Source organism: Acomys russatus, chromosome 26 (genome assembly GCF_903995435.1).
Source record: "Acomys russatus chromosome 26, mAcoRus1.1, whole genome shotgun sequence".
In the NCBI taxonomy this organism is placed as follows: domain Eukaryota; kingdom Metazoa; phylum Chordata; class Mammalia; order Rodentia; family Muridae; genus Acomys; species Acomys russatus.
In genome coordinates, this window is record NC_067162.1 from 48,268,466 (window position 1) to 48,411,100 (window position 142,635).

Genomic DNA, 142,635 nt, shown 5'->3' on the forward strand with positions numbered 1-142,635 from the left:
TTTTCTCACTTAGGTGCCCAAGCTAGCAGGTAGTGTCTACCCTGAGGATGTGGGACCACAGTCATTTTGACTGTCCGCTTCCCCACAGCTTGGTAAGAAGGTGCCTGTTGCTCCCACCTCACTGGGATCCCTCATCTGAGGTTTATGAAGCTCCACTCAGTATCGTCCTTACAGATGAAGGAGTAGAAGCTTAAAGATGTGGGCTGATTTGTCTGGTGTACCATTCTTTCCAAAATGGCGGGCCTGGGGTTCTGTGGTTCTGTTTGCATCTCACCGGTCCCTGTACCTGAGAGTCCTACCACATGGGTGCCCATGCCCACTGTTCCAAGTCCTTCCTGAAGCAGTGGCCTTTGGTACGGCAGCCTGCTGCTCTTCTTGTAAATTCTCTCCTCTGTTCCCAGAGCCTCAGACGCTGCCAGAGCCTGTAGCTCCTTGGCTGGCCCTGCAGGGCAGAGGCCGAAAACACCATCTATTGAAAAGGCTAGGAGCTCCTAGTGATTGCTCTGAAATTCCAATCTAGACTTTCAGATCACTCCCTCAGTCCTAGCCCTCTGCCATCAGAGTCCCCTCCGCCAACTGGAAGGGTTATTTCGCGTAAGATATGAGCAGGCGCTGGTATAAAAATAGAGGCAGGCAGTGGGCGCTGTTCAGTGACTCACTAGGCAGGCAGGCTGGCGGAGGGCTCTGTGGACAGCTGCTGTGCCGGCTCCTCCTTCCCTCCCTTCCCCCTCCCAGTCAGTGCTGCCCCCTTCCCTTTGCTGCCCCTCTCCTAGACCCCCCCTCTCCTGGGTTTCCATCCTCACTTCCACTCTTGCTTACACAGCAGGGTCTCCAGAGCAGACTAAAAGGTCAGGCGGGATAGACAGGAGGGGCACAGACAGGAGAGGGGCCAGGCAGCAGGGGCTCTCATCTCCCAGTAATCTTGGGGTTTCTATACAGCACATTCCACTGCCAAGTCACGTGTCACCCAAGGCCCAGACTGCACGCCTCCTCCACCCCACCCCCAGCCCTCCCACACAACTTGTGCTTAAAGCAGATCAATAGTTTTCCATTGCATCTATTCATTAATTACTTATTTATTTAATGTATGTGGGTGCTCTGCCAGATGGTTGGGTGCTGAGATCAAACCCCAGTCCTCTAGAAGAACAGCCAGCGTGCTCTTAACGGATGAGCCATCGCTCCAGCCCCTCCCCCGCATTGTTCTTATGATGTGGAAACAGTGAGAACCCAGCTCCCATGTGCCCAGCAAGGAGGTTTGCACCGCGGGGCAGCCGCCCTCACTCCATGCCTGCCCCAGACACAACCCCCCTCCAAGCCCAGCCATGGCCTTGCAAGAGCCTCCCCTCCCAACACATGCCAACTCCTCCTGGTTCCCAGAACCCCTTCTCCTCCGCAGCTCTTGTGGAGTGTGCAGGCTGATGAACCTGTACCTCCCTTCTAGGCACAACGCCCTGGGGAGGAGACACAGATTCCCTGGTCTCCACTGTTCCCCCTGCACACAGCAGGTGCTTTGCTACATGTAACCACATTCGCTATGTCCAATTGCATCCATTTTCGTGTAAACAACACAATTTCTTTTTTCTCTGTGGCTAAAACCCCAGTTGTGTATATTATACACCCTGCTGTCCCTATCTTTTCCTGTCCATGGAGCCCACGGTTGGTTCCACAGCTCAGCTACTGTGAATGGTGCTGCAGCAAGCATGGCTGTGGAGGTGGGCTCTGTAGTGTGGTGTCTTGGGGTCCTTTGGTCAATCCCCCCAAATGGAAGTGAAACGGCCTAGCAGAACACTGGGGACTAACTGGGGGGCTGAAGAGAAAGGGGAGGGGAAGGGGGCGGTGGAGGAAAAGCTCAACGTACATTATATGTGAAGATGTCCTTGTGTAACCCTGTTCTTTGTGTAATGAACATAACGCCAACTGGAAAATCAAAACAATCCATTATGCTTCCAGGGCTTGACTGGTCCTTAGTGTTACCTCAGTACAGCAGGAAGGAGACGGCCTCACCTGGGACTGCACACATTTGCTTCACCTGCCCTGGCATCTGAGAGACCTTTCTTTTTGCCTTCCTTCCCTCTTTCTCTTTCTTTCTTTCTTTCTTTCTTTCTTTCTTTCTTTCTTTTGAAACAAGGTCTCACTATGTAGCTCTGGATGGTCTGGAATGCTCTATGTAGACCAGGTTGGCCTTGAACTCACAAAGAACTACCTGCCTTCTGCTTCCCGGGTGCTGGGACTACTCCATTTTATGTGATTTCTCTGGGACTGTGGTCCTAGTCCCAGGCCCGGCACAACGGGAGCAGGACATGGTCCTCTCCCCGCTGCTGTCTCCTTGGTCTGTCTTAGAACTCCCAGGGAGGGCAGCCAGCCCCGCCTTGAGAAACCTGAATCCTAATCTCCCTGCCTGTTCTGGGCTGAGCATTTGAAGCTGGGGTGAAGATTAGAACGTTCAGATTTCAGACAAGAGTTCAGGCATCGTGTAAGCGTTGTTTGTTCTGGAGGTGCTCAACCCTGCCACTTTAATCTACAATGGAGTCTTTGAGGGGTTCTCAGGGAAAGCGTGGGAGACCCCTTCTCCCTAACCCCCTGCTGTGCATACCTTACCAGCCTGGAGCTTAGCTTAGCTACTTCTGTCCCTACTGCTCCAACCACAGGACTCTGAGAGCAGCAGGCCCCTCCACACAGGTGTCCTTCCTGTGCCGAACCCAGGCCTCCGATGGACAAACCATTCTATCATGGTTGGCTTTAATGTCAGCTTGTCGCAAATTAGAATCATCTGGGCAGGGAGCCTCACCTGAAGAAGAAGTGGCCCTGGTTGATTTGACTGACGCAGAAAGACCCACCTTGGTTCTTTCTCCCAGTAGCAGCAGTCCAGAGAAAGGGTGTGGGGATGGAAGGCCGTCGTTGTCAGTTCACTTGCCCGCCTTCTGCCTTCTTGTGGCAGCAGCAGCGTTAATTTGCCCTTTTGTTGCAGCTGCTTTCTTTGGTGATTTCAGAACCAGTGTTTCCAACCTTTACCCTGTGGGAAGATTAAAACCCTGGCATAAAGGCAGATTTCTGAGTTTAAGGCCAGCCTGGTCTACTGATTAAATTCTAGGACAGCCAAGGCTGCAGAGAAACCCTGTCTCAGAAAAGGAAAGAAAAGAAAAAAAGTCTTACAAGGTGAAGGAGATAAAAGATTTTAATTGCTTGTCCAAACACAAGTTCTACTAGTATTTAATGTTTCTTATAAAACTTATCTTATTTTTAAATATTTTTCCTCAAACTCATTAAGAATCATTAAGTTGGATCTTTTTTTTTTTTTTTCCTATTCCATCTTGGAGTGAGAAACTGCTATGGGGGTGGGGGTGGAATGCCCCTTCAGTAACTTGCTTGCTGGGTAAGCCTCTGAGTTAGATCCTTTTATAAGGAATCAATTATTTGTCTATCGATTGGCCTGGTTTACTGGGAGCTGCCTCCCTAGGGGTAGTTCCTTTGGCCCCCATTGGAATGTTCTGTCTGCACCTAGGCCAGGGATTCTACTCTCTTGACCAGGAGGAGTTTTTTTTCTCTCTCTCTTTATTTTTATTTATTTATTTATTTTTTGAGACATGGTTTCTCTGTGTAACAGAGCCCTGGCTGTGCTGGACTCTCATTGTCCTTGAACTCACAGAGATCCGCCTGCCTCTGTCTCCCAAGTGCTGGGATTAAAGATGTGTGCCACCACACCTTAGCACCACTGACTCCATGATGGAAGTATCATTCAGGTCATAAAACTCAGCATGGAGACAGCACCACCTCCCAAAACTAAAACAGAGACCTAATCCATCAAAGTCCACATTTCTGGGCAAGTCTCTACATGCACTGACCTTCTGTCGGCTTCCGTAGTTCTGTTTCTGGCTGTTCTTGTTAGCTGAAGTATGCCAAGTCAGGACTTGACTTTTGTGTTTTGTTTTGTTCTGTTTTGTTTTGTTTTTTGTTTTTGCTTAAAATCTCACCCTGAGAAATGCCTGGGGCTCCACTGCATAGGTGGCCCCCCTCTCCCTAGGTTTTCTAACCTGTGTATTCTGGCTCCTCCCCCCAAACCACCTGAGGCCACATCTAATTAGGGCAGAATTACACACAACTGGCTGGGAGGGAAGGCTTGATCCTCAGAAGAGGGTCCAGTGACACTCCTTAGCCACTCCTCCTACAAAGGAACATTTGCAGTCAACAAGCTGTCATGATCTGTTATCCACAACTGGCCTTGGGAGGATGGCAGTTGTTTGACTTATCCAATGGTACTGTGTAGTTGCATCCTAATAAAGAGAGCTGACTCCAAGCTACGTACATAAGATAAAGAAAAGGTAATATTGTGCATACACTGTTAAGCTCTGAGGCTTTCAAAGTCCCCAGATAAATCTCATAGAAAACACAAGACTCACTCACTCACTCACTCACTCACTCACTCACTCAGTCACTCACTCTATCTATCCATCTATCTATCTATCTAATCTATTTCTCTATCTATTCATACCATTGGCTCTGTTTCTTTAGAAAGCCCTGACTAATATTGCATCCTGGCCACCTGCACCTGGGATAGTGTTGCCGTTTTCTTTGCTTCTTCATTACTTGGTTTTCATTCACTTTAATTTTTGTTTGTTTGTTTGTTTGTTTTTGTTTTTCAAGACAGGGTTTCTCTGTGTAACAGCTCTAGCTGTCCTGGAACTCTCTCTGTAGACCAAGACTGGCCTCGAACTCACAGCAATCCGCCTGTCTCTTCCTCCCAAGTGCTGGGATTAAAGGTGTGTGCCACCACCGCCTGGCTCATTTTAATATTTTAACACTAACATGACATTTATTATTTTAATACTAACATGACATATATTTTCTGGAAAAATAAGTCAGAAGGAACATGGAAGAATGAGAAGGAAAAAAATGAAGAGAAATACCCCCCAAAACACCCAGGTTTGTGGTGATTTATCATTTTGACCTAATTCCTTTCTCCATTTTGCCCTTTATTTTGTTCCTTTTTCATGGTTCAGATGGTCTGTGAACGTGTCATGTGTTAGCTTCAGACTGCAGGGCCTCCAGGCCCCCTGGCCTCCCAGCTGGTGCTTGTCCTCTGGAGACTTGGCAGACTCATGCTTAGTCCAGGAAAAAGACAGCAGCTTGAAACACAGCAACAGGCCTCGGGCTGGGCCTCAGCTGGTGTGGCGCTTGTGTCTAACAACTGTCAAGCCTTGGTTCTACCCCCAGTGCTCCATAAACTGGGCATGCCAGAGGAGCACCCCTTCAGTCCCATATGATCAGAAGTTCAAGGTCATCCTTGAACTGCACTGGAAACAACAAAGCAGAATTTGGGACAAAATTCTCCAGGCTCCCCGTGGGAGCTGAGCAGCACCTCAGAAACACTAAAGGGACATTGACACCTTTTTTAGGACTTGTGGGCTGTGGTTTTTGTGTTTTTGTTGTTTTGTTTGTTTGTTTTAGTTTTTATAACAGGGTTTCTCTGCGTAGGCCTGGCTTTCCTGGACTCACTTTGTAGATCAGGCTGGCCTCGAACTCACAAGGATCCACCTGCCTTTGTTTCCCCAAATGCTGGGATTAAAGGTGTGGTGGGCTTGACCTTTAAAGGTGGGCTGTTTTTTGATCGCTTTTGTTCTGTGCTTCTTGCAATATGAAAGTAGTGCTTTGACCCGTGTCATGACCACAGTTCCTATATATGGGCTTTCTTCTTCTTCTCCTCCTCCTCCTTCTTATTTATTTGCCTTTATTTGAATACATTGGTGTTTTCCCTGCATGTGACAGTGTGAGATCTTGGAGTTATAGACAGTTGTAGCTGCCATGTGGTGCTGGGATTTGAACCTAGGTCCTCTGGAAGAGCAGTGAATGCCCTTAACAACCAAGGCATCTCTCCAGCCCCACTACAAGAGGGGTTGGTTTGTTTTTCCAGACAGTTTCTCTGTGTAGCCTTGGCTGTCCTGGACTCGCTTTGCAGACCAGGCTGGCCTCGAACTCACAGAGATCCACCTGCCTCTGCCTCCCGAGTGCTGGGATTACAGGCATGGGCCACGGTGCCCAGCTCACACTGGGGTTTCCTAATGGTGCTGTTGTTTCTTCCCACTGCTAAGCTAGGGCTCCATGGGGAACGACCAGTCATCTAAGTGCACACTGGCATGCACAGCTTCTAGTGCACTTCTTTTCTGTGTGTGTGCATGTGCCTGTGTGGTGTGACAGAGTTTGTGCTGTGTTGATACAGGGTCTCACGTCGATGAGGCTGACCCAGTACTTACTGCATAGCCAAGGATGAGTGGGAATCCTGCTGCCTTTATCTCTCTAGTGTTGGGATTAGTGGCATGTGCCACTACACCCAGTGTATGTGTGTGTCTGTGTCTGTGTGTGTCTGTGTGTGTCTGTGTGTGTGTGTTGCTTCCATGCTGGTTGCAATTTTTTTTGTCTAATCTTTATTCCCTAGAAGTAGGAATTGACATGTGTGCTGATTCTTTAAGCAGCTTTTCAACAACAACAAAAATCTTACTCCAGTGGGCATCAGGTAATGGTGAAAACCGTTGATTCCTCATGTTGTATGAATGTTTGTCTGTTCTGGGTTTTTATTTTGTTCTTACAGACTCATCATTTACAGTAAAATTTCAGACCTCATTTATAACACAATTTGTCAGATATCAGCAACTTTCCCCAAGGACACAGAAAGATGCAGAACACTAGCAAAATGTATGACACTTGCTGCTTTTCAGAGAAATAGCAGGAAAAGAAAGATAACTTTAGGCTTGGCACATCTTGAGTGAAATTATAAAGTTCATAACTTTTTTGTCCCCTTTTCATTGGTAGGCTAAATCTTAGATGTTGACTGGTGCTCAGGGAAACAATTCGATTCCAGAGCGTGTCCAACTGGTGCTCAGGGGAAAGATTCGATTTCAGAGTGTGTTCAACTGTCTGCTGGCTTCAGAGTATCTTGAGTTGCTTATGGACCACCACTCCCTACCTTGCTGTGGTCATACTTAAACCTCTGGCTCAAACATTCTCAAGATGGCAGCTAACCTAGAGAGTACCGACGCCTTCCCGGGCTGTTTGCTATGCAAATTATTCAGGCTGCCGGCGACATTTGCCCAGGGATGTCCAGCACAAAAGACAGCGTTGTGCATCCACAGGCCAGCAATGCTGATTTACGTTTACCACTACCTGAACCAACCCCTCTATAAGTCTAGAAACCCACCCATCTTAAACGTTCCTTCATGCTGGTTAGAACAAACAGGTGGTTTTCAGCAAGTCTGGCACCACATGTTCATTATAATAAAATCTGAAACTTTATTTAGAAACAAGTTCTTCTGAACAGTGTCCTGGGGCCTTGGAAATTTCTGGATCTTGTCAATAGGAAAGAAAAGAGGGAATAAGCCCTCAGCCTCTGGGCAGACAGCAGCTACATGGTCAAGCTTTTCTGTGAGCATGCTTATGAGTGAGTTTGCTTCCTTCCTTGAGTTGGCATCTGTTTTATTTGTTCCTGGAAATAGGAGTAGGAATAGGAAGTTACTTTTTTTTTTTTTTTTTTAAACAGGGTTTCTCTTTGTAGTCTTGGCTATCCAAGACTCACATTGTAGACCAGGATGGCCTTGAACTAACAGGAATCCACCTGCCTCTGCCTCCCGAGTGCTGGGATTAAAGGCGTGTGCCACCATCGCCTGGCTAGGAAGCTACTTTTAACAGGAAGTTGGTCCGGTGATACTAGTGGAATGCCATCAGTACAGAGGCCGAGGCAGGAGGATGACTGAAAGTTCAAGGCCAGCCTCTACTACATATGAGAATGTGTCTAAGAAATAGATAAAAGCACATGTAGTCCTCTTCTGTATAAACTGTTATGGTTTGTAGCTTTAAAACGTTTGCTGGTGGCTTCGATATAGCTCAGCAGCTGAGTGTTATCCTGACACGCTCAAGGCACTGGGTTGGATTTCTAAAATGGTGAACAGTAACAAGTTATTGTGTTTACATTTTCTTCTATGAGCCTGGCTGCCAGCCTTGGACTTTGCTAGCCACCTTCAGTGGCGTCTCCTTTCTGGATACTCCAGATCCCTTCTCTGGCAGCTTCTCTATAGCCCTACAGGAAGAGCGCTTCTCTGTGCCACCATCATTTGATGGGAAGAAAGCAAAGGATTTCCCAGTCTGGAAGAGACGGCGACTGTTAAAAGTTCTCATTACTCGCACAATACAAGTCTTTGGTTAGACTTGAGGAGCCGGTTTTCAATCCCAGCCTGAGGTATATTTGAGAGGTGCTTCAGGCAGCACCACGGCCAGCGCCTGCTGACTTCCAGCCGGCAGCCTGCCGCCTCTCAAGTCGAGCCCGGAAAGTGCGAAGATGCCTCGCCAGCCAGCTAGGGACCAGGCAAGCCACTTGGGCCCCATACAGGGGGCCTAGCTATGATCCAGAAGGGTTGTGTGACAAGACCTAACTTCCTGACTTTGTTTCCTAAAGAGCTCACGCAATTGGAACTCTTTGTAAGGTGACCCGAGGGGGTGAGTCCTTCTCCTGCCCACCCCCTACCCCTAGCAAATAAAGACACCACACACTTTATTGCAGCAGAACAGAATGGCTGGCTTTAATGCTTCAAGTTTTCCATTTCCTTCCACAGGGCTTTGTTTGAAAAATAACAAAATGAGGTAAAACGAGTCAACCTATGTACACGTCAAAAACAGGTGCCGGCTGCAGCGGCGGCGATGGAGCCCTGGCGAAGAATGGGGCCACCCTGCAACCGCAGCACGATTGTCGTCCTGAGGAGAGAGAGAGCGCGCATGCGCGCATACGCAGATGCGGGTGCGCCTAGAAGCATTTGCGGTGCACAATGGAGGGGCCAGCCTCGTCGTATTCCTGCTTGGTGATCCACATCTGCTGGAAAGTGGACAGCGAGGCCAGGATGGAGCCACCGATCCACACTGAGTACTTGCGCTCAGGGGGGGCGATGATCTGCAAGACAAGGGAACGTCAGGTGCCTGCGTGTCCCCCTCCCCCTGCGCCCGGGTCTCCGCCCGCACCAAACGCTTCTTCCACCTTGATCTTCATGGTGCTGGGAGCCAGGGCTGTGATCTCCTTCTGCATGCGGTCAGCGATACCGGGGTACATGGTGGTGCCCCCTGACATGACGTTGTTGGCGTACAGGTCCTTTCTGATGTCGATGTCGCACTTCATGATGCTATTGTAGGTGGTCTCATGGATCCCCGCTGATTCCATGCCTGGTGCCAGGAGGAGAGGCAGCGTGAGCAGCCACAGAGCCAGGGGACTAAGGGCATCAGCGAGTGGAGACCCAGTACTCTGAGGTGCGGGGGGAGGGAGACAGATCCCAGCACACTAGTGGAGCAGAGGGCGGCTCACCGATAAAAGAAGGCTGGAAGAGCGTCTCCGGGCAGCGGAACCGCTCGTTGCCGATGGTGATGACCTGCCCGTCGGGCAGCTCATAGCTCTTCTCCAGGGAGGAGGAGGAGGCAGCGGTGGCCATCTCATTCTCGAAGTCCAGGGCCACATAACACAGTTTCTCTTTGATGTCGCGCACAATCTCACGCTCAGCTGTAGGGACAGAAGCAACAGGGTGGCCTCAGGGCAAGGCCTGGGGCGCATGCTCACCTTCTGCCGGCCCACCCTCAGCGGCCACTGGGAGCGCGCACCTGTGGTCACGAAGGAATAGCCACGCTCGGTGAGAATTTTCATCAGGTAGTCAGTGAGGTCGCGACCGGCCAAGTCCAGACGCATGATGGCGTGTGGCAGGGCATATCCCTCATAGATGGGCACGTTGTGGGTGACACCGTCCCCAGAATCCAACACGATGCCTGCACAGAGGAAGGGCAGTGCGTGAGTGGAGGGGAACAGAAGCAACAGCAGAGACAGTGGCACAGGACTGGGGTAGGGCAGGGGTCGTCAGGGATCGGATGGACACCGTCTGGGGTCTGGACTGGAATGTTGGGGCAACACTACCTGGGCCAGAGTGGGGCCGCGTGTGGGCACTTACCGGTGGTACGGCCGGAGGCATAGAGGGACAGCACCGCCTGAATGGCCACATACATGGCAGGCACGTTGAAGGTCTCAAACATGATTTGGGTCATCTTCTCCCGGTTAGCTTTAGGGTTCAAGGGGGCCTCAGTGAGCAGGGTAGGGTGCTCCTCAGGGGCCACACGCAGCTCATTGTAGAAGGTGTGGTGCCAGATCTTCTCCATGTCGTCCCAGTTGGTGATGATGCCGTGCTCAATGGGGTACTTCAGGGTCAGGATACCTCGCTTGCTCTGGGCCTCGTCACCCACGTAGGAGTCCTTCTGACCCATACCTACCATGACACCCTGCAGATGGCGACATCAGACACTTGTTACTACAGCTGGGGGGAGGGCGATACATGGGCTGTCCTCAGAGAAACTACCCTACCCTGCCAGCAGCCTGACCTGGTGTCTGGGGCGGCCCACGATGGATGGGAACACAGCCCTGGGGGCGTCATCCCCTGCAAAGCCAGCTTTCACCAGGCCAGAGCCGTTGTCACATACAAGAGCGGTGGTCTCGTCTTCGTCACACATGGTGTCTAGTTTCTGCAAGGATAAGGCCATAGTGGCATTGAGCATTGCTCGTAGGTGCTGGGGGTTAGGGTAGGGCTCCATCCAACCCACTTTCCCTTCGGAGACCCAGAGACTCCTTTGCCCTAATTCCTTGCATAGGGTCGCAGGATGCTTTCCCAGTGCAAGGCTTTTGCTAAGAGAAACAGTCTATGGATCAGACTAAGTTCTCCAACTAGGCATGCAGGGGACATCTCGAGACCCTTTATCTACCTTCACTGTAGGCCATGCCCCCCACAGGTGGCACTATCCTCTTTACTCCCAACCCCATCTATGAAGAAGACATTAAGGCCACTGCTGCCTGTCCTGTGAGAGGGGCGAGGATGCTGCCCAGGAAAGGGTAACAGTGTCCCAACCTTGGAGCAGTTGCCTATTTGAATACCCATAGCCTTCCAAACTCTGAAGGAACCCTGCCATGTGCCTCCTAATCCAGAGAAGAGTACCCAGGCCTTGCTGCCCTTTAGGAAAGTCTTGGGTTCAGAGAAAGATGCTCCAAGGCTAAACCAATGCTGAACCTCTCCAAATACATTTTCAGGGCAGCCTCCCAGGGGCTGGGGTGTAGCTCTATGGGAGACCTAGCTCACATTTTGCATTACAAAGGCCTAGATTTAATCCCAGTAAAGAAAGGCAGAGGAGAAAGGAAAGAGGATGTAAGGAGGGAAGGGGGGGGGAGATTCAGGACAGAAATCTCAACCAACCAGGAGCTGGTGTGTGGCTCAGTAGGAGAGCACTGACTTGGTCACTTGCAGGAGGACCTGGATTTAGTCCCCAAGGAGGGGAGAGCCTAGGGTTGGTAGTGGATAGACATGACACCCCGCCCCCCCGCCCAAGACATATCCTAAATGCCCACTCAGCAGCCCAAGTGGACTGGAAATGAGTTTGGAGAAATTTCCAGAGCCAAGTTTCTTCTTTAAAGTGTCTGCCTCTGGGGCAGAGCACAGCTCTGCTGGATCCTGCAGGTCACCCTCCCCTCTTCCACCCTACCTGCTGCTCTGACTCTGGCGCTGGGTGCCGAGCGTGGGAAGTGAGGCTTCACGTCCGTGTAACCGCCTGTGCCCTAGCTCAGGTTTTTATATAGTCCGGGGAGCTCCCTCCACACCTCCCCGAAGGAATGTTGCTGCCCTTCCCAAGCCATATTTGGGTGTCGGGCACTAGAGTCCCTTCCTCCGGCTGGTTCTCAGCCTGGGTCCCCGCCCGGGGCTCCTACACTGACCAAAGAAGGAGAGGACTGGCCCTGGCCCAGGTAGCTAGGACCGGACCGGGCCATACATGGACAGTCTCCCCAGCTGTCTGCCCCTCCCAACGGGCTCCAATGCTTGCCGGAGGGCTGGGCTGGGCCAAAGGTCACTGTTTTGGTGATCACTAGTCTGCAAGTTTTACCTGTTCAAAGGTCTCTCCAGCTCTGCCCACCTGGGCCCATGAGCCGCTGAGAAGGTACCCACCAATTCCTGACCTCCCACACTGCACCCCATTTATGGGTTCTTAACTCAGACTATGAAGTCCTGATGCTTAAGCCCAGGGGAGGGACCTGTGGTCAGGTGGGCTGGGAGGGGTCATGGGCCCCAGGTAGGGATGGAAAATAAGCCCCATATTTGAGCTCCATTTTCCTTCCCACTTCAAAGCTCCCCAACCCAGAGATCTGACCCACATCCCCCCCTCCCCTACACACACACACACACACACACACACACACACACACACACACACACACACACACACACACACACAGAGTCAGTTTAGGGCACGCAGCTGTCACAGGGCGGACAACTGGCGGAGGGATAGAGGAGGAAGTGGGAGGAGGCATGGAGGGTATGTGGCCCTGGCACATGGCATGTGAGGCCAGGGCATTAGAGCTGTCCCTGCATTCTGCGGTGCACTCTTGAAGGGAATGGAGAGGTCTGATGGGGGGAACTCTGACTTCAGAACTGACTCCTATCTGGGTGGCTGGGTTCAACAAACAATACCCCTTCCCCTTCGGTGGCACTGAATGTCCCTCCCCTGGGTCTGAAAGACGGGTCACAGCTGGAACTGTTGGAACCTAGAGGGGCTGGAGCACAGAGAAGTGGCGATGGCGGCCCTTCTAAGGAGCACCAAGACCTTCTGCTGGAGCCCAGGAGCGGCTCCTCCCCGGCAGACTAATCTTTATATTTAGAGGATGATGCCTAGCAGCCAGCAGCCGGGCCACTTCCCATCCACCTTGGGGCCCCCACCTGCCAGGCCTGTGTGGGTTCTATTTATACCACTGCTAGATGGAGATCTGCCTTTGCGTTTCTAGAAGGAGCTACTTATGGAAGGGAGGGGGTGAGTAGAGGTCATCTCTTGGTGCTTGTCTCGATTTGGGCAGGGAGAGGGACGAGAAAACCAAAAGGAAAGTGTTCTGTGACCAACCAGGCGACATGCTCTGAGGGTGCATCAGAGCCAAGCCACCACGGAGCCATCCCCTTTCTGATGGCTTAAGCTTTCCCAAAATAGTTGTTCCCATTTGGAACTTAGCAGCTGGGACAGGTGCCGATCCTGAGGGCAGAGGCATGCTCAGGCTCCCCCAGGCTCCCAGTTTTTCCTAACCCAGGGCTGCACAACCTAACAGGGCCATCAGTTCTGTGGCTTTGTCCTTACCCGGTGCTCAGTGCTAGGGCAATGGAGCGGTCAGAAAGAGGCTAGCAGCACACGCATGGTGCGCAGAGCTTTGGGGAGTGCTTGTATTTGGGTCATGGATGTAGGGAGAAATGTGTGGACGCCCTGGACCTCAGAGGGGCCAGGCTGTACATACTGCCCCAAACTCCATCAAACTCTTGCAGAACCTACTCCAGTTTTCTTGGCATGACATTCAGCACAAAGTCAGCCACGAGCACGTTGTCTGCGAGCTCCAGGAAACCCACTGCACAGCACCTGGCGCAGGAGCAGGCAGGTGAGCAGGGCACGTGAACTCTAACCTCAGCTGCACTCTTTCCTTTCCTGACAGTTTCTGTCTCTGGAATCCTGGCTACATTATCACCATCTTCCAGCTGGCCTCTCAATGCTTGTGGGCAGAGCACTTGCAACACCATGCTGGTATGCTCGCACTCGTTTTCTCTCTCCTTAGCCCCTTTACCGCTCACATTCTACGAGTCCTTACACTACTAGATCAGAGGCTAGCCGGTAACACTGCAATTGCCCATTTCCTCTTCTGTAGTACAGGCGTGTACTAGCAGCATCAAGCCTGACCTTCGCCAGCGGGCAGCAGTCCTGCAGCAGCTCTGGAGGCACAGGCAGGGCACATGTCGTGTCAGAGGATAGCTCTGTGGAGCCCACTCCCTCCACCTTCACGTAGATTCTAGGAGGTCGAATTCAGGCTGCCCAGGTCGCAGTGCTTACCAGCTGAGCCATTTGCCGGCCCCAGAAGCTGGCTCTTCTGGAGTAAAACCCAAACCAAACCAAAGGTTTTTGTTCTTGGTTTGGTTTGGTTTTTTGAGACAGGGTTTCTCTCTGTAGCCTTGGCTGTCCTGGAACTCACTCTGTAGATCAGGCTGGCCTTGAACTCACAGTGATCCACCTGCCTCTGCCTCCCGAGTGCTGGGATTAAAGGCGTGTGAAACCAATGCCCCAAAGTTTTTATTAGGGCATGGTAAATCAAAATGCAGATCTGTACACAGGACCTGCCATCCTAGCAGGTGAGGAAAAACTCTGGAAAGGCTCCTTTGAGAAGCCAGGGGTGTGCAAAGTGCTCACATTCCTCACATAAAACAAAAGGTGTGTAACACAGCCCAAGGCTCATTTCAGAACAGGCGCCCCAGGCTTCCAGGCTAAATGGTTCCTTGGTGTCTATGTCCTCCACATGCCCCAGAAAGTGGTGCACACTTGAAAGTCTTAACACTCAGGAGGCTAAGACAGGGGACTGAGAGTTTGAGGCCAGAGCTGCAGAGTGAAACCTCTCAAAAAGAAGCTTATGTACACTGTTTACACACGGATATTTCACCATTCTGGACAGAGAGTGGGTCGGGGAGGTTGTAGTTAAACCAGAACCACTCAGAATGTGGGACCATGACGGCCTAAGACACCATGGGTTTGTCTGTGGCCCTTCCCACAGCAGCCAGGAGACAACGAAATCTGTCTCTATGCCCCATACAGGCCACCAGGGCCCCTTTAAGGGGGTTCACAGGCAATGAGTTTTAGTCTGAGCCAGGTCCTGACTGACTCACACATGCTCAGAACATACTGCAATCACCTCTGTTAAGCAACAACGGTAGCCGCTGTCATTCAGTGTGACTGGGTACCAGCTGCCATTCTTGGCTACTTGATTTAGAAACAAATCACTAAGTCTTTTTCTTTGAGATAGGGTTTCTTTGTGTAATCTTGGCTGTCCTGGAACTCTCTTTGTAGACCAGGCCAGCCTCGAACTCACTGAGACCCACCTGCCTCTGCCTGGGATTAAAGGCATGTGCCACCACCGCCTGGCCTTTAAATCACTAAGTCTTTACAGATGGATTATGTGCCCAGTTCTCAAGACTTGGGAGGGAAAGACATTCAAAACTGAAAGTCTGAATTTCATTTTTATGTTGGAGTAAGTTTAAATTCTGAAAGGGCTGGGAGTGGTATGGCACATGCCTTTAATCCCAGCACTCACTGTGAGTTCAAGGCTGGCCTGGTCTACAAAGCGAATCGAGAACAGCCAAGGCTACACAGAGAAACCCTGTCTTGAAAAAAACAATTCTGGAGCTGCGGTGGTTGACATGGGCAGAGGCTTGGCCCCTCTCCTTCAGATAGGTGGGCCATGCCCACAGCTCCTAGAGCAATACCTGGGGGAGGCTGGCCTCAGCATTACAGTGCTTGTGAAAGGATGACTAAGGTCAAACTAGAGATCATCCTAGGAAGCCGGGTGTGGCAGCACACAACTTTAACCCCAGCACTTGGGAGGCAGAGGAGGCAGATCTCTGTGTGTTTAAGGCCAGCCTGGTCTAAAAGGAAAAAAAAAGAAAAAAAGAGTCAATACTGAGATCACAGCAAATGCCAATACCATATTAGGTAGCAGTGACAATTGACTGATAGCTTAGAAAGCCACACAAACATCTTGCTAAACCACTCTCAAGACTCATCTGCTATTGATGAGTGTTGTCACTCAGACCTTGAATCCCAAGACTTAGGAGGCAGGTGGATCTGTGAGTCTGAGGTCAGCCAGAGTTACATAGTGAGACCCACATCTTACGGGTTTTCTATTTTGTTTTGAATTTCTAAATCAATGTAGAAAGTGAAGAACATTCCCAATGAACTACCAGCTGTCAACTCTCATGAGTTAGACCCAGTGTTTTGATTTCTCAGTCATATTCTAAGTCAGTAAAATCTGAGATCATTTTGCTAAGTAGGTACTTCCCTCCGGCTCTGACCAGGAGAGACATCAGCTCCCAAAGGCTCTTCAGTGTGCCATATTTTCCTGGTCTGGAGAGATGGCTCAGCGGTAAGAGCACTGTCTGTCCTTCCAGAGGTCCTGAGTTCAATTCCCAGTAACTACATGGTGGCTCACAACCATCTATAATGAGATCTGGTGCCCTCTTCTGGCCTGCACCTCTACATGCAGACAGAGCACTGTATACATAATAAATAAGCCTTAAACTTTTTCCCCCTTAACTTTTTGAAATTAAAATATAATTACATTGTTTTCCCCTTCCCTTGCCCCTTCCCACACCTCGCATTACTCCCCACTCCCCTGCTCTCTCTCAAGTTCATGGCCTCTTTTTGTTGACCTAAATATATAGACACAACCTAATCAGTCCATAAAATATTACTTGTATGTATATTATTTTAGGGCTGGTACTGGGTAAGCAATGGGGATGGGCAACCTGGTTTTTTGTTTGTTTTTTATTTTTAAGGTTTATTTATTATGTATACAGCTGTGTGTGTACACCTGCATGTCAGAAGAGGCCAGCAGATCACATTATATGTGATTGTGAGCCACCATGTGGTTGCTGGGAATTGAACTCAGGACTTCTGTAAGGGCAGACAGTGCTCTTACCACTAAGCCATCTTTCCAGCTCTGAGCCTGTTTTGTTTTTTAAGACAAGATCTTGCTATGTTGGCCAGATCGGTTTTGAACTCAGCGTCCTCCTGTCTCAGGCTCTAGTGTTGGGATTACAGGTGTATGTCATCAAACTTGGCTCAACCTTATAATCCTTAAGACAGGAGCAACGTGCACAAGGAGGCCGTGCTGGAGAGACTGCTGTCTCACTGGACCAAGGGAGGCTGGAGAAAGGGCAGCAACACAAAAACAAGGGGAACTTCAAGTGGGAAAGGAGAAGAAAACACCTTATAACCAAAAAGGAAACAGGGTTACACCCCCATTTTATACGACAGCTCCCAAATAAAGCACGAAAACCCCTGGCTACCACAGACCAAAGCACACAGACTTCAAGTTGATTAAGTCCTAAATTTTTATAAGCAAACCATATACAAATTTTAGAAACAAGCATTTCTACAAATGTCACATCTGCCCTTGGACATAATACTCATAATTTGCTTTTAGAACAAACTCAAAGAAAGGGTTGGACTTGAGGCTCCCCAGCTGCTCTGCCTGCAGCAGGTCCTTCACCTCCGGCAAGTATTCGCTGAGCTGGATGCCTGCAAACAGAAAACACTGTCACTTCCGGCTCCTGAGACGCTAGGTGAGTGAGCAAACACGCCCCACCCCGGGGCCTCCTCCGTAGACAACAGCCTCTGCAGAGCCCCCTGCAGCTTCTCACTAGTCAAAACAGCTGCTCCACATGAAATCTTTCCTAGACTCTCAAACTTTCACTTTCCCCCCCCCAATAGTTTAAGACATTCCTTCAATGTGGAAGTTTTCAACTAACAGTCATTTCTATGTTGCCCTACTTGGGGAATAATTTAATAGAAACACTTTCACAGAGCTGGCCACAGTGCTGCAAAGGTGTCAGTCCTGAGTGCCTGTCCTTCTGGCACCACAGGATGCTGGAGGCGGACTCCCTGAACCTGACAGTCCAAGAGCAGCCTGGGCAGCACAGTATGCATCTGTCCCAGAGAAATGCAAACACACCAGCACTTCAACTGAGGTCAGACACGAACTCGGACAGAGATGTACCTGCCTCTGCCTCCCAAGTGCTGGGATGAAAGGCATGCTCTGCCAAGCCTGGCCTCCACATTTGATTTCTAATAGTTAACAAAACAGTTACCGTCTTTTATAAGCTTCTGCAAGGTCTTCACAAATACACTGTCTTTAGACACTTCGATCGGATCGTCTTTACCATCTGAACCAGACCAGCTGGAAACGAAAAATAATGAGGGAAATGGAGTCACTGTGGCCGCTGAGACACAGTTTCTGTGGTTTCTCCTGCGGTTGTGGGATAGAGTGCTAAGGTTTGTGACACTGCTGTAAGTTATCAAAGTAATGGACTTTAAATGTGGGACACACCTAAATCTGTATTGACCTAAGCTACACTGGCAGCATAAGCCATTGCTACCACCACACAATTTTATTTTATTTCCCAGACAGGGTTTCTCCGTGTACCTTGGCTGTTGTGGACTTCCTTTTTGACCAGGTTGGCCTCAAACTCACAGAAATCCGCCTGCCTCTGCCTCTCAAGTGCTGGGATTAAAGGTGTGCGCCACCATGTCCAGCTCCACCACACAATTCTTTTTTTGGCTTTTTGAGACAGGGTTTCTCTGTGTAGCCTTGGCTGTCCTAGACTTGCTTTGCGGACCAGGCTGGCCTTGAACTCACAGTGATCCACCTGCCTCTGCCTCCTCCGAGTGCTGGGATTAAAGGCGTGCGCCACCACACAATTTTTAAAAGGCTTGTTTTGTTTTGTTTTGTTTTTAAACACGGCATTGTATTATGTAGTACTGGCTGTCTCCAAACTCCTTATCCTCATGCCTCACCTCTCAGGTGTGAAAATTACAGGTGTGTATCGAGGCATCTTCCTGAAGAAAATGCTTCAAGTAACAAATCTAGTGAGCATCCTAAAGTGCTGTTTTTTTGAGCACATTCTGTCTTTCCTGAATATGGAAAAGGAGGGAGCACAGGGAAAAGGAGTCGCTTTCTTCCCAGTGGGACATGAATACACAATGACTAGTGCTCAGTGTACACAAGCCACAGGCGACCTAAAACTCAGATTGGAAGGTAGTAAAAGGGCTGGCAAGATGGCTCAGGGGGTGAACATGCTTGCCATGCATGTCTGATAGATGGGAAAGGTAGGAGGAAGAGAGAATTGATTCTGAAGTTATTCTCTGACCTCTTACTCTGCCCCCGACGTTAAAATTTTAAATGTACCAAGCAAGGAAAATGCATGCAGTAAACCTAGACCCCCTAATCAGATCTAAGCAATGGACAGCACATTCTCCACAGGTGTGTGGAGAGCAGGGACTGACTCTGACATGAACTCTGGTGCCCCCTATTTGACCGCTCCCCCTTGGTGGGGAAGCCTGGTGGCACCCAGAGGAAGGGTAAGCAGGCTACCAGGATGAGACCAGATAGGCTCTGATCATATGGTGGGGGAAGAGGTCCCCTTCTGTCACAGGCCTAGGGGAGGGAAACAGAGTGAAGGAGGGAAGAAGGGGGGAAAGGGAAGATACAAGTGAGGGGATAACAATTGAGATGTAATCTGAATAAACTACTTAATTTTTTTAAAAAAAGTATAAAGAAAAAATTAAAAAAAATTTTTTCACTGTTTCTGAAAGCAGGAGAGACGCCCCTGCTCCTCACTGGCTACAGCACTCAGGAGAGCAGGCTTTGCACTTCACTTGAGCAGCACAGTAGAGTTGGCCCTACGGGCATGAGAGCAGGAGAGCTGACTGCCTTCTGCAGATGGTGGCACTGGGAGGCCTAGGTGGAGCAGTGCTGGGAAGACTGCCCTGGCAGTTCAGATAAGGGAGAGCTGGTGGGCTGACTAGCTCAGCTACCACCCAGGCCCAGATCCAGGGGTCTGAGCTGGTTACCCCCAAATCTATATCATCTGCAAACAGTTGGGCTATGTGAAAGGATCAGTCCTGCTGGTCTAAGGGTTCAGGATCTCCACGACACAGTGTAAGCACAGGATAGCCAGGAGGAGGCCTGATGAGGGCCCAGTGCTGATGGTGTCACAGAAGCGGAGCTCTGGAACCAGAACAATGACTTGCTGCAGTGAATGTTTGTGGTAAAGCTGTGTGAACACAGGGCTGTGCTGTGGGATACTCTGTGACACACTGCAGCTGCTATGAGGAGATGCTTTCTGTATGTTGTGTCTTTTCATTTTGGGGGAGGTTGCAAGGGCAAAGGGCAGAGATGAGAGGACAAGGCGATGACCAGGACTGAGGTGCAGGATGTGAAGCTCACAAAGAATCAATAACAAGTTTTTTTAAAACTACAGTATTTTGAAGCTAGAGAGATGAAGAGCCTCTAGATGCTCTTTCCGCGGCCCTGGTTTAACTCCCAGGACCGTATGGTGGCTCCCGATCACCTGCAATTCCAGTTTCAGGAGATGAACACCTTCTGAGCTCTGAGGGCACCAGGCATGCATATGCTGCACAGACACACACAGCAAAATACTCATGTGCTTAAACTAAGTCTTGCCAGGTATGGTGTCGCACGCCTTTAATCTCAGCACTCAAGAGGCAGAGGCAGGAGGATCTCTGTGAGTTCAAGGTGAGCCTGGTCTACAATGTGTGAATCCAGGAAAGCCAAGGCCACACAGAGAAACCCTGTCTCGAAAAAACCAAAACCAAAACCAAACCAAAACAAAGAGACTAAGTCTTTTTTGTTTTGTTTTGTTTTGTTTTTTGGAGACAGGGTCTCTTTGTGTAGCCTTGGCTGTCCTGGACTCCCTTTGTAGACCAGGCTGGCCGTGAACTCACAGCGATCCTCCTGCCTCTGCCTCCGAAGTGCTGAGATTAAAGGTGTGCACCACCACGCCCAGCTGAGACTAAGTCTTAACAAAAACAAACAAACAAACAAATCTGGGCACAGTGGCACACACCTTTGATCCCAGCACTTGGAAGGCAGAGGCAGGTGGATCTCCAAGTTGCAGGCCAGCCTTGTCTACAGAGTGAGTTCTAGGACAGCCAGTACTACACAGAGAAACCCTGTCTTGAAAAACAAAAAAAACAAGAAAAGCAGTGGTTTATGTACGGGTGGCCCTAAGCCTTTAGGCTATTCCCAAATTGCTGAACTAAAAGGCAGGAGTACTAGTGATGCCGCTGCTACGTGAAAGTGGGACGCCCAGAAGCACGTGGGCCATCTTGTGCAGCGAGTCAAGCTGTGCTGGGAGCAGCTCCCTGGCGCTGGTGCCCAGGCGGGACTCACTCGTCTCTCTGCAGCGCTCCGCACAGGATCTCCAGCTTCAGACCATCGATGCTCACACCTTCCTCCTGTACAGCAAAACAGAGCAGCCTGGTCAAAGCCTGACTTTCATCTACACCCATCACCACCATCTACTATGTATATATATTTGTTATTATTAGCTTTTTGTTTTTTGAGACAGGGTTTCTCTGTGTAGCCTTGGCTGTCCTGGACTCACTTTGTAGACCAGGCTGGCCTCGAACTTACAGAGATCCGCCTGCCCCTGCCTCCCTGAGCGCAGGGATTATAGGCAACCTGCACCATGGTGCACAGCTTAAAATTTATTTTTTATGTGTATGAATATTTTGCTTGTATGTATGCAAATGCAGTGTGTGTGTGTGTGTCTGTGTGTGTGTGTGATGGCCAAGGAGGCCAGAGAAGGGCACAGCTGTCCCGGAACTGGAGTTACAGATAGTTGTGAGCTGCTATGTGGGTGCTAGGAACACATGTGAGTTCTCTGCAAAAGCAGCAAGTGTTGTTAACTAGTCCGACACCTCTCCAGCCTCCTTACTGTCTTTCTTTAAAGTGTTAGTACTGCTGCTATCTGTGCTGGTTTCAGATCACTTTGAGTTCATCAGGGACTCTAAGAGTTCAGATTATAAAGGGGTCAGGCAGGGAAAATCCTGAGTAAACTGTGGCCTTGCAAATATGAGTACCTGGCCCTGGAACCCATATAAAAATGCTGGGTTGGTGGTCCACATCTGTAATTCCAGCTGGGGATGGAGAGAAAAGAGGATCTCTGGGTCTCACTGGCCAAGCTGGCCTAGGCTAATTGGGAGCTCCAGGCCAACAAACAACCTTGTCCCAAAGCAAATGTGAGGATGGTGGTGCTCCCGAGGAGGACACTCAGGGCTGTCCTGGCCTCCACACCCAAAAGCAGAGATGTACACATGCATACACAAACATGAATGTGCACAGACAAAAAACCAAATGGTTGTATAGCCAGACATGGTAGCACACACCTGTGAGCTCAGCGGTTGGAAGGGGGGAGCCTTGAAATAAGAGGGGTCATACCAGTATCCTGTCTCAAAAACAAAACAAAGAAACAACCCCCTCCAAAACAAAAAAAACAAAACAAAATCCCCAACCAGGCTGGAGGGGTGGCACAGCAGTGATCAGCACCCTCTGCTCTTACAGAAGCATGGATTTGGTTTCCAGCACCCACATGGTAGGCCACAACTGTCTGTAATGTCAGTTTCAGGAAATCTGTCTTTAGGCATTGCACACACATGGTGTACTTCAATATTTGCAGGCAAACATTCATCAACATTAAAAAAAAATCACCAAACAAAAAAAGATGTGAAAAAGTTAACATGACCCTAAAACCCACCCACCCTCGGCTCTGCAGCTGAGAAGCAGAAGCACTGAGCCTACTACACTGCCATTATGATGTGAAAGACATCTTCCACTAGGTGGCTGCTGAGAAAGAAGACCTTACGACTTTGAGAAGCTCCATTAAATTTTTTTGGAGACCAGTGCTCAGCAGGTATGGGCACTTGCCATAAACTAACAACCTGATTCTGCTTCTGAGAACCCACTTGATAAAGAGAAAACTCAAGCACACAGCTGCCCGCCCCAGTTTTCTTTCCCTTGTACAGAAAAAGCCAACTGGAAATGCAGAAGGACTCTCTAGAACTGGTGTCTCCTGTCGGCTCGTCTCACAGTCTGGTTGGAGCTTTCCAAGGCCCACAGGTACCAGGAGCCACATGCAGAAAGGGCCTGTGGCAAGCAAGTGAGCTTCCTGGAGGCAGCCAGTCGGGTTTGTTTTTGTTTTGGGGGGTTTTTTGCTTGTTTGTTTGTTTGCTAAGCAATGGGTGAGCTCTGGTTGAGGCCCCCTCCCCCCTTGTCTCGGGCTGCTTCCTGCTGCTGAAACTCCTTTCCATGCTAGTCATTGCGGCCTCTCTCATATAGCTGGCACCGTACAGAGACACCCTCACTGCCTACACTCTGCTGTGATTACTTCCCTCTGTTGGGCAAATTTCCTGCAGAATCAATATGAAGATGATTTTATAATTCCTGATATTTATGGAATTGCTGATTTGATTCAAGTAATTTTACACCCTCCTGCAGAATAGCAAAAGCTGTCAAGCACACAAACTGCACTAGGAAGGACAGGTTTGGGACATGTTTATGACCAAAGGTAAGCACCGGCTCTAGGCTGGGAATAAAGCCATGGCTCTTGTTATGCATCATGGTAGACAGCCGTCAACAGAGAACAGACAACTAATGGCAGGGTGAAAGACAGATAGAAACGCTATTTGGAACTTATAATGAACTCATGGGGCTAAGAGAAAGCTAAAGAATATTTAGTTAGGTGCAACTCTTATGGAAAGACAAATAAACAATAATCCCACTGAAAGCCCTTGGACCCTGTTAACCTATGGCAGGAAACACTGTTGCTCTGAACTCACCATGAACTTATGAAGACACAGAAAAGAAATGCTGAGTTAAGTACAATGGGAAAACATGTATTCGATAATCCTGCTGTGTAATTAATTTTGTGATAATTACTTTTATGGTCATGAGGTAATTTTTCTTTTGATGTAGAGGACTTTGTTTTGAGGATATAAAAGGAACCAAGAAATAATAAACGTTGGTTGGAGCTGGAGCTTCTGCTCCATTCACCATCCACCAAACATATGCCTGCCGGCCTGTTTGAAGTGTTGGAGTTTGCCTTGCTCTATCCACCAGCTGTGTGTGTGTGTGTGTATAGATGTGTACACACACACACACACACACACACACACAAGTATGTATGCATGCATGTGTAACATTGTTAAAGCTTGTGGAAATTTGTTTGTTGGAGCCTGCTTTGATTCATCCATTGTATGTGTGTGAGTGTGTAGTGTTTTCTTTCTCTCTTTCACAGGCTCACAAACAGTTAATAAGTTACAAGTTCCAGGCTGCAGGCCTGAGTAAAGACCTGGTTTTTGCCAGCCTTAGGTAATGAAGTTCCTTTTCTCAATGGCCTGACCCTAATCAGCAGGGGCCCCTGAGTTAGAAGAGCTCAGAGCAAGACTCCAGCTACAAACAGTGAGTAGCCCTGAGAAGCCAGGAGCAACTAGCTGCAGAGACACTGCGTCTCTCTGACACCACTGTCCCCTGGTGTCAAAACTGGTCTTTGGCACATAGGTAAGTAACTTTGGGCTCTTAACCAAAATTAAATCTCTGTCCTAGAACTCATTCTGTAGACCAGGCTTGTCTCAGTGTCACTACTCCCAGCCAGCCAGATCAATTTCTTACCTCATCAATATATTCCAGCAAGTCCAAGGCTTTCTTGAAATCATACTCATTGGCTCTTCTGTTTTCCTCACAAATGTACAGCTGCAACAAGTTCCAAGGAAGAAGATTACCCAGCACATTTTATGGAGAGAGTAAGTAACTGTCTTCTTCTTCTTCTTCTTTTTTTTTTTTTTTTTTTTTGAGACGGGGTTTCTCTGTGTTACCTTCCCAGTCCTAGGCTCCCTCTGTAGACCAGGCTGGCCTCGAACTCAAGAGATCCACCTGCCTCTGCCTCCCAAAGGTGTGTGCCACCCACCATGCCCAGCTAAGTCACTGTTTTCTTTCACATAATCTGAACATATTTTTGTAGCCAAGAAAAATGTCACATTTGGGGGCCATATTATTTTTTTCCTAAAGATTTACTTATTTATTTACTATGTATACAGTATTCTGCCTGCATGTACACCTGGAGGCCAGAAGAGGGCATTAGATCTCATTATAGATGGTCATGAGCCACCCTGTGGTCACTGGGAATTGAACTCAGGACCTCTGGAGGAGCAGACAGTGCTCTTAACCTCTGAGCCATCTCTCCACTCCCTTCTCCTTCTTCTCTTTCTTCTTCTCCTTCTCCTTCTCCTTCTTCTTCTTCTTCTGTTTTTTTTGGTGTTTCGAGACAGGGTTTCTCTGTGTAGCCTTGGCCATCCTGGACTCACTTTGTAGACCAGGCTGGCCTCGAACTCACAGCGATCCGCCTGCCTCTGCCTCCCGAGTGCTGGGATTAAAGGCATGCGCCACCACGCCCGGCTCTTCTTCGTTTTTTAATAAATTAATGTGTGTAATGGGATATACAAACACTTTTTTAAAATGCCAGAAAATTTTATATTCTTAGACTAAGAATACAGTATATGCTTCTCATCTTTCCTGTCCAATCTTTGATATAAATCCTGCCCTTGAGCTCACAGGGCCACTCAGTGTATGGCTTTTAGAACGCTACACTTTCAAATGGCTTTAAAAACTACAACCTAGCACACAGCTGGGTTTAGTGGTGAGCACCTGCCTAACATCCAGGGCTCTGGTATGCAGTGTCCAACACTGTAGAAGACATAAACAAACACCTGTGTGAACTTTATTATCATTATTATTATTAATTATTGGTGCTGGGTGTGGTGACAGACACCTTTAATCTCAGCAATTGGAAGCAGAGGCAGGCAGATCTCTGAGTTCAAGGCCAACCTGGTCTACAAATTGAGTTACAGGATAGCCAGGGTTACACAGAGAAACTCCATCTTAAAAGGAAAAACAAAAACAAACAAAAAAAACACCTTTTTTGATTAAAATTATCAATATGAATTTTTCCTATCTTCTTCTGCTAGCAACTATATACAATAGGACAAATTTCATTTTTAAAGACTGTACATAATCCTTTAACAATATAAAAAATCTTTTATAAGCCGGGCGGTGGTGGTGCACGCCTTTAATCCCAGCACTCGGGAGGCAGAGGCAGGCGGATCGCTGTGAGTTCGAGGCCAGCCTGGTCTACAAAGTGAGTCCAGGATGGCCAAGGCTACAAAGAGAAACCCTGTCTCGAAAAACCAAAAAACAAAAAAAAACAAAAAAACAAAAACCAAACTTTTACAATGGGTCTGGAGAGATGGTTCAGAGGTTAAGAGCTCTGTCTGCTCTTTAAAAGGTCCTGAGTTCGATTTCCAGCAAACACATGGTGGCTCACAACCATCTGTAATGACATCTGGGGCCCTCTTCTGGTGTGTAGGTGTATGTGCAAGCAGAACACTGTATAAGTAACAAATGAATAAATCTTTTTAAAAAATCTTTTATAAATAAACTATCTCCTAGTTTTCACTGCCACACAGGCTTAAACCTATTGCTTTGCAAAATCCCTTTGCCACTGAACTGGAGAGTGGCACTGAAAAGGATTGTGTATCTGAGCGGGGCTGGCTTCACTTCCACAAGACAGTGGCGCATACAACCTACACCTTAGTCCTCCCAGTTGGAGACTCTGGAGTGCCATTCTGAAGCTCTGCTGTCACAGCGGCCGACGCCACAGCTCTGGACGCCCACAGCTCTGGGCTGCTCGCCCTTCCTTTCCTGCGGTCAGAGCAGACTCAGGTGCAGTGCCCGAGAGAAGGCAGGCAGCACGTGGAGCAGTAGCTGCTCATGGGATGAATCCAAGATGCTCTGGCCTGGCATAGATGACGTGATTACCAGGAAGCAGGTGAAGATAGTACCTAAGCCTGTGCATCTCCGCCTCAGGGACCGTCACCTCACAACATCCATGCCTACTCTGAGAAAGCATCTACTGTGATTCCTACCAGTCCTCTGAAGGAGTTAGCACCTGGAAGGTCATGGGAGCTGCATCCTGCTAATTCTCCTTGCTTCTAACAGCTCTTCTAGGGGAGAGCCTCTGGCATGTGGGAGACGGACATGTTGGCAGCACGGCTTAGCAAACTCAGGCTTGTTCTGAGTGTGGAAACAGGACAAGGCTGTAACATCTATGACACTTACACTGATGAGCTGTGGTGCTGTCAGCACAGGCATCGCACTAAGGCTCAGCTGTCTCTCGGTCAGCAGCTGCTCTGGCAGGGTCTCCTGGTGCAGCAGGAAGCGCTCTTGCTCAGCCATTGCTGGTGATCAAGGGTACACAATAATGGGTTTCACTTCTGCCATCATCAACCAATTAGCTCAAGAGCTTTATTTTTGTTTGTTTTTTGAGACAGAGTTTCTCTGTGTAGCCTTGGCTGACCTGGACTCGCTTTGTAGACCAGGCTGGCCTCGAACTCACAGCGACCCACCTGGCTCTGCCTCCCGAGTGCTGGGGTTAAAGGAGCTCAAGAGCTTTAAAGGCGATTCATTGCTACCCCATGGTCTCGAGACGTCACGTCACTAGCTGCTTATGCTTCACCGCTGACAATATGTTTACCGACCACAGCAGCAGGCTCCACGTTAGGTAGCTCAGGGAGAACATGCTGTGCTATTCATAGACTATAGTACCTGGGTATTAACTGGGAAGACCTGCCCATTGAATGAGGCAGCCCAGACGCACTAGGCTACCAGAGAAAGGGGATGCACTGCTGTACGTCCACCACAGCAGTCACAGCTGACAGAGGCTGAAGCTCAGCATGTCTACTCACAGAGCAGCTGTGCTCCACAAACTGCCAGTGAGCAAAACAAAACTAAAATCACAGTAGTGACTTCAGGAGGTGGAGCCTCCCATCAAACACCAACCCCTCTCCCCCTATAATTTAAATTTTTCCATAGAAATTACTCATATAGCCAAAACTATTTAATTTTTGAGATTAAGTTCGGGTAGTTTCTACCTCCTGGTGGGATTAAAGGTATGCACAACTGTATCTAGCTCTTTCCACAATGTTTTTGAGGTAGGGTCTCACACAGCACAGGCTGACAGCACAGGCTGAGGTAGGGTCTCACACAGCACAGGCTGAGGTAGGGTCTCACACAGCACAGGCTGAGGTAGGGTCTCACACAGCACAGGCTGAGGTAGGGTCTCACACAGCACAGGCTGAGGTAGGATCTCACACAGCACAGGCTGAGGTAGGGTCTCACACAGCACAGGCTGAGGTAGGGTCTCACACAGCACAGGCTGAGGTAGGATCTCACACAGCACAGGCTGAGGTAGGGTCTCACACAGCACAGGCTGAGGTAGGATCTCACACAGCACAGGCTGAGGTAGGGTCTCACACAGCACAGGCTGAGGTAGGGTCTCACACAGCACAGGCTGAGGTAGGGTCTCACACAGCACAGGCTGAGGTAGGATCTCACACAGCACAGGCTGAGGTAGGGTCTCACACAGCACAGGCTCTCACACAGCACAGGCTGAGGTAGGGTCTCACAAAGCACAGGCTGAGGTAGGGTCTCACACAGCACAGGCTGAGGTAGGGATCTCACACAGCACAGCTGAGGTAGGGTCTCACACAGCACAGGCTGAGGTAGGGATCTTCACACAGCACAGCTGAGGTAGGGTCTCACACAGCACAGCTGAGGTAGGGTCTCACACAGCACAGGCTGAGGTAGGGTCTCACACAGCACAGGCAGGTAGGGTCTCACACACAGCACAGGCTGAGGTAGGGTCTCACACAGCACAGGCTGAGGTAGGATCTCACACAGCACAGGCTGAGATAGGATCTCACACAGCACAGGCTGAGGTAGGGTCTCACACAGCACAGGCTGAGGTAGGGTCTCACACAGCACAGGCTGAGATAGGATCTCACACAGCACAGGCTGAGGTAGGGTCTCACACAGCACAGGCTGAGGTAGGGTCTCACACAGCACAGGCTGAGGTAGGGTCTCACACAGCACAGGCTGAGGTAGGGTCTCACACAGCACAGGCTGAGGTAGGATCTCACACAGCACAGGCTGAGGTAGGATCTCACACAGCACAGGCTGAGGTAGGATCTCACACAGCACAGGCTGAGGTAGGGTCTCACACAGCACAGGCTGAGGTAGGGTCTCACACAGCACAGGCTGAGGTAGGATCTCACACAGCACAGGCTGAGGTAGGATCTCACACAGCACAGGCTGAGGTAGGGTCTCACACAGCACAGGCTGAGGTAGGATCTCACACAGCACAGGCTGAGGTAGGGTCTCACACAGCACAGGCTGAGATAGGATCTCACACAGCACAGGCTGAGATAGGATCTCACACAGCACAGGCTGAGGTAGGATCTCACACAGCACAGGCTGAGGTAGGGTCTCACACAGCACAGGCTGAGGTAGGATCTCACACAGCACAGGCTGAGGTAGGGTCTCACACAGCACAGGCTGAGGTAGGGTCTCACACAGCACAGGCTGAGGTAGGGTCTCACACAGCACAGGCTGAGGTAGGGTCTCACACAGCACAGGCTGAGGTAGGGTCTCACACAGCACAGGCTGAGGTAGGGTCTCACACAGCACAGGCTGAGATAGGATCTCACACAGCACAGGCTGAGATAGGATCTCACACAGCACAGGCTGAGGTAGGATCTCACACAGCACAGGCTGGCCTTCAGTTTACTATGTAGCCAAAATTGGCCTTAAAACTTCAGTTCTTCCGTTTTAGCCTCTAAGGTACAGTGATCACAGGCACTTCCCACAAGACCTGGTTTCCTCTTCTACTTCTACCCTCCCTCCCTTTTCTATCACAGGGAAACTTCGGGCATCTTGGCATTAAAGTTCTAAGTATTTCAGTACATATTCCTAAGAAGGAGGACTCACCTTTAATCTGAGCACTTGGGAGGCAGAGGTAGGTGGATCTCTCAGTTCGAGGCCAGCCTGGTCAACAGAGTCAGTTCCGGGACACCCAAGGCTACACAGAGAAACCGTCTCAAACAAATAACCACCCTCCCAAAAAACAAAAAAGACTGAAAACAAAAACGAGAGGGGGGGGGGAATATAGACACCTAATCACAGACATCACTATCCAGCCTACAGAAGTTACAGGCTATGGCAATATCATCTAATACTAAAGCATTCAGGAGGCTGTGTGGGAGGGCTGTAAGTTTAAGACAGCCTAGGCTTCATAGTGAGACCCTATTTCAAGGGGAAAAAAGTTAGTTTCTTAGTTGTTCCCAAAATGTTCATTGCAGTTGTGTGGTTGAGGGATGACCAAGGATCCAACCAAAGGCCTCATGCTAACTTGGTCATCGTGTGTCTGCCTTTACATTACTGACAACTGATGGGTGCAGGCTGCCGTAGTGTACAAGGCTCTGTTCCCCGGGGATGAGATGCAGGTGCAGGCTAAGCCCTGGCAAAGGGCATGTGTGATGATGTACACTGCCCTGTGACAGCAGTTCACAAGTGTGAAGCATGGGCTTGTCTTCTCTGAGAGGTGTGAGCACTGACACTGAAAACACAGGATTGTCTTTTCCTCAACCCCTCAACGGTTCAGCTTTTGTTTGTGTGTGGAAGCCAGAGGTTGACACTGGATGTCCTCTTCAACTCTCAGCCTTATCTTTTTAGACAGGGTTTCTTTGGAGTGGTTGGCGAGCAGTCCCGGGAACCCTCCTGTTCCTCCCACTCAGGGAACAGCAGTAGTGGTGAGGAGCCCAGGCCCATGACTAACGGTAAAGTGTGGGCAGTGAGGAAGGGAATGGACCGACTACAGGCAGTCACCGTGCAAACGACTCGTGTGCCTTCTCACCCTGATCCCCTCTTACCTTCAATTTTCTCCTGCAGTGTGTCCTCTGGAAGGTCTGAAGCTAATGCAGCCAGTTTACTCAAGCCAAGAAGGGTTTTCTTCTTTGCAAAGTAACGAGTTTCCATGTTTGCCAAACCTAGCAGTGTTGTATGAGCCTACAAAAACAAAACAAGAAAAGCTGTCTGAAAGGAAGGCATGTTGGTGAGTAGTGAGCCTAGCTGGGATCTGTGCTAGGCACTAAGCAGTACACAGGGGACTCTCAGGTCGACACGGCAAGCACTGGAGAGAACACACTTTAATTTGCACTGCTTTTTACTCATAATGAGTTGTTTGTGTGTGTGTTTGTGCACATACACAGATGTGTGCAGGTCAGAGATGTTTGGTACCCCCCCCCCCCAAGACAGGGTTTCTCTGTGTAGCCTTGGCTGTCCTGGACTAGCTTTGTAGATCAGGCTGGCCTTGAACTCAGAGATCTTCCTGTCTCTGCCTCCCCAGTGCTGGGATTCCAGGCGTGCACCACCACGCCCAGCCTGGGTGTTTGGCGTCTTTATCAGCTGCTCTCTGACTTCCTTTACGAGGCAGGACCTCTCACTGGCTGCCCAGTGAGCTGCAAGGATCTGCCTATCTCTGCCTTTCCAGTACTGAAATCTTAAGTGTGCACTGCAGGTCTGGCTTTTTCCATGGGTTCTCAGGATGCGAACTCAGAGCCTTATGTTTGTGTAGCAAGCACTTTACCGACTGAGCCACCCCTGCAGATCCCATGATTTGAATTTTCACTACAAGTCATCACCAATGATTTTATATAAAATTAATGAAAGTGTTTATAATTCAAAACACTGTAGTAGACCAAGTGCAATAACCTATACTTGGAGTATTGGAAGCAAGATAAGACCACTCCATTATGTGAGGGGAGAGGAAGTGTGCTGGAGAGTTTCTGTCAACTTGACACAAACCTAACCCATGAGGAAGAGGTAACCCCCACTGAGCGATCACCTCTGTCTACTGCAGACTGACGTGGAGGGCGCACCGTGGGCATCTGCTCTGAGGCAGATGGTCCTGGGCTACATAGAAAGGCAGCTGAATGAGACTGAAGACAGTGAGCAGAGGCTGCCCTCGTGGTTCCTGCCTCTGCCTGAGCTCCGACCGGACGTCCCCCAGCCATCACTGTGAGAGGGATGTAGAAGCCAAACAAGCCTTGTCTCCCTGAGGTGTTCTTGGTCACAGTGTGTCTCAGTGCAACTGAGGGCAAACCAGAACAGAGAGCGTGTGCTAACAGCCCATAACACACTGTGAGCTGACAGAGAGCGTGTGCTAACAGCCCATAACACACTGTGAGCTGACAGAGAGCGTGTGCTAACAGCCCATAACACACTGTGAGTTGACAGAGAGCGTGTGCTAACAGCCCATAACACACTGTGAGCTGACAGAGAGCGTGTGCTAACAGCCCATAACACACTGTGAGTTGACAGAGAGCGTGTGCTAACAGCCCATAACACACTGTGAGCTGACAGAGAGCGTGTGCTAACAGCCCATAACACACTGTGAGCTGACAGAGAGCGTGTGCTAACAGCCCATAACACACTGTGAGCTGACAGAGAGCGTGTGCTAACAGCCCATAACACACTGTGAGTTGACAGAGAGCGTGTGCTAACAGCCATAACACACTGTGAGCTGACAGAGAGCGTGTGCTAACAGCCCATAACACACTGTGAGTTGACAGAGAGCGTGTGCTAACAGCCCATAACACACTGTGAGTTGACAGAGAGCGTGTGCTAACAGCCCATAACACACTGTGAGTTGACAGAGAGCGTGTGCTAACAGCCCATAACACACTGTGAGTTGACAGAGAGCGTGTGCTAACAGCCCATAACACACTGTGAGCTGACAGAGAGCGTGTGCTAACAGCCCATAACACACTGTGAGCTGACAGAGAGCGTGTGCTAACAGCCCATAACACACTGTGAGCTGACAGAGAGCGTGTGCTAACAGCCCATAACACACTGTAAGTTGACACGCCTTTACTGTCTATGCTCTTAGAACGCAACGTCAAGTTTAGACACACACACACAGTATGAAAAGATAAAGAAAGCTAAAAACATATCTATACCATAAAAGTGTATGTTTGAGAGTCCGTGACATGGCTCATCAGAAAAACATGCTTGGTACCAAAACTGACCACCTGAGTTTAAGCCCTAGAACCTGTAGTGGAAATAAGTAACTCCCTCCAGCTGTCCTCTGACCTCACCACCCAGTGCCCGTGCATGCGCACACGCAAAATGACGTAAAAGAACGTTCAGTGGGTGTGCATGCTTTAGTCCCAGCACTCGGAAGATAGAATCAAGTAGACCCCGTGACTCTGAGGCCAGCCTGGCCTACACAGTGAGTTCTAGGTTAGCTAGGGCTACATAACAGAGATCCTGTCTCCAATGAGAAAAGTCTAGATACTAACCTTTTATCAGCTGTATGGCTAGAAACAATACTTTAATTATTAAAAGCCAGATTAATTAAAAAGACTTAAATTGGAGGATTTGAACTGAATGTCTGTGTGGAAGCCAGCTGGCTGGCATTGGGAGAGGGCCCTTTGCTGTTGTTTGCGAGGTCAGTGTAGCACCCCGGGCAGCCCCCCAGAGACATGTCGGTGAACCCAGGTCATGATCAGTTTAACTAGCTGTGGGCTGCATGTCTGACCAGGCGCAGCAGTTGCTGCAGGTGGCGCACTGACAGTCACCCTAAGTGCATTCTTCCAAGAAAGCAACATTTTCTACAGTCACCCCCACCTGCAGATGATGTGTACTCCCAGTAACACCCCTGCCACACCGCCCAGCTTCCCTGATGCGCTGGCCATGTTCTCCAAGCTGCACGCCTCTGAGGGCTTGCAGAGCAGCAGCCCCATGACAGCTGTAGCCTGCTCCCCCACCCAACCACCTGACGCCCTGGATCCCACTCTCTGCCCCAACTACTTCCGCCATCTCCACTGCCCGCAGCCCAGTGGCCCCTGGAGCACCACAGGGACACCCAACAGAAAGCCACAGCAGCAACGAGTAGCCAGAGAGGATACTGATGGCACTGGGCTGGAGCGGGGACAGTCCAGAGTTGTAGGGACACAGGAGGGCTGGGGAGGGGGGCAGTCCAGGGTTGTGGGGACACAGGAGGGCTGGGGAGGGGGGCAGTTCAGGGTTGTGGGGACACAGGAGGGCTGGAGCAGGGACAGTCCAGGGTTGTGGGGATATAGAAGGGCTGGAGCGGGGACAGTCCAGGGTTGTGGGGATATAGAAGGGCTGGGGAGGGGGAAATGGAAGGGGGGGGTTCCTTGAAGATCACACTGGGAGGTTTTATAAGAGAATTTTTGTGGGTGGGTGGGGGGGGGCAGTAAACGTCCTGAGCCACTTGAGTCCTTTAGGAAAGAAACAACACTTAAACTGCATAAGCAGGTGCTTCTCATAACCAAACCATCTTACCTTTTCTAATTCTTGACTATTAATTTCATGTAACCAGCTCAGATGCTCATGGGCTTGCAAAAAATTTGCCAACTGTCCATGTTGAGAAATGGGCTGAGATAATAATTTGCCCCGCTTTCCTTTTTCCAGGTACCAACGAAAGAGAAAGTCTGAAAAATTCTACAACAGTAGACCAAGAATACACTGTTAGTAAAATAACTTAAAAAAAAAAAAAAAACCAAAAAAACCCACACAAACTCCCTCTCAATGACCTTCAAATAGAAATCTTTCAAGTTTTATTTTACACTTGTTTATTGTTTGTGTATGTGTGTACGAGTGTGCGCATGCCATGACACACATGTGGAGGTCAGAGGACCACCTGAGCAGCTGGTTCTCTCCTTCCAGCATGTAGGCTCTAGGGACCTAACTCAGGTCACCAGGTGTGAAGCCACCTTGCAGTTCCCCAAGTAGAACCTTTCAGCAAGTATTATAAGAATACATGTGTGCTCAGAGGGCAGAGGCAGGCAGACCACTATGCGCTGTGAGTTCAAGGCCAACCTGGTCTACAAAGCTAGTCCAGGACAGCCAAGGTTAACACAGAGAGACCCTGTCTTGAAAAAAAAAAAAAAAAAAAAAAAAAAAGAATACATGTGTGAGGCTGGAGAGATGGTTCAACATCTACATCACTGACTGCTCTTAAGCAGGACCCAGGTTCAATTCCTAACACCCACACAGTTCACAACTGCCTGTAACTCCAACATCCTCCTCTGGCTTCCTCTAGCACCAGGCATGCATGTGGTGTGCAGACACACGTGCAGGCAAAACATCCACAGACATTTCATTAGAAAGCAAAACAAGACAAATGTCCCATATGGCTAGTGTCTATCCACATGGACAGTGCGTTCCTACACCTGAATCCAGCCACCTCCCTGACAAACATCTTGAAGGCTCAGTGGGGATCCTGCTGAACGCAGCAGTGGAGAGCACACTTGTTGCTCTTGCAGAGGAGCTGGGCTTGATCCTCAGAACCTACATGATGGCTCACAACCACCAGTAACTACAGTTCCAGGGGATCTTATGCCCTCTTCTGACCTCCACAGGTCATACATACATGTGCAGGCAAAACACTCACAAGCAGAAGAGAAGAGAAGAGAAAAACACTGACATTAGTGCTAGTAACGGAAGGCTGAGACACTTGTCCTCTGGGAGCAAACCACCAAATATCACTATTGGAACCTAGTTATAATAAAAGCTGTTTCCAGCCAGATATAGTGGTGTGCACCTTTAATCCCAGCTCTCAGGGGTAGAGGCCGGCAGCTCTTCAGGGCTATACAACACAACCAGCCACCTGCTTTCATGGAGGTTTTAAACCCCGCATGTCAAAGGGAAGGGCAGGTGGATGTCTGGAGCTCAAGGCTTAGTCTACAAAAGGAGTGGGACTCTATCTTGGAAAACAAAAGCAAAACAAAACAAAACCTGTTGTCCTCAGGCACACTGGCCAATACTATAAGCCACTGACAGCCACTTATAACCAGTGGCTCTCAGTTATCACATGGGATTCTAACAACAGCACCAAAAGGGTGGGGTTCCACACAGATAACCATGTGAGTTGGGGTGCTGGGGAGAATGAGTCCTTTGATCTCCTAGTTTGGGCTCCTGATGCAGGACTGCTGGCAGTGATGGAGACTCAGTCATGAGACAGACAGGCTCCCCAAGGGCTTGAGGCCAGAGGCACGCTGAACACGAGAGGTGCAGGCCCGACCCGGCTACCTCTGCCTCAGCCTGGGGAGCGACACTGTCTGAGAGGACAAAAGAGCAGCCTTTTCTAGTCTCGTGGCCTTTTTAATTACACGATGTCAAAGCAGAGAAGCCCCCTTAGCATGTAAGAAGCAGGCAGCTGAAGCCAGCAGGACGGCCAGACTGAAGTGACAGCAGCACTCTAAAGCAGAAGAAGGAGAACGTGCAAAACTGAACAGCAATGTCAGCGGCAGCAGGAACCCATGGGGAATTTTAAAAGTCACGATTGGTCAGAAGCACTTGGCACTGCCACAGAACACCAACTACACCGTGCCTACACACAGGCCTGTCACAGCCTCGGCGGTGACGAGGTCAGCACAAACATAACTGCTTGGAGGCCATGTTCTCAGAAGGTTCTCTTTGGATGCTGTGACTGTACTGTAAAGGATCTGTAGTGGCATTCTGAGTTTTATACAAAATTCCTTTAACAGTAGAGGGAAAGGGCTTTTACAAGGTCAACTCATGGGATAATCTAGCTACACACGGGACAATCTAAATCACGCTGGCAGCATCCATCAGGCATTGAAAAGGGAACATTGTCTAAAATCAGAAAGCTGGCAGTCAGAACTGCTGACACAGGAGGCTGTACAAGAAGCCTGGGCTCTGCCTGTGAGGGTGCCTGGTTCAAGTCTCAAGCACCCACGTCCCCGCACCTAAGAGGTCCTGCTATACTTAAACAAAACTGAACTCCAAAAGTGAGACATTTCCCAAAGGCCAGAGAGCTCTCAGCGTCTGTGTGGTGGGCTGAAAGAAACGTCCCCTGTAGTTCTGGGCGTTTGGCCCCCGGTCAGTGGCACGCTGTGGAGGTCTAGGAGGTATGGCCTTGCTGAAGGGAATATGTCACTTTGGCATGAGGATGTGCTCATACCATTTCTACTTTGCTCTCCTTGCTCGAGGATCAGGATGTGAGCCTTCAGCCTTCTATGGCCATTCAGTTGCCCCACCATCACAGACCACAACCCTCGGAACTCTTCTGTAAGTTGCCTTAGCAATGGTGTTGTGTCATGGCATAGAGAGGTAACTAACACAGCCTATTTACTTAAGGACGGGTCGGCCTGAGGGACAATGTAACATGAAATTCTGCCATCTCCTTGTCTGAATCATTTCTCACGTCAAAGCCACAGCAGCTTTCTGGAAAAGAAAAGCATCAGACAGCGTGGCATGCTACATCGCCGCGCCTGCCCCCCACCAGTGTGGTCGGTCACCTGGTCAGCAAACTGGGTCATGTAGCGCTGGAGTCGGGCCTGGTTGTCTGTCTGCTCACACATCTGTACCAGGATATCGAAGTCACAGTACTTCTCCGCCAGAGACGCTGCCCACGGGTACTGGCCCAGTGTGACTGCAGGAGAAAGAACAGACATGCAGCTAACCTGCCCATTATCGATCCACCTAATCCTTCCGAGAAGGTGGTGCAGCCCCGGCCCACCACCGAGTCCCCGGCTGACAGTTCCATTGCTCACTAGGACATGCTTTCCCGGCCTGGCTATGAAAGGACACTGCTTTCTGTTCAACAGCTAGGTTGTGCCACTGCGCCCTCGACCAGCTACTAGCAGGCCGTTCTAACACCAGCTGTTCACAGCAAGCCTGAGGGGCTAGAATGCCAGCACGCAGCAGGCTGGCCTCTCTGGTGTCTGTTCCAGAGTAAGTCATTTTGAAGAAGCTACCTGACAGGAACCCAGAGAGGCGTCCACATGTGCCTGGCTCTGCCTCTGGTCACAGGCAGATTGACTCTGCTCAGACTGCACTGCGTGAGCTCTCCAGCCTCCACCCGCCCTGCACGAAGCCCACCGCCACTTCAGACTCTCAGACACTCACGCAGGGGAGAGAGGAGCTCTGATCTTTTCTGCAGGTATTCGACCTCCAAGCTGCTGTATCTTTCCTGGTCGCTGGATTTCTCAAGAGACTTCAGCTGGGAGACGTAACTGTCCAGGAAGCAGTCAATCAGCGCCACGAGCTGCTCCATCACAATGCTGCGCAGGTTGCTGTCAGCCTGCGGGTACACCGTCTGCAGGATGACCCTGTGCTGGCGCAAGATTGCCGTGCGGACACCAGAAGGACCACTTGTGGCTGCAAAGTCCAAAGTAACTTCTAAGAGAGGGTTCCATGATGGCCAGGGAAAGGACCAGCTACCTGAAAACTACATCGCTTCACTGCTCTAGGGAACCACAGCAGGGCGGGTGACACCTGCTGGTGCCCTGATCGAACCCCATCTTTTTTTTCCAGTAGAGATTTTCTTTCTTTTTTTAAATATATTTTATTAATTTATTCATATTACATCTAAATTGTTATCCCATCCCTTGTATCCTCCCATTCCTCCCTCCCTCCCGTTTTCCCCCTACTCCCTTCCCCTATGACTGTGACTGAGGGGACCTCTTCCCCCTGTATATGCTCATAGGGTATCAAGTCTCTTCTTGGTAGCCTGCTGTCCTTCCTCGGAGTGCCACCAGCCTCCCCATCCAGGGGATCCAGTGGAGATTTTCTTAACCCAGGTGTGTGAGATCCTGCTTCCGTCTCAATTCCTTTAATGCCCTCTCACTTACTCTGTGATACGAACATGAAGCAGAGCCTAGTCTCCAAGCCAGCACCTGCTTCTGTGCAGGGCTTAGCACTATAAGACCCAGCAGGTGCCACAAACCCCACTGAGAAAAACAAACAACAGGACAGAATCAGTAAATACACCTTAGCTGCCTGGTGGTGGCGCACGCCTTTAATGCCAGCACTCAGGTGGATCACTGTGAGTTCGAGGCCAGCCTGCTCTACAAAGGGAGTCCAGGACAGCCAAAGCTACACAGAGAAACCCTGTCTCGAAAAACCAAAATGTATACATACATATACATACACACATATGTAAATACACCCAAGGGATTCCATGAGTCTAGAGATGTCACCTAAACTGTTCCTTCATCTCACCCACAAACTTGCCCTGAGGACGAACACAGACTCTAACATGACAGACCAACAGGCACATGTTCTGAACAGCGTGGTACCTGTCCATGGCACATACTCTGGCTCCTCCCTGAGTGGTCCTTCCTGACTATACAGGGAGCTTCTGTGTAGGCGGTAGTGAGTGGCAGCCTGCAGCATGTCCTGCGAAAAGGAAATGCATCATCACACAGGGGAAGGCACAGGCTGTTGTTAATATAATTCAGTTACTTTCTGTGGGATGCTGCGTCTGAGGAAGGCCTGTGTACTAACCTACAAATAAGAAAAACATTTAGCACTTGTGGGTTCCTTCTGCTTTAAAAAATTTGTCTTACTCCTTAATTTTACTTCATTTAGGAAAACTAGAGCAACCAAAGGAGAAAAAAATTGTACTATAAAGTCTACAGGTAAAACTGAAACTCCTTAGGTAATAATTTAAGTAACAAATTTTGACTACTTAAAAAACCAGAAGGCAGTTCAATAAACCATCCATAGCTGACTGAACACAAAACCCAGACATCAGATGTAGTCGCAGGTGCATCCCCCAGCTAAGGGGAAGGCGGAGGCTGGACCAGGAGTCCAAGGCCAGAGACATGAACGGACTTTGACAGCTACACTAACACCAATGCCCCTGCAATGACACAAGAGGAAAAGCTTCTTCAAAGAGTACTTACCAACACAAAGTCAAGCTACAGAAGCTCATAGTATGCACAAAGGAAATACTGAAAAAATGTTAGCTCACTAGGAGGCTGCTGCAGCTTTTCTGAATGTGACAGGCAGCTGTAACCTCGCCAGCTCAGGCCGCTACCCTGGATGGTGGCTCTCTGAGACACCACTGTCACGCGTGTACCTTAAGGACTGTATTGACGTCGATCGCCACCTCTGCCCACTCCTGAGAGTCCAACGCGACGTCACGCAGGACTTGTTCTTCATGTTCCAGCAGGCACTCGCACAGAGTGTCCACCTGGGATACCTGAGGGCGGAGAGAGTCACAGGCGTCAGCCTCTCAGGGATGACGGGTCCCACCTGGTAAGCTATGTCTTCCATCATTCAACAGAAGCTAATGTATTGACTTGCTGATGAATGTGAAACCAACCGAGGCCACAGCTCTTCCCTGTCTCCAGTGGCACCAACACAGCCCGTCTGAGGGGCTAGGACTACTTTATGAAGCCTTGGATAGGCCCAGGCCTCTTCCCAAACTGAGTCAGTGGCAAGGTGGAGGCTGCACCTCCAGAGCCAGCCTATTGTCCTTTTACTGCTGACAAGGGCCGCGAGGTCAGAAACGTCCCCTCTGCTGATTTGAGCAACTCTCTCCTTACCCTTTAGGAATCTGATGTTGCTCCTGCAAGCAGACAGGAGAAAGTAGCACTCCAGGAGAAAGGGAGAGGGGAGGAGGGGAGGGGAGGGGAGAGGAGGAGAGGAGAGGGGAGGAGAGGGGCTCTGCGACAGCTTAGTCTCAGGCCACTGAGAGGACTCAGCAGCTGCCATGCCATACGACAAGTCTGAACCTTGAGATACACATGGTAGGAGAGAACCAACTCCCCAAAAGTTGTCCTCTGACCTCCGCACACGTACCACATGTGGCACACAAGCCTACACATTTATAAACACACACACACACACACACGAGTGAAAAAAAAATTTTTTTTAAAGAAGCTGGTCTTTGACAAAGGGAAACCACCAATGTGCTGGAGAGCAGCTCCTCTGAGCTTCTATGTGTACAGTGCCCAAACTCTTCAAGCCAGCAGCAAGCTAGAGGCCTGAGAGCACCGGCCAAGGACAGCTTCCTGTACTAGTCAGGAGGGAGCTGGAGAGACAAGGGAATGGAGAGCCCCTTTCTTAGTCAACTGTTCACCCCACCTACACGGCAAACAGTAAACAAGACACCAGTGAGGAGTCCAAGCCAACATTTCAATGAGGTCCTCACACTCTACCCTGCCAGGGACGTCCACACAAGGTACAGTGCAAGGAAGACACAGGAAGAGGAGAGCTGGGGTGTGGCTGACCTCTCTGAAGAAGACATCAGCAGGAGTCAGGCTGGACGGGACCTCACACTCCCTCTTGTTCAGGGCGAGTAGGATGGCTGCATTCACCAGGTCCGGCAGCCGAGAGTGGTGGTTTTTGAGTGTGATGGCAGCGGACAGCTTTTCTGCATGTTCACAGAGCAGCAGTCGGGTGGCCATAGGTGTCCCTCTGATTGGATAAGAGCCAAGGCGTCTGAACAAGCCGACCTCATGAAAACAAGCAAACAAACAAATAAAAAACCCAAACACTTGTTCTCAGAAAGTGGTCACAGAAAATGTGGCCACATTCTTCTAGGAGCTTCCCCCTACAGGCCACCTCGGTCGCCATGTTCCCAATATGTATAGGGTATAACCATACAGCCCCCGTACAGGGAAACGCAGGGGTTCCTGTCAGCCACCACACTGTCCCTATCCATGGGGTTAGGGTTTCCACACCACTGTTTACATATAATGATCAAATGGCTTTTCTGGTTTGTACCAGTCAAGTACCCTGGATTACAGACCTTTGGGAAGTGGAAACTTGGAACAAGCACCTCAAGGGATGGTGTCCAGAACCCTGACCTTAGAAGGAGGGCAGACAGGCGCCTCCTGACTGGGCGACCTGGGACCCAGCGTTCACGTAGCAAAGATTACAGCCATGGGAACTAGGAAGCAGCAAGAGTCGAGTCGTGCAGCAGCGATGGACCACTTTCCACACTCACACTTCCTTCATTAACGAGTGACCCCATTTCTCCTACCCCCACGCCTTCCTCTGCCTCTGTACACCCTAGCAGACAACTGTTTAAACACACAGGGGCTCAGCCAGCAAAGTCAGTTAGATCAGGAGTTCACAGCTGGCTTTGGTTACAAATTCCAGACTACATAAGACTCTTATCCAAAAAACAAAATAAAATAACCTCTCACAAATGAGCTCTTTTCAAGACAAGGTTTCTCTGGATAGCTCTGGCTGTCTTGGAACCCGCTCACAAACGAACGCTAAGAACTCAGAAAACAAAGGGTCTATGTCACTCATGAGTGTCTGAACCTTGTTTTGTCTGATAGCATCTCGACTTTCTTATTTACAGAAGACTTAGTAGCTGATGAGTACTTCACTATGGTGACCTGTCTTCATTCCATTTGTTCATTTGATTATTTTTTCCTTTTTGAGATAAGGGCACACCATGTAGTTCTGGATGGCCTGGAATTCACTGTGTAGACCAGGTTGGCTTTGAACTCAGGGTTCACCTGTCTCTAGGTGTTGGGATTAAAGACGTGAGCCATCATGACTGGCTGATGGTTTTGTTTTGTTTCTTAAAAAAATATTTACTTATTTATTGTGTACACAGTGTTTTGCACACCAGAAGAGGGCATCAGATCTCATTATAGATGGTTGTGAGCCACCATGTGGTTGCTGGGAACTGAACTCAGGACTCTGCAGGAGAACCACTGAGCCATTTCTCCAGTCCCTGGCTGATGGTTCTTAAGGTCCAAGTTACAGTTACATGATTTGAATTCCTTTGCCTGCTCCCGTGTTGAAAGCACAGTTCCTCTGTGAGAGCCGTCAGCAGGGAGTGCTCAGGGAACCTTGGAGTGACTGCTCAGTGCACTGACGTCACTCCAGCCACAGTGCTAGCCTCACTTCCTACCCCATTCAGGAGAGTAGCCACAAATACACAAGTACTTCCTCAGAGCACTTGGTTGTGTATGTCCTGCTCAGTGAAAGAGTTAAGGTGATGAGCTGGGCATGGTGGCCCACTCTCCATCCCACCACTCAAGAGGCAGCGGTAGGTGGATCTCTTCCAGGCCAGCCAGGTCTACACAGTGATACCTTGTTTTAGAAATACAAAACAAACAAAAAGCCCCTACAAGCCAGAGAAGAAAACGCACACACAAAAGGCACCACAGAAACAGGACTGCATATATAAAACTAAAGCTGCTGGCAGCTGGGCCCCCGTTAAGTCCTCCCGGTCGCTGCGTGCCCACACCCTGGCTGCCTGTGACCCCCGATAAGCAGGTGTGTCCACATTTGTGATCAGCTCTCAGCACACAGCTTTTCAGTGTGATTTTGCCTTCCACAGTGTAAAAAGAAGCTTCTTGATCTCTTCTACCTGGTCCACGTCAAGGTCTTCCTAACAATGTAGAACAATGTACAGACATCCATGTTTTTACACAAAAGCGTTAAGAATGCTCGCATGAGGTTCTGACGTTACAAATCACTGGTCTTAGGCTGGTGAGATAGCTCAGGGGGCAAAGGCACTGTTTGATCCCCAGAAAGAAAGAAAGCTCCTGAAAGTTGTCCTCTGACACCCACATGTGTGCCAAGGCCCTGGGACTGCTTATGCTGCATCGACACATAATCCAGGTCCCTCCGAGGAAACACCTCCCTCGGCCAAGTTGGCCTGGGCTGAGGCTTACCTGGTGGAGGAAGTCCACCAAGAGGCAGTGCGCCTTCACCTTGTCCTCCAGCTGGTGCAGAATGATCAGGGAGCTGTTGCTGAGCCCAGGGGCCTCTGTGAGAGCACGGAAGTGAGGTCAGGCACAGAAGCACTTTCAGAACAACGGCTGACAGAAAGGGACAAGTGAAGAGGGTCTAAATGGAGCAGAGCAGCAGTCTTTTAATAAAATGACATCATTCAGAGTTCTACAACTGGATGTGTAACTCAGCGCTGGCTCACATTTGTAATCTCACCTCTGGGCAAACTGAAGGAGATTATAAGGCTAGCCTGGGCTACAGAGTGAGTTCCAGGACATCCTAGACTACGAAGTGAGACCTTGTCTCAAAAGAGTTGTTTTGTTTTTCCCTCCAAGACAGGGGTTCTCTGTGTAGCCTTGGCTGTCCTGGACTCACTTTGGAGACCAGGCTGGCCTCGAATTCACAGAGATCCGCCTGCCTCTGCCTCCTGAGTGCTGGGATTAAAGGCGTGCACCATCACACACCTGGCTTCAAAAGAGTTTTCAAATTAGAGAAAAACCTACCAGTGTTGAGACTATACTTATTCAAAACAAAAAGTGTGCCCTGGTTTTGCCACCATATGGCTCTTCTTGGTTGTCAACTTGACTACATGTGGAATTAACTAAAAATCTAAGCCACCGGGCACAATTGTGAGGGATTTTTATTTAACTGGGTCATTTGAGGTCAGAAGACTCACCATGACTGTATCTGGGCCACACCCTGTCATGGCAGTCAAGTGAGGACATGGAAGAAGGAAGCTTGCTCTCCGTCTGCTTGCCCTCGCTCCTACTGGCAAGTCCATTCCTTCACTGGCATCAGAACCTACTGAAGACCAGCTGAGACGTCTACTCTTGTGGACTGAACAACTACTGAACTCTTCAACTTTCTTTTTTAAGGAATACTAAATTTATTATGTATACAGTGTTCTGCTTGCATGTATGCCAGCAAGCCAGAAGAGGGCACCAGATCTCATTACAGATGGTTGTGAGCCACCATGTGGCTGCTAGGAAGTGAACTCAGGATCTCTGTAAGAGCAGACAGTGCTCTTAACCACTGAGCCATCTCTCCAGCCCAAACTCTTGAACGTTATGTTGGTAGACGATCATTGTTGGACTAGCTAGACCCCTGCTTGTAAGGCACTCTAACAAACTCCATATATATATTTATTTGTTTATTCTACAATTCTGTTCCTCAAGAGGACCCTGACGGACACATCAAGTTCTTCCAGGAATAAAATGATGAGAATCCTGAGGACTCGCTCCAGTGTCCCCCAGAGTCCACTCTCTGACACGTAGTGCCATCTGTTCTGGGGCCCTTTTCAAAATATGCCATAGGGAAGGTCGCTCCCGTTGCTGGGGAGACTAGAGTGTGTGTTGGGAGCCAAGAGACCCTGGCTGAGCTGAGAGACCCTGGTTGTGTTGAACTCCAGCTGACCCTTTCCAGCCAGCCTATACAGAAAGAACTTATCAAACATTTTGCCTGGCAACGGACAAACCGCAAACATCGTGCTTGGCCCCAGGAGAGGGAACTTGGCCCTGAGAAAAGGAACACTCAGTGTACCGTGGCCTTGTAGCCTTTCTCAGAAGTCACGGTACATGAACATCTGACGTGCTGTGGTCTCTGGGAGAGGACCGCGGGGCCACCTGTCTCCTCCCCCCGCCCCACACATTGTCCCAGGGGTTCCTACCCCGGAAGATTCTGTACTTTCCCACTGCTCTCCCTCCTTCCCCCGCCCTTCCTGAAGCACACTTTAAAAATCATACACCGGCTTTCAGTAAATGACTCTTGATAAGACTTCCTTTCTAGAGTCGTGTCTCTCTCCCGCCCATTTTTCATTTACAGGCCGCGACCCCCTTCGAGAACCCGAATAACTAAACCTGCGGGACGGGGACAAGTGTGTGCTGAGTGGCCACTGACGGCAGAACAAGCCCTGTGCCCTGCTTTCACCATGATGAGCTGGTGACTTACCCTGGGGGACGGACTCTGCCCACCGTGGGTCTGAGGCTGGGTAGTCATCTACCAGGTCCACGCTGATCTGAGTAACGGCCTTGTCTAGTTCAGAGTCTGAATCCAAGTCAGCGTGAGAGGAAAACAGCTCATCAGCCATCGTCTGAGCACGGCCCAGATCTTTCCTGCAGGGAAATGGGAACACAAATTTACAGCAGAGGCAAAACACTCCCAAACTTGCCACAGGAACGTTAACTGCGGGGTTAGAACCACACACACAGCTTTAGCCCAAAGGGCTATTAACAGCGTACCATGGAAGACAGTGTCTGTGCAGCTACAGACTCATTACCACACTGGATATCCTGACAGGCCAGACGATGACTATGACACTGAAATCAGCCCTTGGCTTCAGAGAGTCACAACGCAGGGGTAAGAGCACTAAAGAAGCCGTGGCGCATTCGTGGGCAAATGCTCCCACAGGGAAGACCAGACAGAACTGTGATGGTTCACATGTTAACTTGACAGGGTCTGGAGCACCCTGAAGGCAAGTCTCTGGATTTTCCTAGTTGGAGTAGGAAGACTCATCACTTCCCAGATTGAATAAGAGTGACCCCATCACACTCCCCACACCACCCCATCGCTGCACACGCCCACTCCCCACACGACCCCATCGCTGCACACGCCCACTCCCCACACGACCCCATCACTGCACACGCCCACTCCCCACACGACCCCATCGCTGCACACGCCCACTCCCCACACGACCCCATCGCTGCACACGCCCATTCCCCGCACGACCCCATCGCTGCACACACCCATTCCCGGCACGACCCCATCGCTGCACACGCCCATTCCCGGCATGACCTCATCACTGCACACGCCCATTCCCCACACGACCCCATCACTGCACACGCCCATTCCCGGCATGACCTCATCGCTGCACACGCCCATTCCCGGCATGACCCCATCGCTGCACACGCCCATTCCCGGCATGACCCCATCACTGCACACGCCCATTCCCACACGACCCCATCACTGCACACGCCCACTCCCTGCATGACCCCATCGCTGCACACACCCATTCCCGGCATGACCCCATCGCTGCACACGCCCATTCCCGGCATGACCCCATCACTGCACACGCCCATTCCCGGCATGACCCCATCGCTGCACACGCCCACTCCTCACACGACCCCATCACTGCACACGCCCACTCCTCACACGACCTCATCACTGCACACGCCCACTCCCCACACGACCCCATCGCTGCACACGCCATTCCCCGCACGACCCCATCGCTGCACACACCCATTCCCGGCACGACCCCATCGCTGCCACACGCCCATTCCCGGCATGACCCCATCACTGCACACGCCCCATTCCCCACACGACCCCATCAATGCACACGCCCATTCCCGGCATGACCCCATCGCATCGCTGCACAACCATTCCCGGCATGACCTCATCACTGCCACACGCCCATTCCCGGCATGACCCCATCGCTGCACACGCCCATTCCCGGCATGACCCCATCGCTGCACACGCCCATTCCCGGCATGACCTCATCGCTGCACACGCCCATTCCCGGCATGACCTCATCGCTGCAGAAGCAGTGTGACAAGCCACCCTCCTGCTACTGTGCACACATCCCATCACCCCTGTGACAGAATGATCCCTCCAGCACTAAGCTACAACAAAAGTTGTCCTTTCTTAAACTGTTTGTCAGCTATTTGGTGACAACAATGAGAAGAGTGACATACCACGAAGCACAAGGAAGGACAGCAAACCCATCCGAGGGCAAGGAAAGTTCTCTGGAGGAAGAGCTAAGAGAAAGGAGCTGGCATCAGCCTCCCACAGAGCATGCGCTGCCGGTCAGCAGGGAAGCTGCGCCAGGCAGGGTTTCTATCGCCATCATGGAACACCATGACCAAAAAGCAAGGTGGGGAGTATTTGGCTCACACCTCCATATTTCTGTTTATCACTGAAGGACATCAGGACAGGAACTCAAGCAAGGCAGGAACCTGGAGGCAGGAGCTGATGCAGAGGCCATGGAGGGTGCTGCTCACAGGCTTGCTCCTCATGGCTTGCTCTGCCTGATGTCTTACAGAACCCAGGACCTCCAGCGCAGGGATGGCACCACCAACCACGGCCTGGGCCTTCTTCTACTAATCACTAATTGAGAAAATGCCTCACAGCTGGACCTCATGGAGGTATTTCCTCAACTGAGGCCCCTTCCTCTCTGATGACTCTAGCTTGTGTCATCTAGAAAAGAAAGTTTGGGGGGAAAGTTCCAGAGCAACATCCTGAAGGACAGTGAGCCCTAAAAAGAGAACGCTTCTAAACTGGGCAGAGACATGAGAAAATAACCATATCCTGAGGAGGCCAGGACGAAGGTAAAGGCGGCTTCATTCAGAAGTGGAAACACACAAGCTGCAGCTGTGAAGCTACACGAGTCAGGCCTAGAGCTCTAGTGCAGGGACTTTCCTGTGAGGAGTCTACTTCCTTGAAACTCCTGGCGAGCCGCCCTCAGCCTCTCATACGCCCTGGGAGCCTCAGGCACAGCTGTGCTGGGCTCAGCAGCGTTGTCCCTCGGGCCACTTAGGCCTTTCCATATCTGGCAACCGTGCTCTGGAAACCACCCCAACCGCCTGCATCAGGTCGCTAGGACCCCACACTCAGGCCCACCCAGAGCCCATGGTGTCCTTTCTCTGGAAAGGATTAGTTAGGATAAAGGTCAGGGTGGCCCTGAACCCAGTGACTGGAGCTGTTATAGTCATGTGCTGAGTGGAGTGAGACAAGCCTGAAACCCCAGCATTAGTGAGGGAGGATGAGCTCAGCTGTGGGCCAGCCGAGGCTGCATGAGGAGCCTGTCTGAAAAGAGACATCACGAGGAAGAGGCAGTGCAGACTACAACCAGGAAAGAAGCACCAACAAGCCCAGAAGTGGCCATGGCTGTTAGGATGAACAAGGAGGGAGACATGAAGTGCTCCCCAGAACCTCCAGAGGACGTGCGGGCCCTACTGACTCTGTATGTCGGATGGGAGCCCCACAAGCCAGAGTTTACAGTAATTTGTTTTGGCAACTACAAGAAACCAAAATAAAACCTACAGTTGCTAGCTGCATTAGCATGGACAGTTGACAGAACTGTCACTACTGAGAAACAACCCAAGTCTTCCTAGTAAGACTGAACCATGCACTAGAAGGGGGCCATATAGAATACTACACGGTCTAGTGGTGCCCCCACCCGGACAGGCCAGGCAGTGCAGCAGACCGTTAGCAAGGCAGTCTTAGAGGGACAAGCGTAATAATACCCTTCAGTGAGGGGCAGCCACTCTGCACCACTGAGTGGGATGGCAGGTCATGACCTAAGAACTTGGCAGCAGAGGCAGTAAATGCTGAAAAAGCAAGATGTGCTAGGCAAACTGCTTCTCTCCTCTCCTCAAGCCCCCACGAGGAAGGGCACAGGGCCAGAATCAGTAACCATGCGCCAAAGCCTCAGCCCTGGGAAAGGCTCGGGCACGATCATCCTCATGTCTGTTCAAACGTGAACCAACTCTCTCTACGAAGGAACAGACACGATAGGCAGGAAACGTGCTGATAATATCGCAAGTGTGAACCTGAGCCCCTGACACCTCTGCGGTGGACTCACACCCAACACCTGGACCTCACAGTTGTAAAGGCGCTGTGGCCAGAGCACACCCTAGCACAGCAGGAATCCCGCACTCACAAACACACCCCACAGCCAGTGAGCCAGTGGGGGCTTAGGCTCCAGGGCTCTCTGCACAGGGGGTGACTCACGTGCTAACGGTTAGGAAGATATGTGATCAGGACAGAAAGGGCTGAAATGATCGCAAGTGTGAGCAGCCGGCCGGAAGCTGCAGACCTAGTCCTCCTACAGGCTGCAGGGATGGATATACTGTACAAGAGCTAACCAGTAATTAAGAAGGTTCCCCAAACTCTCATTTAAAAAATATTTTGCATTTATATTTTCTGAGTAAAGAAAAATGAAAACCAAATAATATGAGGCTAAAAAAACAAAAACAAACAAAAAAACCACCATCAAGTTTTATCTATTAAGTTTGACTCTCAGGAGTATTTGGCAATGTTTGAAGATGACGTGGTTACAATCAGCAGGGGGAACGACCAGTGTGGTCCTGGCTTCTAGTGGAGAGGCCAGGGGTACTGTTCAACAGCCTGTAAGTCATCAGATACCCCCAAATGCCAATGCAGCGATCAAAAACTACAAGAAGCAAAGAGTGGCCAGCCAAGGCCCTACAAACATGAGGTCCAGGCATGAAATGGCCAGACTCGAATCTGAGCACAAGAGCCCAGCTGGGACTTGCCCAACTGCCACCTGACCTGATCTCCAACAGCCAAACTGCAGAATCTGAGCTTGGCTGAAGAACCACTAGGTTCTGTGGTAACTAGAGGTCAGGTAATGAGCAGGGGTGCTTCTCTCAAACACTCATAACTCCATCTGTAACTCATCTGCTTGATACTTTATGAGAGAGACCTTGTCTGCTGTCTTCAGGACAATTTTAGTGGTCACTGCTTCTCACGGAGGCCGTGTTAGCTGATGCTCCCGACCCGCACGGGGTCTCGTGCGGCTGTCAGGCTCAGATACTCATGAGTAGAACCCTAGCAGCCAGAGAGACTCCCTCTAAATGGCACAGCCCTACAGCTAGCTCTCACTACCCACCAGTGCACAGCAAGCACCAGTAAAATGTGTCCCACACACGTGAGGTAAGCTGCGATTTTAAAATGTGCTGTGACAGCTGAGCGCAGTGGTCATGCCTATAAATCCAGCCCCAGAGAGGCAAGACAGGAGGAGCCACCTGGTTTACACAGCAAGACCCATTAAAACTACAGGGCGGTGTGAGTGGATGTGGGGGAAGTGTGTGGGGGGGGGGGAAGGGGGGCAGGGTTAGCTGTTTAGGAGACTTGCTGCTCTTGCAGAGGACCTGGATTTGATTCCTACCACCCTTACCGGGTGCCTCAAAATTGACTGTTAACTCCAGCTCCAGGGAACCAGATGCACTTTTCTGGATTCTATGAACACATGCACACGCGCGCACACACACACAAATAAACAGATTTTTAAAAATGTGCTATACCTGCAGTACTGTAGAAATGCAGCTTTAAGCAGTTTTGTTTTATCTTCATGGGCTACAGTTTCATTTTTTGTTGTGGTCTCAAAAACCGTACTCTGCAAAGAAAAAAGGCTATTGCTTAGAGGTGAAGGGTCATTCCCACTCGCTGAAGGAGGATCCTGCCACAGGACAGCACACACCCAGAGCTGTTTGCCAACGACCAATCAAAGCCCTAGAGAAAAGGCAGGTAACTCAGAGCTTTTTCATCAAGGCCAGTGCTGTCCCAATTGTCCTTGTGCTTAGCACATTGCGCATTACCAAGCACACGAGGAGCGACACATTAAGCAGGATTCAGGAAAGCTGAGAAGTGGGCAGTGTGGAACATGTCAGGGGCACACAGCAGCAATGATCCAACAAGAGGAAAGACAGCACATTCTCAACACACTGCCAAATCCCTTCCATTTCCTTTTTTTTTTTTTTTTTTTTTTTCCGAGACAGGGTTTCTCTGTGTAGCCTTGGCTTTCCTGGACTCACTCTGTAGACTACTAGGCTGGCCTAGAGCTCACAGGGATCCGCCTGCCTCTGCCTCCCAAGTGCTGGGATTAAAGGCGTGCGCCACCACCGCCCAGCTCACTTCCATTTTCTTGTTTCAATTTTTTACTTTATGTGTCTGAGTACTTGATTGCATGTATATGTGTACACACACGAGTTGTGCCTGATGCCCCCAGAGGCCAGAAGAGAACAGGATCTCTTGGAACTGGAGTTACAAATGGTTGTGAGCCACTATGTGGGAGCTAGGATCGAACCCATCTCTCCAGCATTCCCCCTCTCTTTTTTTGAGACAGGGTCTCACTAAGCAACCCTGGCTGACCTGGAACTCTATGTAGCCTAAGCTGACCTCGAACTCACAGAAGTCCACCTGCCTCTGCCTCTAAAGTGCTAGGTTTGAAGACGTGCGCCACCATGACCAGCTCCATTCATTTCAACTGTTGTTTTTTGTTGTTTCAAGATAGGGTTTCTCTGCGTAACTTTGGTTGTCCTCAAACTTCAGAGATCCGCCTGCCTCTGCCTCCCGAGTTAGGATCCAAGGCGTGCGCCACCACGCCCTGCTTCAAAATGTAATTATGAAAATGGGCCACACGAAGTTTAGACATGGCAGCATATGTCTATTATTCCAGTGCTTGGGAGAACAAGGCAAGAAAACCGTGAGTTCAATCAGTCTAAGCTACACAGCAAGGCTGCCTCAAAAAAGAAGTGTGCACACGAGATTTACAGACTTTAGATAAGCTGCTGCCTTAAAACCAACAAAACCAGATATGTGAATTGGTTATACACTTCGGTAGAACAGGAGATTTGTATTTTTAGCAAGTATGAAAATATTCTTTGAAAGCCGGGTGTGGTGGCGCACGCCTTTAATCGCAGCACTCAGGAGGCAGAGGCAGGCGGATCGCTGTGAGTTCGAGGCCAGCCTGGTCTACACAGTGAGTCCAGGATGGCCAAGGCTACACAGAGAAACCCTGTCTCAGAAAACCAAAAAAAAAGAAAAAAAGAAAAGAAAAGAAAAGAAAATACTCTTTGCAAACATTTTTATATTACCAGCTTTGGGGTTTGTTGAAAGGTAAATACAATTGGCTATATTAGTGTCAGAATAATGTTTCTTGAGTGAAAAACAAAACAAAACAACAAAAAAACAAACAAAACAAAAGCCTCTATGCATTATTTTTAGCCTTTTGTGACTGAAGTGTTTTTGTTGTTTAAAACTCCCCAACTTACAAAGATGACTCAGGTTTCAAGATAACAAAGTTGGTTTCTTATTCACTTTTCTGAGAATTCATCCTCTGTGGTCACTGAGTTGGCTCAGTGGATAAAGACATTTACTTGCTGTGCAAGTCTGACAACCTGAGTTTGACCCGCAGAGCCCATGTAAAGTGCACACAGGTCTGCCTGGCACAGGTGGGACAGGTCCTCAGGGTCTGGACAGTGAGGAAAATGGCAGGACAGAATAAGCCTGGCCCCCTTCCTGAGGTGACTACAGGAAAACTACCCCAGCAAGCACCTTCCAAAGACGCTGGACGGCATGTGCGACATCAGCTAGGCAGATGCCAATGCCGCCAATGCTGCAGAATGCCCACAGTTCAGTGTGTGCAGTGTCATCAGTGCGTCCCTGCAGTACCACAGCCACACTCACTCTGCATCCTGCTCCCAGAGACCGTGAAGGAGAGGAAGCATGAACCGCCCCAAGTCCTCGCTTTAAAGATAGTGACGTGAAACCAGGAGCAGTGGTGCATGCCTTTATTCCCAGCACTCAGGAGGCAGAGGCAGGCAGATCTCTCTGAGTTCGAGGCCAGCCTGGTCTACAAAGCTAGTCCAAGACAGCCAAGGCTACACAGAAGAGACCCTGTCTTGAAATATCAAAAAGAAAAAGAAAAACAGCTAGTGACTGGGAGACAGCAACACATACGTGTGGCTGAGAGATGCAGAGCGAAGAGCAAGAGGAATGGCGGAGCCCCACAGGCAGCTGCTCTGGGATGTGGGATGCGGAGCCCCACAGGCAGCTGCTCTGGGATGTGGGATGCGGAGCCCCACAGGCAGCTGTTCTGGGATGTGGGACCAGAGAAGCAGCCGCTCTAAGTTGCCTGCCTTTGCTGGTGTGAATGCACTGATAAAGCAAACACTACGCAATCTTTGGGCCCTTACCTCACTGCCCTGTCCACCAACTGAAGAGGCCAAAGAGTCTTCCAGGTCTTCTGCTAACAGGGACACACTTTCCCTTGGGGTGACAGACACCAGACCACTGTTCCTAGAGAAAAGGATAGGAACACCACCACAGGAGCCAGCGCCCAAAATGCCATCTCCTGAGAAAAAGATACACCAAGATTGTACAGAGCAATTCCTGAAATCCATCGCCCCAACTGTCCTGATGACCTGTGTCCTTTCTTCTTTATGGCCCTTTTAAAAAATGCTACAGCCTTGAGTGGAGAGTGAGATCTGACTTTCACACATACTCTGGTGCCCCATTTCTGACCACGTCCCCTGGATGGGGAGGCCTGGTGGCACTCAGAGGAAGGATAGCAGGTTACCAAGAAGAGACTCGATACCCTAAGAGCATATATAGGGGGAAGAAGTCCCCCTTCAGTAACAGACATAGGGGAGGGGAGTAGGGGGGAAGTAGGAGGGAGGGAGGAATAGGAGGATACAAGGGGTGGGCTAACAATTGAGATGTAATATGAATAAATTAATAAAATAAAATTTTTAAAAAGGCTATAGCACAAATAAGTTTACTTTATCCTAGAGATAGTCTTACTGTGCTACCCAGGCTGGTTCCAGTTGCAGGGCTTATACCCCCTCCACTGTGCCTTGCCCCAGCTTTTAAATTCCAACAAAATGTCAAGGCCCAGCTGCTACTTAGGAAAGCAGTCAGCCTTTCCACCTGAAGACAAGGAAAGCTGGGCAGGGCCAGGGGCTCGGGAAGGAAAGCACTTGCGCTTGTGCATGGCCCTGGAGCTCAGCTCTTAGTGGCCTCACGGGGAGCCCACACCCCCCTGTAACACGGCTCCAGGGACTACACCCTCTCCTGGCCTCCACTGCCATCCTGCCCTTCACAAATAAAGACTCTTTGGGCACCCTCTCCTCCCTGCCTGATGGCCTTTCTCCGTGGGCCTGCCCAGGCAGCCGGCAGCCTGCCTGGCACGCTTTAGGGATACCCCAGTTCCGCAGCACCTCCCAGACTCCACCTCTGCACAGTCCTGGTAGGGCTGCACCTGGGCCGGGACCGACTTGTCTGCTCTGCACTGTAGGCCAGCTCCTGGGGTCCTTACTGCCGAGGCCCTGGACAGACGGTTTTAGAAGTGTTAAGTCACTCTCACAAACTAAGATGAGCATTTACTTCTCCCAGTATCAGGACAGCCTAGTCTTCTGAGGAAAAAACAACCTTTTTAGACTAATTTTGCCTGTAAAGATCATAGTTTTGGAATTCTACCCACCTTGGGTATTGAGCATGGCTGTAAATTCAGCTGCTGCAAATAGTATTACTATTTCTAACTGGCAGGTGGAAGGCCAGAAGTCAAATGTACAATGAAAGAAGAGAAACTACCAAGAATGGCTAATGAGTTGGCTGAAGTGCTTGAATTTAAGAATTACTTATCGAAGACTATATGTTGGTGAGTGGACAGACACACATAAAAGCACAGTGGAGTCCAGCTAGATGCCACATGTGCAGGATGAGCTGGATTTGACAACGAATACAATACAATTCAAAGGAGAAAGAACCCTCTTTTAACTTAAAGTGGCCATGTACCTTGTGTATCAAAGACAATTTTCTCCTGAGGAAGAGAAAACTTCCCAGTTCCCGTGGAGCACACAAAGACAGCGTTCTCCATGTACAGATAGGTCATCTGGCTCGAGAAGTCTGGCACCACCAATCGACATGCAATCAGGTCTTCAGACTGAGAGGTAAATTTAGGATTATAGTTAAAAGGGGTCAAGACAAAAATATTTGTGTGATTTTTGCAACCATGTTTGTATGACACCATTCTGCAGAAATGTTAAAATTCACAATCCCTGATTATCCTTGTGAAGCTTACACACTACACACTACACAAGATGATCCACAGAACAGGACAGGAGAGGGTCACAGTCACCGCTGTGGCCTGAACATCTTTGTTTCTTGTGGACATGCGGAGTCTGCAGGAGGGCTGGGGGCCTGTGCACCTCTAAGTGAGGACACCGATGGGCACCACATCTGCGGGACCTTTATCTTAACCCTCTAACCTCCAGAATGCCCTATAGTTTATAAGTTAGCCAACCTTAGGCATTTGCAGCAAGGCAAATGGACTAAGATCTTTGTCTCATAGAAACTGTTTGCTGAGCTGCAATCAGCAAGATTTTAAAACACTTCCACGAAGTTCCAATTATAAGCCCAGCTGCCTCCTTTGTGGTTGGCACTTTCAGTTTTTATAAGTCTGGACTCATTGCATAGGCGGTGATGGCATACACCTGTGACCCCAGCGCTCAGGAGGCAGAGGCAGGCGGATCTCTGTGAGTTTGAGGCCAGCCTGGTCTACAAAGCGAGTCCAGGACAGGCAAAGCTACACAGAGAAACCCCGTCTCAAAAAACAAAGACAAAAAAAGAAAAAAAAAAAAAAAAAAAAAAGAGAGTTATGGTTTCCAATCATACAAAAATAAAACACATGGTAAGGTTTATTCCTGTTAGAAATAAAAGTAAGCAAGTATATTAAGAATAAAGATTTAAGCCAGGCGGTGGTGGCTCATGCCTGTAATCTCAGCACTCGGGAGGCAGAGGCAGACAGATCGCTGTGAGTTCGAGGCCAGCTTGGCCTACAAAGTTAGTCTAGGACAGCCAAGGCTACACAGAGAAACCCTGTCTCGAAAAATCAAAAAAAAAAAAAAAAAAAAAAATATATATATATATATATAAATTTAGTAGCTGGAGATATGGCTTTGTGGTTGTGCTTGTTGCTGTGGCAGATGAGCCAAGTTCAGTTTCCCTGCACCTGTTAGTTGGCTCACAATCGACTGTGACTTCAGCCCCAGAAGCACATATAATGCCTCTGCCTTCCTCAAGCACCCGCACTTGAATGCAAACACACCCATAAATAAGCACACAAGGGCTAGGCATGCTGACATAAACCTTTAATAACAGCACTGGGAGACAGAGGCAGGCAGCACTCTGAATTCCAGCATGAGCCAGAGCTACAGTGAGACTCTGTCCCAGATAAATAAAGATTTAAGAGAATTAGATGCTGCATAAGGCTAAATAACATGTTTTACAGCTGTCATGGTTTCCCTTGGTAAGTATCAGTTATTAGAAAAGTGTTTAACTGCTGTTTATATACTCAACATTAGTCAGACTGTCTTCTGGTGATTTACTTTGTCGAGTATATAAAGTAGAATTGTCCCCTAGGCACATGGAATTTTTCTACAATATAAAGGTCTCAAAATTGAATCCTAGGAAACTACAGTGGCACACACCTATATCAACAACTTGGGAGACAGAGACAAAAAAAAACCTTGACTATGTAGTCAGACTGAGTACACGGACAGGATAATCCTGTCTCAAAGACAAAACATACACACAAGCTGGGCATGGTGGCGCACACCTTTAATCCCAGAACTCAGGAGGCAGAGGCAGGTGGATCACTGTGAGTTCGAGGCCAGCCTAGTCTACAAAGTGAGTCCAGGACAGCCAAGGCTACACAGAGAGACCCTGTCTCAAAAAACAGAAACAAAACAAAACAACAACAACAACACACACACACACACACTAAGACACCAATGGTGGTTGTAAAGGACTTGGACGTTCACTCACCTGGAAAGGTGGGTTATGCTGAGTAACTTCTACGGTGACTGTATCTGACATTTGGTGGCCATTGTCCTCCACTGTTATCAGAGAGTAATAGACGAGGCAGGGACTGTCTCCCAGGTGCCACGCTGCTGCCAAAATCAGGAGGCCATCACTAGAAAAGGGCAGCGGGAGAGAAAGGCAGGCTTCTGTGTGCGTTTTCTTGTTTTGTTTTGTTTTTTTGAGACAGGATTTCACTATACAGCCCTGGCTGCCCTGAAACTCACAGAGGTTCAAAAGCATATGCCATCACACCCTGCAGGCTACTTTGTAAACACTATGCCAGATTTCACCAAATTAAACACACTCACCATATATGCTAGAGCCCTGTACCTAGATATTTACCCAAGGGAGGAAAACAAAAGTTCTCACAATCACCTCTGTGCAAATGTTTACCCTGGGCAATCTGAAAACAGCCTGAGTCTTATCCACTGCTGAGCAGACGCACGCTGGAAAATCCAGGCTGTGTCTGCATGTTCTCTTGACTGTTCCTTAGCAATGGAAACAAAGGAATCGCTGAACCGACTTTAACCCACCAGGTCAAGGCTACGCATTTACACAGCATCCTGACCCAGACGGAGCAGATCAAGGCCGTTCAGCGCACAGAGGAATCCCGAGGAAAGGTGACCGCTTTCTCACCCCGCCCTCCACTGAGGTTCAAGCCCTGCCGTAGACCCTGCTGTACCACGAGCAACATGCCCAGCTCTGCTCCGTGTCACGGCTGGTTAAGATGGCTAAGCTACACGCACTCAGCAAGACTCAGAATTCGAGGCATAGACAGTGGCAAGCATCTGTAACTTGGCCATGGAGGTAGAAGCACCTGGAGTTCAAGGCCAGCCTGGGCTACATGAGCACTGTCTCAAACAAACAAATGAAACCTCCGAACTACACACCACAATAAATCAGTACCACAACATGACAGTTACAGCCCAAGCAGCCTGACTTAAACACTGCTTACAAGGGTCAACCCAGCAACCTGAGAATTAGCAGAGTCCACGCCTCAGGCCCAGTGGAACCCAGGCCTCGGTCTCATGCCGTGAAGTAGCCACTTCTGCTCACTCCGCGTGTTGAGGTGGGACCTGAGCTGCAGAACCTGAATTGCTCACTAAAGCACTTCAAAGTAAGTCACAGAGGACTAAGTGACAGTGTTCTTAACAGTTTACCTTTGTGGAGAGAAAAAAACAAAGTCACTGTTTTCAGTTTTAACCCTGAGTTACAGAATGCCAGGCTGCTATTTATGTGGGAAATTCATCTTTGCTTGTTAAAGTTGATGTTACTCTTAGCCTGTGTTGTGGCCCAGTGCAAACTTTAAATGTTCTCTACAGCCAATTCTTCCAAGGTAGCACACAGAGCAACTTTCATTCAAAGACCTGAAGCCTATAGGGGAGCCAGTTCCTCCTGTGGCAGCCACTCCTAAGCAGTATGCCGAGGGGCCAGGTGACAGCACCTCTCTCTGTTCTCCCCAGCTGCCACTCAGAGCACCAAAGAATTTCAGGAAGTCTGTCTCAAAGTTATAGCACACTGGCATTCTACAGTGAGGCCATGGAAGTGTCCTCTCTATACCAAGCAGATGACCCTGTGGGCCATGCATGGCCAAAGGAGGATCACTAAAGAGTGTGTCACGACGCTGCCATGTGTGGAGGCCCGTCCTGCAGGGCCGTCGTGGAGCCAGCATTCCCTGACATCTTTCTTTACCCAAATTTCTTTTTCTTTTTCTTTCTTTCTTTCTTTTTTCTTTGGTTTTTTGAAACAGGGTCTCTCTGTGTAGCCTTGGCTGTCCTGGACCAGGCTGGCCTCAAACTCACAGCAATCCACCTGCCTCTGCCTCCCAAGTGCTGGGATTAAAGGCGTGTGCCACCATGCCTGGCTTTACCTAAACTTCTAATCTGTAAAAAAGCACAAGGTTAGAGAGACTGCTCAACTGTTGAGAGCATTTGTTACTCTTCAGTGGGAGAAGGAGAGGGAGGGGCAGGGGGAGAAGAGGAGAGGAGGAGAGGAGGAGAGGAGGAGAGGAGGAGAGGAGGAGAGGGGGAGAAAGCCAGATCTCTGTGAGTTCCTAGCCAGACAATTACACAGTGAGCCCCCTTCTCAAAATAAAAGATCCCCTCCACAAGACTCCTGCCCCCAAAATCCATGAAGTTATTTTAGGTAGTAAAAATGGTAGGTAGATAATCACAATTTTGCAGATGAGTAAAACTTTGACAGATAGGTTATAAAAGAATCTACTAATTGGGCCGGGTGGTGGTGGCGCACGCCTTTAATCCCACCACTCGGGAGGCAGAGGCAGATGGATCGGATCACTGTGAGTTCAAGACCAGCTTGGTCTACAAAGTGAGTCTAGGACAGCCAAGGCTACAGAGAGAAACCCTGCCGAGGGCTGGGGGTGGGGGGTGGGGAGAGAATATACTCATTGGGGCTGGACAGATGGTTCGGTGGCTAAGAGCTCATGGCTGTGGCTCCAGTTCCAGGGGATATGACATCCTCATACAGACACACATACAGGCAAAATAGCAATGGACAGGAAATAAAGAATCTTAACAATTAAATAAAGAATCTGCACATTAACAAATCTAAGGGGGCTGGAGAGATGGCTCAGTGGTTAAGAGTGCCACCTGCTCTTCCAGAGGCCCTGAGTTCAATTCCCAGCAACCACATGGTGGCTTTAAAAAACCATCTATAATGTGATCTGATGCCTTCTTCTGCAGATAAAGCACTCATATACAATAAATAAATAAATAAGTCTTTTAAAAAATATTTATTTATTATTATGTATACAGTGCTCTGCCTGCATGTACACCACCTGCAGGCCAGAAGAGGATATCATATCTCATTATAGATGGTTGTGGGTCACCATGTGGTTGCTGGGAATTGAACTCAGGACCTCCGGAGGTACAGTCAGTGCCTTTAACCTCTGAGGCATCTCTCCAGCCCCCAAATAAATAAATCTTTAAAAAAAAAAAAAAAAAACAAAAACTAAGATGGAAAAATGTCAGCCAGGCATGACAGCACATGCCTTTGACTCCAGCACTCTGGAGACAGCCATGAGAATCCGAAGGCTAACTTGTGCTACAAAGAAAGACTGTCACACGACAGAGCAATCCTGTTTATATCTAAAATGAAGAAAGCTCAGCCTTTTCAGTGATATTCCAATAAACAAGTCCTAAGCCTGTTCACTGAGCATGTGAGCTCAGACTGTAGCTGTGGCAAAAGCTGCAGACGGTCACTAAGGGCCAGTGAGCGCAAGGGACCTGACGCTCGCGCACAGAAGAGCCCAGCACCCCACCCCGCAGAGCTCAGGGCCTGAGAGAACCCTGAGAAGACAAGGAACAGCGTGACGGGGCGGGGGGGGGGGGGGGGGTCCTCAGGCGGCAACTCCTGAGCATGCTTCGTTCCTCCTCTCAGCTAGAGAAGGCTAAGGCAAGGGCACAGCAGGCTACACTCAGAATCTCCAAAAGTCTGACAGATAAATGAAAACAAGCATGGTCTTTAATAAAAATGCTTGTAGAAATTAAGAAAACATGACCATTTTTACCTCTTTGGTAGCTTTTACAGGGCTCTCTACACCGCTGAGAAACACACTAACAGACTTCACAGTGCCACACTTCACTGTGACAACTCACACCCTTCTGAGAATCAAGCATAAAGGCTGTGCTACACCAAAACCAGAACACAGTAAACATGAGTCTGAAACACAGGAAAACTCTTCAACTGCCTAGGTGTGGCAGGGGCACAGACCTTTAATTCCAGCACTGTGGAGGCAGAGGCAAGCAGCCCTGAGTTTGAGGCTAGCCTGGTCAACAAAGTAAGCCCAGGCTAGCCAAAGCTACACAGTGAGATCCTGTCTCAAAAAAGCCAACAAAAAAGTCTTAAAACTTGGTTTCCTTGAGACAGTCTTGTATATAGCTCAGGCTGGCCAGAAACCGTAACCCTGCTGCCTCAGCCCTCCCAGATGCTGAGACCATCAACTGATGCACCAGGCTTTCCTCAGAACTGCTGCTGAGAGGAAGATCACCCCCAGCACAGACCATGAGCAGCCTGGCTTGCACTAGGCGGGGGTGGGGGTGGGGGGACACAGGGACACATGACACGACACAGCCTCACTACATCAGCTCAATCACTGACTATGGGACACATGAGCTCCTTCACTGACAGTGACGAGAACCCAATGTCTCCATAGAGAACACAGAAGTCACGGTTCGGGACTCCTCTGGCAACAGGAAGGACAGGGTGTTGGCATCACCTTAAGATGGAATAAAGACAGAGCTGGTCCAGCTGTGCAAGCCATAAGGCCATAAGGATCAAGTCTCACGGGGCAGGGGCACACCATTTATAGCAGAGGAATGTTTCACGTCCCCACATAAGCCAACATCACTATACAAGAAAGAGCAGACCACTCAGAGGCTTAGCAGACAGGGAGAAGAGCAGTGCCAGCAGAGCAGACAGCAGGACACATGCTACCACAAAGATGTCAGTCTGTTACCCAGCTTCCAGGAGAAGCTAGCTGCTTACCAGTTTTGCTTCAAGTCCAGATACCGAATATCGACTCCTTCTTTAATAGCTTCGTAGTTACTTTCAGATCCCTAAATGGAGACACCAAAGGGTGAGCGTCCAGCGATTATGGAGACGCCAAAGGGTGAGCGCCCAGCGATTATGGAGACGCCAAAGGGTGAGCGCCCAGCGATTATGGAGACGCCAAAGGGTGAGCGCCCAGCGATTATGGAGACGCCAAAGGGTGAGCGCCCAGCGATTATGGAGACGCCAAAGGGTGAGCGCCCAGTGATTACTGTGCTCAGCACCTGGAAAAGTGCTGTACCCACAAGCAATGAACATATAAAAAACAGCACACCAAGCCAGGTGCACACCTTTAATACTAACACCCATGAGGCAGACAGGCAGATCTCTGTGAGAGTGAGGCCAGCCTGGTCTACACAGTGAGCTCTAAGAGAAGCAAGGCTGTATAGTGAGATCTTGTCTTTAAAAAAATTAGCAGGTCAGCTGGGTATGGTGGCACATGCTTATGCTCCTAGCATACAGGTGGCAGAGGCAGGAGGAGCAGCCACATAGTGGCCTGAGCTACACAAGACTGTCTTAATCTTGCCATCCCTCAAAATAACAAGCTAACCACTGAGTTCTATGGCAGGTAGGGACTGAACATCAACTTACACTTATTCAATGGCTATGTACTTATTACACAGAAATATGTTCAAATAAATTGGGCAGATGGGCTGGCTGTGATGTGGCTCGCCTACAGATCCCATACTTGGGAGCTGAGGCAGGAGGACTTAAAGAGCTCACAGCCAGCCTGGGCTACATGAAGTGTGAGTCCTTGCCTCAAAGTAAACAAAAAACAACCAATGAGCGAGCAGTGACACAGCATACATCCAACCACAAATAGGCGCGCTGTTCCTCACCCAAATAGCATCGGCGATGCTCTCCTTCAGGGCTCTGTGCATATCCCAGCTGTGAACCTGTTTTTCTGAACAGTCGTCCAGCTCCCATTTGCTGATGTTTGAGCTCGTCAGGGTGTAGAAACTTGAGCTTCCTCTGTCCCAGAGAACACTGGCCAGCTGTGCAGAGAGAAGGGCCATGACGAGCCTGACTGCCCCTCTTCCCCAGGCTCAGGAGGAAAGCAAGGTGGCTTCCGAAGAAAAGGCCCAGGAAGAGGAGAGCTGGGAAGCAGAGTCCTCGAGACAACGTCTGTTGACTTGGACAACCTCTAAGAACTCTTTAGAAAGCACAGCGGAGCCCTGAGTGTGGTCTGCAGCCCTGCTCAGAGCTTTGAGAACTAAGCATGAAGGAGACAGGCAGGAGGGTGCTCATCACACTCGCTCACGGTCTGTGTGTGCAGACTCCTGTACAAGCACGTGCTTCTAGGCTGTTTGCACCGTGATTTTTAGTTTAAAACCCCCATGTCTCCAAGAAAGGGCAACAGTGAGACTGTCCCTGCCTGTGACAAGTGTGCAAGCCAGGGCTACTGACAAAACAACAGGACGAAACCCACCCAGAAGCAGCTGGGGACAGTGCCATCAACAGAAAACAGAGACATCAAACCATGCTAAGTTTTAGGTTTAAAGGGCATTTAAGAGACAAGTGACAAGGTCACTTGAGGTGAGGAGGAACCTTAAGGAGTCGAGCTTTAGTCTCAAGCTTGAGTGTGACAGTGACACTTCAGCAGCTCACCATGTCCCCTCCCCAGTTCAATGCAGAGAAACAAACCAGAGCAGCTGGCAGATCGAGGCCTCCATCCCCCCCGTCCTCCCTGGCCAGCCAATAGGGTAAGTGTGAGCCATCTCTCCAGAACAGGAGGAGTGGGAGAAGACATACAAGCCAAATTCAACCTTAAAATTCTCACAACAGGGCTGCAAGTGGCTCGGTCGTTAACACTCAATGCTTTTCAAGAGGACCCAGGTTCAATTCCCAGCACCGATATAGCTGCTCACAAATTGTCTGTAACTCCAGTTCTAGGAGATCCATGCTCTCTGGCTTCTGCAAGCACCAGGCAACCACGCAGGCAGGCAAGTACTCAACACAGAAACAAGAATAGACCACAGCAGCGCACATGCCTATGACCGCAGTCCACCGCCACAGAACTTTCAACTTAGTGTGAACAGCTCTCTATAAACTTACCATGAGGTCACTGGTAGGGGACAGAATCCCCAAAAGGGAAGAGACCCTGCGGCCAATCCCTGACAGCATGCCTTGGCCCTGGGGCAGAACGTGCTGGTGAATCTTTCCCGAGCTTTCTGGAATCAACCGCATCAGCTGGCTCCCCACAGAGGACAGGATGAAACTCCCTCCCTGTGAATACAAACCAGAGATGATCCCAGACCCAACGATTAGGAAAAAAGAAAACAGAAAGAACAGTTGACACAAAGCCCGTGAGATGGTGCACGCCTGAAATTCCAGCCCTTAAGAAACTGAGACAGGAGGATTACCATTAAGGCCAGTCTAGGCTGCAGAGTAAGAAAAAAAATTGTTTGATAACCAAAAGTCACCCCTACCTTAAATAGCTGAGAGGATTTTTTTAAAAGGTTTATTGTTTCATTAAAATCCTTTCACTAATACACAAAACTATTCTTACAGAAAGAGAAATTTTTATCTTTTTTTTTTTTTTAGTTTCTCGAGACAGAGTTTCTCTGTGTAGCCTTGGCTGTCCTAGACTCACTTTGTAGACCAGGCTGGCCTCGAACTCACATGATCCACCTGCTTCTGCCTCCCGAGTGCTGGGATTAAAGGCGTGCGCCACCACCGCCCGGCTTAATTTTCATCTTTTTAAATCTGAGTTTGAAGTAAAGGTCTTACAATTTGTATGTTCAACAGACATCAGACTTCTTTTTCTTTTTTTGAGGGAGCCATATGTGTACAAAGGTGGCCTTGAACTCACTATGGAGGCAAGGATGACCCAGAACTCCTCATCTTCCTGTATGCTGAGATCACAAGCATGTTTGGCTAAAACAGTGCTCGGGATGGAATCCAGGGCCTGTGCCAAGTGCTAGGCCTGCCTCAGAGTCCTCCATCGCTGCAGAACGGATATCAGCAAGTGCGTCCTAGTGTCTAAGAGTTAGTCTCTTTCTTTATATTGGTTTTTTTGTTTTGTGTTTTTGAGACAGGGTTTCTATATGTAGCCCAGAATATCCTGCTACTCTCAGAGACCTGCCAGCCTCTGCCTCCTGAGTGCTGGTGTTAGTGTTAGGCACCACCAGGCCCGACCTGTCTAAGGGTATCTAATAGCTACCTTTGTAAACAGTGCTTAAAGTCAACATGACTGCCCCAGTGAACGCCTCCCCCTCGCTCCAGTTCATGCCATGGCCCCACCCTCCTCTCTCCCTTGCCTTTCCTTAATGCCTCCCAGGCCCCTCTAGCTCTTCAGAACCCACATTTCCAGTTTCAAATCTCCTTACAGTCCACACTATAGCTCTCACCATACACACCTGCACTGCTGTCAGGAACAGACATGTCTTCTCGCCTCCCAGATCCACACAGGTGTCTGAGTAAGTGTCTTCCCTGGCCAGGCTGGGCCAATAGCGGATGAAGCCCTCTTTGGTAGCAACCATGACAGAAACAGCCTTGAAATAAAATCACAGTCATCAGCAACAACGCAAGACGGCCTCACAAGTAGGTGTCTATGACATTGATGAAAACAACAATTTGTATTTTAATTTTATTATTATTTTATATATTTTATAATTTATTTTAGAAAGGATCTCATTATGTAGCACTGGCTAGCCCTGAACTCAGAGATCTGGTTGCCTCTTCATTTTAAGTACTGGGATTACAGGTGTGTACACCAATGCCCATCAAAATTCTTTAAAAGAGTATGCAACAGTAAAACTGCTTTTGCCTTTCTGTTCACGTATGTGTTAGTGTGTAGATGGTGTAAGCAACCTCCTCATGCTGATCCTGATGTGCATGTCTTCCCTGTGTCACCCTGGCAACCAGTTCCCATCACTGCACGTCCAGCACTTTTAGAATGTCAGACAGCAAAACAGACTAAATTCTAACCGTGTGTCTCTACCTCAGCTTACCCTGAGGTTTATGTGCGTTACTGTATGCCTGTCTGTGCCTGAGCTGTCTGTTAAAGGACCCACAGGTCATTTTTAGCCTCAGAGCTGCAACAAAACTGCCTTTTGTGTCAAGTCTTCATTTCTCAAACAAAATTATGAAAATTGCAGGTAGATGGACAGAGTTGGAAAATATTCTATTAAATGAGATACACGGGCTCAGAAAGACAAAACAATGTTTGCTCTCATGTGAATCTTAACTTTTATGTCTTACGTATTTTTACTTATGCGGCAACAAGTGTGGATAGAGGCCAGGAAACTAATAAGGGAGGAGAAAAACAGAGGCGTTGAGAGGGATGAGGCTAATAATAAAATTTGTGATCTGAGGGTGGGAGGGGTTACATAGGAACAGGGAGCAGGGAGAGGAGGAGCGTCAGTTACAGCTGGTTTACAGACGCCAGCACAGTGGTACACACCCATAATCCCAGGTCTCGGGAGGCAGAGGCAGGTGGATCTCTGTGAGTTCAAGGCCAGCATGCCCTACAGAGTGAGTTACAGGGCAGCCAGAGCCACACAGAGAAGCCCTGTCTCAAAAAACAAAACGGGGGGGGGGGGGGGGGGGGGGGGAGGAAGGAAGGAAGGACCTGGGCACCAAGCGCGTGCGCTGTTTTCCTTCCCACTCTGGAGTTCCCGCTGCTGTGCAGCCTGCCTCACCCAGCAGGGCCAGGCTCGCTGGCCATTCCTCAGCTGTTTTGTCTGCATGTGTCCAAGGATGCTAAGTAGCCCTTCACGTACTTATGAGCTCATACTCTGGTAAAGTGAGTGTCCACTGAAGACTTTCCTGCTGTTCCTCATTCTTTGACTTATGTGTTTTATGTGTGAGTGTTTTGCCTGCATGTGTGTATCTGCCCCATGTACATGTCTGGTGCGATGCCTGTGGATCAGAAGGCATCAGCTTCCCTGCAACTGGAGTTACAGACGGTGTGCGCCCCCATGTGGCTGCTGGGAATTAAAACTGGGCCCTCTGCAGGAACAAGTGCTCTTAACCTCTGGGCCTCTCTCTGTTTTTAAATTGGATTGGCCCCTCACCAAACTTTGCCTTATGATTTATTATTAATTTTAATATTCTGGATCTTAGTCCTTAGTTGGATTTATGAGTATTTCCTTAGTCTGTGCTTTGTTGTTTCACTTCCATATTTTAGAAAAGTATCGTTTGTTTGAGAGAAGGTCTCATCATGTAATCATAGCTGTCTGGAATCTGAAGTAGAGCAGGCTGGCTTTGGCCTCATGGAGATGCACCTGTCTGTGCCTCCCCAGTGCTGGGATTAAAACTTGCACCACCACACCAGGCTCCTAATCATCTTTTTAAAAATAGATTTTAAAATTTTTGTGTATGTGTGCATGCCTGCTTCTCTGTATGTTCATCGCCTGCTCACAGGTTTCTGCAGAGATCAGAAAAGACCATCAGACCCTCTAGAATTGGAGTTACGTGCAGTCATGAGTCGCCCAAAGTGGGTGCTGCCCCCTGAAGCCATGTCCTCTGCATGAGCCGCACAGGCTCCTAATCACTGAGCCATCTCGCCAGCCCCTTCAATTGTCATTTAAGCCACCTACCTGAACAGAATGCACTTCACCTGAGGTTGCAGCATAGGAGAGTGCCACCAGGTCAGCGCTCCAGTGGAAGTCACTAGGGGGCAGCTGGAGTTCTTTGCAAACAGACAACTGCAAGACAAAATCCAAACAGAACATCTTCACATCCAACCGGCTCTGCTCATGCCGACGTCCCCAGTCCTTCCGCGTACGCCATGACTCTATCGCTGGAAAGCTATTCCTCAGAATCCGTTCTTTTCACAGCACTTTCTAATCAGGAACAACAAAGCCAGAAACACACAGATACGAGTAGACTTGGGCATGAACTAGGCTGCTTGCTCAGGCTGGGCCAAGGGTTCTACTTGTCAGCAGTGGTTCAACCTTCCTGACGCTGCAGCCCCTTAATACGCTCCTCATGTTGTGGTAACCCCCACCACAAAAATATTTCACTGCTACTTCCTAACTGCAATTTTGCTACCGTTATGAGTCAGAATGTAAACATCTCTTATGTGACCCCTGTGAAGGGGTCAAAACCCACAGGCTGAGAACCACTGGGTCAGGGGAACTCTGCAAAACTTCCCAGCTGAGGTATAACTTATTTGACATGTAAAATTATTATGGCCAGAGAAAAATTACACTAAGTCTCCTTGAAACTATTTCTTAGGCTTGCAGCTGGTCAACTCCCTCTGATAACTCAGTACACCCATAGAATTTCCCTTACTGTGACTTCTAGCCACACGTCCTTTCTAAGTAGCTGGGGGAGTGCAGCAAGTCTGCAGACAGCAAGAGTTAGGGAGGGGAAAAAAAAAAAAAGAGTTAGGGAGGAAGGAGCCCCATGTCCCAGTGGGACCATGACTGACAAGGTAGTGACAACAGCTGGGAGATGTTCTTGAAAAGAGGCTGCTGAGAGGACAGTACAGACTTCATCGATGGTCCTGCTGTTGGAAGCTGACAGCTCAAGGTCAACCCAGCAACTGCTGTCTGTTGTGGTTAATTTAAAAGTATAGTCTAAAAATGTTTACTATTAGGCTATAGTTATTACAGAGGTATTTTCTAACCCACTATCAATCAATAAAAGACATAGACAGCACCTGTTGTGTTTTAGAAGAGCCTTGGTTCACCTGGGCTGGGCAGATATTAATCCCCTAAACTACCTTCCATTATCCTCAGCCCCCATCCCAAGACACCTGCTTGGGTACCTCCCATCCATAATCCAAAAATACTTGCTAAGGTTTTTCATCTGGGCCATTTCTTCCATGTGGAACTTCAGAGTTCCTCCTCTAGCTGAACGTGGCTGGCTCTATCCCTTGGCAATGCTCCTCCTCCTCCTCCTCCTCCTCCAGCTGTCTGCTTCTCCTTCCCAAGATCCTTCTCTCCAGAAGCCCAAGAACCTTTGCCATGCCTACCTCCCTCTGGCCCTGCCCAGGTATTGGCTTTCTTTATTAGCAAACAGGGAGGCCAGGTTAAACAGCAACACCTGGGGTACGTATCAGTCTGCAGTAAGCAATTATCAAATACAAAGCACCAGACCACACTCCAACGGGTGCCGTTTTCCTATTACACCGAGGCCATCCTAATCCAACTTAGAAGTAAGCTTAGCTGTGTGGGCAGTCTAGACTTGCTAAGGCAACTGTCCAACACCGTGGTCCCTGAACATTCTCAAAGCTTCTAAGTCTATTAAGTACAAAACTGTAGCTTTTGTTTAAAAACTATTAAATGGTCGGAGCCGTGCAGGTGGGAAAGGCTAAGGAGGACAGGAGGAGACTGTGGGAGGGCCTGTGGTTTGAGTCTGGTCCAGCCGGGCTGAGGACAATGGCAATGGGAGCTGCAGGGTCAACATCGAAGACTAACACTTTAATTTTTCCCTCCACCTTAAGTCATTTGTATCTCAAATCGACGTTAGCCAAAGGCATGACCCCTCTTCTCCCACCTGCTAATCATTCTTGAGTTTAAAGTAGGAAGAGACAATAAAAGTTTGGAGGGAGAGCATACTGTGCTGATGTTCCAGGTTACTTTCTCTCCCCTCCCCCAGCCTCTCTCTTTCTTTTCCTGGCTGTCCTGAAACTCACTATGTAGACTAAGCTGCCCTTGAACCCACAGATACCCACCTGACATACCTCTGCCTCAAGAGTCTAGAACTAAAGGCATGCACCACCACACCAGGGTGTTTCGTTTTAATTTTTAAAAATTATTATTTAGCCAGGCGTGGTGGTGCACACCTGTAATCCCAGCACTTGGGGAGGCAGAGACAGGCAGATCTCTGTGAGTTTGAGCCCAGCCTGGTCTATAAAGCGAGTCCAGGACAGCCAAGGCTACACAGAGAAACCCTGTCTTGAAAACAAACAAAAATTACTAATGTTATATCCATGAGTGTTTTGCCTACATGCATGTTTGTGTACTCCAGGCCTGTGGAGGCCAGAAGAGGGCACTGGAGATACACACACACACACACACACACACACACACACACACACACACACACACGCCACCATGTAGCTGCTGAGAACTGAACTGGGGTCCTCTGCAAGAGCAACAAGTGCATGAAACCGCTAAGCAATCTCTATAACCCTTTCCAGGGTCTCTAGAGCAAAGGGGGTGGTTCCCCCAGGAAAGAGGTGGATGGACAGAGTGACTCACAAGACAGGAACCTACATTCTCAATATGTGGGAATAGGCACACACATGTACACCCACACTCTCTCTGTATCTCTCTCACATGGGGCTTCCAAGGCTGAGAATAGTCCCTTAAATATGAAGCAGGCTCCTAATACCTTTTAGACTTTCATTAAAATGTAGAAAGCAGGGGCTGGAGAGATGGCTCAGTGGTTAAGAGCGCTGACTGCTCTTCCAGAGGACGTGAGTTCAATTCCCAGCACCCACATGGCAGCTCACAACTATTTGTAACTCCAGGATCTAATACCCTCACATAGACATACAAACAAAAGAGCAATAAAAATAAAAACAAAAAATTTTAAAGATAAAAAAGAAAGCACTCAGCCCAGGAGATGGGATACGACACAGTGCAGGTGTTGTGGGGGGTAGACTGAGTTGATCCTCCAGAAAAACCTCAAGTGCACGACAGATAACGCTGAGCACACGGAAGCAGCATGCAGACCCAGAGAACACAGTGTGAAGGGCACGAGAGCCAAAGCTCTTAAAGATGCAGCATCTCAAGCTCCTGTTTATGTTGGCTGCAGTGGGTCTGTGAAGCAGGAAGACACTGAGGACAGCAGCAAAAGCACATTATTAAACAAGGAGGTTTTCCCACTAACAGTCTATGAATGCACATGCAGTATTCCCACTAACAGCCTATGAACGCACATGCAGTATTCCCACTAACAGCCTATGAATGCACATGCAGTATTCCCACTAACAGCCTATGAACGCACATGCAGTATTCCCACTAACAGCCTATGAACGCACATGCAGTATTCCCACTAACAGCCTATGAACGCACATGCAGTATTCCCACTAACAGCCTATGAACGCACATGCAGTATTCCCACTAACAGCCTATGAACGCACATGTAGTATTTTGTATCCTGATTTTCTGGGTTTGTTTTTTGTTTTGTTTGTTTGCTTTTTGTTTTTGGTTTTTAATAAGACAGGGTTTCTCTGTGTAACTGTGGCTGTCCTGGACTCACTCTGTAGACCAGGCTGGCCTCAACTCGCAGTGATCCACCTCTCTCTGCCTGAGTGCTGGCATTAAAGGTGTGGGCCACCTGACATGTATGGTATCCTTTAAACTTGAAACAAAAAAGATACAAATGACCAGTTGGGACCCCTTTTCCTGACTTGCTTTCTGAAGAGCCATTACCTTAGTGATAGGCGACACAGCAATCTTCCAAACGAGGAGCTTCTCTTTGCACACCAGGCAGGCCCACCCAGCTTCGTGGATGTGGACGGAGAGCTGATTGTCAGCTGAGGGGATAAGACACAGAGTGAACCTCACACTGAGACCTCCACTGAGGTGGAAAAGTTGTTCCATCTCCTTATAACAACATTTGTCATCAAAACAGGTAACAGAAGCACTGCTGCTCTTGCAGAGGCCCTGGGTTCCATTACCAGCACCCACATGGCAACATACAACCACTTGTAAACCTAGTTCTCGAGGACCCACCTACCCTTCTGACACCCGCAGGCTCATGCATACATGCGGTGCACATATATACATAGGTGCAAGCACAAACAATTATAACATATTAATATAAAATTAATTTTAAAAAGCAAGTGACATAACTTCCAAATATTTAAGATTAATCAATATCAAAAATGAGATTTATTTAGCTTTGATAACTACCTTTAGAACATATCCAAAGGCAAAACTATTTGGGCTTCTGTTTAATACTCTTTCATTTTCGTTATAAAGAGAATCTTAGTTAGGCATGGCTAGCGTCAGATGTGGCCATGTTGACATGAGGGAAAGTTCTTTCAGTCTGCACCACTCTCGCTTGTACACCCCAACCTCCAGGGACTCACTGTTGGATTCGAGAGTGGCGCTGTATACTGTTTAAACACAGATTTGTGGCATGGCCCAGAAGCATGCCAAAAGGTTTAATTACAATATAAATTACATTTTTCAGGGTGACAAAAATAAGGAGAATGAAGGGGGGCGGTGGGGACAGAAGCCAGGTGAAGAAAGCGATGCACGGCAGATGTTAGCAGCCTGCAGACCACACCCCTCAAGCCCCAGGACTGGCGGGCAGGATGCCTGAGCTGAAGGCATCAGGAGACACTGTCTCTACAGCAGATCATTTTACCCACTGTTACTCGCGGTAAGAGGCACACTGTACACGAGAACGGGCCGGCTCAGTGGTAAGCGTCTGCTGCTGAACCTCCATGGCCTCGGCTTGTGAAAGCTGACCTCTGACCTCCACATGTTCTGACTGAACATACGCGATGCACACAAATATTAAAAGTTTTAAGTTAAAAGGAGATGAGTGAGTGCTGAGACGACCTCTGGCACTTTGCCACTGAAGTGGTTTCAGTTACAGCCCACAGTCTGGCAAACACCTGCTAATAAAGCGACTGGGGCAGACACGAAGGCCTCTTGGTCTGCACTTCCCTGCCCCAACCCCGACCCCTCTCCCCAATGCCTTTCTCAGCCTGAGATTGGTGCCTCCCAATCCATGTGCCATCTTTATCCCAGCAGAGGCTTTAAAGGCACAGTAATAATCCCATGAGCCCGTCACATGAGTTGCAGAGCACCACTCAGAACTGGAGGCAGAACTTGACTTTAAGACATTATTTAGGGGCTAGAGAGATAGCTCAGTGGTTAAGAGTACTGACTGCTCTTCCAGAGGTCATGAGTTCAAAACCCAGCAACCACATGGTGGCTCACAACCATCTATAATGTGATCTAGTGCCCTCTTCTGGCCTGCGGGAGTACATGTAGACAGAACACTGTATACATAATAATAAATAAACAAATCGTTTAAAAAAAAAAAGACATTATTTAGCCGGGGGGTGGTGGTGGCGCATGCCTTTAATCCCAGCACTAGGGAGGCAGAGGCAGGTGGATCACTGTGAGTTCAAGGACAGCCTGGTCTACAAAGTGAGTCCAAGACAGCCAAGGCTACACAGAGAAACCCTGTCTCAAAAAACCAAAGGGAGGAAAAAGACATTATTTAACCTAGTGATGCACGGTGCAACATTTTGAATGAGTTTATAGGTTAATTTTATATATCCAATCGACTCAAAAGCTGGGGATATACGAGGGGGACTGAAAGTTACACACATAGTTCTTAGAATCAATAACCACCTGATGCGACTGTCAGAAGAATTCACTCAGCTTCACAAACCTGTGTCTCCACGAGGGGAAAGATTAGCAGGCTGCCTACTTCTCTGGCAGGCAGAGCCAAGTGTCACTGCATTTGACCTGGTTATTGACTGACACCGGGGAGAATGACAGGTAACACCTACCCTCGGCCAGCGTCAGAGCTTCCATGATCTTCACGGGGAGGGAGGATCCAAACGTTCTCACATCGTAGTTCACGGACTCAGACACGGAGTGGTGGGGGAGCATCCGTGTGGGTGTTCCTCTAAAGAAGAGAGGCCATGGAATCCTACGTTACCCGACACGCCCCTCCACCCGAGCCTCCACCATGAGGGTCTCTGATGAGGTCTAATGGTGAACAGCACTGCCCTGCGTGCACCATGTAATAGTTTGTGTGTTTCAACAGAGCTTACAGAACCTGGTGTCTGTCTGCTTCCCACTGCTGTGACATAGAGCACAAGCAAAAACCACCTGGGAGGGAAAAGTTTACCTCAGCACGCTGGCTTCCGACCTAAGGTCAGCGATAAGGAACGAGCATACATCTACTCTAAGAGGAGTCCTGCGAGGAAAAATTCTTTTCCAAAAGATAAAAATCAAAGCCAGGCCGGAGAGGAGGCAGAGACCAGCAGATCTGTATTATCTGAAGTCAGCCTGGTTCACACAATGAGTTCCAAGACCCTGTCTCATAAAAACAAAGGTAAGGATTTCACGTGTTCTCCAAGCATCTCTAAGCATAATTCTTTGAATTATCCCAAGACTTGTAGATTTATAAAATTTAACCATAAGTCTCAGTCAGATGCAGTTATGTCCTGTTTTCATGCAGGAGAAATTCACTTAAAATTTAAACATATTGATTGTGTGAGTTTGCACACCTGAGTGCAGGTGCCTAGAAGCCAGGGGTATTGGAACCCTCGGAGCTGGAGTTACAGGTGGGTCATCTCACATGCGTGCTGGAAAGTGAACTCAATCCTCTTTAAGAGCAGCAAGTGCTCTTAACCACAGAGCCATCTCTCTATCCCAGAAAGTCACTTTTGAAAGATGATCAGAACACACTCCTCTGGAACAAAGGCAACTTGAATCTGAATTTTTTGTATTAATTATAGGTATGAGGGTAACAATTCTGCTGAACGTGTGGATGGGGCACCAAACCAACAACTTTAGTAAAACACACAGTCTCTCTCTCTCTCTTATAGAAAGTGTGTTTTATATAACCTAGTCACATTTTGTGGCCCGAAGTCCTTCAATTGCCAATCAGTACATAATAATGGTAGTTGTTAGGCACTGAGAAGCCATTTTGCCAGGGTTCTCACCATGAGTCAGATCTGTGTGGACACTGTATACTGAATCCTGTGACTTTGTTAAGGATGCTGAGATCCTGGCATAAAGGCCATACTGTTAAAGAGAACCATGGTCTCCAGAGCCGGGTGCGTTGGCGCACGCCTTTAATCCCAGCACTCCGTGAGGCAGAGGCAGGTGGATCTGAGTTCGAGACCAGCATGGCCTACAAAGCAAATCCAGGATAGCCAAGGCTACACAGAGAAACCCCGTCTCAAGGAGAAAATATGGTAGCCAGGCAAGCTACAGCATGCTTGAACTATCATTATTGAAAAGTGGACACAGGATTGAGCAACAGCCAGCCTGGGATACGACGCATGACCTGCCTCAAAGCAGGCAGGACACACTTCCAGGCTGCACTTCTATACTAGATCTCCAAAAAAAAAAAAAAAAAAAATTAGACCAGATCAAATGAGCTAGTTGTGTCAAAAGCCACAGCGTCGAGCCAGAACTTTAAGCAAACAGCTCCCTGAAACTGACCTGGTTTCCTTTCCTGCTTGTGTCAATCAAGAAATCACTTTCGCATTAACCGTTAGAGTTATCTGAAGGATGTTTCTACCTTACGAACAGTACTTTGATAATGTTCAAAATGTGCTTCCGTTCCTTTCTGTGGCGCAGACACTGAGTGAATTCATGAGTCCAACAGGAGAGGGAGGGAGAGAGAGAGAGAGAGAGAGAGAGAGAGAGAGAGAGAGAGAGAGAGAGAGAGAGAGAGAGAAATGAGTGCCGCCATTGAAAAGCCGCAGGAGCGACCAGCACTACTTTCCAACTCTGCGGCAGCTTACCCCGCTGCCCGGTTCCATGCGCCCGCTTTGGAGCGGAGCCTGCTGTCGCCGAACCCCACAACTTACCTAGAGCTCACCGAGCTGCGCCGGCCAACCGGCGAGAAGAGCACCGGCGAGCTAACCGCAGACCCCAGGGACAGGCCCCTCCTGCTCGCTCGAGGCGTGGACGCCGACCCGATTCCAACTAGCGGACCCCTTCGGGTCCCTGGCCCCGGGGTCCGCGGAGAGGAGACGCCTGGAAACATATCTGCAGGGAGCGGGGAGGGAGCTCCACTCGCGGGCGAAAACCGTGAACCTCCCGCGCCGAGAGCTTGAACACCAGAGGGGCGGGAAGGCGCCTAGAAATGACGTGAAACAGGGCGCCGAACGGGAAAGAGACGCTCAGCCAGTAAGGGAAGGAAGAGCGCGTGGAGATGACGACAAAACTCAGTGCCGCGGGGCGTGGTCAGAGCTGGAAGCGCTTGTGTGACGTCACACCCAGGCTTGAGCGCGAGCCGTTCCGATTTGGGAGGCCCCGGGAAGTAGAGCTGGAGACACTCAGGCACTCTGCACAGCTTTCCCACCCTGAGATCGGTCTCAGGCTTGGCCATTCGTCCAGATGGCCGGGCTCTCCTTTGGGCCCCAGCTCTTGCGTCCCAGTCGCAGCGGGTCTGGCCTACTGCCGGAGGCACGGAGAGGGCTGTGTCCCTCTTCTGAGGCGTGTTGACTCTCGCCTCTCCCGCCCCCAAGTCCCAGAACCTCGTAGAAGCCCTACGGCGGGTACACAGAGCTCTGTGGAAGCCCCCTGCGGCTGTTTGGAGGGCCGCGTGGTGTGGGAGGTTGTATTTTCCGTTCAGCTCCCCGCACTACCAGCCAGTGAACTAACGGAATCCCGAGGCTGCAGTAGAGTTTATAAAAATCCAGGGCTGATAACCGCCTAGGGCTAACTTGCTGAACTCCTTTGTGAGGTCGCCACTGATTTAACTTCGAGCGGCCTTAACTTTTGTACATTCACCGCTTCCTACTTGGATTCCACATTGCAGGAATTGAAGGCTCTGATGCTATTGCGCAAGTTTCTTTCTCCTGGATGGTGGGCCCTTTCTGGCAGGCTTCTGCCTTGCATCAACTCCAGCGGCCTTTCTCTTGAACTTCCTCAGGTTAGGGATGACTTTCCTCCTCCCGCAGCCTGTGCGGACTATATTTACTTATAATGTGCCAGGCTACTTACTCTGTCTTTAATGGTCGCTCAGGTAATTACGTTTTGGTTTTTGTTTTGTTTGTTTTTTGGTATTTGAGACAATGTCTCATGTAGGCCAGGGAGGCTTTGAACAACTCTTGGTCCTGCAGAGGTTACAGGTGTAGCTACTTCTAAATGTTTTTCTTTTGGGGCCACAGCTTGCGAAAAGGACTCACCAAGATCCACCTGCCTCTGCCTCTCAAGTGCTAAGAATAAGGGCGTGCACTGCCACACTAGCTATTTCTAAGTATCTTGAAGAGAGGGTGACTTTGTAACCTTTATGTCCAGTGTGACAAGTACACAGTAGACTTAACATTGTCTTTGCTGGAAGAGGGGAATGGTTAAGTAACCCTTGGTTGAGTAACCCTTTTGTAGGGTGGACAGTGTGCCAGATGCTCACATCCCCCAAGGTCACATTTGTACTGCTGGCAGTTACCTTGTTACTCAGGTGAGAGAAAGTAGGCTTGCCTTGTTCTGCAGCTGCCTTGAGTCTTAAGAAGCCTAGTTAGTACATTTCCTCTTTGTTGCTGTTTTACTGGGAGGGGTGTGTCTGAAGAGGTCAGCTAGGGTCAGCTTTGGTTTAGTACCTTCAGGACTGGGAGTTTTTCAAAGCCACCTCGGGCTACATGAGACCTTGTCTCCAAATACCAGAAACAAACAAGAAAACCATGATCACTCAAGAGACCACTGTGGACACAGGGTTGTTAGGCAGAGCAGATCAGGTTTTCAGACCGTCCCTTGTATGACCCTCTACAGGAGCTGGGATGACTTGTCAGCACCAGGAGCTGGGACATCCCTTGTTTGAAAATGCTGAAGGTAGTGAGAATTGGGTAATATAGGTGTGACACTTATGGGCACTAAAGAAACACAGAAAGGTAAGCAAGTTTAAGGGAAAATTATACTCTTGTTTTTCCAAGACAGGGTTTCTCTATGTAGCCCTGGCTGTCCTGGATTCACACACTCTCTCTGTGTAGACCAGGCTGGCCTTGAACTCAGAGAGATCCACTTGCCTCTGCCTCCCAAGTGGTAGGATTACAGGTGTGTGCCACCGCACACAGCTGAAAATTATACTCTTAAAAGAAAATCAGTGCTGGGCATAGTGACACATTTGGGAGGCAGAGGCAGACTGATTTGAGTTCCAGGTCAGCCTGGTCTACATAGTATAGCCCTGACTAAACTACATAGTGAGATCCTGTCTTAAAAATAAATAATGAAGCCAAGTGCGTGGGGGACTGGAGAGATGTCTCAGTGCAAGAGTTTTTACAGAGGATCTGAGTTCAATTCCCAGCTCCCATATCAAGCTGGTCACAAACCCCTGTAACTCTAGAGTCTAATGCCCTCTTCTGGCTTCTCTGAGCCCTGTTTTTGTTTCTTTGTTTTGTTTTTCAAAACAGGGTTTCTCTGTGTAGCCCTGGCTGTCCTGGACCAGCTTTGTGGACCAGGGTGGTGATCTGCCTTCCTCTACCTCCCAAGTGCTGGGATTAAAGGCTTTGTTTTTGTTTTTTGAGGCAAGTTTTCTCTGTGTAATAGTCCTGACTATCCTGGAACTTGCTTTGTAGACCAGGCTAGTCTCAAATTTGGAGATCCACCTGCCTCTGCTTCCTTAGTGCCTTGCTTGCACAGACACATACAAGTACATAAAAAATATTAAAAAACAAATGAGGGTTTGGAGAGATGACTCAGCACTTAAGAGCCCTGGCTGCTCTTCCAGAGGTCCTGAGTTCAATTCCCAGAAACCACATCATGGAAACTCACAATCTGATGCCCTCTTCTGTCTGGTCTGCAGGCATACATGCAGACAGAGCATCTGTATGCATAGATGAATCTTAAAAAACAAACACAGAATAAAAGGCAAACATGTAGCATGCAGAGACAAGAAAATACCCTGGAGCTCTAGGGCCAGCTAGCCTGATGGTACTGCAACACTGAGAAGCTAAGGCAAGTGACAAAGCAATTCACAACTTGCCTAAGCTGCTTCCCTCACTGGGGAAATGGAACCTAAGTACTGTCTACATCCTGGGACTGCCACAGCCCAATGTAATGTGTACACACGCTGGAAACAAAACACCCCCAACACCGAGCCAGCCACAGTGCTTTGCCAGGTTTCTTTTTACTGACTTTCTCCTGCCTCACCTCTGGTAAACTAGAGCTTTTTGAAGGAAGACACTGCTAAATCCCTTCTCAAGGGTACAGCACTGTTCTCATGGTGGGACAGGAAATACTTAGTGATGGAACTGGAGTTGCTGGACAGATGCAAGTGAGGACATTAAGAGCCTCTGATGAGCCAGGCATGGTGACGCACGCATTTAATCCCAGCACTCAGGGAGGCAGAGGCAGGCGGATCGCTGTGAGTTCAAGGCCAGCCTTGTCTACAAAGTGAGTCCAGGATGGACAAGGCTACACAGAGAAACCCTGTCTCCAGAAAAAAAAAAAAAGCCCTCTGATGAGAAAAAGCATGGAACTTGCCTTTCTCTGTATATGCCATTTTGAGTCTCTAGAGCAAATTCTATCAAGAAACTGAGTATGTGAGTGGTGATCACCCATGCCTTTAGTCTCAGGAGAGGATCTCTGAGTTCGAGGCCAGCCTGGATACAGAGTGAGTTACAGGACAGCAGGGGCTATACAGAGAAACCCCATCTCGAAAAAACAAACTGGAAAGCCAGGTGTAGTGGCGCATGCCCTTAAACTCAGCACTTGGGAGGCAGAGGCAGATGGACTGCTATGAGTTCTAGGCCAGCCTGGTCTACAAAGCAAGTTTAGGATAGCCAAGGCTACACAGAGAAACCCTGTCTTGAAAAAACAGAAACTAGATATGTACAAACTTTTAAAGAAGTGACAGCCAAGAGGCTGAGGCTATGAATAGAAGTCAGTGGTGAGTGCTCAGCCTATGTGGAGCCCTTGACTCACCCTCAGCATTATTAAAAACACAGATTAAGTTCACTATAAATTTTAATCTGATATAAAATGTTAAGGACACAAACATACTAAGAGATAAAATGTGATGACTCATTTCAATTTTGAAAATACTTCCACAAAGTGAAGGGGTTTCCCCATCAACCTGCTTTGCAGCCGTTGCATTTTTCTGAGACCCACCCTGCACAGAACTGAATAACCACGCGGGCAGTGGAAGATAGTTGTCACAGGTGTGCTAGTTACCGATTCAGAGACACTCCACTCACTCATGGACCCTGGCTTGCTCACTGGCCAGTGTACTCCGTGGCTTTCATGAAGAGGTGTCTTCAGTGCAGGTGCGTCCATCCAGCTCTTAGGGCAGCTGCACCTCAGGTTATACATCGCCAGCATTTAAAAAAAAAAAAAATCACTTTTTCTCAAGACAACATCCAATTAATAGCACTGATAAAAACAATGTGCAAGTTCATTGGCTGCTGGTAGTTGTGTAAGAACTGTGACACTAAGTGACTAAAACTAAGCCCAGGAGAAAGGTCAGTCATCTCTTACAGAGCAGTGCCATGTTAAGGCTCCATGCAGTCCATGGAGTAGGACTTCCAAGGTCTCGTGCCCTGGCTGGCTTCCAATTCCCACGGGTGGGGCTTGGCCTCCAAGAGCCAGGGCTAGGGGAGTGAGCAGTGTACTGTCTCACTTTCTGACGGACTGCTGAGCCCTTCCAGATGAGCTGGGTGCTGCAACAGCTCCTCGTTGGGTTTTGGTTGTTCCATCACAGACGATCTTGGGGTGCCTCACTCCTCAGTCCTAGGAGGGTCTCATCTCTTGTCTTGGCACCCCTGTGATACTTTCTCTTGGGACTAGCAGGGTTGTCACACTTACTGATGGCTGACTTCTGAAGGTGGTAGGCCTTAAGAGCACAGTGGCAGGACAAGGACAGCATGTGACGTTTTACAAAAGATGATGATGCTCTTTTCATCACTTTGTTTCTCCTACTGAGGCCGCAGAGCTGCCATAGTCAAGGCTGAAATTATCTTATCCAGATTGATCCTTACTAGTGAAAATTTAAAATATAAAACTACAATATTTGAGAACTACGTATCTTAAAACAGTTTTTTTCAAAATACATGCTTCAGACAAACGTACAATTCATTTTCATTCACCTCTGTTAACTCTTGGTCATTCACGCCTTCTCAAGAGGAGTCATAAAACAAGGAAGTGAATAAAAAAATAGCTCTCCAGTTTACAGAATGGGACTCCTTCCTTTGGCAAAGTGCATCAGGCTCTCACGTGCCCAATGCTGAACACTGTACATTCTGACAGTCGCAGCCTGTAGTGTTCCAGACCCCTGACACCTGAAACTACGGAAGGCAGACGCAGCCGACCTTCCCTCCATTGCCCCAGGTAGGTGCCCCAGTGATGAGCAAAGTGGCTTCAAGTAGTTAGGCCTTCGGTTTCTAGTTCCCTTTTTAAAGTCATCACCTGAGAACAGCCTGCCTGGCAGAGGAAATGAGGTGCTGTGCTACGCTAACACTCGAGACCTGTAGCAGCTCAGTGCGTCAGACATTTAGAAAGTTACCAGTTTAAAAGTGAGGGAAGGTCTGAGAGGACAGGTACACCTGAAAGCAGTCTCGCACATCTTTGTGGAAATCACTGAAGGACGGCTCACAGGTCTCATATAGCCTCTCAGGTCTGTTTTCTCCAATGTGTCAGACAATGCAGCAGTGACTGCTGCTTTGCTTTTAGACAGGGCACTGCTGTGTACATGATGACGTCACCACAGTCTCGGTGTCAGCTTCCCAGCAGCTGGATTGCGGGCGGCACCTGTGCCAGCTCCAGGAGCCGCTTCCTTACACTGCTGTGAAATTCTGCTTGTCCATTAGTTTCCTGTACAGCCCACTGGGCTTCAAAAGCAGCTGTTCATGTGTCCCGTGTTCACAGATTTTTCCCTGGTCAAGGACAGCAACAAAATTGGCATTCTTAATGGTGGACAGGCGGTGCGCTATGATCAACACTGTTCTCCCTTCCATCAGCCGGTCAAGTGCCTCCTGTACCAGGTGCTCATTTTCGGCATCCAGTGCACTGTAACAGACAAGGTCACACACAAGGAAGCAGAGAGGTCAGAGCTGCAGACATGGTTGCACACATCACTGAGACAGACACCCTCCAGCGTGGACACACACATCACTGAGACAGACACCCTCCAGCGTGGACACACACATCACTGAGACACCCTCCAGTGTGGACACACACATCACTGAGACGGACACCCTCCAGCGTGGACACACACATCACTGAGACGGACACCCCCCAGCGTGGACACACACATCACTGAGACACCCTCCAGTGTGGACACACACATCACTGAGACACCCTCCAGCGTGGACACACACATCACTGAGACACCCTCCAGTGTGGACACACACATCACTGAGACACCCTCCAGCGTGGACACACACATTAGATACTCTAACCTGATCACGTTTTTCACAGAGATACCCTCACCTGGTTGCTTCATCAAGGAGAAGAATTTTGGGGTTCTGAAAAAGAAAAATGATTTATTAGTGAACACAGTTCTGGACAGTAAGGAGGACTGGTGAGATGGCTCAGCATGGAAAGGCACTTACCACCAAGCCTGACAATCTGAGTTTGAATCCCAGACCCTACACCATTAGATGGACAGAACTGACCACGCTGTTGGCTGACCTTTGTGCACCCCTGGACCAAGGTAAATAAACTGTAATAAAAGCATTTAAAGGGTGGGCAGTGATGGCACACGCCTTTAATCCCAGCACTCAGGAGGCAGAGGCAGGTGGATCACTCTGAGTCTGAGGCCAGCCTGGTCTACAGAGCGAGTCCAGGGCAGCCAAGGCTACACAGAGAAACTATGTCTCAAAAAACCAAAAACAAAAAACCCAAACAAAATAAAACAAAACAAACAAACAAAAAAACCGCACTTAAAGGTAACTATTACAGTTTTAAAAGACAGAAGGAGCAGATGGGAGGCTGCTCGATGGTTGAGAACCTGGGCTCACTCCCAGCACCCACATGGCAGCTTCCATAGCTCCAACCCCGGAGACTCTGACACCTCTTTTGGCTTCCTTGGGCACTAGGCACAGGTGTGGTGCACAGACATTCAGCAAAACACCTGTACACATGAACGAAAACAAGGGGCAGAAGGGATGGAGTTCTGACCTACAAGGCGGTGCTGCTGCCTCTGGCAGACGGACTGTGAAGCACTGAGACAGGAGCCCACCCATGTGCCAGGGCCCTTCACCACCCCACGGGGAGGGATGAGCCAGGTCAGTGCACCAATGCCGTGGAACTGTATTTGGATGGGAAATTCCTCCTCCTCATCTTCCTCCTCCTCCTCCTCCTCCTCCTCCTTGTCCTCACCCTTATGCTCCTCACCCTCTTCCTCCTCCATCATCCTCATCCTCACACTCTTCACCCTCATCTTCCCCCATCCCCCTCCTCCCTCTCCCCCTCATCCTCCTCATCGAGAGGCTGCTCCCACACATCTTCATGAGTATGTGATGGAGGGGATACCTCAAGCTGAAGCTGCTGTCACTGAAATCACTAGATGGGATGTAGCTTAAAGCTTTGTTATCTGCTTGTCAGTGAAGGAACAGATGAGACTCTGAAACCAGCAGTACAGTCCTCGGCTCTCTCCAAGTCTTCATAATAACTTACTTAAGAATAGTAAAATAATGCATAATGCACCAAGGTGAGATTAAACCAATATATACACCAAATTTGTTTTCCTATGAATCTATCTGTAAGAAATTGTCAACAAAACATACCCACCCCGTTCTAACATTACATCAGCCTCAAATCAACTGAGCTACAGATAGCCCATCAATTCAGCAACAAGAGGAGGAAGTTCTCAACAGCACACAGGAAGTTCAGACCTTACTGAGTGCAACAAGCAGCTGTGGAGACCTGTATTGTCTGGTTCACTGACCAGAACGGCAAATCTAGACAAAGTACTCCATGGCACCCTGGGTAGGGTGGAGCGCTGGAGTGGACAAATACGCACTTACTAAAAGTCACTTCAATAGGTGCCCCATGTTTCCATGATGCCACTAGAAACCACCTACATGCTGAGGGGAGAAATGAAGGGAGATGGTGCTTTCACAAAGGCAGAATGTCTGGCTCCCCAGGAGGTTCTTCCTGCCCCTGGCTGGAGTCTGTCTGTCTGAGGCGTCTGATCTTTGCCCCATCAGAACAACTGAGGAAAGGTTAGAGGCCTGCAGATCGGCACTACTCTGACATTTTGTTAATACCAGTCAACAGGCAATTGCTGCTTCTAGGGTTTTTTCCCACTCTTGACACTGGCTCTTGAGAAATGTCTCAAATATGACAAATACATGGACAATAAGCCCTTAGTAGAATTTCCAACTTCTCTTTTTACCAGACTGATAGCCGTACATAATATATTCCACATACACACATGCATGCGCGCACGGGCGCGTGCACGCGCGCACACACACACACGCGCGTACCCTCGCGCGTGTACACAGAGCTGGTAACCCATCAGCAGTCTTACCTTCAGCAGAGCCCTGGCTATTGCAATCCTCTGTTTCTGCCCGCCTGACAAAAACAGAAAAGACAAGCTTAACATAAATTCTTAGGAAGAAATTCTTTTGGCTTTTTGAGGTAGCCCTGGCTGTCCTGGAACTTGCTCTGTAAACCAGACTATCCTTGAACTCACAGAGATCCGCCTGTCTCTCCTCCCTGAGAGCCTACTGGTTTTTGTTTTGCCATCATGCAACATAATTGCCACCTTGTTGTTTCATTTACCCTTTGTGGTCTAACCTCAGAGCTGGAAGGGGCCACTGCATGGTCTAGCCACCAGACATCTGAGAGGACGGGAGCTTACAACATCTAGAACAAATACATTTCTGCATTTTCACTGAAAAACAAAAGTCTGTGTCTAACCAAAAGTGTGCTTTCGGTTAGCTGCACTACAGCTCCCACCTCACTCTGCGGCTAGTCAGAACAATCTGCCCTTCCCCAAAGAACGTGGAACCCATAGTGCGCAGCTGACTGTTCCCTCGGAGTGGCCAGCTCTGCCTCCCAGCGGTAAAGCTTTTCACACGCTCAGGCCCAAAGGCCACAGAAAGATCAGTCTCTTTTCACAAAGCCCTCAACTCAAGAATCCACTTTTTCAAGGGTTCTTTAGGGAAACAAGCACAGGGGAGAAGCTTAGCTCCATGCAGAATGCTTGCCCGCAATCCTCAAGACCCAGGGCTCGATCCCATCACTACTAAACAAACAAACAAACAAATAAAATAAATAAATAAATGGATGGCTGAATGAATGGGGTTATATCTGACAGAGATGATAGGTGGCCCACAGGTTCACTCGTCGCCCTTTCTGGAACCTTCATTTTCCTTGGTGAGGCATCATTCGCCACCTTGTTGCATCTTTTCTTTAATTCCCTATAGCCTCAGGTTGCAAAGCACATCTTTCCTAGGATGGAGACAAAGGCTTATTGTCACTGGTGTCACCCAACAGCAGTCCCAAGGAAAGTTCTGGGCAGAAAGTGAAGGAAACACATCCTTTCAGAAAGGATGAGGCAATTTAACTAAACTGCAAAGATGAAAGCCTCATCTATAAATGGCAGTGCACTGGGAACCACGTGAGCGCTTCCTGGAGTGAGTGCTTCTGCCACGCTGGCAGGACTAAGCCACGAGACATGAGTGCCACGTACCAGACAGGAGGACGCCCTTCTCACCAACCACAGTGTCAAAGCCCTGAGGGAAGGCGTGGATGAACTCAGCGGCATTGGCCATCTCTGCTGCCCTCTCCACCTGCTGGGCTGTGACTGAGGAGAGGCTATCAGCACCGTAGGCAATGTTTTCCGCGATGGAGCAGGAAAACAGGACCGGCTCCTGCAATTGGAAATGTTGCACATTTGTCAGAAACTCCAGCCAGCGTCAGGTAGGCACCATGGGCTCTGAGGAGCCGAAGACAAAGAGTGGTGCATGTTCTCAGAGCAGCGCTCTGCCTGGAGGCCCTGCTCCATGACAGAGAGGCCAGCAAATGCTTCAGGAGGTAACGGTGTCTGTTGCCAAGCCTGACAACCTAAGTTCAATGACTTCAAGTGAAAGGAGAGAACCAAGTCTCCTAAGTTGTCACCTGACCTCCACACGCACACCATGCCATGTGCTTGCACACACACACATACACAAAACAAACAAGTAATGCAATTTTTAAAAAATGGTTCCTAGCCAGGTGCAGCGGCACACACCTTTAATCCCAGCACTCAAGAGGCAGGGGCAGGTGGATCTCTGTGAGTTCAAGGCCAGGCTGGTCTACAAAACAAATTCCAGAACAGCCAAGGCTACACAGGAAACACTGTCTCAAAAAAAAAAAAAAAATTTTTTTTTTTGGTTCTTGTTTAACATGAACAAGACCAACCTTGTCTGTTGTCTTTACCACACTGTGAGGAGACTCCACAATGCGTGACCACAATTGCTGGCCTGTGGCAACCTTGTAAGTGCAGCCCCTCCTCTAGGGCTAGCAAGCCCTGGAAGACTCAATTCCGGCTGCCTACCTTCCACTCAGATGCCCATGTCCATCCGTCACTTTCTGACACACAACCAGACACCACCAGGGCACCCCGACAGAGCCCCAGGAGGCACACTGCTGGGGTCTAGTCAGCACCCGTGGCTACACCCTCCATCCAGCCTAGTGCAAGAGTCCCCAGAGTACAAGAATGGGAGGTGTGCATGTGTCTGAGAAAACCGGCTGTGATACAGATTTGTTGCTCCATGCAGCCCTGTGCAAGTGCGCCCATGGCCAGGCCTGGGAGTCGGGAAGAACTGTGTCAGCCTCTGCGCCGCCCTCCTCTAGGCCCTCGTGCGGTAAGAGGCACCAGTCTCCAGTCTTGGGTAAGAGGCAGCACTCCCACTGACGAGGTGCTCTGGAGCTGAGGGGCACAGCCAGCAGTCTGTGTGGGGATGAGTGCACCCCACCCACACCCCGCTGCTGAGAAACATGATGTCAAGCAAAAGCAGCGGAAAAGCATCTTCTCCAAAAGGGAGCGACAAGGACACCTGACTTCTTACCTGACTTACTGTCCCAATCTTGGATCTCAGCCAGACAGGGTTTAGTTGTCGAATGTCATGACCGTCAAGACTGACTGTTCCTGTAGAGAGGCCAGAGGTCACTACAGGTCAAGGCTGATAACCAGAGTGAACAGAAAAAGGTCCCAGTGGGGAGATTCCAGATTCATTAGTTAACTTCAAACTCACTATGTAGCCCAGCATGACCCTGAACTTCTGATCCCCCTGTCTCTCCCTATTGTGCCGCTATTTGTCCCCTCTCCTCCTGATGCCACACTGGGAATCAGATCCACATTTTAATGCATGCGAAAGAAGCAGTAGCCAGGGCTGGAGAGATGGTTCAGAGGTTAAGAGCACTGTCTGTTCTTCCAAAGGTCCTGAGTTCAATTCCCAGCAACCACATGGTGGCTCACAACCATCTATAATGAGATCTGGTGCCCTCTTCTGGCCTGCAGGTGTACATGCAGGCAGAGCACTGTGTACATAAGAAATAAATACATCTTTAAAAAAAAAAGAAGCAGCAGCAGTAACCAGCTGATCCACAACCCCAACCCCTAGACAATTTTTAAGCTAAACACAGTCAGGACTTGGAATGCGGCTAGCAGTGAGGTCCTCGCCTAGCACATGCAAGGGTTCCGTCCCAACCACTAAAAAAACCAACAAGGTCAGGCCTTTCAGAGCAAGAGGGGGTCTTCTGGAAGGTCCGAGGCTAGCATGTTACCTAGTGGACAGCAGGCCCAGCAGTCCACCTTTCTGAGTCTGGAGGTTGCTGGTAGGTGGGCTACCTGGTAATGTTGGTGTTTCCACGAACCCAAGGTCTTAAGCAGAGCCTTGATTCCGGAGAGAACTGTGAGAGACAGGGGAGCGCACAGCAAGCACTGGCCAGCATTCTGATGGTGGCCTCCTGACTCCACAGTCCCTTGATCATGCCAGTATCAGAGGAAACCATAAGGCCTGGCTCAGGGGCAGAGGTCTTCATGTGTTCTGCAAGTTTACGTGGGAGTCTCTTTGGCTGCCCACCTAAGACTGCAGGAAAGGATACACACACACACACCATGAATAAGTGAGACAGTCTCACACTTGCTTTCTAAATCCAAAAATTAAAGCTCGTGTGCAGATCATCTACTCTAGGCAGGAAAGGGGGTAAAGATATAAAATAACACACTTCTGCTCTTACAGGGGGTATAATCCAATTGAAAACATAGCCAGGAATAGTGGCGCATGCCTTTGATCCCAACACTTGAGGAGAGAGATGCAGGCAGATCTCCATGAGTTCCAAGCCAGCTACAACTACATCATAAGACCCTGTGTCAGAAGGAGGAAGAAGAAGAGGAAGAGGAGGAAGGAGGAGGAGAAGGAAGAGGAAGAGGAGGAAGAAGAGGAGGAAAAGGAGGAGGAGGAAGAGGAGGAAGAAGAGGGAGGAGGAGGAAGAGGAAGGAGGAAGGGGAGGAAGAAGAGGAGGAAGAGGAGGAAGGAGGAGGAAGAGGAGGAGGAAGAGAAGGGGAGGAGAAGGAGGAGGAAGAAGAGAAGGAGGAGGAGGAGGAGGAGGAGGAGGAAGAGGAAGAAGACCCGAAACTGGGAAGGCCACTGAGAAAGTGTCTGCTGGGGAGACTGCTCACGAAGCAGCAGCAGCCACAGAGAGAACGTCAAGCGCTCAATGAAGTGCACGAGACTGCTATGCAGGAAGCTGGGGCAGAAGGGGCACAAGTTTAAAGTCAGCCTGCAAAACTCAGTGAGAACCTGCTTGCAGAGAAAAGGTAAACAGAGTTTGGGGGGGTGGTTCCTACTAGCTCAGAGCGATGCCAGTGGCCGCATCACTCACATGGAAATGGGCAGTGCGCACCAGTTAGCTGTTCCTAAAACAACCAAGGAGTGGCCATGGTAGTCCATGCTTGGGATCCCAGAAGCCAGGAGGTAGAGGCAGGAGGATTGGCACAATGTCACAATTGCCACAGTATTTAGATGAGGCTCAGCTAAATACTGAGTTCCAAGCCAACCAGAGCTTCAGAGAAGGCCCTGTCTCAAAGAACTTAACCAAAAAGCAGCCAAGGAATAGCCCGGAGGCAGAAGCAGCAGCAGGCCCTCTGCAACTCTCACAAGTGCTGCCTCGGCACACGACAGAGCATTGTTCCAGTGTGGGCACGCCGCCCTCCACGGCACCCTTGGCACTGCCTGGGCACTGCTGGACAGTCTCGCTGACCCACTTCCAACGCAGGAGCAGAGGGAGGTGCCATGAGTGTGGAGACCAGAGCACTGCACCACAAGCTTCCTTCAGGTGCGGTCGCTCCTCAGCACGCAGCAGCAGGAGAGGACACAAACAGCTCAGGGGTGGCCCTGTCCACAGTACTCTTCATCACCTACCCGAGACGGGGTCATAGAGCCGCAGCAGGAGTGAGACCACTGTTGACTTTCCAGATCCACTAGGGCCAACCAGTGCCGTGACAGATCCAGACGGAATAGAAAGACTAAAGTCCTGGAACACAGACACCTCCGGGCGAGCAGGGTACGAGAAGTGCACGTTTCTGAACTCCAGGGCACCTCGGAAGCTTTTCTCATCCAACACAGTCCCCTCTGAAACACAAGATGGAACACAGAAAGTGGAAGCAAAACTGGAGCTCCCCGCCCGTGTGGCTGAAGTGAACTGGACAGACATCCCTCTCCCAGCACAGTTCATCCTGGTACTACGAGGAGCGAGCCTGTCTGCTGGGCTCCTCACACCCAGGGTAACATGCATACAGTCTTGTGACCTTACACACCCGAGGCATCACCTCATGAGGACTGTTGAGTTGTACACAATTGCCTGCCCGAGCTCTGTGGAGTGTGAGGACCCAGCCCTGGGCGAGTATCTGTGCAGAGTTCTCATCTACGCCAAATAAACACTTCGAGAGCGCAGGGATGGCCACGTGGCTAAGGTGTGTCAAGGGTTTCCTTAGCCCCAGTGTGACCTCAACCTGGTATGGAATGCACCCCCACTTATTGCTGGGTTTCTTGCCTTAGCTTTCATCCTGGGCGGCGCAAAGCTCACTGCACCGCAAGCACCTGGAGTGCTGAGTGTTGCTCCTCATGGCCACCCTCCTCCCAAAGCTCCTGCAGCTGGTCTAGGCCCCTGGCTCAAGCGAAGATGACGACAAAGGAGAAGATGGCTCTTGCCACTTCGTACCAGCATCACCCCCAAATGCCAGGAAATATAAAGCCTTTTAGCCACCTTTCCCTTGCCCCAATCTCTTACAAACATCACACTCACTATGGAAGATTCTAGAAGGCCACCTGGGTGTTCCCTTCACATCAGGCCTACTTGCTGCTATCCTGCCCTTGGTGGTAATGACTGGCTGCAGGTGCATGAGCAGCATAGCTTGTCATCAGCCCCACATCTCCAGAACATCCCCTGAAGTATACCCACCAGTGTCCCATAGGAATCCTGACCTTTTCCCTGCTCTGCAGCAGGAGCCACCTCCTGGCAGTGGCCCGTTCTCTGAGGAGGGCAGAATGCTGTTTTAATGGTCCAAAGCTCACTTTATTAAACCCAGCAAGCCGGGGTGGTGCACACCTTAAATCCCAGCTCTCGGGAGGCAGAGGCAGGTGGATCGCTGTGAGTTCTTGAGGCCAGCCTGGTCTACAAAGTGAGTCCAGGACAGCCAAGGCTACACAGAGAAACCCTGTCTCGAAAAAACCAAAACAAAACAAAAAAACCCCAGCAAAGAACAGCCCCACCTCAGACCCACCATTATAAGGCAGCTGCGGCTGTCTCTCCAGCAGCTCCCAGAGCCGCCCACCAGCACCCAGGCCTTTCATCAGCTCGGAGAGTAGAAGGAACTCAGACCTGAGGACAAGAGAAGTCTATCGTCAGCTGACAAGAAAGGCCACAGGCCTCCCCTCCTGAGGCTCCTGAAGACAGCAACTGCGGCCACCAACGTGAGATCTGCTCCTTCCGCTGAGGCTGCTAGCTGCTCCACCCATCCCCCTTTCCCCTAGCTCCTTCAGCTTCTATTTATCAAGGCTCTCGGAAACTTACAAATATGTGACCACACTACTCAACGGTGACAAGTCACTGTACCACAAGGACAGCAACCTCCTCCTCAGTCAACACTGCAAGTAAAGATTCTACAGGGACGACTAGGCCACGAGAGACAGGAGAATCTTAAACGTGCACTAATAAGTGAAAGAAGCCAGCCATAAATGGCTGCATGCTTTATTGATTCTACAACACTTGAAAACGTCAAAGCGATGCATATAGTAAAAACTGTGGATTCCAGGGGCGGAAGAAAGAACACGTGGTGGGTGGGCGGGGTCACGGAGGGCTAACTGTAAAGCTAACTTTGGTTGATAACAACAATGTGTCAACTTAGGCTCAGCAACTTAGGCTCAGTAACAAAGGGACCACTCTGGGAAGAGGATGACTGTTCTGAAACTAGGATGCTGGCAATCACTGTAAATGCAACAGTGTTGCTTTTTAACAGGAAATCTAAGGCATCTGTAAATTCCAGGCCAGCCTGGCCTACAGAGCCAGTTCCGGGACAGCAAAGACTATGTAGAAAGCTTGTCTTTAAAAAAATAAATAAAGGGGGCTCGGAGGTTAAGAGCACTGAGTACTCTTCCAGAGGTCCTGAGTTCAGTTCTCAGCAACCTACATGGTGGCTCACAACTGTCTGCAACATCAGTTCCAGGGAATCTGACATCCTCATACATGCAGGCAAAACACCAAAGCAAATACAGATAATAATAAATAAATCTAAAAGAAAAACCTCACTAAATATTTACATTTATCAAAATATGTATGTGTATATCAATGTACAAATGCTACTTTCAGCTTTTCCCAGAGAAACCTCTCCTTGTAGTGAACAGCAGCAAATACAAAGACTCAGCCATGATGCTAAAAACCAGTGAGAGATCCGGTTGAGAGCACATGCCTAAGGAGGGCTTTTATGTCACCTCTGCTAAACATTCGCGAAAGGCTCAGTGCAGGACAGGAGGAGGAAGGGCTGTCCAACGCTGTTGTCTGGGCACCACGAGCCTTTGCCACCGTGAACTCGCAGGAGCTGTGGGGCCAGACACTCAGCCTGCGGGAGACTGGCCCTACAATGGCCCCTACCACAGAGTCTGGGAAGGGGGATGTCACTGTCTTCATCTGTCACCCACCGCTACCCAGAGTCACACGGACAAACAGCCTGGGTTAAACTCGGTGGGACACAAACAGCACAAATGCTCACGAGCGTGGGGAAGAGATTTGTAGAGAAGGGGAGCTGGCAGGGATGGCAGGCAGAGAATAGAGGGTGAGGGAAGAGCCAGAATGTACCAGGTGCACGGTATGAACCTGTCAAAGAACAAAATAAAAACGACAGCAATGTACTATTAATTCTGAGGAGTGAGGGGAAAGAGGGACTGAGTGTGGACAGTTAAGACTCTGGGCAGCAAAATGTGTGAGGTGAAACTATCTGGACTCTGGTCTCCGTCACTCCAGCCAACCATCCTGCTCTCCCCTGGAACAGTGAGACACATTCTGTAATAGCAGGCTAGGAAAAGCAGCTCCCCAGTGGCCCTGAGCTGAGAAAGGACACAAGGGCCCCAAATTTCCCAACAGGGGACCTGCTCACCCACTCGCCTAAGGTTGCTTAAGGGAACAGCATGGAAGGAGCGCCTGTTCAGTGGGGCCTGCTTTCAGGGTGTAGCTTCAAAGCCTGTTTATATGCTGTACCTCCGATGCTCAGTCCAACCCAGAAAGCATACATGAGGAAGGAGGAGAGCTCGCCCACCGTCATGTGAGCACTGCCCATCAGCAGGCCTCCCCTGTACAGGACCGACAACACAATCAGGTTTCCTGAGAGCCCAGCCTACAGGAGGAAGAAAACAAAGACATCAGTGGGACCGAAGGCCTCTCAGGCACAAAAGTATAAACTAGGCCTCTGGCTCCTTTTTTTTTTTAGTTTTTTCGAGCCAGGGTTTCTTTGTGTTGCCCTGCCTGTCCTGTAGACCAGGCTGACCTCGAACTCACAGACATCTGCCTGCCTCTGCCTCCCAAGTGCTGGGATTACAGGCGTGTGTGCTTTGGCTCACTTTTAATATGTAAAATTTCCCACAAAACATTTTGAAGTATTTACAACAGTGAAGCAAATTCTTGCATCGCCACAGAAACTTGGATGTCATTGGCCCTCAAGCTATTTCCCCAACTTGTGAGGGAAGAGAGCAGCACCGAGGCCTCCCTGGGTGGCGATGAGTCTGCAGGGTCCACGCTCTGAGGAGATGTTATCCACATGGAGCCGCAGCCGCTAAGCCCTGCTCTAAGTCTCTGCGAGCGCGGGGTCCCTACTGCCACCTTCTTCTCTCAACTGTCACTTCACAGTCCATCACACAGCCTGGGGTTCTCTCCAGTTCAGACAGAAATGTTTCAGTTTTCTCACTATGCAGTCCTGGCTGCCACAATCTCGTTACGTAGACCAGGCTGGCTCCAACTTACAACCTTCTGAGTATGCCCAGCACACATGATGGTTTTCTATTCAGGGTTTCTGGGTACTTTGTGACCAGTTTCTTCTACTTTCTTCTATGTACTAAAGTGATATAATCCTCAACAGGATTAGCCAAATGAGGTTACATCTGAAGGACCCAGGAGCCTGTGTAAGCATACGTCGTGGCCCAGTCCTAAGGTTCACAGAGCACAGCACTCAATGTCAGAGGCTCTCAAAACTGCCTGGCCACACACTGGGGACAGCACCAGCTCTCACACACACTACTTTTTCTGATTCCACTTTCTTTTTTTTTTCCTCTTCTTCCATAAAAACAGCTTAAAGTCCAAGTCCAAATCTTTACTATGTCAAGAGCCACAGAGTGAAAATCCCTGCATTCTCACTGCCCACAACTGTCTACTTACTGCTCCAAAGAAGCCGGCGCGTGCGAAGGCCTCCTTCTGTGCCAGGTGCAGCAGCTGGCCCACGTGGCTGGTGTACTTCTCCACTTCCGTCATCTCCTTCCCAAACGCTCGGATGGTTCTTATGTTTCCGATTCGCTCCTCAGCTAGCTGTGAGAATCCACACCCGTGGCAAGGGCCGGGAAGATGCTTAGCAGCTAACAATGCTTGTTGCTGCTGCAGAGCATCTAGGTTTGCTTCCCACCATCCGTGTGGGTCACACCCATCCATAACTCCAGTCCTAGAGGATCTGATGCCTTCTCTCTTCCACAGGCACTAGGCACACAGGGAGCACACACACTCATACACACACACACACACACACACACACACACACACACACACACACCAAAGGGAGGCGTGTCACACTGCTATTGACAGCTCATGAACCTCTGTGAGCGGCTCACAACTGTCTCTAATTGCAGCTTCAGAGCATCAGATGCCCTCTTCTGGCTGCTGAGGGTAACTGCATATATGTATACACACCCCTCCCTTACATGTTATTAAAAAATAAAATAAATCTTTTTTTTTGGTTTTGTTTTTGTTTTTTTGAGACAAGGTTTCTCTGTGTAGCCTTGGCCATCCTGGACTCACTTTGTAGACCAGGCTGGCCTTGAACTCACAGCGATCCGCCTGCCTCTGCCTCCTGAGTGCTAAGATTAAAGGCGTGTGCCACCACGCCCAGAAATAAATCTTTTAAAAATGAGGACAGTGCTTTGCAGTCTGCTTTACTGGGTTAGTACAGGACACAGTGCTAGCTAGACACATTTCCAAAGCACATGAGCTTCTTTTGTTCAAAGAAAAGGTTTAGGCTAATCTCAAATTCATGATCCTCCTGCCTCAAGCTCCAAATGCTGGGCTTCCAGGCGTGTCCCACCACAGCTGGTCATACTCACTTTTTGTCCTACCATGACAGTGACAGGAAACAGTGAGAAGCTGACACAAGCCAGGTGTGGGCTCATAACTGTAACACTAGAACTTGGGAGGCTGAGGCAGCGGGATTACCATGAATCTGAGGCCAGCCTTGGCTGTATAGTGACTTCCAGGCCAGCCTGGGAAATGCAGCAGCAGACTGGACACACTCTGGGGTGAGTGGCTAGACAGGTCCAGAGCATTTCCCACCTTACTGGAGTGTCTCTGGGAGAAATCATTTGTTGCTTGTTTCTTTGCCTCGTTTCCAGCTTGTGCTTGAAAGGAACACAGCATGCACATTGTGCATTCTGCCCGCTACCCTGAGCCTCACACCTAGCGTAGATACACACTCACACACACATACACACACTCACACACACACACACACACACACACTCTCACTCACACACACAGGAGGTCAGTACCTGTGTGGCTTGTGCCAAAGAGTCCTGTGTGGCTTTTGACAGTTTCCGTAGATACCTCCCATAGATCACAGCGAGGACAGAGATTGGGGGCACCACACCAAGGACAAAGGTGGCCAGACTGGGTGACACGAAAAACTGTCAAGAACAAAATGTAAAAGGTAAGAACATCTGTGCCTTGAAGTGGCAAGACATCCTCAGACCTACTGTGTGCAGCCTGGAAGACACTGTCTCCAAGCCAGGACTCCTGTTTGGGTTGGATTTTCCTGGCATCTTTGATCCTTATGAAACCCAACATCAAGCTGGGTGTGGTGGCACACGCCTGTGATCCTAGCACTTGGGAGGCAGAGGCAGGAGAATCTCTGTGAGTTCGAGGCCAACATGGTCCACAAAGCTAGTCCAGGACAGCCAAGGCTACACAGAGAAACCTTGTCTCAAAAAAAAAAAAAAAAAAACAAAAAAAAAAAAAAAAAAAAAAACACACACACAACAACAACAACAAAACAAAACAAAGCCCAACATCAAAGCTGGGTGTGATGGTGCACACCTTTAATTCCAGCACTCAAGAGGCAGAGGCAGGTGATCCCTGAGTCAAAGGCTAGCCTGGTCTACACAGTAAGTTCCAGGCCAACCAGGTCTACATAGTGAGACCCTGTCTCAAAATCAAAACAACCACAGAAGCCCAAGGTGGGCATACTACCAAGAAGAAGTGTGGCTGCAACTGCTGGAGCAAGGATGTAAACTGCATATCCTCTGGCCAGTTCTAGCATGTTCTAGTCTGTCAGAACACATCTTCAGCAGCAGGGCGAGGGGCAGGATGCGATGAGGCCTGCTGTGCTCTGCACTGGTCAAACCGCATCGCGAGTTCTAAGTTTGGGTATAGTCACCCTAAGGGTGTAGTTTCCACTTAAATCAACCAGTCAGAGAGGTTATCTGCAGCTGAAACAGAGCTCAGTGCATGCTGGGGAACACTCTGCCAACTGAATTACAACCCTAGCTCTCCTTCTGCTGTTTAGCCTTGTCCCATGAACCTGACACTCGCAAGTGACTCAGGCCAGCAGGGCTGCTTGGAACACAGATGCTACCTGGAGGGCAAGCTGGGGTGGGCTGAGCCCTCTGAGAAAAGCAAGATGTCTGTGGAGCGCAGGCCACGCTGCAGGGGCCCAGAAGATGAGGTCTACCTCTTGAACCTGATGCACGGTTCTCAAAGGCGCTCCTTGGCCTGGCATTCTTGGCTGTCCTCAGTCCATCTTAGAAACCTTCAGGAAAAGCCACTCTCCAAATGGTCCTGACTCAATAGAGATACCAGCCTCCCGGGTCCCTACAGTCGGGGCAGCGGTCTTGCTTCTATACGTTACAGAATGCCAAGAACGTCTCAAGCCCTCGGGCTCAACATCCCTGGTCCTAAGAGCCCTGACAGAAAGCACCAGGAGAAGAGGCTGGCCTACCATCATGCCAACACCGACCGAGGCCTGGGCCCCCGCCCTCAGTCCGTCAGACAGGTTTTCGGTCACTGAGCGACCCAGGAGTGCGGTATCTGAGGAGAGGCGGTTGATCAATTCTCCTGTGCGGGTCTTGTCAAAGAACGCAACCTCCTGCCTTAGAATCGAGGAGAAGAGTGAGGTGCGCAGCCTGTTCACGATGCTCTGACCTGCGAAGCAAACAGGCAGCCTGCTGTGAATGTAGCCGCCTGCCACTCACGGGGCAGCCCAACAAGCTGTTTAACTAGCCTGTCGTGAAAGCCAGTCTGTAGCCTGAGCGTGACAGCTCGGTGGATCCTGGCGTGGGATGGACTCATACAGGCCTGGTGTGCTAACTTCCTGTTAGTAACTGCAGACCTTGGGGACAAGCCGAGGAGATAGTGGTGAAGGTGGCGACAGTGATAAAGGGACCTTTGACTAGCAAGGTGAAGGTCCTTGCCGTGTGAGCCTGATGACCTGAGTCATCAGATGGAGCCTAGAAAGCCATGCTTCCCTCTGACCTCACATGTTCATGTCTGCACACGTATGTAAACATATCCTAACAACAATAAATAATAATACATGTTTTTAGGCCGGGCGGTGGTGTCGCACGCCTTTAATCCCAGCACTCAGGAGGCAGAGGCAGGCGGATCGCTGTGAGTTCGAGGCCAGCCTGGTCTACAAAGCGAGTCCAGGACAACCAAGGCTACGCAGAGAAACCCTGTCTCGGGAAAAAAAAAACAAAAAAAAACATGTTTTTTTTAAAAAGTGTTTTTTTTTTTCGAGACAGGGCTTCTCTGTGAAACAGCCCTGGCTAGCCTAAACTCACTTTGTAGACCAGGCTGGCCTTGAACTCACATTTTAATTTTTAAAAAAATTTTTTAAAGATTTCTGTATTTATTATTATGTATACAGTACTCTACTTGCATGTACACCTGCACACCAGAAGAGGGCATCAGATCTCATTATAGATGGTTGTGAGCCACCATGTGGTTGCTGGGAACTGAACTCAGGACCTCTGGAAGAGCAGGTGGCGCTCTTAACCACTAAGCCATCTCTCCAGCCCCATTTTAATTTTTTTAAAGGTAACATGATCCTTGGCATGTGAGGAGCATCACATGCCTGGAACGCCAATCAAATCCTGACTAGATGCCCCTGCATGAATTGCACTTTGCAATGGCAGGAACAGGTTAACTGCCCACAGATCATCGTGCTAGCCTTGTAGACAAGGAATGCAGCCCCAGGCTGCCAGTGCTGGGGAGGTTCCCTGCCTGCTGAAGAGATGCCACTGAGGTCCCACCCCAGTAGCTACACAACGGCATGAGCGCAAGCCTGACCACAGCAGGGACGGAGTGTACTGGACAATCCTAACGCCTTATTAGTGGGACATGAGGTCTGAATGGAATACTAGGAAGAGATGGGGCCTGGGACAGCGACACTGCCCCTGACTCTACCCCAGGTCCTGTCATCTAATGAGACTGACCTGAAGACTGCATGAGGTAGACACGGACGGCGTTCGCAGCAGCACCACAGAGGAACACACAGGTGAGTCCAGCACAGAGGCGAGTCAGGCTGGCAGCATAGTCCCCGCTGGGGTTGGTGTAGATGACGTCAATGATCCTCCCAAGGAAGAAAGGGGCGGACATGGTGATGACGCTGGACACAGCAAGAAAGCCAACAGCAGCTAGAAGACAGGAGCAGCACACAGACTCGCACCGCAGCACAGGGCCGCAGACCTACACTGGCCTCCGTGGCTTCTTCTCCCCCATCAGCGGGCCTGACTAAAGGAAGGAGCAAGAGATAGGGCGGCAAGAGCACATGTGTGCCCAGCCAGCCAGGAGATGCTACGGTGTGTGCTTTCTTTCCTTCCTTGCTAGGAGTACCTCAGGACAACCATGGGCGTCCGCCTGGCCGCCCTCCTGTCTTCTGGTCTTTGTGCTCATTTCAGATGCTGCTCCTCCTCCTGAATTTCTGCGATGGTTTCCCTGGCATCCAACTGCCCCTCGGCTGGATGGTCAGACTACCCAGGGAAAGCTTTTGTGCATGTGAGGGAAGGGAAGCTTTTCTGAGGCAAAGTCTAACTCTGTAGCCCAGGCTGGCTCACTATGTAGCCCAAGTTTGGTCCTGACCCTCCTGTGACACTACCTCAGCTTCTTGAGTGCTTAGGAGTATAGGTCTATGGCTTAATGTCCTTGACTGTGCTCGGTACGGTACTTCAAAGCCCACTGCGTAAGCTTTGGAGAGCAGTTCCTGGGATCTGGCCGCATCCCCATAGTTACTGCTGTGGGGAGTAAGGCATGAAAGAACGACAACTAGGAAACAGCTGTCCATGAAAGTAAACAGCCATTGTGGGGGGGCAGCTCTAGCCAGGTGTGGTGATGACCGCCTGTAATCTCAGCTCCTGGGAGGCAGAGGCAGAGGCAGAGGCACATCTCTGAGTTCAAGGCCAGCCTGGTCTACACAGAAAGTTGCTTTAAAAAAAAAAAGACTTATTGCTGGGCGTGGTGGCGCACACCTTTAATCCCAGCACTTGGGAAGCAGAGGCAGGCGGATCGCTGTGAGTTCGAGGCCAGCTTGGCCTACAAAGTTAGTCTAGGACAGCCAAGGCTACACAGAGAAACCCTGTCTCGAAAAACCAAAAAAAAAAAAAAAAAAAGACGTATTTATTTATAATATATAAGCACTCTATTGCATGCATGCCTCCATGTCAGAAGAGAGCATCAGGCAGAAGAGGGTACCAGATTCCATCATAGGTGGTTGTGGGCCACCATGTGGTTGCTGGGAATTGAACTCAGGACCTTTGGATGAGCAGCCAGTGCTCTTAACCACTGAGCCATCTCTCCAGCCCCTCTACACAGCAAGTTTCAAGCCAGCCAGGGCTACATAGTTGGCTAAAGCAGGCGATGAAAATTCTAAGAAAATCCAGTTAAAAAGAACACACAGCACAGACAACTACACCCATACCAAAATGAAGAGAAATCACAGGACAGACACTCTTTTCACTCATGAGACTGACAAGTGTCGCACGCTCACAGGGATGAAGGTGGAGCTGTGGGAGGGAGGCAGCCGCTCGTGTTGGTGGCAAGGTACCGGGCACTGACGAAGGGACAAGTTTCCACCAGCAACATGTGAGATCATTCACGGGCTTGTGAGAATTTCACTTACACACATCCATAGGAAGTACAGGAAAATGACTTCAAGGGTGTGGGATTACAGCATGGCTCATGTCAGCAAGAGACTCTGTACCTTACACTCCCACCCTAACGGGTGAGCTAGACCTACTACAGAGAACATATAAACATTAGGCCACCGGTAAAAGGAAGAGCTAACTTTCCGGGTATCTGCTTGGAACCATTCAGCAAGATGTACCATAGGAACGGGGCATTATGACACAGGGCTGATATCCAGGAGGATCACAAGTTCAAGTCTAACCTCAGCTACAGAGTAAGTTCAAGACCAGGCTAGGAAAATTAACGAGGCACTGCCTCAATAAAAAGGACTTTGGATGTAGCTAAGTGGTCGAGCACTTGCCCAGCAGGTGTAGAGTCGTAGGTTCAATCCCCAGTACTGCTACAGCAGAGGAAGATGACAGACACACAGACAGACAAAGACAAACAACTGGGTAAAAAACAAGTCCTTTCACTGTGAGTTCGAGGCCAGCCTGGTCTACAAAGCAAGTCCAGGACAGCCAAGGATAGACAGAGAAACCCTGTCTCAAAAAGAAAAAACAAAACAAACAAACAAGCCCTGGACAACAATATTAGCATGTGGGGTGTTTCCCTCTTTTTCCCTTCCTCGGACTGTGTGAGTACACAACATTTTTGGAAGAGCAGCCCAGGCTCCTTTTACGAGTGGCGCTGTGACTGGGTACAGGGCAGGTCTGCCTCCTCTGGGCTTCTCTGGTTTGGGAGCCTTGCTGGTTTATGGCAGAGCTGTCTGTGAACCCAGGAAGAGTGCCTGGCCCCACCTGCAGTGGATGGTGCTTCTTTCTCCTTGGGCTAGTGTTTGCACTTCAGCTAAAGAGATCATTCTAGCTTAGGCTTGAGAGAGCATGGACCAGTGAGGGAGCGGAGCAAGAGGAGAGGGCATTGGGACAGGGCTTCTAAGCAGGCGATAGGCCTTGCTGTCTTCATTCCAACAGCCTCTCCTCAGAGGGCCAGCCCGGAGCCTCTCCTCAGAGGGCCAGCCCGGAGTCTCTCTTCAGAGGGCCAGCCCCAGAGCCTCTCCTCAGAGGGCCAGCCCTGGAGCCTCTCCTCAGAGGGCCAGCCCTGGAGCCTCTCCTCAGAGGGCCAGCCCCGGAGCCTCTCCTCAGAGGGCCAGCCCTGGAGCCTCTCTTCAGAGGGCCAGCCCCAGAGCCTCTCCTCAGAGGGCCAGCCCTGGAGCCTCTCTTCAGAAGGCCAGCCCCAGAGCCTCACTCACAGCGAGGACACCTGACACTGCTTCCTGCCCTTCACTTCTCTCCTGGTTTCCATGTTAGCATTGTACCACTGGCTCACTGTTTCTGCCCGTTTTGCCTGCTGCTGTAACCTCACCACCCTCACCTACAGCACACAGCAGGAGCTCAGTCACTGAAGGAGCACACTGGACTTTGGCAAGGGAGGCGGTAAAGTGCCTTTCCAGAGCAAAGTCCTTTGCCAGCTCAACAGGGACAGTCAGACCTGGCCACTCAGGGAGCCTACCTGCCGGCTGTCAGAACCCACAATCAAAAGTGAAAAAAATAAAATATAAAAAATAAAATCAGGGACTGAAGAGACTCAGCAGTCAAGAGCACTGGCTCTTGCAGAGGACCTGTTCAATTCCTAGCACCTACATGGTGGCTCACCACCATCTGTAACTCCAATTCCAGAGGATCCAGTGCCCTCTTCTGACCTCTGCAGGAACCAGGCACACATGTGATACACTTGCATAAAGATATACACCCATAAGAAATAAATAAACCTTTCTTTAAAAATTAATGGGCTGAACCGGGGGGTGGTGGCGCACGCCTTTAATCCCAGCACTCGGGAGGCAGAGGCAGGTGGATCGCTGTGAGTTCGAGGCCAGCCTGGTCTACAGAGCAAGTCCAGGACAGCCAAGGCTACACAGAGAAACTCTGTCTCGAAAAAACAAAAACAAACAAACTAAAGACTTATTTTACTTTATATGTATGCATGTTTTGCCTGCATGCTTGTATGTGTGCCATGTACATTTGGATCTCTTTGACAGAGGGAGGGGTGTTATGCATGTTTATGAACCACACACGGGACTAGGAATCACACCCAGGTCCTCTACAAGAGCCGCTAGGGCTGTGCCATCTCTCTAGGCCTTGTTTATTTATTTATTTATTTGTAGTGGTTTGAATGAAAAGGGCCCCCTAGGCCCATAGGGAGCAGCACCGTTAGGAGCTGTGCCCTTGTTGAAGTAGGTGTGGCTTTGGAGGAGGTGTGTCACTATCGCCCCCTGCTGTCTTCCGATGGGAAGTAGAGCTCCTGGCACTGAGTCCGCCTGCAGGCTGCCACGCTTCCCCGCCATGACTGACTAGCTTTGGAGGAGGTGTGTCACGCAAGCCTGGCTAGTGTGTCACTATCGCCCCCTGCTGTCTTCCAATGGGAAGTAGAACTCCTGGCACTGAGTCCGCCTGCAGGCTGCCATGCTTCCCCGCCATGACTGACTAACCCTCGGAACAGAAGCCAGCCCCAATTAAACGGTGCCCTTTATCAGAGTTGCAGCGGTCATGGTGCTTCTTCACAGCAATGAAATGCTAACAAAGACACTGATTTTATTTTACTGGCTTTTTAAGATAAGAGTCTGTGTAGTCCTGGCTGTTTTGGAATTCACTCTATCGAACTCAGAGATCCGCCTGCCTCTGCCTACTGACTGCTGGGATTAAAGGCCAATTCATTTATTTTTAAATACACACACACACACACACACACACACACACACACACACACAGACATACACACACAGACATACACACACACACACACACACACACACACACACACACTTTGATTTTCTTTTTCTTTTTTTGGAGACAAGGTTTCTCTGTGTACTCCTGGCTGTCCTGGAACTCCCTCTGTATACCAGGCTGGCCTCAAACTCAGAGATCTGCCTAAGTGCTTCCCAAGTGCTAGGATTAAAGGCGTGCACCACCATGCCCGGCTCCAGTTGCAAATTTACTTATTTGTTTTTGAGACAGGGCTTCATGTAGCCTATGATAACCTTAACTAACCACACAGCCAAAGGTGACAATTCTGCCCCTACCTCCCGCTCTAGAATGCTGGGATTAGGGGGGTGTGCCAGGTGTTCCGCAGAGCTGGGATCAATCCCAGGGCTTCGTGTGTGCTAGGCCAAGCACCCTGCCAGCTGAGCTATTATTACATCCCAACCTCAGGTTTATGGGCCCCCTATTGTGTGTCCCTTCCTATTACAATCTGAATGTAAATAAAATGGATTTGGTCATCTGGGTTCTTGGAATCAAGGCTCTGCCATGTGGGGCTGTGGTGTATTAGGTTCCACCCCAAATCCTAGCCCTCGCTCAGCACACTAGGAAGTCTCCACCTTGTCTCCACACCACAGCGCAGCCTCTGTTGCTATCCTGCAGCCCGGTGGGCCCCAGCGCTGCTACTGCTGTTTCCTGCCTGATCCTCCCAAGTGCATGGCCACCATCCTCACCCTGCTGAGCCCTGGCCGCCAGAGAGGTCAGACCCAGGACATGCAGATGGCCTCAGGCCTGCACCGTAGGGCTGGGAGGCCAGAGGCTGAGGAGGGTCAGGAAAGCTGGCTCTAGAGAGGAGGCAAAGAGGACCAAAAAACCCTGGCTCTGCCACTGTGTCTGCCCTAACACGTCTCTCAAATCCTCTGTGCCTCAAATCTTCCTCCTATAAACAGCTAAACAGCAGCATCTTCCATGGAGCTGCCGTGAGTGGATTAGACACACGGAAGGCATCTGGCACAGGGCCCAGTAGCTGTCGCCTCAGAAATGACCTGTGCTTTGACTCAGCCCAGAGACAACTCAGCTGTCCCACCTCTCAGAGAGCAGGGACTGGAAGGGAAAAGGCAAAGAGGCAGCTCCCTCGGGAGGGTGAGAGCTGCTGGCAGACACGCTGGGGTCTGGGGGGACAGGGAGACATCTCAGAGATGATGTGGATGTGACAGGCACCAGGACAGAGGACAGAGGGGAGATGAGGCGACCCACCGACCCTAAGCTGAGGGAAGAACTGAAGATAGGGGGTTGAAAGCCTAGAATAAAGCTGAGCAGGAAACAGGGGTCCAGGAAGTACTCAGATCCCTGGAGTAGCCCACCCCACCCCACCCCGCATCACAGGCTGTTCCTCTTGCCCCTTAGCCCTGTCCTGATGGACCAGTGCTCTATCTGGGCACCAGAAAGCAGCGGGTATAGGCAGCCGCCAACTCTTCCTCGCCGTCTTTAACTATGGTCCCTCTGCAGACATGTCTACAACAGCCAGCCTCAAACTCTGCCACAGTTCCAGGCAGGCGTCGGCTTTTGAGAACAGTCAGTTCCTCACACTCTCCAGCCCTTACTAGTAGCGCAGGAGAGCAGCAGGCCCGGAGTCCCGCGTATCAGCACTGTATGAAACATGAAGGGAAAAAAGTAGAAAGGCAGCCTAGCTATGAGCCCACCCTAGGAGCCAGGAGCCCCAGAACTCTAGGTATCCTCTCATCTCAGGGCCGCTGCTCCCTGGGAGAGCTGAGCCCTGGCCTCCTATCTGCTATGCACACAGGAGCCTGCACAGGTGCCCCTCCCACCCCACACCCTCCCACCACCCCCACTCTCTGCACATCCTGATGCTCCTGGGCTCAGCACCTTCTGAGGTGCCTTGTGGCCAAAATGATAAGAGTAATAAGACTTATCAGTGCAGAGAGGCACTGGGTAGCGTGCAGACTTAGCGATACCAAGGCGGCTGACGTGGTGAAGGAGCGGGCACTGAGAGCAGGCGCTGTCCTGCTGCTTCTGTGGGCAAGCATCTGCAGACATGCCAACCAGGAGGCCCTGACTGCCAAGTTTTGGATACTTAACTTCAAAGTCTTCTGGGGGAACAAACTGCTGACTGCTGACGAGGATGGGAGGAAGGGGTATTCCTGAAACACACCCCACAGTTCTGTGCGGTTTGTTTTCTCTAAAATTAGAAAACTAACATCAGAACCCAGAGGTGGCGGCACACACCTTTAGACTGGCCTGGTCTACAGAGTGAGTTCCAGGATAACCAGTGCTATACAGAGAAACTTCTCAGAAAGCCAGGGTGGGGATGAGGGGTTGGGGAGAAGGAAAGAAACAAAGGAGGGAGGGAGGGAGAGAGAACTAACATGGGAATTTCATCTCTTATCATCTGCTTTTGAGACTTTCAAGAAATAATGACAAGACATGATAGCTCATAATCTCAGCACTCGGCACACTGAGGCGGGAAGAATGCTGTGTGTTTGTAAGTCAGCTTGGGCTACAAAGTGTCTTGAAACTCAGACAGACAGAAAGACAGAAAAACAGACACAAACAATGTCTCTGCTCCCCCCGCTCCCCCCTCCCCCGGCATCTCAGAGCTGTGGCAACTCTTCGAGTGATCTATTACAAATTAACGGTGCCCATCACTTCCTTTTACTTCCAGCAGCACCAACCTCCAGACGGGCTTTACCTATGACTTCTGAGGAAAATATAAGCTATATAAAGAGCTCTTCTTCACACTTCCTGAAGACAGAATATATTTATTACCTACTTATAAAGCCTTGAGAATTCCTAGCACTTAGAGGTTGAGGTAAGAGAGCTCAAGTCAGAAACCTGCCTGGGCTACAGACTCTGCCTCAAAACCAAACCCGCTATCATGTGCAGGAAGCCTGTTTCTCATACACTGGACGTTTCAGGGGCCGACTGACAGCTCCAATGATGGACACTGGTGCCGTTTCTGTCTTATTTAATGGGGTCTTCACAGCATGCTGGCACAGCAGGACAAGTGGGGACAGGTCACAGAGATGACAGGCACAGGCACAGAGGGAAGGGCTAGCTGCACCAGCAAAGCCTCACCCCCTAAAACTTTGAGATCTGAAATTTCAGAAGCCGAGGTTCCTGCCTCAGCCCCTCATAGTCAGGGCACCCCAGTGGCCCAGAGTCTCCAGGGGGCACCACAGGCACTCTCTGATCTGTGCTCTCCTCCCCCCACAAATATCTTTTAAACCTAGTTTGGGGGCCGGGCGTGGTGGCGCACGCCTTTAATCCCAGCACTCGGGAGGCAGAGGCAGGCGGATCGCTGTGAGTTCGAGGCCAGCCTAGTCTACAAAAGTGAGTCTAGGATAGCCAAGGCTACACAGAGTAACCCTGTCTCAAAAAAAACAAATAAAAAGCCTAGTTTGGGTGGCTCACACCTGTAATCCCAGCACTTGAGAGATGAACAAGAGGATCAGAGTTCAAGGTCATCCTCAGCTACAGAGTGAGGGGTCAGAGTTCAAGGCCATCCTCAGCTACAGAGTGAGGTTGAGGCCAGCCTGACCTACATTAAACCTGTCTCAGTAAAACACAGAGGAGGGGGCTGAAGAGATATCTCAGTGGTTAAGGCTGCTCTTCCAGGGAAACTAGGGTTCTGGGTTCAATTCCTACCACCCACATGGCAGCTCACAACAGTCTGTAACTCCAGTTCCAGGGGATCTGACACCCTCCCACAGACATATATGCAGGCAAAGCATCAACGCACATAAAGTAAAAATAAAAAATTCATACACACACACACACACACACACACACACACGATGTGTCTTATACCTAAGGACACCATGTTAAAGATACCACGATCTCCTGACTCTTGTCGATGAGATCCATGTGCTAAACTTAGTCCATGAGCATGCTGCTCCAATCAATCTCTCCCAAAGAGAGTAATTTGTACAGCAAGGAACTCAACAATTAACTTGAGGTCCTGTCTGCTTCAAGAGTTGTACGGCAAGGTCTTTCCTCTTGCAAAACCCTCATGCCCTTCCCCATTTCATCTTTAGTTCACATCCTGCACCGCTCACTAGGCAAGGAACCCCAGCAGGGCTCCAGGGGTCAGCTTCCCACAGGAGGAACGGAGATTTAGGGCTCTCTAGGTATCAGCAGGCCTTTGCTCCAGCCATCCCTCCAATGGCTACTAAAAATGGGGAGTCACAGAATACTGTCATTTAGACTCAACCGATCCTGAATTCTTTATAAAAGTCATTCGTTGATTCGGTGGAGTTACTGACTAGTTAGTGCCTGGTCTCACCACTTAGGGAGGTGACAGCCAAGATAAAGTTCACGGTGCTCAGCTTCATCCTGAGAAATACTGCCGGCTGCTTGATAGCGTGCAGCCTTAGCTTTGGCTTTAAACACATTATAGGTGTGTAATATAAAGTAGACATGGCTTTGGGAAAAACTTCTGGCTTTGTCTGTCTGTCTGTTTGTTTGCCCTTAAAGGCAGAAGCTCCTGCTTATTCAGAGAATGCCCAAAGGCAGACAAGCTGGTGAAATATTCTGGTAACAGGCTCCACTGACCTCAGCCAGGGAGCGCCAGCCAGTTGAGAAAAGGCACCCATAGCCAGCCTCCCAACTGGTGTCGGCAGACCTGAACGCCCTTGTGGACACAGAGGGCAGGCCGGGGCCCACCCACCGCCCGCTAGTGCCCCAGGGTTTCTACCTGATAGCCTCCCGCGCTCGGGGTGCACCAGCCCCAGGAGCTTCCATACTTCTGAGCGCCGAGTCGCCGCGGGCCGCCGCCGCGAGTCGTTGCCAAGACCTCGCACTCGGGTGGCTGCTGCCGGGACTCCCTGGAGTCTGGCGAACAGGGGATGCGCGGCGCGGGGTCCCGCCAGCACCCAGCACCTGCGCGTCCCTGCGGACGCGGCCCACCGCCCCACGCCTCCGGGCAGCCCCGAAAGGGGCGCGGGAAAGCGGAGGCCAGGGGTCGGCTCGCGGACTAGGGACGTCCACGCACGTACGAGCGGAGTCCACTCAGAAGCCAGCCATGTCCTAGAGGAGACCACCGCCGGGGCCCACGGACGCACGGCAGGGCCCCGGCGCGTAATCAGCAGCAGCGCCCTGGCACGGGGGGCGCGCATGGCGCTGCGTCTGCCCAGAAAGCGTCACCCGCCGGCCCGGCCGCACGCCCGGGGACCCTCCCGGCCCGGCCCGAGCGCTGGGCGGGGACGCAGGCGGCGGCCCGCCCCATCGGGCGGGCGCCCGGGCCGCGCCTTCCGCCGCGCAGGGACCACCCCTGGGCGGCGACCAGCCGGTAGCTCCGGGGGACGTGCCTTGTCCCCGCTGCTGTCTCAAGCGCCTGCGCCCGCGAGCTGCACGCGGAAGCTTTTTCGCGCTCCTGTGCCCTTCGCGGCTTGTGAACCTGGGAGCGTCCGAGCCCTTTCTCTCGCCGGTGACTGGCGGAGTGCGCACGCGCGGCGCCCAGGTCGCTGGCTACAAAACCCGGCTGAGCCCATTGGGTACAGGATAAGATACTTGGTCACTTTATTCTTCTTGGGCCTGCGCAAAGCCTCCCCTGTGATGCGGGCGGCAGACAGTGGATCTGAAGTCTTGGAGGAATGCGCAATGTAGGAAGTGCTGCAGAGACCGAGATCCGCGAGCCGCCTCGCGTTGGAGGCCTGGAGAGTGGAAGTGGGCGGGAAAACAGTGGTCTTAAGGAGACCCGCGGCGGGTGGCGGGTATCCTATGGAGGCCCGGGGTGAATAAGTGGGAGGGTCTATGGATTTCTAGATAGTTCACTGGACAGAGAATGAAGTGCAAGTAACTGGCACTCACCACTGGCTAAATATGCATGTAGTGGCGCATGTTTTAATCGCAGCACATGGGAGGCAGAGGCGGGCAGATCTCTGCGAATTCAAGGCCTGCTTGGTCTATATAGTGAATTCCGGGACAGCCTGAGCTACATGATGAGCCCTTGTTTTTATTTTAATTTTTAAAATTTATTTATTTATTTATACAGTGCACATTAGATCACATTATAGATGGTTGTGAGGCATCATGTGGTTGCTGGGAATTGAACTCAGGACCTCTGGAAGAACAGTCGAGTCTTTAAAAAGGGACCAGGGCCTATGTCCACACCTGGGGGGAGGGCAGGGGCTTTCTCTGACTTGGGCTCTTGCCAGCTTTTCTTTCTTTCTTTCTTTTTTTGTTTTTTGTTTTGTTTTGTTTTGTTTTGCTTTTTGTCTCTGTGTAGCCTTGGCTGTCCTGGACTCGCTTTGTAGACCAGGCTGGCCTCGAACTCACAGCGATCCACCTGCCTCTGCCTCCCGAGTGCTGGGATTAAAGGCGCGAGCCACCACAGCCTGGCTCTCTTTCTTTCTTTCCTTCTTTTTTTCTTTTCTTTTTTATATTTTTTGAGAGGGTTTCTCTGTGTAGCCTTGGCCATCCTGGACTCGCTCTCTTTGTAGACCAGGCTGGCCTCGAACTCACAGCGATCCGCCTGCCTCTGCCTTCAAGTGCTGGGATTAAAGGCGTGCGCTGGGGGAGGAATGGGAGGATACAAGGGATGGGATAAACATTGAGATGTAACAAGAATAAATTAATTTTTAAAAAAATTAAAAAAAAATAAATAAAGGCGTGGGCCACCATGCCTGGCCCTCTTGCCAGCTTTTCAACTACCTTGCCAGGTTGTCAGTTACCCCTCCCTCCCTCCTCCCCCACCCCCCACACCCTGGGCAGGACAGCCTTGCCAGGCCACAGAGAAGAGTACAACGCTCAGTCCTGATAGGGACTTGATGAGGGGGAGAGTGGGGGGGATAATAAGCAAGGGGCTCCCCTTTTCTGGAGAATAGTGGGGGAGGGTGGGGGCTTAATAAAGGGAGGGGTTCACAAAACAACTTCAGCACCAATGTTTTAGTGCAATACTCCTAAAAACCCAACACAAGGCGTGCGGGGGTGGGGTGGGAGGAGAGAACCTTAGGAAACAAAACATCAGACTTTTAAATGCAGAATCCGTCTCCTAATTTCCCAATCCCAATCCTGGAAAAGTAATTTATAAAATAGAAGTGGGAGGGGTCTGGAGAGATGGCTCAGAGGTTAACAGCACTGATCCAAAGGTTCTGAGTTCGCCAGGCGTGGTGGTGCAAGCCTTTAATCCCAGCACTCGGGAAGCAGAGGCAGGTGGATCACTGTGAGTTCGAGGCCAGCCTGGTCTACAAAGTGAGTCCAGGATGGCCAAGGCTACACAGAGAAACCCTGTCTCGAAAAACCAAAAAGAAAAAAAAAAACAAAAAAACCAAAGGTTCTGAGTTCAATTTTCAGCAACCACATGGTGGCTCACAACCATCTATAATGAGATCTGGTGCCCTCTTCTGGTGTGCAGGTGTACATGCAAATAGAACATTGTATACGTAATAAAATCTTTTTAAAAATTTAGGAGTGGGAGGATGATGCAGTTGATAGAGCCTTCGCCTCTCATGAGCCAGGTCACCAAGTTCACACAGAGATGCAGAACACACAAAAAAACACACAGTTAGCAGCTGTTGTAGTTTATCTGGTTTGGTTTGGCTTGCTTTTCTCCTCTCAGATAATTTCTCAGGCCAGGCGGTGGTGGTGCACACCTTTAATCCCAGCACCTGGGAGGCAAAGGCAGGTGGACGGATCTCCCATGAGTTCCAAGGCAGCCTGGTCTGCAGAGTGAGTTCCAGAATAGCCAGGGCTACACAGAAAATAAAATAAAACAAAACTCTCAAAAATAAAAATTTATTTAAAAAACCAATAAAATGGTAAGAATGTAAAAATTTCCACATTTGTCTGATTACTGAGATTTCTGCATTTTTTTCTGTTTTCACTCTCAGACAACATTTGAAGATATGAGGTGGAGGGCGATGAGCAACAGCGTGAGCGGGGTTCAGTCTGCCTTGAATAAGTGTAACACGTGAGTTCTCCAGGGTGCAGGAGTTCTAAACTCCAAGGTGTCGCTGTGGCTCCTGAGGACTCTGGCTCCTTCCTGTGCCCCGCCCAGTCCTTGCTTCTCCTTCCTCTTGGACCCCAGCCGGACAACATTAAGGGATGAATGCCAGCCTGGGAGGCTGGCAAGAATAACCACTGTTTGAAAATTATTGTTATCATTTTACGTGTATGAGTATTTTGCCTGCATGTGTGCCTGTGCACCTAGGAAGGGTGTGGAGCTCCTGCACCTGGAGATGCAGATGGTGATGAGATGGGTGCTGGGAATTGAACCCAGGTCCTCTGGAAGAGCAGCCAGTGCTCTTAACTACTGAGCCATCTTTCTAGGCAGAGATTAACCATTTTAAGCCAAATCTAAGCTTCCTCTTTTAATCTTTCCCCCTTTCCAGAATACAGTTGCTGCTCTGAGGGGCAGAATTAGGAGCTGTCTCTGCTCTCCTAGCCTGGTCCCCTCAGCCGGTACTCTCTGGGACCCAGAGTCAACAGGAAAAATAACAGTATCTGATTAGACAGAATTTAACTCTCCAAGGTTTTCTGTTTGTTTGCTTTGAGGAGAGCAGTAAGGGGGCTTATTGAGACAGTTTTTTGTTTGTTTGTTTTTGGTTTCTGTTAGTTTGGTTTTTTTTTAGACAAGGTTCTCTGTATAACAGAGGCAGATGGATTGCTGTGAGTTCAAGGCCAGCCTGGTCTACAAAGCAAGTCCAGAAACAGCCAGGGCTACACCGAGAAACCCTGTCTTCAAAAACAAAAACAAAAACAAAAACAAAACCCCCAAAAAAACAACAAACAAAGGAGAAATGAAGGCTAATGAAACGGCTCAGTATAAAGGTACATGCTGCTGACCGGGACTTGGATCCCCAGAAACCATGTGGTTGACCTATGTTAGTGTGCTAAAGCATGCTCATGTGCGCACACGCGCATACACACACACACACACACACACACACACACACACACATACGGTAATAAACTATTGAATGAACAAAAAAAATTAAAAATCATGGAAATAATTATCCCGTCAAAGACTTGAACATACACAGATCCTGTGGAAGGCAGGAAGGAATGAAAGACATGGATTAACCCAGAAATTAGGATAATTAGGACAATTTTCTTGGCCCCTATAGAAGCACAAGGAATTCTCTAAAGTGTGCTGGCAACGAAAGAACCAGGCTGCTTAGAAGTGGGTGAGTTGCCAAGACAGAATCCCATAGCACTCGAGAAGTCCGTGAGTTCAATGCGAGCCTGCTTTATACATCACATTCCAGGCCAGACAGAGCTACACAGTGAGGCCTTGCCTTGATAAAAGCAAAACAGACAAAATAGTAGAATCCCCAAGCAACACAGAGCAAGGCTAAGCAACGCTGCGATCAGTGGACCGTTCAGATCAGAAAGGACCATGGGGGAGGTGTGGCTGGCCAGGATGGGGTTTGGCCCTGAGTGAACAGAATCTTAATAGGCTTAGTGGTTCATGGGTATCAAATTCTAAAGGAAACAAACAAGAGCAGTTCTACCTGCTGGGGCAAGATGGACAATAGAGCAACTATATAGTGGACAGAGGGATTAGAGGCAAAAAATGCCCTGGCTTGCAATCCAGGAGCCAATGAGGGATCTTTGATCAGACTTGGCACTTGAGTGGCAGGATCATGCTTAGAGACAAGTCGTGCTGTGTGTGGCACTGGCCACAAAGCTTTGGAGCCCTCTCCAGGAGAAGTGTTTTGGGAATTGCCGGGAAGCTTCATGAGAGTGTAACACTTAACAGCCTCACCTCAGCGGTGTCTCGGCAGACAGGCCAGCACGGATCCCTGTGGCATCGGCGGTGATGGCTTTTATAGTCTCAGCATCTCTCAGATGAGTCCAAAGAAGGGTTGAAATTTGGTCCCTTCAAATAACTCTATTGAAATGTTAACTCCAGGCAGGGTGGTGGTGGTGGTGACACACACCTTTAATCTCAGCACTCTGGATGCATAGGCAGGGAGGATCTCTGTGAATTTGAGGCCAGCCTGGTGTACAGAGTGAGTCCAGGAAAGCCAGGAATATTACACAGAGAAACCCTGTCTTGAAAAACCTTAAATCAAATCAAATCAAATCAAAAAAGCTAACTCCCAGTCTGGAGCCTCGCCTGGACACTGTGCATTGCAGCCAAGGCTACACAGAGAAACCCTGTCTCAAAAAAAAAAAAAAAAAAAAAAAAAAGCCAGATCTAGACAGACGGCTCGCTTGATGCATGTTGTGGCGCATGCCTGTAATCTCAGCACTCAGGACACAGAGGCAGGAAGTTCTGGGCCAGCCTGGTCTACATAGTGAGTTCCAGGACAGCCAGAGCTACATAGTGAGACCGTGTTTAAAAAAACAAAACTAAACTAAAAACCTAAAAACCTAATGCTCTTAAGTTCCCAACATTCACATCAGGCCATTCACAACTGCCTGTAACTCCAGCTCCAGCTCCAGGGGAACCCAATGACATGGGACGCGCATTCATGTGTACACATACACACACACATACACACACTTTAATCCTGAAATGAGTGATTGGATATTTGGAAATCATCAATATATCATCTTAATACACTTAAGAAAAATAATGACTGCTTCCATAAAATCTGAAAAACTCTGACACATCAACACCATTCTTACTAAACAACAAACTACGAAAGTAACCCCTCATGGACACCCCTCATGGACACCCCTCATGGATACCCCTCATGATGGCTTTTGGGGAAGGCTCGCGGTGGTTTGTGGAGACAGGGAGTCAGTGTTTGATTTTATTGTTGTATTTGACAGACTGTCTCTATGTAGATACTGTTGTTACTGTTTCTGTCTTTAAAAAAAATTTTTTTTCTAACAATCTTTTTATTTTTTGGTTTTTCGAGACAGGGTTTCTCTGTGTAGTCTTGTCCATCCTGGACTCACTTTGTAGACCAGGCTGGCCTTGAACTCACAGCGATCCGCCTGCCTCTGCCTCCCGGAGTGCTGGGATTAAAGGCGTGCGCCACCACGCCCGGCTCTAAAAAGTTTTTTTTTTTTTTTTTTTTTTTGGTTTTTTTGAGACAGGGTTTCTCTGTGTAGCCTTGGCCATCCTGGACTCACTTTGTAGACCAGGCTGGCCTCGAACTCACAGCGATCCGCCTGCCTCTGCCTCCCAAGTGCTGGGATTAAAGGCGTGCGCCACCACGCCCGGCTTCTAAAAAATTTTTTAAAGATGTATTTATTATTATGTATACAGCACTCTGGCTGCATGTACACCTGCAGGCCAGAAGAGGGCACCAGATCACATTATAAATGGGTGTGAGTCACCATGTGGTTGCTGGGAATTGAACTCAGGACCTTTGGAAGAGCAGTCAATGCTCTTAACCTCTGAGCCATCTCTCCAGCCCCTGTTTCTGTGTTTTGACAGCATCTCCATATATAGTCCTGGTTGCCCGGGAACTCCCTCTGGAAGCTCAGGCTGGCCTGGGAATCTCCTGTCACTCCCTCCTGACTGTTGGGACTGCAGGTACGTAGCAGTAAGCCTGTGAAGTAATGTGATAAAAGCTGTGTTTCTTAGTTTTAACCAGCATCTTCTTAACTTCATGCAATTCTGTTAAGACTGAGAAGAGAGGCGGGAAGTTGGTGCCAACATGACTGTTTACCATCATGCTAGAAGCTGGGTGTGCCTGGGCCAGCAGGGCTGAGCCAGAGGACTGTTGTGTGTCCAACACCAGCCTGGGCTAGGTAGTGAGTTCCAGATCAGGCGGAGCTGAACAGAGAGACCTTGTTTGACTAAGATGAAGAAACAAAGAAGCTGATGAGCAAAACAAACAAAAGAAATAAAACCGTTGATCCGGTTCTTTTGCTAAATTAAATGTTGGAAAATCGTTTTTTTAGGTTGTCAAAAAGCTACCAGGGATGACTGTCTTACACAAATATGAAGTCAAAATGTGCCAAAGGTTTATTGCTAAGTGATCAGTGAGGAACCAACAGATGCTGGGCACGAGAAAGTTCACACTTCAATTAGGAAAGATCTTTATTCCAAAGATACAGCAGACGCAATACCTCACATACAAACCTAGTTAATTTCCAGCATGGCAGCGCCTGATAACTTGAGGCTATCTTCACTCTGGACTGTCCTGTGCTGCGCTGCCAGCTCTCCTTAGCCTCCGCCCTCTGAGCTGCAAACACCCTAATCAGCTGTCAGCAGCAGGACAAGCAAGTTTCCTAGCAAGGCTGCAAGAGTCAGACTGGACGCTGACACATGCCTCTAATGGTCGTTTGGCCTGGAGCTTTTGGGGTTCCTCCTCTCCAGTCAGACACCCCTTATACTATGTAGCCTCATCTCAAACAGTGTCTTCCAGCCTGGCCTTGAACTTCTGACTCTGCCACCCCAATGCTGGGGTCACAGGTTATACCCAGCTACTTTGGGGCCATTTTACATCCAAACCAAACCACCCTGAATGCTTCCTGTTTGCCTTCAAACTTCAGAAGGCTCCAGGTGTTGTGGAGGCCCATTATATCCCAGCTGCCACTGTTGCCGCTTGCTCCTCCTTGTAGTCTTGTTTATTTCAAAGACCGGGTCTCACTTGGTAGCCCTGGCTGGCCTGAACTCACAGAGACCATCCTCCCTTTGCCTGCCAAGTGCTGCTGGAATTACAGGCTTGGAGCACCCCCAACTATAAAGTTATTTTGTTGCTATTCTATACCTGTAAATTTGCTACTCTCATGAGCTGTAATGTAAATATCTGACATGTGACCCCAACATGGTCACAACTCACAGGCTGAGAACTGCTGCTCTAAAGCCAGAAGGTGGGGCGGGCAAACAAGCAAGATTTTACAGAAGGCTACGGTGATTGATAAGTAAACTGAATGCGCTAATTGGCAACCAAGCTGTGATACATAAATACAGGTTTATAGGGGGGAGCGCGGGCTGGGGGTGGGGAGAAGGGAAGGAAAGAAAGCAGTGAGGCAGGGAAAGGCCAAAAGGGCCATGGGACGGAAATGTCTGGTTTATATAGTGAGCTCTAGGATTGGGAAGCCCCGCCCCTAGGTAGAGGGCAGGGCATGCCAGCCACGCCCTGCAGCAGGGCCTAATTTACAGCGGGTTGTTAATCCCTAAAGCAGTATCTGATCATTTTTTTTACTACTTTATTCTACTTCAATACCCTCACTGTGACATCATGGGTTACGGGCTATAAAAGGCTCTGCTGTGATTTTTTTTTTTTTAAAGTGCTGAGACAGGGTTTCTCTGTGTAGCCTTGGCTGTCCTGGACTCACTTTGTAGACCAGGCTGGCCTCGAACTCACAGTAATCCACCTGCCTCTGCCTCCTGAGTGCTGGGATTGAAGGTGTGTGCCTCCACGCCTGACATGGTTATTAAAGGGCTCTTGTGCCAATTTGGTGGTACATGCCTATGATCCCTCATGAAGCTGAGGCAGAAGAATCATAGTTCAAGGCCTTACAAGGACAATACACCCTGGGCAGTCTAGTATGACCTTATCACAAACCTCAAATCAATACATATATGGCTGGGATGCAGCTTACTACTAAGAGTGCTTTCCCAGTATGTATAAGGACCTGAATTCAACCACACACACTCACACACACATCACATACATACACTTACACACACACACACCCCACACACATACACACCACATACATACACTTACACACACACATAACACACACACACACACACACTCACACACATCACATACATACACTTACACACACACATAACACACACACACTCACACACACATCACATACATACACACATAACACACACACACACATAACACACACACACACTCACACACACATCACATACATACACTTACACACACACACCCCACACACATACACACCACATACATACACTTACACACACACATACCACATACATACACTTACACACACACATAACACACACACACACATAACACACACACACACATAACACACACACACACACACACACACACCCTCTGGTTTAGGAATAAATGATGCCCCCCACTGGAAGTTTTTATGTTGAAATCTTCTTTAGACTGTGACTATACTTGGAGATAAGACTTTAATGAGCAGGTCTCCCCCAACCCCCACCCCAGACAGGGTTTCTCTGTGTAGCTCTTGCTGTTCTGGAGCTTGCTTTGTAGACCAGGCTGGCCTTGAATTCAAGAGATCCCCTGCCTCTGCCTCCTGAGTGCTGGGTTAAAGGCGTGTGCACCACCACCACCATCACCACCAGGCTTGAGCAGGTCTAATATAGCCAGCTCTGTTTAAGAGAAGATAAGAACAGACACAGAGAGGCGTGACCAGATCCAGGGAGGGGCAGTATCTACAAACCCAGGTTCAGGAGGAGCCAGCCATGACACAACTGAGATCAAGTCCTGTGGGGGAAGCCTGGCAGTGGTGTGCTCTGTGAGATGGCACTGGCAGACTGTCAGTCACCAGGCATGGGAAAGGCGGGCGTCTCCCTGGGTCATGCTGAGAACAGTTTATGTTGCTAAGCTAAGCCAGAAAGGTGTGCTCCTACATTCTAGAACAAAGGATGCCCACTGCTAGTGATTTTATTTATTTATTTATTTTGGTTTTTTTGAGACAGGGTCTCTCTGTGTAGCCTTGGCTGTCCTGGACTTGCTTTGTAGACCAGGCTGGCCTCGAACTCACAGTGATCCGCCTGCCTCTGTCTCCTGAGTGCTGGGATTAAAGGCGTGTGCCACCACACTCAGTTTTTTGTTTGTTTGTTTGTTTGTTTTGCTTGCTTTTCCAGACAGGGTTTCTCTATATTATCTTGGCCATCCTGGACTCACTTTGTAGACCAGGCTGGCCTCGAACTCACAGCGATCTGCCTGCCTCTGCCTCTTGAGTACTGGGACTAAAGGCGTGCGCCACCACGCCCAGCAGCTGCTAGTGATCTTAAGGCCAGAGATACTCAGCACATCCCAGCCTACACTTCTGCATCAGTGTTAATTACTGACTGCATCAAGGGCCAGGCACTCAGACACCTGATAGAACCCAAGTCCTGTCATCACATTTGATAGCAGCTTAGCACCTCTGTGTCAAAGAAACATCCAAAGATGTCTGTTGGCTCAAGTGAAATCAGGATCCCAAACGAGTGTGGGGAACCACAGCCCAGCCCTGCCTGGCCACACTGGCTTTGAGCTTCCTGGTCCACTTCCAGCCTCTTCAGAAGCTGTAGCTGAGCAAAAGTTTTATCCAATATTTTCTGGCAGGTGTCTTTAGTATTAAAAAAAGGTATTTTAGCAGCAATGGAAAAGTAACTAATGCAGTGTTCTGTATGAACGGACTTACCATTCAGGAGTTTGTCTTTTTTTCCCCACTCAAAATCATAAGGTTCATGGGCTGTGCTTTTCTTGGTGAAACCATACTGCTTTCCAGACTCTTTACAAATTTGCATCCTTGGTGTGTGTGTGGGGGGGGGGATACTTTAGTAGCCTCTCTCCCTCACTCAGTATATGCCTGCAGAGAGCCGCCGCAGCTGGCAAAGCGAAACTGGGCTGATGGCGCCCTCTTGTGTTATGATCTGTGCAGAAGTTGGGGAATAGGCCCCTTAGCTCTGTAGCGTACAAGCTCTTGTGCAGCCTTAGGATGTGGAGGCTCTTCAATCCTTGGCAACACTGGTGTCAGGGCCTATGAATGGACTCGGGTACGGGGACCCTCAGCACTGCACGCTGGCCAGTGTGTCTGGAACATCTGGGACCCTTGGCCTAAAGCACTGGCAGATCTCTCAACTCCATAGCAACCAGGCCGAGTTTCTCCTCTCTATGCTCTTTTTACTCCTTCTTTCTTTGACTCCAGCTGTCCTCTTTGCTTTTTTTGTCTGCTGTCTATCCTTTTTTTGTTTTTATCAAGACAGATCTCAGCCGGGCGTGGTGGCACACACCTTTAATCCTAGTACTCGGGAGGCAGAGACAGGTGGATTGCTGTGAGTTCGAGGCCAGGCTGTTCTACAAAGCGAGTCCAGAACAGCTAGGGCTACACAGAGAAACTTTGTCTTGAAAAACAAACAAACAAAAGACTCTCACACTGTAGCTCAGGCTAGTCTCAAATTTCTGGCAATCCCTCTGAATTTGCTTTTTAAGCGCTGGTACTAAAGGAACAAGGCACAATGCCCAATTAACATTTATAGAATGTAAACTTTTTTGGCTTCTATTTTTGTTTAAAATCTGCTTTAATTTTTTGTTTTCCTTTTTCTGTTTTTGTTTGTTTTTTTTTGTTGTTGCTGTTTTTTGTTTTTCTTTCTTTTCTTTTCTTTTCTTTTTCTTTCTTTTTTTTTTGGTTTTTCAGGACAGGGTTTCTCTGTGTAGCCTTGGCTGTCCTGGACTTATTTTGTAGACCAGGCTGGCCTCGAACTCAGTGATCTACCTGCCTCTGCCTCTGCCTCTGGAGTGCTGGGGTTAAAGGCATGTGCCACTACACCTGGCTCTGCTTTAGTTTTTTAAAAATTTATGTGGCTGGGTGTTTTGTCTGCTGTATGTCTGTACCACATGTGCATGCCTGGTGCCCAGGTTGGCTAGAGATGTCAGATCCCTGGAACTGGATTTACAGATGGCTGTGAGCTGCCATGGGGGCACTAGTAATTAAACCTGGGTCCTCTGCAAGAGTAGTTAGTGCTAACCACTGAACCACCCGTTTTGAACTTGGGGCAATGTTCTTGCCTCACCCTTCTGTGTTGCTGGGACGCCAGGCTGTGCCACCATGCCAAAGTCCGCCATTCCTGCTCCCGGCCCTGCCCACTCTCCTTAGAGCTGCTTTCTGTCACAGTTGCTACTGTTCAGGAGGCGGTGGTGGCTCTCACTCCTGTGCTGCTGCTGTCCCTACCACTGTCAACTGCTCCTTCTTCTCTGGCAGCATCAATGCCACCAGCTAGCTTCTTGGCCACTTTTGTAGTTTGGCCCGGAAAGCCCAGCTCGACCTCTTCTTTAGCTGTCAGTGCAGCAGACCGGTCCACTGCTTCTGCGGCAATCCTAAAACCAGGCAAGGCCACTCAAGAGAGACACAGGATCCACCGTGCAACACTAGGAGAAGCAGCATGGGAGGGTCGTCCAGCCAGCTCAGCAAGTGGGCTGCATGGGCTGCTTACGTGCTTATACAGCCAGAGATGTTTGAACCAAACGCAGAAAACTGTATATGCAAACGGAGGTTCGCATTTGTACCAGTCACAGCAGTCTGCTACTACCAAAGAGCTCCCACCCTCAACTAGATGGAGCGGGTACAGCATTCATTACCTAGCGTTCACTGACGCTTATTACAGCAAAAAGTCCAGGACTGTTTCAAACTGTGTTATTCCTTCAGGAGTAGCTGTAGTTGTGTGGTTTCCTCCAGGCGTGTGTGGTGTGTTCAGAACACAGTGTCGGCATGAGGAAAGTCTGCTGGCTCAAGGGAGTTAGGGTGACAAGAGAGTCCAACAGCTGTCAATAAGGAAGTCAAGCTGTCCTACCCTCCCCCTCCCTCTGGTTTGTCCTTTTGGGTTTTGTTTATTTTGTTTTGTTTTTTGAGACAGGGTTTCTCTGCGTAGCCTTGGCTGTCCTAGAACTCGCTCTGTAGTCCAAGCTGGACTCAAACTCAGATCCACCTGCATCTGCCTGAGTGCTGGAATTAAAGGTGTGTGCCACTGCTGCCCAGCCCAACATCTCTCTTATTAAAAGGGAAATGAGCACCAAGGGTACTTAAAATTGAGTTTAAAGGATTTTAAGTTAACACTAAGTAATGTTAGTGATTTTAAGTATGCTTTAAGAATGTTTATAGTCGGGCGTGGCGGCACACACCTTCAATCCCAGCACTTGGGAGGCAGAGGCAGGCGGATCGCTGTGAGTTTGAGGCCAGCCTGCTCTACAAAGCGAGTCCAGGACAGTCAAGGCTAACAGAGAAAGACCCTGACTCAAAAACAAAAACAAAATAAAAAACAACCCCCCCAAAAAAGACCATTTAATGAGCTGAGCATGGCAGCCCACACTTTTAATCCCAGCACTCGGGAGGCAGACAGAAACCCTGTCTGGAAACACAACAAAACAAAACTAAACCCCCCAAAATGTTAATGAGGGCCCAGTGTCTCTTCCTGGTAGTCTCTTTCTCCTCACCCCTGACAGAATTGCCCAAGTCTAACTCGATGAGCAGGTTCTACTGAGGAGATTTAGAGGAGCAGAGGTGACCTGGGCAGCCGCCACACCCAAAATCCCACTCCAGTTTGGGTGAGGATTTTTCTTTTCTTTGGTTTGAGACAGGGTGAACTGTGAGAGGCTTGCGGAGACGTCTCCCCTCAGCATTACCCTCAGGGCCTGGGTCTATGAAGCCCAGCTGTTTTGTCCTTCCCAGCCTGCTATGCAACAGTGCCTGGACACCCCTGGGGAAGCCGACTGAGGAACCAGAGGTGCACACTGGCAACCTCCCCGTTTATGTATTCACTTTTGTAGCTTAAGGATAGGGGGCTTTTTCACCATTGTGCTCATGAAGGTCAGGAGAGGGCATCAGATATCTTGGAACTAGATTTAAGGATGGTTGCAAGCTACCATGTGGGTGCTGGGAAACTAAACCAGGTCCTCTGCAAGAACAAATGTTTGTAACTTCTGAGCTCTCTCTCCAATCCTTACTCTGTAACAGAGGGTCTCACTAAGGCTGTGCAGTCTGGACGTTTGCACTTCCTGCCTCAACCTCCTATACAGCTGGGATCATATGCCTGCCCCCCCTGGCCTGGCTCTGAGACAGCTGTAACAACAGACCCAAACAGCCTTCCACAGCACCCTGTCCTGTGTTGACAGCTTGAAACCCTACTACTCACGTTATTTATTGACAACAGTCTCTGGGTTACAGACAGTCTTAGTTGTGCTTGCCTACAGTGTACCTAATCTTCTGACACAAACTGTGGTCCCAAGAGAAACACATGCACTTGCCTAAATTGTCCTTTAGTGGCTCAAAGCGAGAGGGAACGCCTGTCTCCTTTTTATAACTGGGGTAGGGTAGGTAGCATTAACTAGACTCTGGGTTCAATCCTTAGCTCTACAAAACAAGGAGATTCCATAATGGGCAGTTTTTCCTTTTTTACAACTATCAGTGACAGGAATGTTGGTGTGGGCTGGGTAAGCAAGTGATGACTTCAGCAGAGTGTGGTGGCAAAACCTTTAATCCCAGCCCTCGGGACACAGAGGCAGATGGATCTGAGTTCCAGGACAGCCAAGGCTACACAGAGAAACCCTGTCCTGAAAAAACAAAACCAAAATTTCACTGAAATATGCTTTTGGGGATTCAGACCTGAGATAACTGGCTGACATGCCTTTTTAACCGAAGCAAACCTGGCCTCCAGGTTCTCCCAGCATCCCTTAGTCCCTGTTACTGGGCACGGCTGGCACCCCTTGCCCTCTACCCTGAACTCTCTGGCCCAGGGGCAGGGAGGGCTCCCTCTTCCCCAGAGGCTCTTCACTATATAATCCAGGCATTTTGGTCAGTCCCTCCCCCTTCCTGTCTCTCTGCATGTGGACTTCACTGATCCCCTCCTGTGAGGGGAACTGCCCCCAATAAACTTGCATTTATATATGCTAATTTGGCTTGAACTGGCTCATTTTGTCAGCGGAAGAGTACCTATCACAGGCCACTATGAAAAGGCTGAAGGCACAGACTATCCTTTTAATCCAAATGTATTAAAGGATCAAACTGAGAAAAGGCAGAAGACTACTTTTTATGCAACCAAGATATTGTAAACATGAGGACAAAAAGAAATGGGGAATCACGGCATCCTTAAAACACTGAGCATTTCCTGAGTACATTTTACCCAGTTTTTCATTTTTTTGAGGTCTTAGTGACCCTTCTTCCTATGCCTTTCAAATCCTGGGATTGCAGGTGTGTCCCACCGGGATTGGTGCACAGGCTGCAGGTGTGTCCCACCAGGACTGGTGCACAGGCTGCAGGTGTGTCCCACCGGGACTGGTGCACAGGCTGCAGGTGTGTCCCACCGGGACTGGTGCACAGGCTGCAGGTGTGTCCCACCGGGACTGGTGCACAGGCTGCAGGTGTGTCCCACCGGGACTGTGCACAGGCTGCAGGTGTGTCCACCGGGACTGGTGCACAGGCTGCAGGTGTGTCCCACCGGACTGGTGCACAGGCGCAGGTGTGTCCCACCGGGACTGGTGCACAGGCTGCAGGTGTGTCCCACCGGGACTGGTGCACAGGCTGCAGGTGTGTCCCACCGGGACTGGTGCACAGGCTGCAGGTGTGTCCCACCGGGACTGGTGCACAGGCTGCAGGTGTGTCCCACCGGGACTGGTGCACAGGCTGCAGGTGTGTCCCCACCGGGACTGGTACACAGGCTGCAGGTGTGTCCCACCGGGACTGGTGCACAGGCTGCAGGTGTGTCCCACCGGGACTGGTGCACAGGCTGCAGGTGTGTCCCACCGGGACTGGTACACAGGCTGCAGGTGTGTCCCACCAGGACTGGTGCACACACATTTTTAGGTGTGCTTGATATATTATGTATCAAAGAATACAACATTCTTCTGAAAATTGAAAATAAACTCAAACCTTCCAGTTTAACTTATCTGTGCTGTACTCCTAGCATATGTGAGGATTTAATGTCTTCAATGTCTTGTCATAAGCAGACCTATTATTTCTCTGGTAAAGTAGACTAAAAGCCACACCCGCTCCAAGCAAACTCTCTGAATGCTGAGTCAAACATCTACCCACAAAGGACTAAATCCTATGCACTTTACACTTCGCAACATTTGTCTGTCTGTCTGAGATAAGGTCTTATGCAGCCCAGGTTAGCCTCCTGGCCCTCCCTAGTGCTGGAATTATAGGCCATCACACCCATCACCTTGGAATTGTTCAACAACTTATTATTAATCTAGCTTTTAGAATTCTTAGAGTTTACAATGATTTCTATTTTCTTTCTTTTTATTTTTTGTTTTATAGTTTTTTAAGACAGGGTTTCTCTGTGTTGCTTTGGCTGTCCTTCCTGGACTCACTTTGTAGACCAGGCTGGCCTCGAACTCTCAGCGATCCGCCTGCCTCTGCCTCCCGAGTGCTGGAATTAAAGGCGTGGGCCACCACGCCTGGCTTTTCTTTCTTTTTAAAACAGCGTCACACCATGTACCCTTGGCTACCATAGAACTCATTATAAAGACCAGGCTAGCCTCAGTCTCATAGAGATCCACTTTTATTTGCCTCCCAAGTATTGGAACTAAAGGTGTGCACTGCCACACTCCGCTACAGTGGACCGAAAGTGGGCCCTCTAAATGGATGTTCATCTCTAGCCAGCAGCCAGCAACGCTGGATGGACTGCTGTTGCAGGCAACCCAAAGGAATGCTGGAACACGGTGCCAAGTAAACCGACAGCACACAAAGCTAACGCCACACCTGCTTTGTGGCTGATGTGGCCTGTGCTCTGGCCACTAAGTGAAGATGAGAGGCGCCCTTCCAGGATCGGTGATACACCTGACTATTCTGAAAGTACAAATGAGATGCCACACTTTTATTTTTTTTGAAACTAAATGCATTTTAATAGAAAACAAAATACAAAACAACTCTTTTCAGAAAACAGAAATATTGAATCCTTTCTCACACATTAGAACTTGCTTTGTCCTTAGAGCATGGTTGGACACTTGTGAGTGCACACGCATGATTCTTCCCCGTGTTCACTATACCAACACTGCAGTGAGGGGTGGAAGCAGATCAGTGAGGGAAAAAGACATCAAAAGCCACACCTCAGAATTAACAGTCATCTGGACATCTAGCATTTCAGTCTATCTTGTGACTTATTCAAAATTATTCTTTATCATAATTTTGTTGATGGTGCAGGGATGAAACCTTGGGCAATTGACACAAATGCTGAGGCCACCCTCTGCCCACCGTTTTCTTTCCAAGGTAGAAGTGCTGGCAGAAGTGCAGCCTATAAAACCATCTCTTTCCCACCATCACTGCAAGCTACCCGCCTGCTTGCAGGGGCACTTTACATGGTGCCCCTTTCTCCTGATACACTGGGCTACCAAAGTCTCAATTCCCTGAACCTCAAAATTCCAAGTATCAGAGCCAGGGCCCAGATCAACCCTGCAGACAAGAGCAGAGACGCCGCTGCCAGTGTTGGCTCTCCTCTTCTCAATAATAATAATTATTAATTATAATAATAAAAAAATCCTGGTTCTATCATTATGGAAAAGGAAAGGCTGCTAGGTCACCCCTTCTTTCCTAGTTCCTGTCCCCACCTCCCTCACAGAGTAGCCACAGGAGACACTGTCTACAGCTGCATAAGCAAGGTGCCTGCATGAAGCCAGGAGGCCTCAAGCCTGAGAGCACCCCAGCTCTCAACCGGAGTCCTGTGCCCCAGGGCTGCACAGAGGCGGGTAGGGAGGGCTCTTTTGCAATCACTGATTCAGTTTTAGCAAGTCCTGGACTGTGACCAGTCTTCTAGCCCCACCCAGTCTGCCACCTGGATAAAAACTTAATGTTCTTGATTCTCTTGTGTGATCCCAGTCACCAGGAGGAGGTTGCAGGCCATGAACTGTACACTCAGCACGTTGCTCATCTGCCCAGTGTATACACCCACGAGCTCACCTGAAGAGCCGTCAGCAGGTGTGTTGCAGCACGTGCTCCTGATGTCCCAGACACGAACCGAGTTGTCCATAGAGGCAGAGGCAACCAGACCGCTGTCTGGGCTAAAGGCCAGACTGGTGATACTGTCCGTGTGGCCTCTCAGTTCTTTAAAAAGCGTCCCAGAGGCCAAGTCCCACAGCTTTAACCGCTGGTCCTCACCGGCGGATGCCAAGTATTTACCATTGGGGGAAAAGGAGAGGGACAGCACAGGCCCTCGGTGGCCAGTGAAGAGCCGCACTGAGTTTCCCTGCTGGGCACTCCACAGCCGGACAGTTTTGTCAGTGGAGCCTGTAGCCAAGTAGTTTGAGTTGGGGTGGAATTTGACACAGTCCACATCTGCCAGGTGTCCTGCATATATCCTCAGTGGGTACGTCCGATCAAAAGACCACAGCCTGGCGGTACGGTCATGAGACCCACTGGCAAAGTACAGGCTGAAGGGGCTGATGTCCACGTCCCACACAGGATAGGCATGTCCCTGATACAGCACAGTGTTGGTGAAGCTTCCCAGGTCCCAGTACCTGATAGACATGTCTTCAGAACAGGAGAGCAGCCCTGAGCTGTCTGCGAGGAACCGCGTGCTGTACACTGGGCCACAGTGTCCCCGCAGGATCTTCATCTCTGTGCCTGAATTATCATCCTCATTCTCCTGGAACATGGTGGGGTGGCAAAACACACAAGAAGAAAACATTCAGTGGTCTCACAAGGAAAAAAAAGCAGAGAACAGGGCCTGTCTGTCAGAAAGCGTGTTCTCCATGGCCACGGCCCCGACAACGCCCAACTCTAGGCCACATCAGAGTGAGATCAATCCTTCTGTGGGTCTTGATCTCTGAATGAGGAGCTGACTGAACAGCAAGCACATGGGATGTCCACTGTTAACCCTGATAGGTGTCTTTTGAAGACTGACTGCTAGCCAGTGGAAACAGAGGCAGGCGGATCTCTCTCTGTGAGATCGAGGCCAGGCTGGACTACAAAGTGAGTCCAGGACAGCCAAGGTTACCCAGAAAAACCCTGTCTTGAAAAACAAAACAAAGAATGAACTGACTGTCTTCTAAATTGATACCAAGTCCCTAGATTCTCCACAGCACTGTCCACAGCTGTCAGTTCTCACTACTTTATGATTGCCTGTTTCTACCTTGTATAATTGGAAGTGAGAGAGACCTGGTGGACATTTGTGATCACAGTGACAACAGGAAGAGCCTGAGCTCACAGACAGCTCAGACAGGAAGTGATAGCCTGTGGAGAGGGATCTCAAGGACTTGGGCCAAAGTAAAGCCTGTGTAGGAACTGTAACCAGCACATACAGCTACCGGCAGAGCATGATGCTGACAGAAGAAAGCTGGCTACTGTGACTTTTGTCTGCAAGGCCAGTACTTAGCTTCATCAAGATTTTGATATTCCAGAGAGTCTGGGGACGGGGAGAACAAACAAACAAACAAACAACAACAATCACCTAAATAAATAAATAAATAAATAAATAAATGGAAAGGAAAGGAAGTTGAAGAGTCTCAAACTTGTCTCCTAAAGTAACTAAAGTGACAGACCATAGACAACCAAACGTGGCGATGCACACCTTTAATCGCAGCACTCAGGAGGTAGAGGCAGGTAGATCTCGGAGTTCAAGGAACTCACGCCAACCTTGGAAGCATTTTTTCCATGAAAACAGAAGACAAGTTCACAACAGTATTTAGAAATTAAGTGTCCAAACCCATTTGCTCTCTGCTCTCTCTCACACAGAGAAGTCTCTGAACACTAGAGCTGTGACTCTCCACCAGTGGCTAACACTAGAAGACAACTGAGACTCTTGCACACTCAGCTTCCCTGGCTCCTGCACTGAACTACACTAGAGGGCCAGGGCCTCATGGAGCCCATGCTGGGATCGCATCCCCCACCCACGCTGTAGATGGAGCCCAAGGGCCTTGCCATACCAGGCAAGTGACCGTCTACTGAGCTACAGCACACAGCCTTATCGTTTTCTAACCCGAGACACAGTTTATATGCCTTGCTATAGAAAATTCACAGGATTTTAAAGTATGTAATTCAATAGTTTAAAATAATCTTTTCATAAGGGAGTGTATGCTGTGTGTGCAAGTCAGAGGACAAGTGTGTGGAGTGGATTCTCTCCTTTCACCTTTACACAGATTCTGGGGATGGAATTCAGGTTGCCAGGCTTGTGTAACAAGCATCTTGCGAGATCTCGCGTAGTGAACAAAGAAGCCCGGCAGCTGGCCTAGCTTTCTTTTTCTCCAGCTGCCAGGAAGACGGCGGACATTCAGACGGAGCATGCTTACTAAAAGCAACCTATAATCTTTCAAAACAAGAAGAGTGTTTTGCTCGGAGAAACTGGCAAGGAAAAACTCCCTCAGGTACTACAAAAACATTGGCCTAGGCTTCAAGATGCCCAAGGAGGCCATTGAGGGCACCTACATAGACAAGAAACGCCCCTTCACGGGCAATGTCTCCATCCGAGGTCAGATCCTGTCTGGTGTCGTGACTAAGATGAAGATACAGAGGACCTCTGTCATCCACTGGGAATACCTCCATTACATCCGGAAGTACAATCGCTTTGAGAAGCACCATAAGAACATGTCTGTGCACCCGCCCCTGTTTCAGGGATGTACAGGTGGGCAACACTGTCACCATGGGAGAGTGCAGGCCCCCAAGCAAGACTGTTCGATTCAATGTGCTCAAGGCCACCAAGCCTGCTGGCACCAAGAAACAGTCTCAAAAGTTCTGAGGGGACTCTGGTCTGCTCCTCAGAACAAAGAGAGTTATTTCCCAACTTAAACAACAACAACAACCAAGCACCTCCCTCACTGAGTCATCTGGCTGACCGAGCCCATATATGACACCACAACTAACACATCTCACACACACAAAACTCTAAGCCTATCAGCAGCCATTGCTCCTTTTCTCATACTTAGTCTGGCATCTACTTCTCTTCCTGTGGAAGAATCTATTCCACATATTTTGATGAAAACATGGCATTCTGAGATTGGCTCTCAGGTCACATAAGCTTGAAGAGTCCTGTGCACGTGGCCCACTCCTTTTCACAGGTGCGTAATATATCAAGGCTGAGACAGACCACAGTTTTGTTTATTTACCTAATAATAGACAGTTAGGAGAACCTCCCCTTTAAAAAAAAAAAGATTTATTTATTTATACAGTATTCTGCTTACATGTACACCTGCAGGCCAGAAGAGGGCACTAGATCGCATTATAGATGGCTGTGAGCCACCATGTGGTTGCTAGGAACTGAACTCAGGACCTTTGGAAGAGCAGCCAGTGCTCTTAACCTCTGAGCCATCTCTCCAGCCGCCAGTTCGGGTCTTTCTACCTTGGAGATTTGGTTAATATTGCTATTAGCATTCTTGTGAAGGTTCTTATGTTGATCTAACTTACAATTTCAAGCATGTCCAGAGAACAAAATTGTCGAGTCTGAGCAGTGACTTAATTTCTATTGTCAAGATACGATTGCTCCAGAGTAAAAGCCAAGATTGCTAACTCGGCCTTTTCCTTGGTCTTGCGCTTCCTTGTTTCTTATCACCCAATCTCTGCAATAAACACCTTGGTCTTTTACTTACTTTCCCTGCCTCACTCCTATAGGCATGTGAGCTTCTAATCACTGGAGAGACATTAAAAACCAGCTATCAGAACTTATACCTTGTTTCCCCCTTAAAATGGCTCTTGTCAAAAACCAAAGAAGAAAACCAGCCAAACTGGCAGAGAAAAGGGTGGATCACACAAATCCCAAGTGCCGTCTTAACTCCGGCACTATAGTTAGTTCATTCTTTCTCTCCCCCGCCCTTCCATTTTTAAAGACAGGGTTTCTGTTGTAGCCCTAGGCTGTCCTGGACTCGCTTTGTAGACCAGGTTGGCCTCAAATTCACAGAGATTCGCCTGCCTCTGCCCCCCAAAGCTGGGATTAAAGGTGTGCGCCACCACCACCCAATGTTAGTTCACTCTTAGTGAAACAGAGGCCAAGCCAGCAGCACGTTAGTGTGGGTATGATCTGAGTAGCGACACTTGAGCTGGCGCGCAGCCTCTCCTGCCACCACGACCACTGAGGCCCTCAAAACGGGCTTCCAGTGACAGTTTCCCTCCTTTAGTTCTGCATGACCTAATCACTGGGCTGTGCTTCCTTTTCTGCTGGCTATCCAGGCTAGAGCACACACCCGGAGCAGCCTGTCCTTTCTGCTGTGGCACTTCCCCAGTTCCAGTCACACTTAGTCTCCTTCAGCCCGTGCCCAAGACAGCACAGTGCTCCACTCTTTTATTACAAATCTCAATAACCTCCAGTTTGTAGCATCGTTAGTTAGGTCATAGAATTCTTATACTTCCAAAAAACGAGGAAGTAAACAAGGGCAGTACTCTTCAATTGAGGGGGAGAAGCTGCAGGCTCTGTAAGGAGAAGCTTGACAACTCAACCCAAGGGCAACCGCAGTTAGTTGCCTGGGGAGCCTTGACACTAGACCTTCCTCACAGTGACAAAGCTCCTCATTGCACAGCCAACACTCAAGGGCACGAGACTCAGCACGAGGCTAGGGTAGGCCAGGGCTCACTCCTGTGTGCACAATACACACAACATTATTACTGCTGTGGCTAATTACCCCCCTTTGTCCAAAGCCCCAAGGCAAAACTGCCTGCACCCCATCAGTAACAGGACCAGACTGTCCGGGCCCAGCACGGTGGGTGCTCAGGAGAAGCTGGCCATGAAGGCTATCTTCTTCAACTCAAGAAGCTCTTACAGTGGTGACTCTGCTGACTGAAGCTCAGGCCACTGTCCTCGCAACTCTCACTGCTACTCTGGACCAGCCACCCACCTGACAACAGGGTGCTGCGCTGACTGAGGAGACCCACAGTTCTACAACCCAGGGGGCAGGACTATTCTTGGCCCACAGAGCCAGGACAGGTGTCTTGCAGTGCACTTCATGGTGACAAGGCTGGCTGAATGCAGACCCTGAACTAACAAGCCTATTTCTCACTGTCTGAATCTGCACAGACATAGCAGATATGCAATCTGATCCCGGGGTTAGCATCAGCTGAAGATACGTGAGTCAGGCCAGCGGTGCCACCTGCTTTTCAGATAGCGGTAACCACCACCCCACTCATGAACAAGGCTGACTGTTGGAGAAGGACGGGCTTGGACGTCACTACCAGGCATGGGTGGGACTCAATGCTCTATCATCTGCCTGAGCCCAGCTTTAGCTGCCTCGGAAGGAACTAGACTGTTGCCTCAGTGAGACAGGCCAGGTTAGGAAGAGTACTCTAACAGGAGGGCGATATAAGAAAAAGTGAGCCAGGTGTGATCTTTAATCCCAGCAGGGGGATCTTTGAGAGTTCGAGGCCAGCCTCGTCTGCAAAGTGAGTCTAGGACAGCCAAAGCTACACAGAGAAACCCTATCTTCAAAACCCAAAAACAATAAATAAATAAATAATTTTTTTAAAAGGTAAGTGGCACCCTTACCTCCTCCTCCAGAGTGTCACAAGCTAGACGGATCCGGGATGTGTCCACATGGTGGGGCTCTGATTTCAGCTTTTTGGACCTCAAGCTCCAAAGCTTTATGCAGGAGTTGTCAAACCCAGCAGCCAGCAGTTTGCTGTCAGAGGAGATCTCCGCAGTATTCAGCAGCTGCTCGGTGTTATAGAAGGCATAGAAGCAGATGGTGGTGAGGGAGGGAGGCCCATCCTTGACCCGCTTGATGCTCTCCTGCAACACTTCCAGGGCAGCCTCATTCTGCAGAATAGGGCTGGGCACATCTGGTGGCTCCAGGCTGCTGCTCTCGCTGCGGGAGGAGCTGCCGCTGGCATACAGCTGGTAGTCTGTCCTCTTGGCAGGCTGCACGTCCAGGTGAATGTGCACGGCAAGCACCTTGCACAGGGCAGTGTTGTTATCGCTTTGGAGGTAGCGGACAAGGTAGTTGTAGCTGTCTTCCTGGAGGCGGATCACGTACTTGTTGTCCAGGAATGCTCGGAGCTGCAGGTTAGACAGGATGTCCTGGACGGTCTGCGTGGTCTGCAGCTGCTCGATGACGTCCTTCTGGCTGGCGTTCTGCAGGAACATGCCATGGAAGCGGCTATAGAAGCTTTCCACTGTGCTCTTGGGGCCACTCTGGACCAGGTTGAGGTGGAGGTAGACGAAGAGGGGGTAGAGAAGAGGCATAACTTCATGGCTGTACTGGGAGTCAGAGTCTGCAACGAGAAGCAGAGAAAACTCACACTCAGCGACCCTGGAGAGCCAAAGGATCCTCCTAGAGCTGGCCACCCGCCCCTCCTGCCACACAGAACCTAGAGTCTTCAAGTCTTCCGACGAAACAACAACGGTCAGTCAAGGCTGGGATGTGGCCAGGCCCTGTAACAGCTGGCCAGCTGTGGCTAGGCTGCAGCCCAGCCTCTTCCTCACTACTCCTCAAGTCATCATAACCCATGCTTCTGAGAATCCTTAGATGGGTTCTTCGCAAAGACCTCCAGCCTGAGGACTTCACAGAAACACGCATGTTCAAAACCTTCTGGGCAGCAAGCTAGGAGTGGTGGTGCACGCCTTTAATTCAACACTTGGGAAGGCAGATAAATCTCTGTGCTTGAGGCCAACCTGACCTACACAGCGAGCTCCAGGCTGGCCAGGGATACAGTAAGAGCCCGCCTCACGGCACTTGTTTGGTTACATGAGCACTACAGACAAGAGTGCAGCCAGAGCTCGCTGGCTACCTGGGCCGCTGTCCTCCCTGATGGCGACAACAGCTATGCAAAGCTTTATAGAACTTCCCTTCCCGTTTGCAGCAAGAACGACAAACAGGCTTAGTTTTTTGGTCATCAAGAACACAACTTTAATGTTATGAAAGAAGCTTTGCTAAAGATGCCGAGTCGGGCTTTAATTGTCAGGGATGGAAGAGAAAAGAGATGTGCATGGCACCCAAATATGTGTGCAAGTTGAGGACAACGTCTGAGAGCAGGGCTCTGCAGGGACAGTATGAGGGGAGGGGGTAGGCAGCTCACGGCACAAGGCATACAACTGAGCCAGGCCCAACTCGCTCAGAGCCACAGCAGCCTGAACACTTGAGGGCAGCAGAGGTTAGCCTTGGCAAAACCTACCTGTTACAGCCACTGTTAGCTTTAAGTTTCCTGCTTTTTGGGTCTGGCTTGTCCCTTATTGTAATGAGTTTGGATCTTATATGGAAACAATGGTCTTATATTGAGTGTAACCTTTGCTCATGTTTAAGTACGTTGAATAAAAATGCAAGCCAGTACTTAGGGTCTGCACCTTACTTTACAAACAAGCAAGCAAACACGAGCTATCGCACACAGGGCGGACCTACGCAAATACCTAGGATGCAATCAAAGCGTAGCAGTGTAAACTCCAACAACCCTTTCTCAACCTCAGAAGGCTTGGTCAAGAAAGCATCCTGGTTGATAAGATTATTAAAAAATTATTGTATGCCTTGATGATTAAAAACCACACATTGTTCCTGGGTCATCCTAAAATTGTTTATCATAGAGCAGACATATCCTAGGGCCCCTCCATGATTAAATTACATGTGTGTGGCTGAACTGTGTCTGGCTTCCTCTCTGGACAGGATATTACACAAAGACAACAGTTATGTCGGTAATGACACCACCACCTAACCTGGTGGACAGGCAGCCTGTGCTCAGCTGAGGAAGACATTCCCCATTATAAAGGCAAGCAAGCTCCACTGCAGAGCAATAGATTCAACCACGTAAATAAACGAAAGCTAGTTAACAACAACCTTCATTATCTCCACAGTCTTGCTTCCTACACATACAATACTTCTAACAAAGGCCTTCAATTCCTGACCGTCCTGTCTACCTCCCAAGTGCTAGGCCCACCCACCCAGCTCTCTTTTGAGATGTGATGGAGTTTGGACTCCCCTCACCCCAACACTAGATCACGCAAACATAGGCTCTTTGCTTTGGTTTTTTTTTTCTTTCTAGAAATGATTTTTAAAAATTTTATGTGTATGGGTGTTTTGCCTGCATGTGTGTTTGTGTACTATGTGTGTGCCGTGTGTCTGGTGCCTTCAGAGGCCAGAAGAGGGTGTTGGATCTCTTGGAACTGGAGTTACAGATGGTTGTTAGCTATTTTGTGAGTGCTAGGATCTGAACCTGGGTCCTCTGGTAAAACAACCAGTATTCTTAACCTCTAAGCCATCTCTCCAGCCCCTAATACAGTTTTTGTTTTTGCTTTTAAAGATTTATTTACTATTTACTCAATATTCTGCCCATGTTTTCCTGAATGCCAGAAGAGGGCACCAGATCTCATTATAGATGGTTGTGAGCCATCATGTGGTTGCTGGGAACTGAACCCAGGTCCTTTGGAAGAATAGACAGCACTCTTAACCTGAGTCATCTCTCCAGCCCCCTAGTACAGTTTTTGAAAATGGTATTTATTTGCTGTGTGTGTGCACGTCAGGATGTGTGTGCAGAGGCTGGAAGACAACCAGCAGCTGGCTGCTCTTGATATCAATGTGGGCCTCAGGGATGGGAGCGCAGCCTGTCAGGTTTCACCGCAAACACCTTTCCCTAGCGAGCCATCCCTCTAGCTCTATTTCTGGTTTGTTTTAACACAGGGTCTTATATTGCTATGAGGACATCCTCTGTCCCTGAACTCTCAATCTTCATGTCTTCTGCTCCTAGGTACTAAGAGAGTTCCCCATTACTTCTGGTAGTTCAAATTAACTGATCATGTATCTTTTGAGACAGGGTCTCACCATGTAGCCCCGTCTAGCTTGAAACTCATCATGTAGCCCAGGCTGGCCTCAGACTCAGGCAAATCTTCTGCTTCTGCCTCCTGCGTGCTGGGATTAAAAGTACACGCTTCTACAAATGCCAGTAAGCCAGTGTCTGCTCATTATTCTATCAATCCTTTCCCAAGGGGGTACGACTGTTGTTTAAAAAAAAAAAGAATGTTGTTTTATTCTCATAAGACTCTGGAATTACTACTCAGAACCAACATGGTTCTCTCACTGCACCTCCTCAACCTCACGTTAACACTAATCATCTCAGGACCAGGAGACATGGTTTGGTTTAGCTGTCCAGCTTGTAGCTTCACTTCACACGCAAGGACATGGAGGTTCCCAGGTAGGGGCAAATGATTCTTCTTAAGCAATTGTCTCTGAAAACTCACATTCCGAGTAAGAAGCAGAGAATGGAACACACGCCCATTACCTTTGTGTCTCTGTGGTCTGCCTGAACGACAACAGCAAACTTCTTCATCCGACTTAGAGATGGAGGTACATTTCAAACTCACTTCACCTAAAGGAAGCTTTTCTCTCTGGCTGATCTGACCTTCATTTATTCAGAAGCTGTAAACCACTGTGCCAAAAGCCCCGGGCAAAGCGTGAATAGGACATGTAGAGTTCTCTTTCCATGCTTGTAAGCTTGTAAACTTTTAACCTCAAGATCGAACTCCTACAGAAATTCCGTTTGCATACACGCACTGTATTAAAAGTGTGGTGGTGTACTTTTTTTTGGGGGGGGGGGTTCCTGGCTATTCTGGAACTCACAAAGATCTGCCTGCCAACTACTGGGATTAAAGCGTGGGCTATCACGCTGCGGCATAGGTCTTAATCATAGCACTCAGGAGGCTAGCTTGGCCTACAGAACAAGTTTCAGGATAGCCAGGACTACACAGAAACTCTTGTCTTGAAAAACAAACAGTGGCTGACTCTAGACCCTTGTAACACAAGAGGTTCTGAGGGACAGCTACATTATTTGGTTTCTTAAAAAGGACTCACCAGTCAGAAAGCTCCTCAGTCGTCCAAACTGCACTTCATATTGCTGGGGCTCAGCCTGGCACAGGGTGCTGCAGGCACGCCATGTGCAACAGCCAGATCTGTTGGACTAAGAGAAAGGACACACAGGCAGGGCAGGGCGCAGTTTACTATTCCACTCGTAGGACGTACAGTGGCGAGAGGCCAATGGCGTCTCTGAGACACTCTGAGGTGCTGGCAGACTGACACCAGGGCAGAAAGCATGTAAAGCTAGGAGCACAGAGATAAGTAAAGAGGACAAGGCATGCATCTTCCTGAGATTTATCTGGAAACATCTAGCCTGTGTTGCTGTGTTACAATGTGCTGTGGCCTGGGCTTGTCAATCTGAGAGGTCATGCCTTCCAGCTCAGAGGAACAGTCTTCATTTGTTTTTTCTGAGTCTCCTGATTTCAAAGCTGGGTCTTCTGGCACTGTTGGTTTTTTTTTCTCTATACTTCATCGTTTTAGCTTTACCTATACAAAGTCTCTGTCCAACTATCAATTTCCTACTTCCCCACTTGTTTTCCAAGACAAGGTTTCTCTGTGTACCCGGTTGTTGCCTAAACTCGTTCGTGACCAGGCTGTCCTTTAACAAGAGCTCCCCCTGCCTCTGCCCCTGAGTTGCTGGGTACAGGTGATGGCCCCCATACTGGCCAACTTTGAATCTTGTTGATTTTGTCCTTTTTATATATTTCTTTTATTTTTTCCGTAGAAGAAAAAGTGTTAATTTTGATCTGAGCTGGTCAGAATCCAGCCAAGAGTTGTTCACAGCCTTCCTGGGGAAGGAGGTTGGTTGCAGTGTTCTGGGAAGCTGGGAAGCTGACAGAAGGATGAAGCCCAGGGTCTCACTATTTAGCAGTAGACATGATCTTCTTGACTTTATACTTTCTTTTTCTGACAGGGTCTCATCATGTAGGACAAGAGACAAAGAGGTAAATGCTCACTGAGGCATCCCTGAGGAGCGCAAACAGAACGGCCAGTGTGCCTTACACAAACACGGAGGGAGACTTCTGAGAGCTTCCGTTATCCCCATGAAGCCAGGACTCTCATTTTCAAGGACCTCCTCAGGTTTCAAACACCTCATCACTTTCTCCACAGCAAAGGCAGTCTACCCTTAAAGCCAAACAGGCCACTGACTGACAGCGCGGTGAGGCGCGGCTGAGGGATCTGCTGCTGCTAGGATGGAGGAAAGCAGAAATCCAGGAACTCAGAGGGAGAAGGAAGCACTCAGAGTATGCGAAGAGCCAGGGCCATGTAAACACGAGCACTCCGTACCACACAGCCACCAGCGCCTTCACAACCACTCCATTTACTGAAATGCATCCCATCACTAGGTATTCGGGGTAAGAAATCAAGCTAGGCATAGAGGCTGAGGCTTGCCGAGAGGTCAAGGACAGACCGCACTTTGTGGAAAACTGTTTCATGAAAACCAGGGGGAGATGGAAGGACAGAAAAACTATCACACAAACTCTGAACTCACAGAGCAGCAGAGTGAGCACCTTTGAGGATGGCTAACAACAGCGTGATACTTCTGGTGCAGTCACACTCCTTCCCTTTTAAAGTTTCCCTGTGGTTAGTTGCCTAGTCTGGCTTGGCCATCACCGTGTAGCTCAAACTGCTCTCAGACTTAGGCAATACTCCCAATGTTGGTCTCCCAAGTGCTTGGATTAAAAGTATGAGCCATTAGCTGGTCATAATGGTGCATGCTTGTAATCCCAGCACTGGGAGGCAGAGGCAGGCGGATCACTGTGAGTTCGAGGCCAGCCTGGTCTACAAAAAGGAGTCCAGGACAGTCAGGGATACCCAGAGAAATCCTGTCTCAAAAACCCAAAACAACAACAACAAAAAAACCAAAACCAAAACCAAAGAAAAGTATTAGCCATTATGCTCAGTTTAAATATGACTTCAAAACAAAATGTGAGAACCTTAGCAGTGTTTCTGACGCCAGCATTTCCAAGCATCGGCCCTACAGTATGTGTGCACCCACCTTGCAGACCCTTCTTCCAGGAGCAAAAGTTCTATTCTAGCTGGAGGATCTACCACTGGGGGATTGCAGAGTAAAAAAGTGGCACATACCATCAGGTACACATGGAACAATCTAGATTTCCAAGGAAGAAAATATAGCTCTAGCCAGGGCTCCAGAAGGCTCACAAGTCTAATGAGCACAGCTCTGAAGGAGAGGAAAGGCCTGGAGGCCATGGCCCCTCAGAGCTGCTCACTGAGGCTTGGCAGCCTACCCTTTGCTGAGAACCCCGGCGGGCAATTGCAGCTGCTGTTCCAGGCCAGCCACAGGACCTGATACCTGCGAGATTGGCTGCCATCTCCTCAGGGGTCTGTGATAGTCTCAGGCCTTGCTTCAAGGGGCCTTCTGAGTCCACGTACTGCCGACGTTTGAGGTAGCAGGACACCGCCACCTGAACCTGCTCCGTGCGCACTCGTTTCATGACCTATGGAGAAGAAACACAGGAAGCAGTTGGCGAGGGGTGGCAGAGGCCACACAAGGGAGCTTGGCATTCTCTTCCGCTTTATCTGTTTTTCCAAAGGCCCTAGAGACAGCTTTCTTTGATGGGCCACATGGAAACAGCAAGGGCAACACACGCCACAGCTCACTCTTGAACAACTGTCACTCCACCAGCCCACAAGCCTTTTCATTTGCGCTCCTACCATCAAGCAAGCAGGCAGGTGTGAATTTCAGCCATTTCTGCTGCTCTGCAAGAGAGCTGCTCATCAGAAGCATGAGAACAAGTGCACGGAAAGTCAAGCAGGAGGCAGAGAAGACCAAAGGCCTGAGACACCCGGACACTAGGCGACCTGGTCATGGGAGGAGCTTTGTGTGGCTGTGGGGATGGAGGCCAGGTAAGCGCTCTACACTGAACTGCATCCCCACCCACAGGTTATTCCATCACTTTTTCCTAGACAGTGTTGATTGATTTGTAGTTCAACCTGGACTTAAACTCAGGGATCTGCCTGCCTTTCCTCCCGAGTGCTGTGACGAAAGGTGTGCGTCCAGGCTCGGCCTTTTTTTTTTTTTTTTTTTTTTAAGTTTTTTTTTTTCCGAGACAGGGTTCCTCTGTTATGTTGGCAGCCTTGTAGACCAGGCCTACCTCTGCCTCCTGAGTACTGGGATTACAGGCATGCCCACCACACCCAGCACTCAGCCCATAGTTTTTGTTTTTGTTTTTTTTTTTTTTTTGAGACAGGGTTTCTCTGTGTTACCTTTGGCTGTCCTGGACTCACTTTGTAGACCAGGCTGGCCTCGAACTCAGAGATCCACCTGCCTCTGCCCCCCAAGTGTTGGGATTAAAGGTGCGTGCCACCACGCCCAGCTCAGTTTCATAGGTCTTAATAGATGACAAGAGGCGTCACCCTCCTGGCATAGAGCACACACCTTTAATGCCAACACTAGGGAGCAAGAGGCAGGTGGATCTCTGAGTTTCAGGACAGCCTGGTCTACAGAGTGAGTGCCAGGATAGCCTGGTCTACAAAGAGAAAACCCTGTCTTGAAAGACAAACAAAATAGTGTCACCTGAATTTGAGGATTTAGGCAACACGTTTCCACCTACATCAAAATATTTGTAATTATTCAAACCACAGACACAGAAAATGATCAAAACATAAAGGGGCAGCGTGAACAGGTGTTAAAATACACCACACAAATTGTCATAAGAAAGCAAAGTGGGCCGGGCAGTGGTGGCTCACGCCTTCAATCCCAGCACTCGGGAGGCAGAGGCAGGTGACTCTCTGAGTTCCAAAGTGAATCTAGGACAGCCAAGGCTACACAGAGGGACCCTGTCTTGAAAAGCGAAGAAGAAGAAGAAGAAGAGGAAGAGGAGGGGGAGGAGGAGGGGAGGGGAGGAGAGAGGAGTGTGAGGAGGAGGGGGAGGAGGGGAGGGGGACGGAGGGGGGGTAGGATGAGGAGGAGGGAGGGGAGAGGGAGGGGAGGAGTAGGGCGAGGAGAAGAGCGAGAAGAGCGAGGAGAGACGAAGCAAGGAGGAAGAGGAGAAGAGAACGAGGAGAGAAGAAGAGAGAATGCGAAGGAGACAGAAGGAGAGGAGACAAGAGAAGAACGAGGGAAAGAAAAGCGAGGACGAGAAGAAGACGAAGAGGAAGAAGGGAAACGAGACAGCACGAGCGCCGGGAGAAGAACGAGACAGAAAAGTAAGCAGAAGAGGAGAAGAGAGGGAAGAGAGGGAAGAAGAAGAGAAGCGGGGAATAGAAGACGAAGAAGAGAGAGAAGGAGAAGACGGGAGAGGAAGGGGAGAGAGGAAGAAGAAAAGAAGAAGGACGAGAAGAAGAGACGAAGACGAGAAGAAGGAGGAGAGCAGAAAGAGATAGGAGAGAATAGAAGTACGGAAGAAGAAGAAAATGAACGACGAAGGAAAGGAGAAGGCGAGAGAGAAGAGAAGGAGGAGACGAAGAAGAAGGAGAAGAAGGAGAAGAAGAAGAAGAAGAGAGAAGCAGAGAGCAAGAAGGAGAAGAAAAAGGAGAAGGAAAGAAGGAATGAGAAAGAAGAGAAGGAGAACAAGGAGAGAAGAGAGAGAGAACAAGAGGAGGAAGAGGAAGAAGAGAGAAGACGAAGAAGGAAGAAGGAAGAAGGAAGAAGGAAGAAGAAGAAGAAGAAGAAGAAGAAGAAGAAGAAGAAGAAGAAGAAGGAGGAAGAAGAAGAAGTAGTAGTAGTAGTCGTAGTAGTGATGGGAAGTAACCTGAATAAGAAAAACAACTTTTTGAAAAATTTAAGATCATTTGAGGCTTTCAAAAAAGTGCAGAGTTTTTTTTCCGTTACTACCAAACTTATAATGAACAGAAGCCCCTACAATTGTCATGGCCGCCAAGGTGACTTTGCCAGACACTGAAGTACAGAGATGATTGGGGCAATGACGCGAGTCTCTGGGTTCCCCTGTCATGACTCGGGTGCCTCTGAGCATGCCTCCGTGAGTCTCTGGGTTCCCCTGTCATGACTCGGGTGCCTCTGAGCATGCCTCCGTGAGTCTCTGGGTTCACCTGTCAGGACTCGGGCGCCTCTGAGCATGCCTCCGTGAGTCTCTGGGTTCACCTGTCAGGACTCGGGCGCCTCTGAGCATGCCTCCGTGAGTCTCTGGGTTCACCTGTCATGACTCGGGTGCCTCTGAGCATGCCTCCGTGAGTCTCTGGGTTCCCCTGTCATGACTCGGGTGCCTCTGAGCATGCCTCCGTGAGTCTCTGGGTTCCCCTGTCATGACTCGGGTGCCTCTGAGCATGCCTCCGTGAGTCTCTGGGTTCCCCTGTCATGACTCGGGCGCCTCTGAGCATGCCTCCGTGAGTCTCTGGGTTCACCTGTCAGGACTCGGGTGCCTCCGTGTCTCCCGGAGGACCCTGCCTCAGCACCCTGCGCCCACATCCCCTAGCGTAGCCGTCCTCCAGCTTCCCTCCTTTTTCATTGCTGCACACTGCACACTGCCTTTTTAGTGTGTGTGGCTTTTTATTTATAAATAAATAAACAAACATATATATGCCTACACACCAGAAGAGGGCACCAGATCTCATTACAGATGGTTGGGAGCCACCATGCGGTTGCTGGGAATTGAGCCCAGGACCTCTGGAAGAGCAGACAGTGCTCTCCAGCCCCGCGTTTAGTGAGTTTTTAAAGAGAAACTTGCTCAGATTGCTGGCAATAAAGCTTGTCCTAAAGCCTGATGATCAGAGATTTATGTCAGAACCATGTAAAAGCCAAAGAGACTCCATTCCACAATGCCCTCTGACCTCCACACACATGATGGCACATAACTGCATACCCTTCCGGATTAACCCAAAAACCAAAGAAAACTAAAATAAAAATCCTGTTGGCAGAGGAGAGATGCTTTCTTCAGTCGTTGTCACTGGTGAGGTGCCCATAAGCACCTCATCCATCCTCCTGTAAGCAACCCTAAGGAAAGTCACTGGGTCACAACCAACTAACACACAGCGCTGACAATAGACAGCACTACAAATGGAAGGAAAGTAGAAGAGAACCCAGCTGAGGAGAGACGGGAGGTCAGTGGGGATGGACGAGCCGGCAACGAGACATGAGTGAGATTAAACACATTATCTGTATGAAATGTCACAATGACACCCATGTCTTATGAGCCCCATTTGTGTTAGTGAGGGTTCTCTAGAGGAACAGATCGTGCAGGGTGAATCTCACATAGAGAAAAGGGCATTTATTAGAATGGCTTCCAGGCTGTGGCTCAGCTAGTCTAACAACGAGTCGTTTAAGCTAGATTTCTCAGCTGGTCCTCAATACGCACCATAACTCCCAAAGCAGCAGATGTGAACGCCAGGGAAGGAATGGACCCACTAGAAGACAAGGACAAGCAGGCAAAGAGCACGAGCTCCCTTCTTCTGTGCCCTCATGTAGGCTGACAACAGATGTGGCCTGTTACAGCTCTGTCTTCCCACCTCAAAGACCGGGATCAGGGCTGGGCGTGGTGGCGCACGCCTTTAATCCCAGGGGAGGCAGAGGCAGGCGGAGCTCTGAGTTTGAGCCAGCCTGGTCTACAAAGCTAGTAGTCCAGGACAGCCAGGGCATAGAGAAACCCTGCCTTGAAAAACAAAACAAAAGCCTTTCCTCCCTTAGGCCGAGCGTGGTGGCGCACGCCTTTAATCCCAGCACTCAGGAGGCAGAGGCAGGCAGATCTCTGCGAGTTCAAAGCCAGCCTGGTCTATAAAGAGAGTCCAGGACAGCCAAGATGATACAAAGAAACCCTGTCTCAAAAAACAAAATGTAAAAAAAATCTGGATCAGAAGTGGATCTTTCCACTTCAAATGATCTAAGTAAAACTCCCTCCCAGGTGTGCCAGGCCTTTTGGGGTTTTAGTTCATTCCAGATGCAGTCGCTGACAACCAAGAACAGCCATCACACCATCATGTTTTATGCTATTAATAAGTCACTCAGCCAGCCCTGCCTGTCAAAGTAGCTTTCCTTAAGCCAAGGGCCAGACTGTGCAGGCCGGCTTCTGACTGTTTACTTATACAGCTGCAAGCGCCATCTGACTGTTTAGGACTCTGCTTAGTTTTAAGTAGTTTTAAGTCTCATCCATATGAATCAGCCGCCTACTGTTTTTTTGGTTTTTTTGAGACAGGGTTTCTCTGTGTAGCCCTGGCTGTCTTGGACTCACTTTTGTGGACCAGGCTGGGCTCAAACTCACATCGATCTGCCTGCCTCTGCCTCCCGAGTGCTGTGATTACAGACATACCTGGCCAGCCTTCTATTCTGTTACTTGCATCTTTATTTAAAATGTCATCTTTTTCAGCCAGGCACCACCACCACCTGACTCAAAAGTGTTTTTTTTTTTTAAAATAAATTAATTAAACTATGCCTATGAGTGTTTTGCCCGCATGTAAGTCAATGCACAATTTTTGTGCCATTGGATACCCTGGAACTAGAGTCACAGATGGTGCGATCTGCCACATGGTGCTGGGAATCAAACCCGATGCTTTGGAAGAGCATCCGGCACACTCAGCTTACCTTACCTCTAATCGTTCTCTGTCTACAATTCCTTTCAGTGAATTGTGCATTAACATGCAAGTACGTTTGTCCTGCTTACCTGGCTAACACACTATACTTGACCAACCCTCCATTTCTTGAAAGTCACATGGCTGGGGAAAGGGAGGACTGTAGTCACAGACAAAGTGTTACCGACCCTATTAAGATAAGAGGCAGAGGCCGTGCTATCTATGCATCTCACTCCTCACTCCTGGAGCACCACACAGAGCCCAAGACACCTGCCAGGAAGGAGCGGAGGGCTCGACAGGGCTGTAACTTGGTCATGTGACAAAAAGCATGAATAAATTCCCAATATTGATATTCTTTCAATGTATTGATGAACTTTTTAAATTTTTTTTTGGTTTTCGAGACAGGAATTCTGTGTAGCCTTGGCTGTCCTGGATGCACTTGTAGATCAGGCTGGCCTCGAACTCACAAAGATCCACCTGCCTCTGCCTCCCAAGCGCTAGGATTAAAGGCGTGCGCCACCACACCCGGCTCTTGATGAACATTTTAATTGTTTGTTTTCTATTGCTAGCACAAGGGCCTTGACACTTAGGAGAGGCTGCTCCTCTTATCCGTTAATGAGGCCAAATCACTGTTTCTCTGTGGCCACCATTATGGCTCACCTGGCTGTACAAGAACCCCAGCAGTGTGTGTATGTGTATAAATAAATAACCCCAGGTCTGGAGAGTCTGATTTAGAGGGTGAATCAAACACATCCAGCAGCTGTGGCTCCATGACCCTTTTTAAGTGTGGCCCAATTAGGAAGTCAAGGCATCCAGCCTTGCCCACATCACACTATATCTGCTACTGACGTTTTCCAGAGTGCCTAGCTTCAAGCCCTGTTAAACTAGTTCACTTCTATACTTCAAAAATCTAAAACTTCCAGATTTTCTACTGTAAGATTTTGGTGACATGGGACTATGGTACATGTACCCATGTGAACTCAGAAGCATTCCCATCAAACCCTTCCTTTTTGTTTTTTGTTTGTTTTTCAAGGCAGGGTTTCTCTGTGTGGCCCTGGCTGTCCTGGACTCACACATCTGCTTCCCCTGCCTCCTAAGTGCTGGGATTAAAGGCGCGAGCATCACTCACCACCTGGCTCCAATCAAGCTCTCTGATGCGGGGAGAAAACAACTGCCATTCAGACACAGACAACCCAGGAGAGCGGACCTTAAGATACCATCACCTGTGTCTGCAGAGAAGGGGAAGAGATGCTAAAGCAGTAAAAGAAAACAGAGAAATGTCACTCGGGCAAGGGAAGGTAGGAGCATCAAGCCTCACCTCAGGCTACAAACAAACAAACAAACAAACAAACCAAATAGGAATGCTCGGCTACATCTGATGGAGAGAAGCTAGTTTGTAAATACTGACTGCAAGAATTCCAATTACCCCTTTCAGCAGGAACTTTCTGAGTGCAGTTGCCTTCTCTAGGAGACTCTCTGAGGACAGGTGAGTCAGCTTCTAGACCAAGGACCTCAAGGCAGAAACTCAGTAGGAACTGTGTTCACAGCACACAAGGAACACAAAACACCAGACACGATTTAATCAGTAGAGCTGGTTCTGTTCTGATGCACATATTTCAAGCAAAATAATGAAATTATACATCAGAGAAACTGGATTTTCATGGTAAAATATCCGCAAATGGACCTGTGCACTCTTGTGTGTGCTTCCAAAAAAAAAAAAAAAAAAAAAAAAAAAAAAAAAATCAACCCCCTATTGTTTTTCAGGTTTCTCTGTGTTGCCTTGGCTGCCCTGGAACTCTCTTTGTAGACCAAGTTGGCCCTGAATTTACAGAGATCTG

General features: G+C 49.4%; 4 protein-coding genes and 1 pseudogene across 4 annotated transcripts in view; 1 reads left to right on the forward strand and 4 right to left on the reverse strand.

The window, feature by feature from the left end:
* Positions 1 to 8,523: 8,523 nt before the first annotated feature.
* On the reverse strand, positions 8,524 to 11,679 carry Acta1 (actin alpha 1, skeletal muscle). Its single transcript, XM_051168580.1, has 7 exons — positions 11,539 to 11,679; positions 10,390 to 10,530; positions 9,966 to 10,290; positions 9,625 to 9,786; positions 9,335 to 9,526; positions 9,014 to 9,195; positions 8,524 to 8,929 (listed from the first exon to the last, which is right to left on the reverse strand). Exons 2-7 carry the CDS (start codon positions 10,516 to 10,518, stop codon positions 8,786 to 8,788), a joined length of 1,134 nt encoding a protein of 377 aa, XP_051024537.1. The 5' UTR covers positions 10,519 to 10,530; positions 11,539 to 11,679; the 3' UTR covers positions 8,524 to 8,785.
* A 5,252-nt stretch (positions 11,680 to 16,931) lies between these two features.
* Nup133 (nucleoporin 133) lies at positions 16,932 to 74,562 on the reverse strand. The gene is made up of 26 exons (XM_051168581.1): positions 74,286 to 74,562; positions 72,246 to 72,364; positions 70,141 to 70,244; positions 66,349 to 66,456; positions 64,165 to 64,299; positions 62,861 to 63,031; positions 61,645 to 61,800; positions 60,743 to 60,813; positions 56,201 to 56,348; positions 54,170 to 54,317; positions 52,570 to 52,727; positions 49,897 to 49,988; positions 44,804 to 44,967; positions 42,799 to 42,893; positions 40,387 to 40,611; positions 39,231 to 39,353; positions 38,446 to 38,545; positions 37,274 to 37,525; positions 36,664 to 36,797; positions 33,683 to 33,841; positions 30,244 to 30,379; positions 26,597 to 26,715; positions 24,095 to 24,175; positions 20,816 to 20,880; positions 17,712 to 17,800; positions 16,932 to 17,142 (listed from the first exon to the last, which is right to left on the reverse strand). The coding sequence occupies exons 1-26, from the start codon at positions 74,462 to 74,464 to the stop codon at positions 17,006 to 17,008; spliced, it is 3,468 nt and encodes a 1,155-aa protein (XP_051024538.1). The 5' UTR covers positions 74,465 to 74,562; the 3' UTR covers positions 16,932 to 17,005.
* Positions 74,563 to 80,167: 5,605 nt separating this feature from the next.
* Abcb10 (ATP binding cassette subfamily B member 10) lies at positions 80,168 to 106,226 on the reverse strand. The gene is given in 14 exon segments (XM_051168933.1): positions 80,168 to 80,421; positions 80,845 to 80,879; positions 82,889 to 82,932; positions 84,056 to 84,236; positions 85,416 to 85,495; positions 87,774 to 87,983; positions 89,135 to 89,213; positions 89,216 to 89,232; positions 91,105 to 91,240; positions 92,275 to 92,421; positions 93,648 to 93,782; positions 95,093 to 95,295; positions 96,588 to 96,788; positions 105,742 to 106,226. Coding segments are annotated over 14 exon segments (2,121 nt in total). The 5' UTR covers positions 106,163 to 106,226; the 3' UTR covers positions 80,168 to 80,189.
* A 16,642-nt stretch (positions 106,227 to 122,868) lies between these two features.
* Positions 122,869 to 142,635, reverse strand: part of Taf5l (TATA-box binding protein associated factor 5 like) — a 24,150-nt gene continuing 4,383 nt past the window's right edge. The window contains exons 2-6 of the mRNA XM_051168728.1: positions 135,630 to 135,774; positions 134,793 to 134,802; positions 133,313 to 133,410; positions 129,028 to 129,752; positions 122,869 to 124,209 (exon numbers count right to left, since the gene is read on the reverse strand). Coding sequence (XP_051024685.1) covers positions 123,412 to 124,209; positions 129,028 to 129,752; positions 133,313 to 133,410; positions 134,793 to 134,802; positions 135,630 to 135,771 — 1,773 coding nt within the window. The 5' untranslated portion in view covers positions 135,772 to 135,774 and the 3' untranslated portion in view covers positions 122,869 to 123,411. The remainder of the gene's footprint in view (positions 124,210 to 129,027; positions 129,753 to 133,312; positions 133,411 to 134,792; positions 134,803 to 135,629; positions 135,775 to 142,635) is intronic.
* LOC127209617 (40S ribosomal protein S11-like) lies at positions 124,316 to 126,297 on the forward strand (annotated as a pseudogene).

Excerpts from the sequence above, each read along its gene's own strand:
- Acta1 (XM_051168580.1), bottom strand. The coding sequence starts at position 10,518 with ATGTGTGACGAAGACGAGACCACCGCTCTTGTATGTGACAACGGCTCT. Across the intron at positions 10,291-10,389 it reads TGGGCCGCCCCAGACACCAG|GGTGTCATGGTAGGTATGGG; the intron begins GTCAGGCTGCTG and ends CGCCATCTGCAG. Across the intron at positions 9,196-9,334 it reads CTTCCAGCCTTCTTTTATCG|GCATGGAATCAGCGGGGATC; the intron begins GTGAGCCGCCCT and ends TCCTGGCACCAG.
- Nup133 (XM_051168581.1), bottom strand. The coding sequence starts at position 74,464 with ATGTTTCCAGGCGTCTCCTCTCCGCGGACCCCGGGGCCAGGGACCCGA. Across the intron at positions 40,612-42,798 it reads TGGTGGACTTCCTCCACCAG|GTCGGCTTGTTCAGACGCCT; the intron begins GTAAGCCTCAGC and ends TGTTTTCATGAG. Across the intron at positions 36,798-37,273 it reads AGAGCTCCTCTCTCCCCTGC|TCACACTGGGCCAGTACCCG; the intron begins GTGAGTGTCTGA and ends TTTCTCCTGCAG.